At 41.9% G+C, this 124,768-nt stretch overlaps 4 protein-coding genes and 1 long non-coding RNA gene across 6 annotated transcripts; 4 read left to right on the top strand and 1 right to left on the bottom strand.

Moving 5' to 3' along the window:
* Positions 1-2,044: 2,044 nt before the first annotated feature.
* LOC124996808 lies at positions 2,045-12,167 on the bottom strand. Its single transcript, XR_007110890.1, has 4 exons — positions 11,689-12,167; positions 10,672-10,842; positions 4,888-4,932; positions 2,045-2,758 (listed from the first exon to the last, which is right to left on the bottom strand). It is a non-coding gene; the product is annotated as an uncharacterized LOC124996808 (long non-coding RNA).
* An 11,891-nt stretch (positions 12,168-24,058) lies between these two features.
* map1b (microtubule-associated protein 1B) lies at positions 24,059-43,299 on the top strand. Its single transcript, XM_047569548.1, has 7 exons — positions 24,059-24,537; positions 26,294-26,395; positions 34,036-34,118; positions 34,836-34,976; positions 35,224-40,393; positions 40,474-40,712; positions 41,091-43,299. The coding sequence occupies exons 1-7, from the start codon at positions 24,354-24,356 to the stop codon at positions 41,244-41,246; spliced, it is 6,075 nt and encodes a 2,024-aa protein (XP_047425504.1). The 5' UTR covers positions 24,059-24,353; the 3' UTR covers positions 41,247-43,299.
* Positions 43,300-46,754: 3,455 nt separating this feature from the next.
* Positions 46,755-50,732, top strand: ptcd2 (pentatricopeptide repeat domain 2). The gene is made up of 10 exons (XM_047569808.1): positions 46,755-47,048; positions 47,438-47,530; positions 47,613-47,742; positions 48,356-48,473; positions 48,569-48,647; positions 48,732-48,823; positions 48,923-49,036; positions 49,129-49,203; positions 49,298-49,411; positions 50,047-50,732. Exons 1-10 carry the CDS (start codon positions 46,919-46,921, stop codon positions 50,266-50,268), a joined length of 1,167 nt encoding a protein of 388 aa, XP_047425764.1. The 5' UTR covers positions 46,755-46,918; the 3' UTR covers positions 50,269-50,732.
* A 425-nt stretch (positions 50,733-51,157) lies between these two features.
* Positions 51,158-57,762, top strand: cacfd1 (calcium channel flower domain containing 1). Its single transcript, XM_047570143.1, has 5 exons — positions 51,158-51,761; positions 54,456-54,528; positions 54,943-55,068; positions 55,205-55,312; positions 55,660-57,762. Exons 1-5 carry the CDS (start codon positions 51,653-51,655, stop codon positions 55,736-55,738), a joined length of 495 nt encoding a protein of 164 aa, XP_047426099.1. The 5' UTR covers positions 51,158-51,652; the 3' UTR covers positions 55,739-57,762.
* A 4,023-nt stretch (positions 57,763-61,785) lies between these two features.
* Positions 61,786-110,778, top strand: si:dkey-34e4.1 (carboxyl-terminal PDZ ligand of neuronal nitric oxide synthase protein). Of its 2 annotated transcripts, none has more exons than XM_047570428.1 (11): positions 61,786-62,620; positions 63,991-64,062; positions 85,294-85,386; positions 85,501-85,559; positions 86,939-87,047; positions 87,657-87,798; positions 90,146-90,321; positions 93,190-93,351; positions 94,279-94,477; positions 96,201-96,513; positions 108,702-110,778. In XM_047570428.1, exons 1-11 carry the CDS (start codon positions 62,516-62,518, stop codon positions 109,264-109,266), a joined length of 1,995 nt encoding a protein of 664 aa, XP_047426384.1. In that variant the 5' UTR covers positions 61,786-62,515; the 3' UTR covers positions 109,267-110,778. The 2 variants fall into 2 exon arrangements, with proteins under 2 accessions (XP_047426384.1, XP_047426385.1); XM_047570429.1 differs by lacking the exon at positions 108,702-110,778 and adding an exon at positions 104,047-104,298 and having other exon boundaries at positions 61,788-62,620.
* The last annotated feature ends 13,990 nt before the right edge of the window (positions 110,779-124,768 follow it).

Below are 124,768 nucleotides of genomic sequence, written 5' to 3' on the forward strand. Positions count from 1 at the left end.
GTCAGTTTGATTAATTTACAGGCCAGGTCAACACCTTGTGCTCCTTCTTTGAGGTGTTCTCTATCAAAAGCCGTCCAAGGTAGGAAAGGCTGTGATCTGTGGTCCAGTCATCAAATGAGCTACAGTGGCTCAAGCTGTTGAAGTAGTTAATAGTTATGATAGAAAGACGTACAGTTTGTTTTGTATGGAGCATCTACAATGAGCACATTAACACCAGGACTGGACCATGGAGCTATGGAAGCTATGACGTTTTCTCACATTTTGTGGTTTGCCGGATGTTATTGGTTACTTGGGAAACACCTAGCGCCAGGATGCATAACAGGAAGACGGCAACGAAGGGAAAAGGTAGGCTAATGCTTTGGCCAATGTCCTGCTTAAACAGTCAGGTCAAATATTATCAGGTTATCAGGAGCAAATATTTTTCTATTGACCATCTCTTAATCTGATCTGAGAACTTTCTTCCGAACAGATCAGTCTGTTGTGATAGAGATAAGTTAAATTGGGGTTTTGCCGTGATTGGGCTATTACTGGCAGTATTAAGACACTTTATTTGGTGGTTGTAATGTTGGACATTATTTCTGCTTGTGTGAACTGTGGTTGACTGTTGTACCTTCTCCAGGAACTACTAAATTAAACATCAAAATAAAGAGAATTCATACTGCTGTGTTTGGATCTGCAACAACATGGTGACCTGCCACACAGGATATGTCTGTATGGTGAGTTTTGCCCTGCCTGGATGGATAGTTTGTTTGCCAAAGGAGGAAAATTCTGTTGCTTTCTTTGACTCTTTGACCCTGACATCTATCTGTCTTCAACTGTGGTCCTCTGGACAGAAATTCATTACTGACACCATGTCAGAGAGGAGGAAAAGGATGTAGGTAAAGAGTAAGGGGAACAATGTGTTCTGTGGGGTACCATACCCTGTCAGGCGCTCATGCTCCCTCTGATAACTGACTGACTTCAGTGCAACTAATCAGATCTTTTTTATAATTAGTTTTCTTTATTCATTGCCTTATGTCACATTAAAATACTTATTTATCTGTCACTGCTTTAGCTGTCAGTGCATTAGATGAGATGAGATTGATTCTGAAGTTAAATAGGGGTTATTCAGTTTTATTGCCTAGTATATCACGTCTGTGGACATTATCAGTGGAAATTGTGGGTAAAAAGAGATGGGGAGGAGAAGATTAATGGAGTGGAAATCCAAGTAGGCAAAAGATGGATTGCTATCCTCTTGCATTTGTCAGAATTTAGCCACGGTTTGCAGGAAATGTCAGCAAAAATAATTCACCGTGAACGCAAGAGTGTGTCGCCGAAGAATGTTGCTAAGACAGCGACACCAACGACACGCTGAAGTAGGTTTCCTTTAAAGGCTTTTTTAAACCTTTAAAAGTGCAGCATTTCACTTTAAATATGCCTGCATCAGTATTCATAATACTGTTTTGGACTTTGCGGCCTGACGTTTCTGCCTACACTCAGTGCGTTTACATGCAGAGCTTAATCGAGCTATGCTCAAAATTCGACTTTCTCACTACAGTCCTTGTCCGAGTTTCCATGCAGCGCAAGAAAATCGAATAAAAGTTCTCCTCTTCCACACTAGGCGGCGATACGTGTCTTTTCAGCGGGATAATACCACGTTAATACAGCCCGATTTCCAGCTGACCTATTATATGATACAATAAACAAGAGTCCTTCATGCGGCGGACCGGCATTTCAAACAACAACGAGACGGGTAATAGTAAACTTTTTAATCTCGTACGTAATGTTCGCGCTACTTCTGGTGCGGGTAAGATCCGCGCTATCCCTCAGATGGTTCTTCTAGCGGCTCTGTTCCTCTTCTTCTTCTGTGGCCGGCTTTCTTGGACGTTTTAGTTCCGGGGTCACACGCCAGCGCAGAGTTGGTGGAGCATGCGCACACGCATTATCCGATTGAAAACTACAATTCCAACCGCATTATCTGGGTGTCTCAAACGGATAATGAGAACTTTTAATCGGAGTAACGTGTTCACATGCACTTAAGTTATCCTGTTATAGTCCGATTAAGGCAATAATTCGTTTTTTTCACATGCATGTAAACGTACTGACTGGAAGAAGTGAACCAAACCAGCAGGCAGTAAACCAAAATGATGAAGTGAAAAAGCTAAAGAAGAAGTGGAGGTGAGAAATTACACACACACAAGTGACGCCAATCAAGTGTCATGTGGAACAACAAAAATAAAAAAATGATATCAACCATGTGTAAAGGCTGTTGCTCAATACAAGCGTGATGACATGTACGAAGGAATTAAAGAATTGCGGTCACCTTTGACTTACTTAAACAGATCTGATTCTTCTTTATAATCACAGCGTTATACAACATGTATTCGTACATGGCAGTGTGAAGAAATAGTGTCCTCCCAGAGTTCAGTAATGAAGTTTATTATGGTAGCATAAAAAAGGTGATGAGTGGAAGAGTGATTACAGAACAGGTCACAGCCCCTGAAAGGCAGAAAGATTGTGTCAGGTAAAGCAGATGTGTGTATTTTAATGTGCTTTTTTTTTTTTTTTTTTTTTAAGGATACCAGGGGGGACGTTGGAGCCTGCAGGCACGGTGATGAAATATTTGCAGAGAAAAACGGCACACTTCCTGTTCAGGGTGCAACACTTGCACGGGCGGCTTCCTGAGTGTCAGAGCAGCTCGGCCAGGTTGGTCTCGAAACTGACGGGGTGGGGAGGGGGGGGTTCTGGCAGAGTGTCATTCGTCTTCATCACTGAGCTGCTGTTAGAAAAACAAACATTGATTCATGATAATAAAAGCGTTGTCGGGTTTTGCCTTGGTGAAAGTCGGCTGTGTGACAGGGTGACTGAGCAGTGCCCCTTCATGGTCCATCAAAACTCAATTTCAAAACAAAGCTCCCCCTCTCTTGACTTTTAGTGCAACATTATGGTTGAAAACATTTAATACCGAGACTAACGTAATGAGATGGACACTTGAGTTTCAGTTTCTCTCTTGTAGGATTTGACTGTGTCCGTCTGAATGCTGCTGCTGTCACAGAGTAGGCTCACTATGCTTTCATTGCACTTTGAAAGAAGCGCAATGAAGGGAGAGATTTAGCTTCATAACTGTAGTTTCTGAACATTCTGCCTGGTAAAAGAATTTTGTGTCGTTTCTGAACAAAAAACAGATTTTGAACTGGATTTTAACTTATTAACAATCCAAAAGGCAAATCAGAAAAAAACTCTTAAAGATCATGAACATTCATTCACATTTAGATTGATGATGCATTCACCTTAATTATTAAAAAGTACCAATATCAGTATTGTCAATACTGGCCCTGTATTTACTTGGACTGAAACCAAATCTAGAGGTATCGCACACCACTAAACTGTTCCCTGTACATGCAGTTTAGGGACGGATTATAAAACATGCACTGGCACTTGGCCAAACTCCCTCACTGGTTTGCAGAGCCCACCTGCTCGTTCTCACACCGTTGGAGTTAAAAAACCAACGGACTGAGACAGGTTTGTTTAAAATTACTACACAGCTGGTGACCGTCAGACGGTTTGAAATGAGGTAAAGGAGAAGATAAAATTTGATACATTAACGTTACATTTTACCCTTTACCTTTGCGACACTTACATTAACTCATAAAGGTTAGTTTTTAATTGTCAGAGACATTACCCAGTAAGCAGTAGTGTGCTTTGTGACGACTAGTGCAAATAAATGTCCGATCAAGTTGTCAAACAGCCGTTAAAGTTACAGTTAAACAGTTGGAACGATGGAGCAGTTCAATAACCGTATCACAATGGTGCCTTTCTCGTTCGTTCACTAATCATAAGGAGTAGCTCAATCAGAGCATCGGAAGGAATTTTCAATTATATGGAGAGGGCGGTGTCAACCTTTCTGTTTCTTTTTGTTCAGTGAATTTTAATAAAACCATTCTTTCTGTGTGTGTTTACCCCATGTGGGGCGGGGGGAGGTGAGGTGGTGAGTTTCCAGGGCGGACAGAAACATAGAGGGAGCAACTCGGTTCAGCTCAGCGGTGTGGGGCGAGGTGTTTGCTTTTATTAACTGAATTCAGCGTAGTCAATAAAGTGAAAAATGCTCCTTTCTGTTTTTTATTACTGACAGAATTTATGCACCACAGCCGGCAGCACCAATTTACACAAGTTTAAAAAAAAAAAAAAAAAAGGATCACTGACTGTTTATTTAAAGGCAATAAAAAAAATAAAAAAAACATAGGCATTAAATTAGATTTTTGGTTCCAGCAACAACAGCAGTTGTTGTCTTTACGACCAGTGTATCGTATCACTGGACTTCCATCGGGGATGAGAAAATAAAGGCATCTCCTCTCCCAAGCCGCCGAGCCTCATCACTAGAATGAGCTATCTAGTCTTTCATCCGTAGCATGTTATGAAACGTTTGAGTGTTTGTCTTGAACTGAGAGGCATTTTTATTACCATGATTATTATGAGATCAGAGACAAAATAGAGGTTACTCATCAGCACATCTGCTGGGATGCATTAAAACCAGGATGTGTCATGCTTTTTTTTTTTTTTCTCCAGAAAACAATTTCCTGTAATTCCCAGTAAATCATTTGTCTGGATCACATAATCCGCTCCGCCGTATTGATCCCTGCAGGTTTGTTTGCGCTAAGGCCAACTTGTATGCCTGTTGTGGTTGTGCGAGTCTATCTCCGTCATAAATGTCCTTCATCAGTCCACCTGGCTTCCCCCATAGATCCTCCCATCACATGTTAAATAAACAGTGGAGATTATTGTAAAAATACCAATAGACGTCACTGGATCTGACGGAGTAGGAAATTATGTGTAGGTGGTATTTTTACATGCACTGTATAATATAATTGTGTTATTGAAAGGTATTTGTATGGGGTTATAATTACTTACATGTACTAATCCCAGCTGGGTGGAGGTGTGATGTCTGAAAATAATCTGAAATGAGAGAGATTTATTAATAGACTATTTTTTTCCACATATTCATTTTAATATGTAGTTCCACTTTAATTCCTATTCCTCCTTCCGTTTTTAATAGGCGTTCATTTAATGCCATAGTTTTTCCAGATTTTTTTTTTTAATCCTAATACAAAAGAGAAGGAAATAAAAATGTATTTGTATGATTTCCAGCTGCTGCCCCACCACCCCGCTTGATGTTGAATTAACCATTAAAATATAAGAATAGCAAGAAGATTATGAAGCATGGAAAAGAATGCTGAGAATTGAACTAATGCAGCATGTAATGCAGTGGTATCGTTGCCCATTTATTTATTTTCTCATCACTTTTGGGCCCCAATACGCAAGACACAGAGGAATGACCCCAAGTCACAGCTGGTTCCGGAAAGTTTGTCTGCGTTTGTCAACTTTATTCTCTACTAATTTCGTCTTTGTGAATTATGGCTCGGGTGTATTTGTGCAGGTCCCTCGCAAAACATAATCAACACAAGGTAAATGGCACCTTGCAAACTTTCCCATGCTCTACTTTCTGGATCAACAGTGAATCTCACAAGAGAGATACTCTAGGCCCTGCCACAGCTATCATTTCCTGGCAGTTTGGAGATGTGGTACATTCCAGGGTACTTAGATATAACTGTATGGCCTGGGAATTTGTTTGACGGGGATTTTGTTTTAATATAGTTACTGGAGTGTATGGGATGGGTTTGTGCTGAGCCTAACGCAGCTTTTTGCAGACACATGGCGGACAATTCTTTTACAGATTGTTGACTTAATCGTTGTCTTTGAACTATTTAGTTTTTTTTTTATCCCAGAGTGATCACCTATGAGCTCCTCTCCTGATCTATGGCCAACTGGAACTGCAATCTAAACCTGGGCTTGAAATCATAACATAAGGATCATCAAATTTCCAACCAAACTGCACAAAAAAAAAGTAAAATAAGCTTTTGAGACCATCTGGATTATACAAAGAACAGTAACTGTGTACTGTTGCAAGTGAGGGAAGGGAAAGTGTGGATTAGATGGACAGAAGGACACACGCTATTCAGTAGTAGCACGCAAATGCACGAGTAGTAATAAAGAAGAAATAGATTTTAAAAAATAGAATATAGGAGCTCAGAGCTAGAAAAGAGAAGGCAGAGGATAGGAGCTCAGTACCAAAAAAAAAAAAAGAAAAAAAGAAAGAAATTAGAGGATAGGAACTCTGCGCCAGATAAAAAGATATTAGAGGATAGGAGCTTGGTAGCAGAAAATAGAAAGTAGAGGATAGGAGCACAGTGCCAGAGAAAAGATATTAGAGGATAAGAGCTTGGTAGCAGAAAATAGAAAGTAGAGGATAGGAGCACAGTCACAGAGAAAAGATATTAGAGGATAAGAGCTCAGTGCCTAAAAAAAGAAATTAGAGGACAGGAGCTTGATGCGAGAAAGTAGTGAGTAGAGGACAGGTGCTCAGTGCATCTCCGAGCAATCAATGCCTAAAGCAGCATAACTAAGGTATCGTTCAGTGCCACCCTAACTACAAACTTTATCAAAAAGTAAAGTCTTAATTCTAACGTTAAAAGTAGAGAGGGTGCCTGCCACCTTGAACCCAATCTGGTGCAGGTTGCACAAGAGAGGCGCCCGGTAGCTGACGGCTCTACCTCCCATTCTGCTTTTTTTAACTCAAGGAACCACAAGTCTTTGATATCAAATAGATCTGGGCTGATATGGTACAATAAGGTCTTTGAGTATAATGGACACAGGCTGTTAAAGTATGTAAGGAGGATTTTACAGGGAGCCAATGAAGAGAAGCTAAAATTAAGCTAAAAACAAAAAAAGAATAATGTCGATTCAAAGAGGTGATTGAGGTGACAACCGTGAAACGGTCTGATATTGTTGAGTGACATACTGTATGATGCAAACACAGAGCGCCCCAAATATGGAGGAAAACACCGTCCGTAAATCTGGTTCCACCAGTTTCACCATGCTGAGCACAAGTAGCTTTCTCCATCCACACACCAGCAATACTTTTATGTTCTGATTGTTTCACTCATATTTGGTAAAAGAGGGTTACTAAAGCAAGAAGTTCCTGGAACATCCACCGCCCAAACTAACAGTGGACCACGACATGATGGGTATCCTTGATACATGGACGGGGCCTAAATCTGTGAAACCACTTCCCCACAGTGGCACACAGTGACCGAATGTGTGATAACTCACAGATCTAGTGCAAGACTGGTGAATGAAGGCCAGTTTCCTCTTGACACATTACAGCTTCAGTTTTATTGCTGCTGCCGCTGCTGTAAAGACACACGACCACCCACACCATTGTGTCGTAGACTGAATAATGTGGAATGTGCTTGTTTATTAGCAAGAGTGGGATGGAAAGTACTGCTCCCCAGCAGGGCTTGAAGCAGATTAATTGATAAGCTTGTATTTAGAAAGGCTACAAACATGCGTATGTAATGGTTTGTTTGCACACAGTTTATCTACGATTACAATGTGATCCGTGCCTGAACATCCTAGATGAATGAAGAGTGTTTGAAAGACTTTGTGATTGATAAACAACCTAGCATTGCACTAAAGTGGTTAAGAAACTTGTGGTGTCACATATTTAATTTGAAAATGTTTTTAAGAATGAGAAATGAAAATGGCTGCTCGATGATGCTGTGGCAATTCCCTGCAGAACCATCATTGATTTTTGTATGGATGACACAAGAGATGCAAAGTGTTGTAGTGAGTATTAAATGTTATTTTAATTTTATTTAGTTAATTATTTGTCATAAATAACTGGATATCTGGTGAGCCTGTATAGGTCAAAAGGCCAATTATGTAGCTACGTGGCCACGTCTGCTGAACATCATTGTGCTCAGACCGTCTTGTACACAAGGTAATTAGTAGAACAGAAAGTTCTTCTTCTTCACCCAGACCACACAGAGTTGCCAAGGAACTGAATGTGAAAGGTGTCTCAGTATGCTGTGTATTTTAAACAGCTTCAACTTGTATTAACAAGAAAGATAAAACTAGTGGAAATAGAATTCCCAGGAACTGGTAGGGGAGGAGAGAGAAGAGGAAGAAGATGCGAAAATATCTTATGTGCCAGAGAAAAACATTTGGCCTCTTGTAAGTGGATGTTATATTGAATGTGCCCTTCTGACAGCTAGTCAGAAAGATAAATAAGAAAGTTAATCTACAATCAGGTTCCCCTGGAAACAGTTTTGTTTTCTTTCCAGAGTAACGATTAACTATCAGCATCATAACTGCCTTTCCTGTTGAACTCATTAAATTCTCTCATTGCTAGTGAGATGATGAAAATTTTCGATAATCTGGTGGGGTTGTCAATGGGGCGAAAAATTGTGTGTTTCCAGACTTTGTTTCACACTCTTGCAACATTATCACCAGTTCAGACATGAAAGGGAATGTATAATTTGGAAGATTCATGTGTCAAAATAATGACGTGGAAGGGTATGTTCCTTTAGGACCCATATCGAGGAATGTGCAGAAAAGATGAAAGATAAGATATCACAAGAGTGAGGGGGAACTCATGAACAGAAGGGGGAAGAGGCAAACCGATTTCTCCCATTTTTCTTTATTGGAAGCGTTGGACACTGCTAGGCAACTGTTTAGTGTCTAGAAGTCACCGAAGCGAACAGCTCAAACTAATGACTGGGTAACTTAATGCAGGATGTGCAACTGCATAATGAAATCAAACTCTATTACAGAATATTGACTTGCCATTAACCTCCACCATTTGTAAAACACACAACAGCCCAAGATCTCCACCCTTATCAAAACTTTCCATTTTTCCCACGAGAAGGATCCATTCACATGAACCCACCACACAGTTATCCTTCTGCTCGCTTTATTCCAACCAGTTACCCAGTCGCACAAGGTGCTTTTGAATCTTGTTTTAGGGCATGAGCTGGTGTTGTTCCATCACCGTTAGCAATGACCGTTAACTTCCCGTAAACGTGAACACGTTTTCTAAGGGATGACGACTTCACTTTCAAGATTGTATCTGGCTCCGTTTTATTTTGAGTTGAGTAATGGCGGTCATTTACATGGATTAATGCAAAATAAGAAAATATTATTGAGATACGAACATTCAGGGATATTTATCCATTTGGGTAATTTTGGACAATTACCTCTGAATTAATTTAAATATAAGCATGGAATAACATGTTAATGTTGACATTTCTAAATGGATGCCAAAAAAGAGACAAGGTTATTTATTTATTTATTTAAATGTGTGTTGTCATGTCGCCAGTTAGATTAGAAGTAGCACAGGATGTAACCTACATAGGTTTTACTCGCTGTCAGTTTCCTTTCTAAGGTTCTCAGGGTTAGTTCGATGTGCAAAAAAATTAAAAAACAAAAAAAACAACTAGCATCCTTTGAGAAATCTGCACACTAAAAGTAACGCTAATAAATATGTATTATGATTGTGCTGAATTCAAAATGTCATGTGTAACTATTTTTTTGGTGTTTCTTGTTTTTATTTTGTAAATTTCGTCCTTTGTGTTTCTTGTCTTCCATGTAATGTGATTCTCCTCGTGTGCTCCGCCCCCTCATTAGTCTCACCTGTGTCTCATTAACTCCTCTGCCCAGGTATATATAGCTCTTCCTTTTCACTGTTCTCCTGCTGTTCAGATCAACACTGAAATATCACATTCATTAACACATGTGTAGATTTAATTAAAGTGACTTCTACAGTGCTAATTTTATCAACGAGATCGCACTCAAACGTAGATAATTCCACCAGAAACTGTAACGTCACCACAGCGGCTTTCTGACGCACTACTCCCTGGACTGTCCCTCTTTTGTACCGCAGACTGCTTTCAAATCTGTAAGATATTGATCGGTGTCTTAACATTTTCAAGAGGATTTATTGCCTCATCTTGATAAAGAGTAAACTGTTTGACATGAGCCATTTGTGGTGCATAGCGCTCATACCAGTTGGGCTAAAATACCCATCGCATCGTGAGTCACCCTTGTCATACTCTACCATGATTGTGAAATCTTGTAGCAGATTGTCATCTTTTGAGCTACTGTTCCTCATTTCTGTGGGAACCGAATTAGAGCTGCTCAGCACTTTGCATGACCCTCATCTGAAGAAGACGCAAGCTCTGGTGTCCCCCCGTGACCAAGGACTCTTGACCAAATATCTGAACGTGAGTGATCCGTTGAAGACCAGGGTTTTCCCAGAGAGCGCCGGGACATTTAATGCTCCTCTAATGCCACATGTTTGTGGGCATTTCCGATTATGGTCTTCTCATTTATTTATCCTTCATTTGCACAGCTGTGCTCCTGAGTGGTTCATGACCTTTTTGTTCTATCTTTAATCACCCGCACATCACATTCTGTGCATCTTTTGTGCAATACAAACATTAACTTTGTGCTTAAATAAGCTTTCCAGACAGCCACTTTCTCAGATAAGAGATCTGAAAGGTCACAATTTTTCATAGTTGGTCTTCATCCAGAAGTATCTTGTTATTAAAATGTTGTTTCTTGCCAAAGCAATAATGGTCGTCTTCAAACATTTCTGGTCATGTCAACCACAGGAAGAAAAAAAAAATATCATAAAATCTGAAAGGGATTCATTTGTTTAGTGGCTTCATGTTGTTAGTATGAGAAATTGACATTAAAATATTTGGTTGCTCATTTTGAGGATCAGCCTCACAAGCTACACATTTCCCACACTTCCCAAAGATGCCTTTCTCCTGGCATTTTAAAAGCTGGCCTTACTTGGTTTTCGTAAATACTCAGCGGCGAAAAACACAGGTTGCTTGGAACAGTAACTAGCTGGCACCCCCGTTGGCAGAGGACAGTAATGCTGGCCAGGCCTCGCCGCTGCTGTCACACGGATCAGATACACAAACCAGACGCAGCAGGTTCGGTTCAGGTTGTGCTGAGATGCTGGAGAAGGAGAAACGAGAGAGAACGCAGACAGACACGGAGGGTGACCTCTGACGTTTAAATAATGTAAATGTCAACAAACCTGAGGGCTATAAGAGGCCGTAAAACATTTATCGTTAAACTCTTGAGTAGTAATACCACCAAGGCGCAGTTTTAAATAGAGCTAAACGTGCTACGATTCAGAATCAGGGTCAGTAATTGGAATATTACGAATAGTACGATTTTGCAGTTTTAAAATAATTTATAGATAGTCATCAGTATATGAATACAGGTTAAAAACTTGGACTCAACTTCATGCTTTGCATTCCCCGTAAAGGTTTACATCAGTTCACACCTGCTAAGACTTTAACGTGACTTTTTTTTCCAAAACGCTTGTATTCAAATTCATATTCACGCTTGATTTACTGGCGTGAATATGTGTATATATGTATCGCGTCGTTACCCTTTACTTCCGTTTTTTTCCTGCACATGGATTTGATTTTCTAAAACGATTAGTTTTCCTCTCAACACTCCATCATTACTTCTGTCGTTGGAAAAGAAGTAATGCTTAAAATTAAAAGTACATAAAATTCAGAGCACAGCAATTTGCAGTACATAAAAAAAAGCTGCAGCTTGTAAAATTGCTTTGGGACACAAATGGCACGCGACAAAATAATTTAATAGTTAAAAATTCACATCAGGGGGGACCATCACGTTGGTGGTGACTCAAACAGAACTACAATGAAAGTAATTTTGAATGTTGAAATCACAACTCCCATCCTAATGACTAATAAGTAATAGTTCATATAACGTTTCAGCTTGAAGTTCATAAAGCATTATTGCTGCAGACATTCCACATATGCTTACCTCATGTGGCTGGAACATGCTCACGAAGGTTGAAAAAAACACATTACTTACGCGGCTCAATAAAAGGAACAATATATAAATCAGTTAATAATTTAAAAAAAATAATAAAAAAAAATAAAAAAACAGATGGAGGAACATTTGTTAGATTATTCAACGGCCGCTTGGCCCGAGGCTCTGGAGATGACTCACAACACCAAGAGTTATAGTTGCCTAATGACAGTGAAATCAGTGAAAAAACTTTAAACTTTGAAAAGCCACAAAGTTCAAACATCTGCTCCTCTTTGAGGAAAGGAAAGAAATCATTAAGAGCACTCCTTCCTTGTTCCTCTGGGAATAAGGAAGTGAAAACACAGAAAGACGGTGAGAAAATCAACCTGGTCAGTGAAGCCGAGACCCCAAAACACTAGGCCTTAAAACAAGTTATCTCTAAGTTTACAGTTTTTTTCGCTGTTCCCTGATTTGGGGGAGTCAGTTTAATACAGGACAGTTTTCAGGCCAGACTTCTGTATTTATATGACTTATCGACCCTGTCGAGGAAGAGTGATTAGTTATGTTCAGTGGTGCCAAATACAGCTGATGATTTCCAGCACTTAAGTTCAAAAACCAACCAAAGTATTAGATTTTGTTTAGAACGGGCAGTAGAGTATCCACCCGGATTGCTTACACTCGTGCAACTTCAAGCATAGAAGTGAGTGCTCCTATATATAGCAGCACTCTACGCCTATGGAACACTTCTCTTATCTTTGGAAAACGATTTCTCAAACGACTCCACCGAGCGCTGCTTGTCGTGTGAGGACGAACTCACGACAGCGCAATAGGCATCGTCCTCTTTGCACAGTCAGTGCACTCACCCACACAAGTGCACACTTACGCTTTGACAAACCCGTGACCTTAATATAACCTAAAGCCACGTCTTGACAGCTCTTGAACTTTTAAGAAGTGGAGGAGACCAGGAAGTGAAAGGGCTGCATGATACTGAAATGTCCCCACAACGCTGGTATTCCATTCAAAATGTACCCCTACAACTTATAAAAAACTATAAAAAAACAAGACCCCCTCAACTCCCAATCCTAAAATGGGCATGTGTTTTCACAACCAAGTGAATGTAACATGTTTGTCTCCAGAGAAGTGGGGGTGTTTTTATATTTCCAGTAAAAGTAATTTCCATAGAAGTTCCACAGCTAGAAACACGGCAGCAGGGGTTCCTGGCGCCCGGGCCAGGGTGTAGTCACTGCATAAATTACTGCCTGTTCAATAGAAAAAATGTGAAGTATAGAGTCTGAGGCAATACAGAGTAAAAATGTAAAGGCTTAAAATTATCCAACTGTGAACATTTTGGCGAAGGGAAAACAAATTAACACAAAAAAAAAACAAACACAGAAGTTGTATTTGACTGACATTAACTGAGAGGGACGATGTTATTATTGAGTTCATGTGCAGATTCGAAGGCATTCATATCCGTGCTCTTGGCTGTTCATTTCAAAGTTGTACAAGCGGTTGTGTAAAGAGCAATAAATTTAAAAATAAAAGGAGCTAAAGGGAGAAAGTTGGACCTATTTCACACCTCTGCTCAGCTGATTGATAGTGGTGCGAAGCGGGTGCAGCAGCCTCCCTTGATAATGCAACATCGTAAAGATAGGGGTCCAGAAGGTGTCTGAAGTTAATCTGCCTTTAATTCAATTTTCTTTATATAGCACCAATAACCGTCAAAAGTGTCTCCAGGCGCTTTACAGAATCTACAGCCTGAAAGAATGTGAGGCTGACGGGGGCAAGAAAATACTTCTTTGAATCTCAGATGTCCAGATTGTTTCGTAAGGTATTTTAAAGTTTGTCCGTGATACGTAACGCCTTGAACACAAGATCCAGTGCATTCAGCTCGACCAACCAAATGTTAAAAGTAAAGTAGGGAGGAGTGCATTCCTCTACACTGGAGAAAAATCCCAAATGAAATTAAATCTGCTGTTTCTCTGCTCAAAAAAATTGATGACGAGGAAATTGGCATAAAGACACATCTTTTAAGCCAGAATGTATCTTATCTGGGTTTATGAAATGGTGTGTTTTATGTATTCTTTTGACTTTGTGGCTATTGTATGCACATTGTGTATCGCATTTTCTTAAATTTATCACATAAAATCAGTCAATCAATCAATCAGAGCAGTGGCTGTCACATTATATGTTGCTGGTTTTACCTTTATAGTTTTTTTCCTTTCTTTTTTAACTTTTTCTTCTGCCAAGTGGAAGAAACTTCGAGAAGCTCGTATGAGGGGCCCGGCCTGCTCGAGGCCGGCAGGGTAATAGAGACAGAAGAGAAGGGAGGAGGGAGATAAGAGTGCGTCATATGAGGTGATGCTAGAACGTCTGACGAGCACTTCTGACAGACCACAGTGTCTCCTCGAAGTCGCCATGATAACTCCTACACAGGGACTAACAGGGCACTACATTGGTTATATAAAATTTAATTTTTATTCTTGAAAGAGTCCGAGTTCACTGATGAATTATGCAGAGGAGCATCTCAGTTTTGCATTAATATTAATTCCACTCTAAAAAAACGATTTACACACCACCAGCAGGATTACAGTTAGATGTAGGGCAGTTTTTCTAGTTTTTCCACGCTGATAGAAATGGAGTAAACAAAAACATCAGGATGAGTTTGGCAGCAAAAGTACATTAAACATGTGAACTGGGGTCCATTAGCTTTTACTAGTGCAGCTCGGGGTAAATAAAACAACCTTACAATCTAAATGATACCAATCTAAACTGCTTCATAGGTCAAAATGGAGTCACTCAAAGGAATGCAGGTTTGCGGTTGTTCTCATGTGCTTTGGATGAACATCAGTCAGTCCTCTGGCAGCACAGCCAAGGAGTCTGATAAGATGTGGCTGAGCTTTTAAACTGACAGGAACCAGGACAAAGAGGCACAGGGAGGAGGGCAGCATGGTATGGAAATGTAAGAGTTTCCTGCTGAACTGCTCAGCACAGAACAACATGTTGTAACCTTAAAAAGTGAGGTTGAGGAAGTACAGAGCCGGACAAAGGAAGGACTGTGCGGATAAATGGGAAGCCTTTGATGTTTCCATTAGGGGAAAAAACTATTTGTCAAGTACATATATTTTAACCTGATTTATTAGGCCCCGTAAAAAATAATATTTTAATGTTACACAGAATGGTGTTGGTGATAATTTCCCTCGACTACGCTCATAAAAGGATAACAGGATGGTTTTCTGCATCCGCAAGTTTTATGGCATCCAGCTGAGATCTTCGGGGACTACTTTTCTGTATGTGTGTGCGCTTTGTTGTAGTGTTCGTCGGAAGGCATCGCAGTCGCAGTGTTTTCCTTTGGTTTATTTAGCCCACATCACTAAGGAGCTCTGTTAGCCACTCCAGGACACTCAGAGCTGTCGGGAAGTGTCCTGCCAATGTGTGCGATACTGTAGATGCCAAGTATTTCCACTAAATGGTGCCGGTGGACTGAACCTAATCCAGTGTTGTCTTAACGTCTGAGATGAAATGGAAACACTTGACAGATGATGAAGACGGTACACGTGTATGTTGAAACACACACACGCAGTAAATGGCTACTACGCATTAAACTGCTGAGACTAAACACATGTACAGTGCTAAATTATTAGCTCTTTAACTCAAACAACTATTTTTTTTTCAGACAAGTTCAATCAACTCTTGCATCTGAAAGCTAAATAGGCTATACAGCTTAAGCCTAGCCCCCCTCCCCAGTATCCCAAAATTAAAATGGTTGCACTTGAAGGTCTCAAACACAAATTACTAACTCAATGAAGTTGTAGTTGTCGTAGTCGTAGTTTCATCTTTGGATGATTGAACTATACCGGTAACTGCATTTTATAATCTCTGGCTCATATTTACTCATACGGATGAAGGGTAGTAGGCATCGCATTGACTATTACATGACTTCCTGCTGTCTTGATTCATATTATGATAATCATGATAATTAGCATTCAAACTTTTTTTTTTTTTTTTTTTTTTACATTTCTTGGTTAGTTAATTCTTCTGTTGAGCCAGCTTGTCTTAGCTACCTTGTCTAAGTCAGCTTTCGAACATTTGTTTACTTGTAGACATTACTCGGTTAGGTATTCCTGCCGTTTGTTAAGCTAGCTTGCTGTATGCTAAGCTAAACTGCCTTCAAATGGAATGAGTTTGCGGTTGTGACGTGGTTTGTTTGGCGTATAAATGGTAGCAACGAGGACATTAATTTGAAAGAATACTTCTGGTTTTTAGGCAACGTTTTATAAAAAAAAAGAAAGAAAAGGCCATATCAAAATAACAACTAGACCAGATTCTGTATACCACAAGAGACAGGATGGGATGGGCAGGATGGGATTAACATATCTTATCTCTTACCTTATACTAAAATGGGTGTGATCAGAAAAAAGAGTGGCTTGACATATCCTTCCTTAACCGCTTCTGTATAAATGTCGAATTACTCCTCACTTAGGCACATACAAAAACAAAAGCTCTTTCACAGTCGCCACATTTACCTTGGAAACATACCACCACACAGCACACTTGTCTCACATTTTATGGACACTTTTACGATTCAGAGTGTCACCACAGAGTCCTGCAACACACCTGTCCGGAAGGCAAACTGAAGGCTAGTTTTACGACATTAATAAAGTTAAAGTAAGACCTCCTGACTGATAAGATTGATATGAATAATTGCAGACATCCTAATAAATCCGGGAATTAGGAAAGACTCATAGTGGCATATGATATGCTCTCCCAGGATAAAGTTGTCCTTCTGCAGGTGTCATGTTTGTGTCGTAGCACCACAGCTCCACACTCTGGTTGTGCTTTAATTATAAGCTAACACCCACTATGATAATAAGAAGGCTGATTCTGCTTATAGTCCACCCTAAATTGCTCCTGTAAAAATAAAAGATATATAACAAGATCTCACATCTCACAAGATCTCTCAGTTGTTTCTCTGTGACCGCTCCCACCAGTTTCAGGTAATGACTGATTTGTTGACTTAAAGTGAGAATCAGGGAGGAAATGCCATTGTGTAATGATCCAATTTTCATCAGGGTCAAGGTGGTGATGTAATGCTGAGTCACAGAGATCAAGTGTGGAGATTGTAAGTGGAGCAGTAGTAAGCAGCTGTGATATTTAAATTCTCTCCGGTGACGGACAGGACTGACGGGAAGATTCGTGCTTCACCTGAAAAAGACAATGATTGTTTATACAACATCCCAACAACAGTTCACTTTCACAAGGTTTAGTCATCAGGGAATCTGCCCAGTCGATTACCTGGTAATATAGTAATAATGTGATAACGGAAAAATTCATTGAAGAGTCAGGTCAGGACAAAGCTATTCATAATGGGATTGTGATTGTGTACGTGAGCTCATCAGTTCAAGAAATTCCTACAGACCATAAAATTATAAAGAAATCTCACGTAAGCGGCCAGACCGAAAACCAACATGACACACATGTGACCTTCCTTCCCTAAAGCAGCACTGTGTTAAAAACACAACAAAAAGGCTGTTACTAGGTGGGCTCAGGAAAACTTTTAGAAGACTTTCTAACTTTTAGAACTCAGTGAGGAAATTGCAGTTTGCAACAGCATACATAGCGCAGGAAAGTAACAAGAATAAAAACTGAACTGTGTAAAAGATAAATAATAAGATTAAAAAAGTAGAATAGAATAAACAATATGCAATTATTGACCTATATACAAAAGGTGGTTAATTGCAACAGAAAGTAATTGTGACTCAAGGTATTGCGTGACAAACCAAAGGTGTTGAATTGCACAACAAATAGCTACTGCAGAATATTGCACAGTACTGCATGTAAGTAATGAATTGCAACCAAACGTAATAGGATTGTAACAAAGAGCATTGTACGACAAACGTATTGAATGCCAACAAAAAGTATTCAATTGCAAACGAATATATAACTGAGATTGCACGGGACTGTACACAATACAGGGAGAGTAGTGAAATGATGAGAGAATTTAAAACCTCGAGGAGTAACAATATTGCGCCAAACAGCAGCAGAGGAAAGGACCCAAAAATGCCAAACTGCAGAATTATTTACTGTTTACTTTTAGTTGAAGTGAACACATCAGATTAAGGGACGGACATGGCTCCTCTATAGGTTTAATGAAACTACAATAAAAATGTCCGTGAACTTTACAAATCTACTCAGTAGAATAATGACTAAATAAAAACTATCCCTGTTACTTCATTTCATCTTGATAACATTTTTTTTTTCTGATTTCCACATCAGTTATCAGTGCTAACACGGGGCCACGTAAACCTGTTTCTACTGTGGGATTATTCTACAGTATTTACTCATCATCACAGTAAAAAAAGTCCATCCTTAGTCAATCTGCTACATTAATTCCTCCCTCGGAAAGTAGAAAATGTTGTGAACATGTGATCATACACGAAATAAAATACGTCAGAATTTTGAAAAATACCGTGATATACATTTTTGGTCGTAATGATTATTCTTTCATTTTCATTCTTGTGTTTCACCACCAGAGGGAGCTGTTAGTCTAACTGTAATGAAGCCTTTCCTGCTTTGTCATCTGACACATCCCGGTACAACACAGCTGCCAGTGTAGTCTAAAAACAATCTTTTACATATTGACTAAATGGCTCATTACTGCCTGTTCTTCTGCTCTGTCATCCCAGCGTTGCACTTTAATTCTGCACCATTCTTTAACACTACAAATGCTGATTATTATTACAATAATAAGCTTCCTGGATGCCTCTGTGTCATCTGGATATTACTCTGCCTCCTTAAATCAGAACTAATGCCCCCTGGGATCGATACCAAAAAGCCATTTTGCATGGCTGCAGCCAATAATACCTTTCCTTTCTCAGTCTCGGCAGGAGACCACTTAGTCAAGTGCAGATTAAAGGCCCTCAGAGAGAATCTGTTTGACTTTGCAGGGACTCTGTCTTTCCACCTGATGTTAGTGCCAGCCTTAAATATGCAACTTTGTTCTGGACTTAAAATAAAAAATGACAGAGTGGTTCGTAATGAACAGAAAAAAATTAGTTGTCTTTTAACAAGTACTGACTCGAAACTTTAAGTAAGTTTCCTTAACCTTGTTTTCTGCACATGCTATAATTACTGTAGCATTAGAAACAGTTTTTGTGTTTACTGCAGATTTTGTGACAGATCCATGTTTGCTCACATTGGCCAATGTTTCCATGCGTCAGTTTTTTAGCACCGAATTTCTTTTGATCGTGTTGCACGTTGAACTGTTGCACTATGCAAACACAAGTTTCTAAATTATGTTCAGTCCTTTTCGAGCCTCCAAAGTGGACTCCTTTCAACTTCCTCTAAAGTCTCATAAATATTCACAGCAAACATGATGCACCTGACCACGATTCGTACAGAATATCTCTAATAACACGCTTTCACTTTGTAATTTTAAAATATTCATGAGAAATTGGTGGATACATTTTTTTATATATATATATATATATATATATATATATATATATATATATATATCCTGAAACAAGTCAGCTAAAACTAAAACGAATGAATGTTTTCTGAATTCACTGTATGATTCCCCCCCCCGTCTTAAAATTTAAGTTAATTTTTTTGTATCCTCTCTCAAGTAGTTCTGGAAGATACTGCCTATGTTAGGACTGTGTCTGCAGGTGGAGACCAAAGCAGAGCTAAAATATGATTTGCTGCGACATGTCGGTAATTGTTTCTGCGATTAAATGCGATTTGGAAACAAACACAGATTCAGTAGGTTTTTGAGCTAATCGCTAACACCCTGAGGTCTAGCCTGTCAAATGGTTATCATGTCTGCCATCTTATTCGAGTGTTAGCACGCTAGCATTTGCAAAGTGAACGTCTGCACAACAGCTGCGCTCATCTGCTGGGATACACTGTACCTGCCTTTACACGCATTTGAACTTATTCTTAATCCATAGGGTTTAATATGACGTCGGCCCACCCTTTGCACCTATAACAGCTTCAACCTTTCTGGGAAGGCTTTGCACAAGGTTTAGGAGTGTGTTTATGGGAATCTTCAACCATTCTTCCGGAAGCACTTTTATGATGTTGGATGAGAAGGCCTGGCTCGCAAGTCTTCGCTCTAATTCATCCCAAAGGTGTTCTTTCGATCTGAGGTCACACATGCTGGAATTCACTGAGCTCCTGGGCTTGATTTTAAACACCTGTGGCCATGGAAGTGATTGGAACGTCTGAAAACAGATATTTGCATGGGTGGATTGCTTTTTGGCAATATAGCACATGTCGCACTAATGAGGGTTTTGATGAGCTTGAGAATAAGTGAAATTCAAACACTGAAGAAGCTATCATGCTTAATGCTCGTCAGTCAGGCAGTCTAAAAATTAGGCAGCCATGTTCTCTGCACAGCAGTCGTCCAGCACACTCACAACAGGGTTCAGCTGGTTCAGGCTGACACGCGCACACATGCAGACACACCACGTCTGTCCACTGCTTGTCTTTGTCAGTGCAGGAAAAACAAAACAAAAAAACAAATTGGATTGTTTTCTGTTTATTAAAATCATTAGATTCTGTAGATGATGGCGCCAATAAACAATGAAAGGTACACAGTGTGCACAGCGACTAGACTCGTAACTAGACGTTAAAACCTGCTCTTATGAACTTCATTGATTGAACTCTCCATCATCTCCCTGGTCTGTTTCTGTCTATGAGCCAACTGTGTGTTCAGACACTCTCACACAGTCGCACTGGAGTGACACATTGGCTTTGTCAGCTCAGCGGGAGGGGGGGTGCCGACTGGTCTACGGAAATGCCACAGAGAAAAAGGGAAAGGGACCGGGCATGGCAGAGGTGGTGGAGCGAAGTCTGGAAGATTAAGATTTTGTCCTCAGTGGAAGACTCCACTACCAGCTCCTACCATTTAACACCAGCTTGTACTTCATTCTTTAGATTTCACAAAGCGCATCTGATCACACTGTATTCGTTGCTGAATTTTGCTCGTTCCGAGGTTAGTGTTGTGTGGCAGTGTTGTGCAGTGTTTACCCTCGACAACGTAGCATGAAATTACCCATTAAAATCCAAATAAATGAATGAATTTGTTCCTGAGATTTGACCAAATAATCTTTGGTTAAATTTCTGTGATATGAAGAGACACAGGCTACTGACCTTTCTCAAGGTGAGTAGTTTTGTTCAGACACAAGGCGCCTGCTGGCTGTGCCACTGCTGGGGTCTTTGTGTTGTCTGTTGGCCTCTCACACGACACGCAAGGACAAATAAATACAGTGTTGTCGGTTAAACTGGTCCTCCTCCTGCTATGTTAATGATTTTTTAAAAAAAAATTGAGCTTATAACAGTAAAGGGGCGTTTAACGTTGTCTGATCTAATTATTGTCATAATAATCTTGTTTCTTTGTGAACGTTATGTGCCAACTCTGCACGGGAGGAGCCGGTGGGATTCTGCCCACAAACCCACTCCTTCTTCAGGTCTGAACTGTGGCCCCACGCCAAGTCAGGGCAGATGGCTGTCCATGTGCCAAGAAATCGTGAAAATAAAAACCTTTATGCATGTTATTGTGTGGTTTGATAGGTATTTCTCGTTAATTATTCTGATTTAGGGATATGTGGTTCTCACTTACAGCCATTATTTTAACAATAATGATGTACAATAAATATATATCAAGACAGTTATTTATTTTTTAAATTGACAACCATTGAGGTATAACTGCTGTTCTAATTAAATAGTTATTTTTGTATTTATTTAATGTTTTACCTTTCTTTGTCCTATGCACCGTCCTTAACCATATGATGGGGTAACATGTCAAATTTCCCCACGGTAGGATTGATAAAAGGATTGTCTTATCTTCTTGTATCATATCGTATTGTATCGTATCGCAATTAAACCAGAACACAAAGTGTTCAAAATGGTTCATTTTTCAAATTCTGAGTCGTGGAGCCCCAAAACTCAGAGGTCTAAACACAAAAGTTTCTACCAACAAAATTCTGGCAGTGCTGTTACTCTTATGGGATTAACTGTTTAATGAGATAACCAGCTAAACTTTAAAAATATTAACAACGTCAATCAGTAAAATACTGATGGAAAGCTGTAAGCTGTCCTTAACCATATGCTGTGGTAACATGGCAAATTCCCCCACTGTGAATTAAATTAAAGTATCGTATCGTATCGTATCGTATCGTATCGCATCGCATCGTATCGCATGGCATCGCAGTTAAACCAGAACACCTGTAAATGCTTTGTAAAATGTTAAAACCTGACTTTCAAAGTGGTTTATTTTTTTCAAATGGAGCCCAAAACTCAGAGGTCTAAACACAAAAATTTCTACCAGCAAAATTCTGGCAGTGCTGTTACTCTTATGGGATTAACTGTTTAATGAGATAACCAGCAAAACTTTAAAAATATTAACAACATCCAGCTGCAAAATACTGATGGAAAGCTGTAAGAAAGCAAAATTCAAAGGGAAGGGGGAATGAATGCTCATTTTAGAAAAAAAAAAAATGTTTCAAAGGATCAAGGTAACATGTCTACATGACTCTGATTCTTGTTTATTTAGCTTAAATGTAACAATTAACAGTGATTTTAAATCATCGATTTGCTGAAAATCTGGCTCCATCCAGTCTGATATGCGGTATTTTCTTCTCTGTTGTGCATGTCTTTTTGTTTGTTTCTTCCTTTGGTTTCCAGGCCCAGTGAATGCATCACACTGTGCTCCTCTGTGCAAGTAACCCGGGGGATCACAGGGTGTGATGTTTTGTCAGGCCCCTAAGAATTTAAGCTTTCTGAATTATTAAAACCCCTCCCATGTTCATCTTTAGATTGCCCTTCTGCACACTGACACGAATGTGAAAACCCTCCCAGGCCTGTCCATCATACCACCACCACCACCCCAAAAACACCCCCCTATCCCACACACACACGCACATCTATTTCATCCCGGTGACACCCTGTTGTATTTTTAATGCCTCCCTCCTTTCCCAGCTGTGTATAATGAATGTTTGATATGACCTCCCACGGCTTGAGGAGAATATGACCAAACTCAGCCCACCAGGCCACAAAGGCCCTGAAATATTCACATCCAGGAGCTGCTGAGTGGACTCCTGTCCCTGATAGCATTTTAAGTCAATAACACACCTGCAGTGACCCCCATCTACTGTGAATCACATCAGTGAGGCTTGCCAGAGGTGAATCCATGGCCAGAGTCAGGATTCGCGTGTGTGTATCCTTTCTTGCATCCTTTTCTACCCACCCCACCAAGTCCGTCGTCTTTTACAGAGGGCGGCGTTTCTGCAGGCAGAACCGAGCATCTTTCATGTTTACGTCATGAGACAGAATGCCTTATTATTCGTTTCCAGCTGCATTTAACATCAGCACACGCAGGGACTTCCCTTCTAATGAAAGACGACAGGCTGGAATCCTGTGATCTCGATTCTTTCATTGGTCCGTTTTTAACTCTCCGTCTGATCTGACGTTTCTTTCATATGAAAACTGGTTCTTTTTTTCTTTTTAGATGAAAGCTTTTTACAGTCAAAGTTTTCTCCTGTTGAACCACTCAGAACTCTCTATTACATAAATACTTTTGGGGTGGGATGTCAAACATTTTATTCATATTCTTTAAAGTATTTGATATTTCTCCACTTTACTGTAAACTGTAAATGGTTTGGTCTAGAGGTCATGTTGGGAGAACCAAAATAAAAGCGATTCACTGTATTTAAAATAGATGGAACCAGGGCTACCTACAATTTAACCATGGACAGGACAATATTATAAAAGCTGCACCAGAGAATTGTGCTTTAAGGTGAGAATGCGTCACTGTGGCTATGTTAACAAAATTAACTTATCCAAAAAAAAGGGCCAAAAATAAAGGTTTAAAAATGTTCAAAAAGTAAAGAATCCCCATGGATAAAAGTTCAATCGTCCCCAAGAAAACTCACATTGCGTGTTAGCTTTGTTTGAGATGGCCTGGATGACTAAGAACCTTCTCAGTCACGTGAACAAGCACGTAAAGCACCAATTTTGTCAAGAGTACTATCAGTTTAAAAGATTGGTTTAAAAGCAGTAGACAACTCAATATTCTGATTTCACTGCCTCCTGCAAGTGTAAAAACAAAAGCTGGATCATTCATTTCACATAATATAACCAGATCCATGCCTTTATCTTTCAACCTGTCCAAGTTAGCAGTGATTTGCAATCCTCACCAGTAGTTTGTGTTTCTATCCTTTATTTCCTGATTAGAATTTAAATAAATCTAAATTTTGGTTTGTTTATTTCTTAGCTTGCGCAAATATTAAAGTTGACAGTTGCTCATTACTTTCCAAATTTAGTGTTTACACACGGGGGGACAGCTGGAGAAGATAGTAGAGTGAAAAGCATCAAATCCCAGTGACTTCCGGAGGCGTTTGATTCGTTACGGATGACATCAGCTGTGGAGTGAGTGTGCGGAAAAAAAAAAATAAAATAAATAAAACGCCGGCGCCCTCTCCTCTACCCGGTTACCGAAAATGACACAGTGTCTGCTGGTATAAAAAGCTAGGGCCACTCCTATCGAGGCTCCACTTGTACGTCTGGAGACCACTCCGACTCTCTGCAGCGAATAAAGGGGGTGGAGGCTGCTGCTGCTGTTGCTGGATCCTAAACGCGCACTGGAGAGACAGCTGCACACAGACAGGGGATAGAGGATGGCCACTCTGGTAGAATCCGCAGACATGGAGACGCTGGGCGGCCAGAGCAACACCGGGGCATCCCCGACGTCCTCCAGCCCCTCGCACCACTTCAATGACAGTAAATTTTACCTGCTGGTGGTTATCGGGGAGATCGTATCCGAGGATCACTTGAAGTGTGCCATTGCGGACATAGAGAAAGGTAAGACGGAGCTTTGTGAGGTGGGTGTAGGCCACCGAGAGCTGAACTTGACGCCTTCTTAACAACTTGAGCAGGGGATGCAGGGTTTAGATTGGACTGGAAGTTTCGTCTTTTAACAGTCTTCGCCGCATCTGACTTTGCGCACAATGCGATTGCGCGCCTTATGCGTATTAGCGAGTAAATGACACCGTCTGATTCTTATTAACTGGGTAACTGTTTGTCATGATGTTAATTGTGGTGCTATTGTGCAGCCCCTCCCAGTCGTCTCGCCATGAGCTATCGGTAAATAACCACAATCCGCGCATCCAACAACCTACAGGTGCTTTTCCTTCTAGGCATCCGATCTGTTTTAGACCAGTTTGATTCCTTTTTTTGTGTCACATTAACATCAAGAGGCCCAGTTGTTGTTGCCATCCACACACGTGGGCCTTAACAAAGCTGACAGCAGTGATTCAGCATGAAAGGTGCACAGTGCGTCAATAACGCATCGCATCGCATTTCTGCGCGTGTTTTCTCCCTCGGCACTCGGTTTTATTCAGGTGCGTCAGGCTTTTGTTTCGGAGTCCACAGTTCAGAGACAACGGCGGCTTTAACGCTGCTCTCTCTCTCTCTTGTTGTGCAGCAAAGCTCGTCTGCCCTACGAATATGTTTGTGAGGCTGCGCTCATTACCGGACAAGGATAAGAATGACAGCTAATGCGTTAATTCATCCCATCGGGACATTTCTCCATCATCATTATCCCGCATCCAGCTCTCTCTCATCCCGCACCGGCTTGTGGGCGTGGCTCTGTCCGCACTGCGGTCCCTACGGAAAGCCACAAGGGCCGATCTTCATCGCGAGCAGGGCGTTTTAGAAATGCTACAGCTGCTGTGTAGAGGCCTGCGTGCCTGGGCACAGTGCTCTGTTTGTGTGAGAGGGGAGAGGAGAACATGGCGCAGCAACTGTGCGGGTGTAAAGTCAAGTTGCGTTCACACACAAAGACAGAATGAAAGCTCTTAAAGAGGATATGTGGACTTCGGTATTGTTTTTGCACTTTGATCCAGTCACAAAACAAAACAAAACTGTTTAGGTTAACTGTGCTACTAAATATAGAAGATGATCAGGTGTAACAGTCAAAACCAGTATAAAACATATTTATGTACATATTTGTACATTTTTATCCCCTCAATTTTATGAATAAATGGCCTTGTCGCAGTGCTATATCCTGTATCTTAGTGCCATATTTTCTGTTATAGCTGTCATAACTTTTAAGATTTAACCATCCAGTGAAATAAACTTTACGTCCATGTTTTGACCTCAGAAAATGACTCTTAATTTTCCCCTTTCGAGCCGCTCATTTGTACACGGAGGCCTCCACACAGGCCCTGACTCTGCATCATTACGGCATGATACCACCATGAGTCAGCACAGTGGAGGCCCCGCCGCTGCATGTGGCCCATGGCAAGAGAGGAGGCTATAGATATTTCCTATTATAGATTTCTGTCCTCTTGCCAAATCAACTCCACTCCAAGATTTTCCAGTGAGCTGGAGGCTGACGATCGGCGTAACAGTCGTGTGATTGTTGGTGGAAGTTGTGCCAAGCGCTGTTTCATGACGGCTGAGCGCACCCATTCATTTTTCAGGCAGCAGAGCTGACACAAGGGTTTGATTCGTTGGCCTCTTTCCTCCTGCTTGGATATTTTTTTTTTTTTTTTTTTTTTTAAAACATGTCTTATTAATTGTTTTTGTTTTGTTTTTGCGTGTGTTTGTGTTGCAGGTATCCGCTCATGGGACACCAACCTCGTTGACTGCAACCTGGACCAGGAACTCAAGCTGTTTGTGTCCAGACACTCGGCTCGTTTCTCTGCAGACGTCAGAGGTAAACTAGAAATAACATTAAAAAACAACTAAAGTTCCGGACAGCTTCCACTGGGTCCTACGCCAAAATAAAAGCATGCACAACAATATTAAAATACTTTTACAAACAATGTTTTCAGTGAAATCACATACATGTTACAATCCAAACAATGTACTAAAACTAGAAGTAATTATTACACAAAATGGCCTTTTTTACGTTTTAGAATTTATATGATCTTTTACTTAAGATGAATGATGCTTTACTAATTTACTGGAGTCTAAATAATGAATGTGTCTAAAAAAAGGGCTGAACAAGGCGTGTTATGGCACTAAAATGAAAAAGAAGTGTGATATTCATTTAGTATATTGGTTATTTATCAGGTTTTTCAGACGTTATAACAAATACATTTCAGATTAACAGATGTACACCACCAATCTACAGCTAGCCAAATAAAAAAAGTGACAATATAAAGGTAAAGAAACCTCCACCCCTGCATTTTGTGGTGTACGCTGTCGCATCAGTCAGCTCTAACTCCCTTACACTACACTAATAAGCTCACAGGTTTTATTACTGGTCCCAGGATACGCCCTCTCTGCATTTTGTTGCGTTGCACTTTTATATCCGATACCGGATCTGAGCAGCAGAAATTCATAGCTGCGTAATAGCCCAATCCAAAGTACAAACACTGCTGAAAGCAATATATTTTTGCGTGCATTTATATTCAGAATCGAGTCAGAGAATTGACCACGGGCCCCCGAAGGTTCCGAAGGAGATAAAACGGGATGATTGATCGATAATGGCATCCAAAGGGACCCTCGGTGTCGCACTTCCTTTCATCTCAGCTTGTTTTTACGGCGCTCCCGTCCTCCCGTTTCTCTCAGCCCTTTCTTCCTCTTGTGTGCTGTTGCCTTGCAACTAGATGTGCAGTTGATTCGGGAGTAATTAGCTGTGTAGGATCCCCAGTGGCCAGTGTCTGCCCATGACAATAAAGAAGGGTGGGGAACCGAGAGGGTGAGGGGATTTGCTCCAAAAAATAGAAAGAAGGAGGAGGGACAAGCAAACAAGGAGGATGGGAGGGAGGATGAACTGGAAGGAAGAAGAAACGCAGTCGGGAACAACAGGCTGCAGACAGATCCGAGTGATAAATGAGCGAGGGCTCACAGGCAGAAAGGCAATAAAATAAACGCTTTAATAGAGGGTGGTATATTAGCAGTAAATTTTCAGTTATTATACTCTCTTATTATTCTTTGCCTTGGGTTTTTTAGTATCTTTCACAAAGGGAAGTAATACATCAGCCAGAGTAGACCTCTAGGACAGTGTGAAACATTGCAGTTCCCCAAATGGCCACTTGGGGCTCGCTCCCAAAGAAAGTCGATCCCTGTAAACGCAATAAACTTAACAGCAGAAGTGAAATGTTTGCAGCGTGATAGAAAACATAGTGTTGTTCTCTTTTACCATGCATGTTTCTCTCGTTGTAATCAGCCAACGCTGCTTATAGATACCTAGAAAATAAATACAATTTAAAATCATAGATTGCTATAGCTATAGATCATATTGGAGTAAATAAAGGAAATACAAATCTCATTTATGTTCTTTTAGGTTTGCCGTTGTCAGTTCATTGTTTGCGGATCAGGGTTTGTAGGTGGAGGAGGACAAATTTGATTATCTGTCTGCTTGATAGAGGACACACTGTCCCATCCGAGCCCGGGCCCCACACTGCAGTGGGAAAGGAGGGGACTAATCAGGAGACCCCCTGTCTGCCCCTGATGGATATGTGATACCTCTGCTTACGTATAGATTTTCCAGCACTCTTCCTCTGCTGAAGACAACACGAAGCCTAAAAAGCCCATCGCTGAACCACAAATCCATTAAAGGAACTGTGCTTACGAGATTGTTGAAGTCAACACTGCAGTTTGTGATCAATAATTATTAAAAACTGTGTTGACATTTATTTATGAGCTCCAAGCTGACGGTAGTAGCTCCTGACCGGTCGGTTCTGTAGCAATGAACCAGCGCATCGATTGAAAAGTTATGCGTCAAACATTGGTTCACTGCAGCTAGACTAACTATAAAAGACAAATGTACTTTTCCTTCAAGGCTGCCATTCGGATGAATCCTAAACGTTTCTCAAGGAGCTTAGTTGAGCTAGAGCCGATAGGTGATTGAGTGTTCTGTGAGTCAGACGGTTCAATAGCATTTCCATTAGCACCACGTCCAGACACGTTGCATATGCTGGTTTCCTTTAACCCAGTTGAGTGGGGACACAGGAACAAGTGAGAATGATGCCCCGGGGAGTTCATCTATCTGCTGCTGTAAGCTTATATATGGAAGGGAAGAAGCACAGAAAGATGCTGACACAAACAGGGGATTCACTTGAGGAGATACAATTCCAGAAAAAAAAAAAAAAACTGCATGCAGAAGCTTTTTTTTTTTTTTTTTTTTTGAATAAGCGAAAGGAAGGAGGCACTGGATCTAGTTGTTCCACTGATCTATTTTTGGTGAGGTGCCATCCGCATTGATGTTCCCGTCTGGTTCAGTCTGTGGCAGGGAGGCTACACCAGTCTTGCACTTTGTATTCAGCCCGGAGGAGAATGCTCGACGGTGCATGTCACATTACCCCGCCTCCCGCCGAGACAGAGCCACGCTGAGTGTTAAGGGTTTTTATATCGATCAAGGTAATTGTCAGGGTCAAGCAAGGGCTGTTATTTTTTTTTTTTTGATGAGTGAGCTCAGACGCAGGGTGGCGGTGGCGGTGGCTTTGATGTGTTCTTTAGCATCACAACAACTTCTGTGTTTCCTCTCCCATCACATAAAAAAAAAAGACCTGCGGGCGGGGCGTAACCCACAAAGAAGAGAGACAAAGAAAAACAAGGAGCTTCCTTTTTTTTATTACATTAGCAGTTACAGATATGGCTTGTGTACGGTAAAATGAGCAGGATGGAAAATAGACTCCGGGGATTGATCGTCCTCTCGTTTCCCAGACCGCTGAAAAGCATCTAGTTGATTGCTCCGAGAAGAGGTCTGGTCATCAGCATGAGATGACGCCGCCTCATTGGGATGAATCTCTGTAAACCTTCACAGCAAGTCGACTTAGGGGAAGATTTGTGTCAGTCTAATACCTGCTGTTGTGACGAACATCCCAAACTGGCAGTAAAATGCACAAAGGAACCAAACTTTCCACAAAGAATGATCAGATTACAAATACGCTCGTCACGGCATCGCCTTAACCTCCATGCATGCATTAACCTTTACTCTGAAAATCAAGTTTTATGACACATGCTACGTTTAGATGGACAAAATAAATGTACAGTTTGTGTTTACATCCCTCCACACTCCCACTGGCCTTGGATTGTCAGTGCCAGCAGTGTTACCAGATGGGAAATGAACAGTTTTGACCCAAACTATTGTACGAACTTAAACAACTTGAAATAAATCACACACTAGGACAGTGCATTTGAAATCATATCTATTCTATGTGCATGGAACGGTAATAACCTGCGGAATAAACATAGAGGCTCATCAAATTCCCTGAAAACTATCCTGTAAAAACGTTAAATACGGATCGATACTGAAATATCGGTACTTCCGATATCAGGTCCTTATGCTCTAAAATCAATTCTCAAATCAAAATATTGATATTTTCGTACCATTCGGAGTGCTGTAGGAACACAGTGGAAAATAACTAAACTATTGAGTTGTGGCAACACGACAAACCTTGTGAAACACCTCAGGTTAAACCACAACACAGAATAAGAGGAGAGGACAGGGTCATAATTAAGATTAAGAAGTTTTAATTCGATAGTTAACAGTTAATTTTAATAGTTAAACAATAATTCATTCTTTTAAGTATTTCTTTGTGTGTGTTTTTCACATATTTTGTATGACTGTGTCCTCTGTTTGGTTTTCCTTTTATGGTATTATTATTATGGTCTATATAGTGAATGAGGCCACTACCTCAATGTACGTCAGAGTTTAAAATAAATGAATAAATTACTCTGTCTTGTGTTCTGCTATGAAGTTATGATTTGAAATACACTACCTTTTTTTTAGGTTTACCAGACACATTATTTACACAAAGTATCGGTATCGGAATCGGTATCAGTCTGAATTTTACTCGGTATCGGATCGGAGAGGAAGTCGTTGTTTTTGAACATCACTTTTGTTAGTTATTGGGAGTTAATATAGTCCCACACCTCTCAATCTGATTGGGCCAGTCTGTTCAAACCTAGGTTGTACACTATTGTGTCCTTGTGCGACGTAAACAAAGCCAGTATACTTTGATACCTTGATTTTACAGATTTAATCTAATTTTTATTTTATATAATAAGTACTGTTACTGAAAATCCCTCAAAGCTAGATTTGAAGTCATTTTGGTGCAGAACAAAACATCCACTTCCTTATTTCTGCGGCTTTGAAACAAAAGAAGGCAAACCCCTTCTGAGCATCTGCTACAAGACTGAATTTATATGAGAGCTGAAAATTAAAGTCTTGAAATATGTTTCCCTCCAGTCACCTAACTACATAAAACAAACATAGTGCAGCATTGAAACTGCTAAAGGGTCGACAAGCGCCGGGGAAATAGCGAAACCTCGAGTCGTTAATTCCGTCTCCTCTGAACTCCCCGCGTTATTAGAAGTTAATGGGTATATACTGTGCAGGAGCCACAGCCGCAGGAGAATGCGAGCGTTGCTTCATATATGGACTGCCAGCCCTCCGGGGAGGATGAGACGGCGTTAATGGCTGGATGCTCCGTGATGGCATATGAAATATGTATGGAGGAACCGGTCCGAGCAGATAGCTGCTGCTGCGGAGTCACGTCTCTGGAGACGAGGCACGCTCTGCCTCCAACACCAGCCTCCTGAATTTAAAGCTCCGAGCAACACCTCGTTGACCTCACGCAGACAAAAAAAAAATGCTTCTTATTCGGTCGCAGCATCTCGTCTTTCTTTTGTTACCGGAGGAAATATTTCTAAATGAACAATTCATGACCCACCTTCAACAGTAAGCTTAGAGGGAATTCATTGAGTTATGAATTTAAAAAGAAATAGGATAACAGGAAGGAGAAACAAAGGGAGACGGAGGGGTTGATTGAGTGAAACTGGGCGTGCTGTGGGTGAATAATGATGCCGTGTTCATGTCTCGTCAGCCTCCCACCCAAACGCACACACACACACTGAGATCAAAATCATTATCATGATCCATCATCCAAAACCTACAGTGATTGATTATGAGCCTGTCACACCCCGCTGTCCATCTCCTGGGAGACAGCTCTGTGTGATGAGAGTGAAATAGGAAAATGGGCAGCAGCCGAAACTATTTTTAGTCCCTGTGGTACAGAAGCTAAACGATCACTGGGTCTTAGGCAAATAATGATTTTGTCATGACTGTATTGTTCACCGTCTCACTGCCGGGCCCATCGCACTAGAGCAGCAAAGAGGCCATTTTTCAGATAAATAATAGGCTATTTTGATTATCAGTTAATCAAAGAATTCAATTTTACTGTTAAATATCCATGGGAAATCATCATGGTTAATTCTAGCTAATTGCGTTGGACAGTTTTTACTTTGAGAGGTTAATTTGCAATGAGTAAGCTTAATAATTCTGTAGCTGCGTTTTCCATTCTTGGCTGTCATTGGAGACCAAAAGGAGACTTGTTGACACCATGCTTATGTCTGTGCTGGATTACGGACAGTTGCCATTTACACGGATGCGGTTTATCACAGATTTCATAGCCTCAGCCCATCAGTGCACGTTTATCTGGGTCTGGAAGTCTGTACCTTATCCATTAATACAGGGACCCCCTGCCTACTGTATGTTTTCTATATATAATTCAACCTACTGCTATTTATAAATATACATTATTATTATCATTTTGCATTCAATATTAAGCTATCCCTTAACCCTTTATTTGTGAAGCACTTTGTGTTACATTTTCTGTTATTGCATGAAAGATGCTATATAAATAAAGTTTGATTTGATTTGATTTTATTTACCAAAATATGCTAGATTCATGTTAATGTGTATTTAAAGAAATTTAAATTTGTGGGGGAAAATTTAAAAAAAATCAAATCTCTCAACCATCCCCCCCCCCCCCCCCCCTGCAGTACCTACGTTATCATTCATAAGGCTACTCCTGATCGAATTCAATCTCAGCAAAGATCTACATCCATAAAATAACCATAATAAAATAAAAAAGGGACGGGGAAGATACTGTTTCTGCTTCCGGTATGCATCCCTGGTATCCGTCCCTAAAGTCATTACTGGACTGGGAATGAGGCTGTTTAAGTATGCAGCTCCCTCTGCTATGAATCAGATGGTCCCACTAAGTGGATTCAGTTCTAAATTACCTAGAGGGATGCGTATCCTGTGGATGCTTATTGCACCATGTTTGGACACTTATATTGATGACTTGTAACAAATATTTGATGCGTATTTTCTTTTCTCATATAAACTCATGTCTGCAATCCTGTTATTTGGGTCCAAGTCCAAGTTTATTAGTTTTGGACAATTTTGCCTAACCGTTATTTAAAAAAGTAATATCCATTTTGTTTTCTAACAATGTTATATATCTTTCGGTATCGCTGCTTTATGGTTGATTTTTTAAAATTTAGAATTATCGCCTGACTTTGTTTTATGTCAGAAAGACCCTCTATACCCACCCGATCCAGAATCGGATCCCAATCAACAAAACAATCAGTCCCTGCAGATTTAATTTAGTTTTTTCTTTCCAGGTTTGCTTAATTCGATAGTTCTTCCCTGAGCCAGTCATACCATATTCGTTCGTTTGAGCGCACGGGAAATCTCTAATCTAGTAAAAAACTGTATTATCGTTGCCCAAAACGGAGCGCAAAATGGAGAGAAGCTAGAGGATGTGTCTTACAAGGAAATGTGATGGAGGAGGAATTTAATAGGTTTCAATGTCAAGGAGCGGGATTCGGGGACGTGTTGTACTTTTAGTCTCCAGAGATTTCATCCATCTTAGTGATGAAGAGCTTTACCCTGCAGAGACCATTAACATTTACACAGCCATATTACAGCTGCCTCATCAGCTGTGTTTGATGAATTAGTTGATAAATTTGTGGAGTGCTGCCCCTCACAAGAACCAGAGCAGGGGAGATTGACTGGCCCTTTGTAATTATTCTTTTATCTCATTATAGTGTAGACAAAGAAAAATAAAAATGAAAATATTAGTCAAAAAAAAAGAGAGAGACAGGACTTTCTGTTCTTTTGTCTTTTTAAATTATAAGAAGATGTGAAATCTGGTGATTTTTTGTCCCCTCTACTCCCATTAGTTTCACTTAGTAGACCTATGTTGCATTTTTCATGCAAATAAAGCACAGATCGAGTGTCAATTATTCAACATTTGAAGAAGTCCAGTATGCATAATAGTTTCGTAGAGAACTGTCATGCTTTGATGTATTCAGTCACATTTTGAGCAGTTTTATGTGGCCGATAAACGTAAACCCAAATAACACAGCAAATCCCTGTTACTGGAAATGGATTAATAGATTAATCTTTCCAGCTCTACTGTGCACAATTACTGGGAATTGGGTAGTGATTAGCTAAGCCACGTCAAAATAACATGCAGGTGTAGAATTAAAAAGCAAAAGCTGTGTTTCTGTTCTGTGTGATAAAATTGTTTCTTTTTCGTCTATGTGCAGGGCAGAGAATTCTTCACCATAAAAGTAATATCCTGGAGACAGTGGTGCTTATCAACCCTTCAGATGAAGCAGTCAGTACTGAGGTAAAATTCATTTATTTTTCAGTGATGTGTATATCTGTCGCATTATTATGACCTCTGCTTTATTATTTCTGCTCTTGTATCAAGAGGACGTTTCACAGATCCATTAACAACAACTGCAACAAAAATAAATGCTTCATCTCCTGTTAGAGTAACAAGAGAAGCCCTTTTGCGTTTTCTTTTACCAGTACGGCTTTTGTTGGTACTTTCTGTGAAGAAATAGACGGGAGGGTCAGGTGCATAGATGACACGCGATTTTTCTTGTGTCACTGCTCCTTTTCACTGTTGCCTCCACCCCGTAGCCATGTCTGCAGCTCAACTGTGCATTAATAATATCTCACAGCGCAGCAGGATTGGCCTGGCCTGCCGCCCAGAGCAGCTGATGTGGCTGAGGACCAAACATAAAAGCAGAGAGGCATAGAAAAAAGGAGGGATGAAAGCAAACTTGAAGAGAGTGGACTGCGGGAGAATTTGTCAGCTAATTACCTAATGGATCTGAGTCAAAAGAAATTGGTGATCTTTCAAATGCAATTGTCAAGTTGATTGCTGCCGCAGTGAGCCTTCGTATTTCTCTGCAATATTATCGTTGTTTACCATTTCTCATCTTTCTGTGAATAAATACTTATTTCTTTAATGTCACTTAAGTGATTTTCTTCTATATTGTGTAATTATCCAAATCACCCGTGCAGGCAAAGGTTATTTTCTTCTTTAAATTTTCAGGCTCGTTTGATGATCTCAGACACTGCCAGACACAAACTTCTGGTCCTCTCTGGGCAATGCTCTGAAACCACTGGGGAGCTGATTCTTCAGTCTGGATCTTTCTCTTTCTTCAATTTCATAGACATCTTCACTGACCAAGAGGTGAGCCAGCAGTAGAAGGCTTTCTTGCAATGATAAATTCTCCACATGTCATATTCAGCATTAAAATCACCACATTCATTTATGGTTCAAGGTCATTGCTCAGTCTCACAACATGAAAACTGTTCTATTTGATAAATGTGCAGTACTCCATTATTAAAATCCTGCATTTAACCTACATTGAATTAATTTAATTATTGACTCCAGTATGGTAAATATTAATAGCCACTTAATCTTTCCTCTTGGCCAGATTGGTGAATTGCTCAGCACCATTCACCCTGCAAACAAAGCCAACCTTACACTCTCCTGCCCTGAACAAGGTGACTGGAAAAACTCCAACTTGGACAAACACAACCTGCAGGACTTCATTAACATGAAACTAAACTCCACCCTCATCCTCCCTGAAATGGAGGGCCTCTCAGAATTCACAGAGTATTTATCTGAATCAGTAGAGATCCCGTCTCCTTTCGACATGTTAGAACCACCAACCTCAGGTGGGTTCCTGAAGCTCTCCAAACCTTGCTGCTACATTTTTCCCGGTGGCCATGGCGACTCCGCTCTCTTTGCTGTCAATGGCTTCAACATGCTCATTAATGGCGGTTCGGACAGGAAGTCATGCTTCTGGAAGCTGGTGAGACACCTCGACCGCGTTGACTCCATCCTCCTGACCCACATCGGCGACGACAATCTGCCAGGCATCAATAGCATGCTGCAGAGGAAAATTGCAGAGCTTGAGGAGGAACAGTCACAGGGCTCGACAGCTAACAGTGACTGGGTGAAGAATATGATTTCTCCAGATATAGGGGTTGTGTTTGTGAATCTTCCTGAAAACCTGGAAAACCCTGAACCTAATTACAGAGTGCGCAGGAATATTGAAGAGGCAGCAGTCACTCAGCAGTTCCTCACAAAGCTAAATTTAAGGATCGAGCCTTTGCTGAGGCCTGTAGGAAATGCTATAGAGCCAATTATACTTTTTCAGAAAATGGGGGTCGGCAAGCTTGAGATGTATGTCCTTAACCCATCCAAGAACGGCAAGGAGATGCAGCACTTTATGAAGCAGTGGACAGGTAGTGAAAAAGACACCACTTCCATCATACTTCCAAACGGAAAAGAATCTGAGTTTCCTCTCTCTTACTTGACATCTATCTCCTCGCTCATTGTGTGGCACCCTGCAAATCCCTCAGATAAGGTTGTGCGTGTTCTCTTTCCTGGAAATGCCACCCAGCATCACATCTTTGATGGTTTAGAAAAGCTAAAGCATCTGGACTTCCTGAAGCAGCCGATCGTCACACAGAAAGTGATCTCTTCTAATATGCCGTCGACACCAACCCTAAAGCAAGCTAAGATGAAACACAGAACAGACAGCAAAGAGAGCCTGAAGTCTACCCCTAAGCCATCACCAAGCAAAAACCTCAGGAAGGACTCAAAGGAGGAAATGCCTGAAAAGGCAAAGACAGATGCAGATTCAGCTCATGAAAAAACACAGAAGGTGGAGAAAAAAGTCCCACCGAAAAAGGAAAAGGCAAAGGCACCCGAGAAAGAATCAAAAGCAAAGCCGGAGCAAATAGCCCAAAATGAAACGCCTGAAAAGAAGAAGCCTGAAATGAAACCCAAGGTAGAAAGGGAGAAGGTGGTTAAAAAGGAAGCCAAAGCATCTGTGGAAAAGAAGAAGGAGGTTAAAAAAGAAGTTGTGAAAAAAGATGATACCCCCAAACTAGAAGGTAAAAAAGATGAAAAGGTAAAGAAAGTGATAAAAAGGGATATCAGAAGAGATTCACCCATGAAAGAGAAGAAGGAAGAAAAGAAAGAGCAGAAGAAAGACATTAAAAGGCCTGCTAAAGACACAAAAAAGACATCCACCGCAGGTGAGGAAAAAAACCTAAAACCAAAGCCCCTTAAAAAAGATGACGCTACAAAGAAAGACGCAGGCGTTCCATCAAAGTTAAAAGAGAAAGGAAAGACAAAGGTGACAAAGAAGGAGACAAAGGTGGATGCTAGCAAACTGGCAGTTAGTGCTGCACCTGTTGAAGAAGATCCAGAAGCAGTAAGATCTCTGATGTCCACCCCAGAAGACCTCACTAAAGACTTTGAGGAGCTCAAAGCTGAAGAGTTGGTGGATGATGACGCAACTGTGCAACAAACTGAGGAAAAAGAGGCTGTAATGGTCCGCCAAGAAGAAATTTTACAAACCAAAGAGTCTCCGGAGGCACTAGAGTCTGTGGACGAGGGTATAACGACAACAGAGGCAGAAGGAGAAACCGGAGAGACTCCAGATGAACAAGTGATCAAGGGAAAACTCAACGGCAGTGTATCTGAGAAGTTTGAAGACGAGGGCACTGTAATGGAGGAGACATCCGAGGGAGGCGATTATGAAGAGAAAGCGGAGACAGAGGAAGTTTATGAACCTCAGACTGTGGAAATGGATAAAAATATGTCATCCCCGAGCATAGACGAATACCAAATCAAACAAGAAGAAATTAAACAAGAAGAAAGAGTCGAGGACAACGATGACGTGACTAATAAAAACGTAGAGGAAGCACATGGAATTCAGAGAGAATCCGATAAACAGAATCTGTTTGCTTCAGTGTCACCCAAAGTGTCTTCACCAATTTCTCCAGCGGCATCTATCCACGATGAAATGCTTCCAGTTGGCTTTGAGAGCTCAACAGCCTCTGACGATGAGAATAGAGATGAACCCCCAGAGGATTTCACTGTCACATCTGGCCACACTCAGTCTACCATGGAAATCTCTAGCGTGCCTACTCCCATGGATGAAATGTTGACTCCTAGGGACATTATGAGCGACGAAACCACCAATGACGAGAACGAATCTCCATCACAGGATGTTGGCAGGTTCGAGACATCAGCATCTGGAGAGTTTGACAGAAAGAAGCTCTCTCCACTTCAGGATATGCCCAGGTCAGATCACTCTCAGAGTGACGCAACAGAGGGCCAGGACTACACCCATTCTGCTTCTACAATATCTCCCCCTTCATCACTGGAAGAGGATAAATTCTGTAAGGAGTTTTCATTGGCAGGGAAGCCTGATGAATTTGCCACTGCTCAAGAGTCACCTAACAAGTTTGATGCTGACTTAGCAAGGCTCAGTTCACAATCCACAACATCACCCCTTGTACGTTCTCCCTCCGTAGATCGCAAGGATACATTTGCTGCTCCATCACTGTTTGCTGCTCCAATAGAACTGTCCAGCACACTGGCAGGGAGTACCAGAGCACCAGCTGATTCATCCATGAGCCCAGATGACAAGACATTGGAAGGAGCTAATTCACCTCAGTCTTCTGGTCACACACCTTATTATCAGTCACCAGTGGACGAAAAAGTGGGAATCATGCCACCAGAAGACAAAGAACAGGGTCCAGTAATAGTAGAGGTCACAAGTGATAAAGAAGATTCCTCCAGCAGAGTTACTCCAGAGCCTGATGAGCCGGAACCAGAAAGTCCTTCCCCGATAGAGAGAGTGGAGTCCTCTCCAAAAAGCCCACCTTCACCTGAACTGGATTCCCCAGTGAATAAGGAACAGTCACACTTTGATATAGATCCTAAGAAAACTGAAGAGAACAGCCCTTCTGTCTTGTCATCCGCTCCACTGACAAAGCACGATTCAGACACCAATCCTTTCACGGCTTTCAAAGAAGAGAGTAAAATGTCTATTTCAGAAGGCACCACATCAGACAAGTCTGAAACTCCCCTGGAAGAAGTTGTAGCAGAAGACACATTTTCCCATTTAGCTTCAGCATCCACAGCATCCCTTGCCACCAGCTCCTTGCCAGAACCAACCACTGACTCGCCCTCCCTTCATGCTGAGGTGGGCTCTCCTCACTCAACTGAAGTAGACGACTCTTTGTCCGTCTCTGTGGTTCAAACCCCAACCACCTTCCACGAGGCTGAGGGATCTCCATCTAAGGAAGATAGCCCGAGGCCTATGTCCATTTCCCCAGACACCTCACCAAAGGCAAAAAGCAGGTCACAGATGCAAGACCCAAAATCCCCAGAGCACTCTACCATGTCAATAGAGTTTGGCCAGGAGTCCCCTGACCATTCCTTAGCCTTGGACTTTAGTAAGCAATCTCCAGAGCACCCATCAGTGGGCAGCGGCTCCCGTGCTACAGAAAATGGCCCAACTGAGGTTGACTACAGCCCTTCAGATGGGGTGGATGTAAGAGCATCCGGAGAACCTAAATCTGCAGTGGAAAACGCATTGCTATTTGAAGAGAGCGAATCGGTCCGTGCAGCTTCTGCAACCCCATCAGATGCATCTCAGTCCACTCCCTCTGTTACAACGCCATGCCAAATGGCAGATATGTCACATGCTGTCATTGTGCAAACAGATAAATCTCCAGTCACACCAAAGGCATGTTCTCTCACCCATTCTCCCCATTCCAGCGAGCCTTCCCCAGTTCTTTCAGATCCCCCAGCTAAAGAAAGCGCCAGTCCAATTTCACCACCTGTGGAGAACATAGCTCCTTCCGAGATGCAGCAGACATATGACAAGTCACCTTCACCTCCAAAGGCTTCTTCTCCATGCTTGTCTGTTAGCCCTTCAAAAGATGAGTCACTTTCTCCGGCAAAAGAGACGAATCCTTTTAAATGTGAGGATTTTACTCTTGAGAAAAAATCCCCTGTGACTCCCAAAGTTCCTTCCCCATCATATTTACCCCTCTCCTGTGATTATAATACTGCCTGCGGCTCCAAGGACCCAGACTCAAGTAAGAAGAGCCCCTGTGCTCCATCTAAGACAGATGTCGACCTCTGCCTGGTCACTTCATGTGAATACCGTCACCCCAAGACTGAACTCTCCCCATCTTTCATCAACCCAAACATTTTGGAGTACTTCATCAGTGAAGGGAATACTTTGGATGAGGAGAAGCCTCTGACCAAATCAGGAGGAGGACCCCCACCACCAGCAGGAAAGCTGTCTGCCAAGCAATGTGAGGAGACCCCACCCACATCCATTAGTGAGTCCGTCCCCTCCCAGACCGACTCAGATGTTCCACCAGGGACAGAAGAGTGCCCCTCCATTACAGCAGATGCAAACATTGACTCTGAAGATGACTCTGAGACTCTGCCTACTGACAGGACCCTGACCTACAGGCACGCCGACCCCCCTCCAGTGGCACTCAGGGACTCTGCTCCATCTTCTGGCCATCATGATGTCTGCATGGTGGATCCAGAGGCTCTCAAGGCTGAAGAAAATCTTCACAATGCTAATACAGATGGTGGAGAGAAGACTGGCAAGAAAAAGCTCACTAAAAAGTCATCTTCACCAGCTAGGAAGGGTGGTCTAGCAAAAGTGAAAGACTCAAAGACTGCCTCTCCCAAGAAGAGTATCGGAGAAGGGAAAGATGCCAAAAATGCAACTAATACCTCTGCATCTAGAGGTGTAAAAAGTGCCACAGCAGGTGAGTACTTTTTACTCATAGACTGCATAATTTTCTCGTATTGGTGAGACATTATCTAATAGAAAGGTCTGTCTTTGCAGGTACAGGAAGTGGAAAGGCATCTGGTGGGTCATCTCTGCCCCCCTGTCCTCCCATGTACATGGATTTGGTTTACATTCCCAATCACTGCAGTGCCAAAAATGTGGACGCTGAGTTCTTTAAGCGTGTGAGGTCGTCTTACTATGTGGTCAGTGGCAATGACCAGACGGCTCAGGAACCCAGCCGGGTTGTTCTTGACGCTTTGCTGGAAGGAAAGGCCCAGTGGGGAAACAATGCGCAAGTAAGTTTCAAGTATTATTATAATCATTTTACTTTTTAAAAATATAAACAACTGAACATAGCTAACCAGTATTTGGCATTTAATCATTTTGGGTCAGTAGTTTTTTTTTTTCTGAAACAACCAGAGTGAGCATTTCCTTGTTTGTGAATTCTTGGGTACCTTCCATTAATATGAAGTAGGATGTAGTATAGATGGGGTAAATGAAAATAAATAATATCTTTCCATCAACCAGACAGACCTCCACCATGTTAATAACAATAGCTACCAAACACAGCATGCAAACGTCTTGATCGGCGCATTGTATGGCCGGAGGAATGGATGGAGGTGAATAAGATATAACCAGATTTAGTGATGATCCTTTTCCTTGTCTGGTGTCAGGTCACTCTGATTCCAACGCATGACACTGACGTGATGAGGGAGTGGTACCAGGAGACTCATGACAAGCAGCAGGAGCTGAACATCATGGTCCTGGCCAGCAGCAGCACTGTCGTCATGCAGGATGAGTCCTTCCCAGCTTGTAAGATTGAGATGTAGACCTATTCCTCAAGGGATCACGAGAATTGAAGAGATCATTGTTTGAGGAAGAAAATCAATCCATGTAGCATAAAGTCCAAGACGACACTTAAAAACATATACTCCAAAATAGGGATCTGACACACAAAATAGCTTTGGGGGGATTCATGCAGAGGACAGGGGGTTCTAGATAAAATACATCCCTGAAATCCTTACAGGATATAAATGGACTGCACTGGTGGGAGATAAGATACACCTCAACTAGCCTCCAATTCTAGCATAGTTCACATAATGATGTATTGCGTTTATTCTGCATCCCCAGATCAAAATATGTGCTTTTAGGTAACGGGAACAAAACTGGTATGTTCTGAAATAATGGCTGTTAATCCACACCAAAGGATAAAACAACACTTTTTCAGTTATTGCCTTAGGGAGGGATCAAAATGAATGTAACAGAAGTGGCACGACTAGCCTAAGATTAGACGGGCAACTCTAAATAACAAAGGTTGATCCCGAAAAATGACTGTTTAACAGTGTGAGAGTTGAATGATGGTAAATACAAATGAACTTGAAAGGACACTCAACACTGGTTAAAATGATGGTTGACTTCTTATTTATCACGACTGCGTGAGATGAAACTGTTCATTGTGCTGTTAATTTGGCAGGATTATATTTTATTTATTTATTTATTTATTGAATATTGTTTTGGCCTGGTTATGTTGCTGCTGAGTAATGATTTCATATTAAATTATTGTGCTCGATTGTCCAGACAGCGGTTGAAACTGTGCAACAGGGAAGTTGCCCCATAATGTCATAAAAAAAAACATAATAATATCTTTTCAGAAGATTGCCTTTCATTCCAGATTGTCTGTTTTATTTACAGATTTTAAGTTGTTTCCAGAAGAGAATATTGGATCTTATTTCTTATGCCTGTTTTTTATGTAATCAACGAGCTGAGGGAGAGCTAGCCCTTTCCCATTGTAAAGCTGGTGAAGCAGGATATTTTCATAAACCTTAAAATGTCTTGTTTTTCTAAAGCTTTGTACTATAATTATAAATAGCTTTGTGGCCAATGGTGCGGGCGGATGATAAGTGCATGATACGTTAGGATCTTTCTCTTTTTTTTCTTTCTTTTTTTTTTTAATGGGGATATTGCTTAGACTTTCATTAAGAACATCAGGGCTATGTAGGCTAAATGAATAAAAGTAAGATATAATTTTGCAAGTTGTGCCATGACTTACGTATACTACTCTAACTACAGTGATAACCAGTGGCACTGTATGGATATAATACCTGATTCTGGGTGCAGCACTTGGTAGTTCCAGGATGATATGAGCTTTAAGGGAAGCTAAAAAAAAAAAACTTTAGCCAGAATGAAAGGGAACCGCTGAGTCGTCGAGAGGGGCAGCACGCAGAGATGAGAGCGAGTGTATGTTAAATGAAAGTAACAAAAACTAGACACTTTAAACACAAAAAAAAAAAAAAATGACACATACCAAACTAACAGTACAGAGGCCACAGGTCAGCTTTGACAGGCCAGCTTCTGGTGAAACGTTCAACAAATCACGACTACAGGCTTCGGTATTTCAGGATCATCAACCTCACTAGATCTGTCAGGTTGCCATGATGACACTATAAACCAGTTTTCCTGCAGGAAAACCTCAGACTAACACCACAACCTTACCGTCAATCAACGTCATACCAACAAGACTCTCTTCAACTGACATCTCTCTTCTTTCTCTACACTTCTTCTATTTCTCTCTCCATCTATTTATCTGCCTTTTCTCCTTATCTTTCTCTCGGGAGAACTTTAATAAGGTTTGTCTGCATTTGTGGGGTATATTTGTCTCGTGATTGCGCGTCCTCTCTGCCCTTTCCCACTCCCTCCCCTCCCTCCCCCGAACTCATATGTAACCTATAGCAATTAGTTTCAAGTGAAAATATTCCTTAGTGCTTTCTGATGTTTGTGTGCAATATTTGCTCCACCCATATGGCAAAGCTAATGTAAGAGGAACCACTACTAAAGAACAAACATTCAACAACAACCACAATAAAAATCTGTTGTGAAAAATAAGGAGTGTTGGTGTTTTCTTTATCAAAAAATGACTGTCGTTGTGTCGTCGTCCAGTCGAGTCAGGATCTGCAAGTCTTTTTTTTTTTTTTTATCCAACCAGGAACGGGGATATTTCTACAACATTTTTGTAGCGATACGTCCAGTTAAGATATTTTAGAGGACACACCCTTCTGGGAACACTGCATGAAAAGTCAGGGGATCAAGACAGTTAAGATTCACCAATGAGTGAATATTACCGTATTTTACACGATACATTGGTCTGGTGGCACCATTATAAGGTTTATGGGATTGTTAAGGTAATTAGGATTCAGTTGTTCAGTTCAAATGCTCCTCTGGGGGATCATGAATGTCAGTCTTTTAATGTTACAAATACATTACAAAGTAGTTATTTTACCAGTACAAATCTATGGTTGATTGCAGAAATCTCAAACCAGCTACATACACATAGTGACAGACAGCATAATTGTGCCTGCCATGTTAAAGTTGTGCGCTCACAGATGATTGGCTGTAAGTGACATCGTGGGCCAGGAGGGAAAATTGCTTGACCTCACTGGTGGTGACAAGTGTCCCTGAAAGCCAGACAGGACTGAGGAGGGATTTCTGTTCTCAGAGAGAGCTGCAGACAGAGACTGGAGGCTCATTATCAAAGCTGAAAAACTGTATCTGTGTCACTGTCCTCTCCAGTAAACCAGAATATTTATCTGACGCTGCAGGTTTGTGCTAAACATTCTGGTGTGAAGTTATTACTAGTAGTAGTTTGTGGCTCTGCTGATGACACCGCTGCTCGACAGGTCGACTGCTTTTGGTCAAGGCTGTAATGTCGCAATAGATACGGATTGCTTTACAAATCTGCCCAGACGTGCACGGTGCGTAGATCATTTATCCTGCTCACGATCCTCTGACCTTTTGTCTAGTAGTGCCACACACTATTGCCTATTAATGACCCGTGGGTGAAATTGTGTGAACGGATAAATTCTTTGCCAATACTAAAATTTAGTCCATCCTAACGTGGCAAATTACAGAATCACTCACGCATGCTCGTTAGCATTGTTAGCATGAGTGTGTAAGCATGTGGAGATAACTATGAAAAAAAAACATCAAGCTTAAATCTGTCATCGTTATTTGCCTCTTTAGGAGCAGCTCGATGATAAGAACATTATCTTAATGCGTAACATATGCATGTGCTTTGTTGTATCAGGGAGCACACCAGACCGAGAAAATAAGACGCGTCTGCACAGTTCAGAAACCTTTTGTGGTGCAGTGGGGGGGCCACAGCCCTACATGTTTGATGCATCTCAGCACTGAGCTCATAAGCCATGCTCTCAGAGCTATGTCAGCAAATTCACAGCAGATTCATATACTTTTATGTCTTCATAAACAAGTTATGCAAATGAGAGCGCATGTCTGCTATTTATCCAAACTCAATGAGGAGGCTTTGTGATTTAGTCGAAAATCTGTCATTGGGTGGCTACGCCTCCATATGAATGCCCACTGTAAGTCTTGCTGCAGTGGAAGGTAACCTATTTAAATGTCTTTCAAGGACAGTGGCTTTATAACCGAAGCACAAGCAGACTGTCATAGCAATCAGTACCAGCTGTTTCCTTTTTTTTCTTCTTTCTTTTCTTTTTTTTTTTATGTCCTGTTCCAAAACGCTTTCAGTGGGGACATTTATTAATGATGATGGGGCACCCCGGGCACTTTCCAAAACCAAAGGGAAGTGCACACGAGGAAAAATCAAAGAAGATCTAAGAGCTGCTGCCTGACAGCACAACCTGGCTGTTTGTCAAGGGAAATCAGAGTCTGGGCGGTGAAATGGAACCCCTGCAAAAAGAGCCACATCTCCTTGTTTTTATTATTACATAATGGAAACATATCGTTTGTTTCTAACATCATTTCCAAATGATTTGAGCAACTTTAAAATGAGCTGCCATCACACTGAATGGTATGCAGTTATAAAGAGAGAGAGAGAGGCCAAACTCCAGAGAGACACATGCACCTTGCAGGATACCATAAATTATCAAAGGCCCTGCGTCTGATTGGCTGAGCAAGCAATCTCAGCTAGATGGGCTGAGATCGTGTTGCCAAGGCAACAGTGGGGAACCTCCCTGTCCCGACCCTATTTTTTTTTCTTCTCCTGTGCATGACTGTCTACTGTATCTTTGCTGTATCTTTGTTTATATGGGAAAGCACCTTGATCATTGAAATTAATTTTTTGGATCATACATAGAGCTTTTCTTCTGATTAAAAATGGCCGCAAGTTTAGTTCTGCATTAGTGTGACCCATAAACTGTACAGTCTAAAAACTGCCTAAAGTGGAAAATTACAATTTACCTTTAAGGCCTGAATGAAAAATAAGGTTCTACAGTGAACTTGAAATGTCCATATTCTGTACTCCAATAAAAAATTAACATAATGAAACTTTTTACTGTTATATATACTACTACTAATAAAAAATAACAACAACAACAATATAATAATTAATTTTAATATAGAGTTTAATTTTAATAGTTGTTTGACCCAACATGACCGTCACAGAAAAAATGCAGAGTAACTCTACTAAGGACACAAGTCCTTGGTTATGTCATGCTGTGTGGGTCAACGGGTACACTGACTAGTGGCAGGATTTGGTGCTTACTGCAGCCTTCTATATTGGACTGATGAGTGACTGTATAAATAAAATAATAGGGCCACTTTACCATCATCATTTATCATCAATGACTGTTTTTGTAACTGAACAAATAAAGATCAAAATAACTATGCTCAACGTTATTCTTATTTTCATGTATTTAACCTTCGTCTAGCCAGCATGCACTTGTTTACATTACCAGAAAGTAAAATTACTTAGAGGGTGAAAGGAAAAAGGGCGACTACTGAATGTCTTTTACTCACCAAGAGATTTTTGTTCTTCCATGTAACCACTACAGCCAGCTGGAAAATATACTTCATTTGAGCACAGAGAATCCACACCAAGTAATAAAATTATTTGCAGGATTTATTAGCATTCAAAATGCCCTTTTTGTGTATTCTGTGAGCTTTAATATTGCAGCAATGCAAATTTTGTATTTAAGCACACAATAAAACAATTTGATGAGCAGGAAGACATGGAAATGATTTACTGACTAAAATAAAAAATGATATATTTTATTCATTATCCTTGTTGCTATAATCATTTTTTTATTTTTATTATTTCTGCTTTTGGGAGAAAGTCAGATCTCATCAGACATGTTGTTCAATACAACAGCACCACCTGCGGGTTAAAAGAAGAAGACGTTTTCGGCTGCTGTTGTGGTCATTAATAAGACGCTTATAAAGATTTCTGTGAAAGAAAACGTGTGACAGAAAATTTATGCAAACTTCATGTCGCTGAGCATAAAAAAATCACAATCTGAATGTAAACTTAATGTACTTCTACACCGGGTCACAGGGTCGCGCCATATTGGATGATACCAACTGACAACTGCGTGGTACCGATTTAAAACAACTAGTCTGCAGTCCATCTCAAATTAATTTACTCAGAATAGCTGTACTGTATGTTTAAATATATGAGTGTTCAGTGAGACCACCGGCGTTTTTAAAATGTGTTATATGTCCAGTATCATCCCCCTTAATTTAATTTGCAATGGTACAGTCAGTGGGCAACATGGCGCTGGGGAGACTTGGTAGATGTTGTCGCTCGTTGCTACATGAGACCAATAAAGTATTGTTCTGTGGTGTTGCAAAGCCAGGCTGGATTGAAAGCTGCGTAGGAGGTAAGAACAACAAATCTCGGCAATGTGTGTCCTTTTTTTTGATTCAAAAACGCCCCCCAAAACCTGCATGTTTGACGAACAGATACAAGCTAGCATCTAGTAAACATTCCACACGCAACTTTAAATAACCTTCGTCAGCTGTGTGTAACATCAGTGAACATGAGTGTGTTGTGCTGACAAGCTAACCACATATTGTCTCATCATGGGCTTTACTGGTGAGGTTTATATTATTTGTAGCCAACATCTTGGAAAATTTGAGTTACATAAGGTCAGTAGCTAAGTACTCTGACATGCAGGTCAGATTAGAAGGGGCTATGTGGTTTATTGTTGTCCGTGCAATAGATTAAATCTTCTTTATTGTAACCACATCTCATATTTTACATCTGCAGCTAAAAGGTATCTGTTGTCAGAAGATGTTATCAAACTGCAAGACTTTCAGCAGAGGAAGCTGGCTGTGGCTCACCATGCCATGGGACCGAAAGGTGGAGTAGCTGTACTCACAAAACTGCAGTTTCGTGTCTTAAAAGCTTACATTTATATCTATATTTTTACTTAATTTTACAGGAAATTATTTTGATGAAATCAGACAAAAGCTACAAAATGAAGAACTGATTCTGCGAGATGAGCTGAAGCTTCTCCTTCACCTGTGCCAGACTCCAGATGATATGCTGGTGGCCAGAGATGCCATCTACAGGTACTTCCTTTGGGGACAGTTGTCTATCACATAAAGAGGGACTGTCTTTTTCACAAACTGGTTGCCTCATGAACCATAATAAAGTGAAATGGACTCAGTCATCATAAATAATAAATAATAATCATAAATGAGGTTGAGTGAATAACACAAGTGTTGCAACACTCTGTACTAGTCGACTATATAAAAACACAGTACATTACAAATGTAACAAGTAACTATTTAAATTGCTCTCTCTAGTTCGCCAGGTCTCATATTGTTGTTTATAATCTTGTTTTGGGGAAGGGAGTTCCCCAGGGCTGTAGTTTGGGGTCTCTGTTTTTTATTTTACATTTGTGACCAGATGCAACATTGAGTGAACGAAATTTTAACAACACAGTCATGTAGTCCTCTGCAGATGTTAATTTGCAATGTGACTTATTTAAGTATGCTGTAACAGATTTAAAACTGCTTTTAGATGTGAACAAAAGACAATGTTATTTTTGCGACACGTTGTTAAGTTTCTGTCTCCATGGTATTGAGTGTTTTGATGCTCATTTGACAGAGCAAAAGCACACACCCCACGTGTCAAATGTCTGATTTGTTAATAGCTGTGCATTTAATTTCTCCTCACAAGGTATCACAAGGAGAACTCTAACGTGTTGTATGGAGAGTTTAAGTTTGGACCTCTTTTCATGAGACTGTGCTATGAGCTCGGCATGGAGGACCTGGCTGCTGCAACAATTTCAGATAAAGTCAGTATTACATTAACAAGTATAAACAACAAAGCAGGACAGCTACTTTTGTGTGAATTGACTAATAACATGAAGCTATTCTCTCGTATGAACAGAATTTGAAGGGATTTTTCCACGACACAACATCCTTTAACATCGCTATAGACATGTTATTCATAAAAGGCTCCTATGAAAGTAAGTCGCACTTTGACCCTCTTCTGATAATTTTTTCCCAGTTGTCATTGCTGTGTAACATTTACAATTTTTGACTATTTGCAGGTGCTTTCAATATACTGAGAATAATGAGGAACCAATGTGTAACATTCAACAAAGACACACTGATACTGCTGACTGCTACATGCTATAAGCTGGTAACATTTAACATTGCATCTCCAAGACCTTTATTCATTGGCGAAGTTCAGGATTTTAGGTGTTTTCTGTGAACTGATGTCCCATTTCATTTTGGTCAGAACACAGCAGAGTCCTACAGGATCTGCACTGCTCTCATTGAAGAACACCAGACAAAAGGGCACTTCATCCCCAGACATGCTTACTGCTTTGCTGTAGCATTAGCACTTAAAAGGGTAAGTAATATGTTCTTCAGTGTCGGTTCCGTTCATGCATGCAGGAAGATGTGAACAATGCCATGTTTTTTTCTGCTTTTTTCTTGTTCCAGGAGGACCTAGAAAAGGCAAAGACTTTGTATACGCAGATAATGAACACCGACAACAGACTATGCCTAAACTTCAAGGTACAGCTGCAGCATGAAAATGTAGTATATTATATTCCTCCCTGTTGTTGTCCTGTGATTTAATAACATTTTTTTTTTTTTTACTGTGTTTAAGGTTTTAATACTGATAATGACAGGACAAATGGGGGACGCCGTATCCATCCTGTCTGCATCCCTGTTGCCTAACACCCCTCAGTTTGTGAAAAAGCCTGAATTTTCAAAGCAGGTGGTGAGTGAAACACAGATGTTACTTCTACTTAAAAAATCAGTATATGCAAAGGGTATGTGAGTATGCATTAGTTGGAATGACTCTTCTTATTATGATTTTTTTTTTAATAAATGCTTTGTATTACTGATTCTTAAATGAATAATAATGATAAGGAAACCTTTGATGTATCCTCAGAGACAATTTGGAAACAAGTTGGTGCCTTAAAAAAGTCTTTAAAATTCTTACATTTTCTTCACTATGTGGGTTTTGCCACAGCCATGTCTCTTTAGGAGACTAGCAGCAGGTAATGTCTTTATTCACTCCAGTGGGAGAAGTGAATATTAGCATAGATTTACCTTTTCATTCTCTTTATATCTTGAATACTTATCACTGAACATTCTAGCCTTAAAGTGTAGTTATTCAGACAGATGCATAAGATGAGATGTTGCATTGTTCAAGACTTTCCTCTTGCAAGATCTGGCAACCCTGATAGCGCTACAACACAAAGACAGATTTCAGATTTGTGTTTTCATCTCCTAAATATTCACTGTTCACTTCTACACTTCTTCTTTTGTAAGGCGTGTACTGATCAAATTCGTTAACACAAGATGGAGAATTTGATAATTAACTCTGCGTCCTCTTGTGACCTGTTTCAGGTGGATTTGCTCCTTTCGCGCAGTGAGGGGAGAGCGCACATGATGCAAGTGCAGGAGATGGTGACTGAACTTGAAGATGCTGGTCAGGTGTCTTTGCAGACCCTAGATGACATGCTGTGCCACACCCCCAGGGGGAAGAAGAAACCTTTGCAAATGTTGCAGGAGAGGAGGATCAGCCGGAGGACTCTGAAGCCTCTGAACTCTAATTTACTGTCAGAATGAGGTCATTTAAACACAACAATAACCAATAGTATTGATCTCACATCTGTGTGTTGTAAATGTGAAATGGAAAATGGAAAAGTTTATTTTTCTACGACAACACAAACGTTGTTGAGAGAGCTCGCCATCAGTAGAATAACAAGTTCATTAATTTATACTGAACAACTTTACAGGCTCTTAGATTGATTTGTCTTTTCATAAAGATGCTGAACTCCACAGTTTATAAAATGCTGCAGCCTTTAATGTTACACCATCGATGATATTAAACATCATCCCTATTAGTTCCAGTTATCCATCTATCCTTGAACACAGACACACTAACCCCTCTGCAGACAGGCCTTTGCCCCCACATCTTCCTTATATTGGTATAGCTGGTTGTTTCCAAAGATTTCATGTCATGAAGGATTTGGGAGAATGTATTGTGTATATTTAAGTGTGTGAATGACTCATTAAAAAGGTATCAGATATTTTTTTCTGGATTTTTTTATGCTTTAGGTGTTATTTTTATACAAAATACAGATAAAGTGAGCATTAAACTGTTAATAATGAGCAGTAACTCAGAGTCACCAATCAGCCTATCGAGCATGTCTTTGGAGGTGGGAGAAAACCCACACAGGCACAGGGAACATGCAAACTCCACCCAGAAACGCCCGAGCCGGACTCGAACCCGAACCTTCTCGCTGGGAGGCATCAGTGCTGGTTTAATACTCATTTTATTTTAATCTTATTTTAGTGTATCTTTCAACTACGCAACGGTGACCAAGCAATTCCCCCCGTCAAAGTTTATCTAAGTTTATCTAAGTCAAAGTATAAAATATTAATTATCAAATCAGCTGGTTGGGACGCCCCCCGCATGTAAACAAACAATGACGCACTGATGACGCACACCAAGTCCCTCCCACAATGCACCGCTTGCGTCGTCTGAGCAACCACGGACGGGAATAGCTGTTATGCTAATTTAAACCGAGCCAAACCGAGTAGATTCATTTTAAATTAGTGAAAAAGCTAACAGGGATTCGTCCTTGTTCACTTTTGTAAGGCTAGTAGAAAGTTGGGGACGTATGCAGCGGTGATTCCTGCTCCTAGCGGCTGGTGTTGGCGGTGCTCTTTAGCATGAGGCTAACCGCTTAGCTGGTAACATCAGCTGGTTGGCTGGTAACATCAGGCAGGCTGGCCGGACGGACAAAGGGAAGAAACGACTTGGAAAGTTTAAATTACACACGCTAATTCTGAAAGTGACTGCGGCCTCGTAGTAGTTAAGTTAGCGGATTTTTTTCTTTTTTTTTAAAAAAAAAAACTTAATTTAGATATTGTCGAGCGGTTCCGGGCTGACGTTTGTTAAATATCGGCTTTCGGTAGCTTCAGCGAACGTAGCTAGAAAAACACAATGAGCACCGAAGAGACCGCAGCGCCTACTAAAACCGCCCCGGAGGATGATGGCATGACGTGGTGGTACAGATGGCTCTGCAAAATAGCTGGGGTCCTGGGAGGAATATGTAAGTAGTTGAAAAAGTTTTATTAAGAAATTATTTTGTCTACAGCTACGTGTGTAGTGTTAATTGCGTTCGCTTACTTGGCGTCATTTTCTGTGACAGGTGCATTTAATGTCCCGATACTTGGCACTGTTTATATCTGGGGGTGTCTTGTTCCGTATTTATAAAAGGTTCAGAGGAGAAACCGAATAGAAATGTTATCAGATTAGCTGAAACATGTTTGTTTGGTTGTGTGTTTACAGCACCTACACTTGCTCTGCCACTAAACAAAAGCCTTGTTACAGCTCATTGTCCTCATCTCACTGCAGCAGCAGCCACCGCTGGGCACCGCCTGTTTTGTGTGGTTTGCTCGTTTTCGTTATTTTTAAATCAGTGCTGTGATATGATTGCACATAGCATTTAATCTGGTATGTGCGATCAAGAGCTTAAAGTGAGACAGAAGTGATTGTTAGCGCTGTCTTTGAGGTCTTCCAGCAGCATTACATCCGTCCGTCCGTCTCTCCTTCACAGTGACACCAGAGTCACAGCGACTGTATCACATTAACCACTGCATATTCAATGGGTGCTGTATTATTAAGGAGGGTGGATGGTCTAAAGCAGTGGAATGTGTGTGTGTGTGTGTGGGCTCATCTGGCCCAGCAGTTCACAAACAGACACAAAGCACATTTATCCTCTATTCTCGCACACACAAACTTTTGTGTTTTGACTCAGTAACAAAAAGATTATTGCACCAATATTGGTGGAAAGGTCACAGAGGTTTTATTGTCTCATTTCAGCCTCATATAGCAGGTGCAGTACATAGTGAGATAAGAGGGCAGGAACTTTCATTCAATAAAAGTGCTGATGTCACATTGTAAAATGGGATAATTCGGTACAGAGCCAAAGTGATGTCGCCCCAGTTCTCAAAACATTCAGCTTATAACAAATTTATCTCAGAGGAAAGGCAGTTCTGGCATTTGAGAAGATGGAACCATGTAAAAACACTCGTCTTGTCACCTTGATGACGATGAATGATTAATTCTCAACTGTATCTATTAATAGAAAAAAAAGTGTTCCACATGTTCCACAGAGATTATTTAAAAGCAACACATCTGATAATTGATCATTTCAGTGAAGTTTTAAACTGTAAATATTTGTTTGTTTACATAGTTTTATATTCCTACAAACCGAGTCCCTTGTGTACGTTGTTTGAATTGTAGGTTTGAGAAATGTGGGGCCACGTTTTATCTTTGCTTTACTGTCTAAAAAAAGTCCTGAACATAAATGTCAGTTTAATCATTAAGGAACACAATAATTAGCAGCAGCCCTACTTTTCAGGTGTGTCAGGACACAATACGAGGACACTGAAACACACTTAACACACTTAACGCACTTAAATGGAACAGGGCCAACATTAATCTTGTACAGTTCAGTTTATACATTCATTTAAACGATTATGCTGAAATGGAGGCCTCACACAAACAGTTAATCCCAAAATGTGACATATCATGTGTGCATCTGTCCTCACCTTTTTATATTTTTTGGTATATCTCTATAATTGACATAATTATTTGATGATATCAAACAGTAAGTTATTTTAGCTCTTGCTCACTGATTAGCCCTGAGCTTGTGTGAATGTACGTGCCGTGTACTTGCATTGTGTATTTCTGAGAGTGAGCATGCAGTAGGACCCATGGGCCCTGAGAGCAACACTCCCCACGTCACGCAGGCACGAAACCTTTGAAACAAAAGGATGAAAAGAGACGTTATTCAAACAACACCCAGAATTAGCATTAAATTAAATTATCATACATGAAGTGCGTAGCTCGCTTTGATTTTGATACGGTTTTAATTAGTGATTCAAATTTGATATGGGTAATTAATCTACATCTCTGCTCCAGATTCAAGCTGCTTGTTTGAAGCTTCTTCAGATGCTTCCAGACTGCCTAACTATACTCACTTGCCAGTTCATTAGGTACACGAGTAAAAACAAGTGCATTATGATAAAACGACCCTTTTCTAAATCTTGGCTTCATGACAGTCGCCATTTGTTTAAAATAAGTGAGAAAGCTGTCGATTCAACTGCGTTTCCACAACTGTTTACTGATTGTTTTCTCTTACATGCTGCTATTTAAAGTGACTGCAAACGGATTTTGTGGTGTATGCAGTGAATCTTTTTTGGACCCTGTTTTCTAGTACTTTTGAATTGTGGCACATGTTCCTATTATTTTGACAACCTGTAATAATGTAAGAGATGGAAAACTAGCACTGCAGATATGCACATAAGATTGGAAATTACCACATTTCTGATGACTTTGACTTAGATAGACTTCAATGATAATGAAGGGAAATTGCTTGGTCACAGTAGATTATTGCACATAAAAAAAAACAAATAAATAAATAAAGCACAAGTAAAAAGAAAGATAAAACAAAAATGAAATATGATTAATAAGTATAAGTATTATGTAGTAAAATTAAATAGAAAATGGTGTAAGCAATAAACATAACACTATAAAGGGGGTTACATGCATGACTTATATTGGAATGCATTAGTTTGTCACCATTATAGCTAATGTTTTGGCAAGAGAGTGTGTTTAAGGCAATATAAAACCGTACTGCACTGCTCAAGATCATTTTGTCGTCTCTGTTGTCCTGTTGTGTATTTTAGATACATATTAAACGTGTAACGTCGTGTTCTGCTTTCTCCACGTCAAACAGCCTGTGCCATCTTGGGAGTGTGGAACTGTGTCACTGTGAATCCTTTAAACATTGCCGCAGGAGTATGGATGGTGTAAGTATCCAACACAAACAAACTTTTCCTATGACAGCACGCCTTAATTATCTCATTCATAGTCCACAAGTCTAGGCGTGTGCATACAATGACTCATTTAACACCACGTGAAAGTCACAAGCTAGATCTTAAACCTCAAGACCCAACAGAGGCTCACATACTGGTCTCATATTACCCTTGATAAAAGTATATTACGCATATGTTTCTGTTAATTTACATTCTAGTATTTGTATAAATGATGGGTAAGTATTCTTTTTTTTTTTTTTTTACCGCTGTGAAAATGTCCTCGGAATTTTAATGACGGCATAAAGGTTATTTTCCAACCGGCTACTGTGTTTATATTCCTGTATTTGAGATGGAAGTAGATACGCAATCATTTACCGCTGTGTTTGTGTCCTTTCCTCCTGTCTCAAGGTTGAACGCCTGCGTGCTGTTCCTCTGTGAAGTCCCATTCTGTTGCCAGTTCATAGAGTTTGCTAATGCAGTCGCAGCCCGTGCAGATAAACTCAAACCCTGGCAGAAAGCCTTCTTCTATTGTGGGTAAGAATAACCGTGCATTGTGCGCGGTTCAAGTCACTGGAAGAAGCTGGATAAAAAAGCTACCGAACGTACGTTTGTCTGAGCGGTTGTACGTGATATGATTTGCTGACCCTTTGCCTCTCGTGCATATTTTCAGGATGGCTCTGTTTCCCGTGTTCTTGAGTTTCTCCATTACAACCTTGTTCGGAAACGCCATTGCCTTTGCCACGGGAGTTCTGTACGGCCTGGCGTCTTTAGGCAAAAAGTAAGATGTCTGCAAGTAGCACGCAATGATCACAGAGTTTATAAACATGTGCACTCTACAGACTCAATAACTGATCTCTTGATGTCTCACTCACACCAAAATTAAAACAGGCTCTCACGTTAAATACCACATTATAATCAGTTAACATGTTTTTTTTTAACTTTATGCTCCGTTAAGTTCTAACATTCCTAATGAAGCTCTTTATTCACGTAAATTAACTTCTGACAGTTGTGTAATAACCCTCCACTTAAACTCTTTTATCCTCTCCTGTCATTCCTGCTTCTTCTTTGTTTCCACCCACCCACCTCCACCTGGCGCGTTCCTGTCTTCCTTTTCTTTTCCTTCAGGGGAGACGCGGTGACTTACGCCAGACTGCAGCATCAGAAACAGGGGGATGAAGAGAAGATGACCGGAACCACAGAGTGAGGCACCTGCCTATCGACCTTACTCCTCTTCTTCTCATTTTTTTCCGGTCGTTACACTTGAATCGATCTCCCTGTTCTCCAGCCTTCCTACCTCTCCCTCCCTCCACGCTCCTTTCATCGTCTCTGTCACCACATAACATTGGTCCTGAGTTTATTTGTTTACCTTAACTTCTACTGTTTTCTTGATTTAATAGCATCCAAACAAAGTGATTATTACCGAGCCTGTGATTTGGTACCTGGATTGTAATGGGAGTTTTCATTGTGCCGTGACACCTTAAACTGAATGTTTGTTTTATGGGTTGTGTTAGTTTCTTCCTCCCTGCTGCTCCAAATCAATTTTTTTTTGTGGAAACCTTTCGACTTAAATCTATTAAGCCCAAAAGCCTTTCAGGAAAATTAAAGTGATTGTAAAATGTACATAATTGACTTCAGTCTGACTCCGAGGCTGTGATTCAGAGTTGTGTTACAGAGGGAGTGCAAATGACACTTGGACCTTTGTGTGCGTTGGCTTCATATCAAACTGAAAAAGCCACGCAGCAAGAGGGGCTGGAAGTACAAAGTATGATGCAAATACTTCACTCTCAGATCATTTACTCTAGAATAGGTCTGGGTTTTATTTTTAATTAAATGTCAACTAGTGTTGGGACAAAGTTGTGAAAACTAGCAGTAAAGAAGTTATGTTTTCTCACATGATTGGAGTCTTTAATGTTTTAACTCATCAGATTTGATGAATTAAAATTGCCTGTGTCTACTTGTTTTTTTTTTAAACTTGTGTATTTTATTTAAAGAAACTTTTTAAATTGGCCATGACAGCTACACCAAGTGTTTTCTTAACTTTTGCAGAGCACGAGTATCAAAGTGTTCTTCTTCGGTGAATTACTTTGCGTGGATTTCTGAACACTGCTGGAAGTGTCCAGGATTTAGGACGGGCGGGGAGGCGAGGGGGGTGGATTTAACGGTGCAGTGTCATGCCCACTGTACACACACGACTCTGAACTGCAGCCAGAGCGCATTTGTAAGCATAAGGATATTTCTAACTCCTGGGAATGTATCTGGTATACCCAAAGATAAAGACCTTTTTATCTTAATTTATGTTTTATTCTCTCTTATTATACCCTGAGTTGAAGCATTCCTGCACTGAACCTTGGGTGGCTTTGGTGCACGGTTCAGCTTGTTTACATACGGTGAAAAATGAGAGTAGTAGTAAGAGTAGCCAAGATGTGGCTGACAACTTACATAATGAGAACTGGAATGTGCTCTCATTTGTAAAACCTTTATTTTTTTTCTTTCTTTCTTCCTTTTGGAGTATGTTACTTAATATCTGCCTATTGTTCCATGTTTATTATAACGCTGTACCAAAACCCACAATTTAATGAGGGGAAGTGTCTTGATTCAGGGACTAATTGGCCGGTACCCCACACAATCACCAGAGCCATGGGTTCACCCTTGTCATTCAAATGAGGTATGCAGTGGTCAGTAACGTTTGTGTTGTCATGCCGTCGGTAAGGAGGACGCTTTTGGAATAACTTGCTTACCTCTTGCAGCCGTTACTGTGTTACGTCTATAACTAGCTGCTAAGTGACCGAGTGGATTATTCACACCTTACCACCAGCTCTCAGGTACCATACTTAACCGTGCACAGCATTACGTGTCATAGTAGTTCATGCATAGATCAGTGGTAGCTAACACAAGCATGAAATTAACATCTGAGCCAATGGAAAAGCATTTAAAAAGTCGCACAACCAGCGTTCACAAGTGTGTCCACAGTTTAACACTACACTCTGCACACTACAGGTTTAACACGCCGCTATGATTGTTCACAGCCATCCATCCGCTGTCCCCTTTTAACTTTACTACTGCAGTCACGTCCATTCAAGAGCCATGAACTGATTGTTATTATAATTTTTTTTTCCTGCAGGAGTTGAGTGTGTGTTTTTTGCTTTAAGGAATGTGTGTTTTAATGTGTGTTGTGATGTGAATCCTGATCCTGATTCTGAATTAGTGGATTAAACAAACTTGCTACTATCACCATGGCATTGGCGTCTTCTGTGAAGTTGAGCTCTCTGAGGACTTGGTGCAGATGTTTGGGAGTGAAATGCGTTGATTTTCAAATCCTGAACACTTTCGATTATTTCTTTTAGGAACTGTTATTCAGTGAAATATGATATTTGCTAAATGGAACGTAACATCTGTATATTATTCTTGAAATATTCCATAAACTACTGATTCTTGATTGCTGTGAAATCTTAGTTATGAACACATTCACGGTCCACAGAGGATTGAGTAATGTTTTAAACAAATACTACTGTGATTTGAGAACTCATTTATCTTGTATTATTTTATGCGTCAGTTGGCGTGGAGTGCTATTAACTATACAAATTTGTCAGATCACTATCGCAGACTAAATCCTGCTCATTTGCATTCAATCTAATACAGTCTGCTGTGTTTGAAATGCTGGGTTGGCTACTTCAGATGTAGCCGTTTTTGAGTGGTGAGCTTTTAATATTTCTTCTCTTTGTTAATGACACGGTGTTTGTGACATGAACGGCACTTGAAGCCAGACCCGTGTTTACACGCGCCGAATTGCTGTTGTAGCGACTAAACCTGGAGGATTTAAATAAGTCTGATTTAAAATGTTTCTGTTCCGACATGAACTGTTGATGTCATGTGTGGAGCAGATCATCGCAGAGCTTTACACTTCAGAGCGTTGTGAATCTTTTACGCTTTTGGTGATGATCAAGGGGGGAGCATCTTTCAGAGGAAGAATTTGTGACATGTCAGTGTCACGTCACACAAATCCTAAATCTCCCAGGGATGCATTTTTTTCACGTTTTGTTTGTGTGGTTTATATGATTGATTGATTTTTAGATCTACAGTGACATTCATTCCTTTAGAGAGTAAAAGTGAAATCAGTCTATCTAACATACCAGCAACTTTCTTTTCTCTGTGGTACACTGTGACAAGAAACAGACGCCTAACCAACTTGACATGGAAATAATCGTTTGTCTTTTTGCAGCTTTGAGGCAGAATTACTTAACCATGCAACAATAGATATTACTTTATACTCCAATCTGCCACAACATTAAAACCACCGACAGGAGAAGTAAATAACATAGACCATCTTGTGTCATTTCAATTGTTCTGTTGGGAAACATTAGCACCTGGTACTTATATGGATGTTATTTAGACCCAACCCGTGGACCCATAGACCTGTTAATGGGCTACGTCACTGTGACGTCACAATGTAAGCTGGAGTCGAACACTCTTTCAACCATGACAGTGTCGTCTTGCTGTGTTATTGGTGTTAAAACTGAAAAATCAAAAACACTAACTTGAAGTTGTATCACATACCAGCCACTGCCAGTCGCAGACGACTTTAGGTTGGATTTGGCGATTAAAAGAAACGACTGGAGTGAGACAATCAACTTATCAGGTCAGATTAATACTCTATGTAATGATTGCATCATCAGTTTCAGCCTGGATAACGTTACGGGATAGAGTAAATCGTGACTGAAATGAGGCTAAACTAATCGTTATTTAGGGTATTGTTTTTACACGTTAATGCTAATGCTAACCGCTAGCTAACGTAACGTTATTTGTGTTTCAGGGGTGCCCAAGCAGAAGTTGCATTTACTACGTTACCCTCCACAGTGGTGCTAGGATCTAGTCAACTTTTTTTAAAATAACACTCACTGTCTGGGGCAGTGAGTGTATTAGTATATTCTTGTCCATTCTTGCCAAAACAGTCAACTGAACTATGCTAACTTCCGTTTGCAGGCTATAGTATTTGAGATGTGTTGCATCCAGTTAAACCCCGCCCCTCAAAAAATGTCACATTGTTTACAAAGACCCCCACTAACAACATTCTGTCACCAGACAATGTAGTGCACATACTGTAAAACTAAACTTCATAACTCGCCATTTTATTTGTGTTTTCTGATGATTGATCATGTATTAATTTTCCAAACAATGCTCCACTGCAGGCCTGCACCCAAGCACCTGCCATTTTTCAGTCCTGGGTTTGGAGACTCAGTCTTTTCTGTCTCTTCACGCCTCAAAGAACGGTGTGATTACAAAAATTGGCTTCCGAGCAACAGCTGAACTGTGTGACTCACCGCAGCTCCATTCTGCTTTGAGGTTTTGGGTTAAATAGCGGATGATGAGATGACGGTGAGGAGCCATTTGATTTCACTGCAGCAGAGATAAATGAGACGCTGAAACACTGAGATGGGGAATCTCTTATTAAGCTAACGGACCGTTATGTTAGACTGTCTGACATCATTAGTCATAATGAGGAGGAAAAGTGGCTAGATCATCACAGAGACCATCTTTTTTAAAACCCTATATGTACTCTTAATGGATTGTACAAAATGTGCATAATTTTTACCAGCTCATACTTATACCTGTCTAATCCTGGTTGACACGCTAAATGTAAATGTCCAGGTATCCCATGACAACTGCTCATAAGGTCATACAGCTCAGGGCAGTCATCAAACAGTCGACTAATAAATTATTTTACAAGTTGGTACAAGTTAAAAACTTTGAAAAGTGACTTCAAAAATGGCAGAAGGGAGCTTTTTTAAGGGTTTAGCTCGTTGTTTCTGGTGTGTCCACGCATTACAACAAAATAAGCTAATCTGCTGCCTGCTATCTTCGACTCCACCATTCAGAGACGTATTGATCTTCTCCTCTAACTGTCCACCAGGAAGCCAAGAAGCATCCTTGGCAAAAACATTCAACAATTTCTTTAGAATTTTTCCCTCAACCCATCTGTTCTGTTGAGTAGACATTATATCCTGTGGGCTGGACTACAAAGATGCCTTCAAGTCTAGGTCATCACCAAACTTCCTCAGGCCTTTAATTCACCTCCATAAGATTTGCTGCAGCTGGATGGATGTGTAGTTCCTTTCCCAGTCTTTTAAACATTTGAAAACCACATCCTTCATGTTGAACTCCTCTTTCTCAGATTCTTCCTTGGATGTTTCTCTTTACATAAGTCACATCAGATACATCATAGTGAGAGGCATCAAACCTATGAGGTTGACTTCAGGTGTGGGACGACGCCAGGTTAAAGGACCATTTCATTAATCAAGTTAATAATAACAACCTGTCGGCATTTAATTAAAACTGCATTAGGTCAGCATTATCGCTCCCTCGCCTTGGCTGGAGGCATTTTCCCCTCACTTATAAAGCCTATTAGTTTTAATAAATCACCCTTTGAGCGCAGATTAGTGGGACTTCATTGCGGTGCTTGTGGGCTGCGCTCGCACATTAATAGACTCATTTAATTTCAAGCGATTAGTCCACATGTGTGCATCTGCTGCCTCTCAAGTGCGAGGTCACCAACTTATGACCTTTACTTTGGATTTAACATTGAAAGGCATCTGGAAACCTGGTAAGAATTATTTAGTAACTTGTGGTAAGTAACCAACAGAGGGCGCTGTGGTATTATTTTAGTGACATGTCTGAGAATTTGACTCAGAATTTTGTTCTACTACTAATAAAGGGTGGACACCCTTCATTAATAATGCTTTTGAAACTCTGTCTGGTATGTTCCACTTGGAGGATCAGTGTTTGTTTGGGCACACAAAGACCGGATGAAGCTCTATAAACATGTTTTTTGTTTTGTTTTGTTTTGTTTTGTTTTTGCATCAGGGCTTTAAACTGCACAGCAACTAATTTAACTACTAATTTAGCCTACATTAGACAAAGATACAATAATTCGTTTCTAATTACGAAATGAATGAAATTTAAATCTTTGCCTATCATAGAAAGTGGTGCAGCAAGTATTTATATTGTTTACTGTAATAAACAGTACTTTTAATGGTTATAAACTCTGCATTCAAAGAGGCTCTGGAAAAAAATGCTCTTAGAATTGTGCTATATGATTGATACTTTAATATTTTGATGGAGTTTTAGCTGTAATTTATGCAGTGAATCATATTCTATAAAATAAATAAAATAATATAAAAGTAAGTGCAAATGCGTGCAAATGCGTGCAGTAGTAAAGAAAAATGCCCAATATTTAGAAGCCTGTAGTAACATTTCAAACTCACTTAAACGCATCACTTGCCTGGACGCGTCTGTAGAGATCTTTGAAATCTGCCACTTCAAATTTAATTAGCTGCTATTTGCTTGTTTATTTTCTTTTAATTTCTGCAGAGTTCGCCCTCTTCAGTTACTCCACCTTGACCTCCCAGGATTCACTTTATCACATTTTCATATCCTGAGGGCAGGACTAACTTGTTTGCTGGCTTTCCTCCCAGCTCCGGTGTTGCGTCATGTTTGGGAACTTCGCTCCAATGAGGGACTCGCTTTGTGCTTTGTGGAGGGAGAGAGAGGGAGAGAGAGAGAGGGAGAGAGAGGGAGAGAGGCGGCTGCAGCGTTTCCACCAACAGGACGGGATCCAAAATACCCACATCACCTGCGGAGACGAGCTGGATTTCCCCCCGTGGTTTCGGAAACAGGCACCCTGCGCGGTTACAGGAGAAGCGCGCTCCGTGTGGAAAGAGATCCTGAAGTGGTTCTAGGTGATTTTGTATCAGGAAATAGAAATTAAAAAAAAAAAAAAAAAAAAAATGAGCGCGCAGTTTTGTCCTTCTTGAGGACAGGACCTTTGAAGCAACAACAATGGGCTGCGCCTGCACCGAGAGCTCACGCATGGAGCCGCGCTGCGCACACACATGGGGATTGTAGCGCGTCCGACGCAGGCGGAATTTGTCAGTTTAGTTGTAAAACAGTGTTTTCTGCGCTGAAGGGTCATCGGTCGGAGCCCGCGATGCCCGTGAGGAACAGGTACAACCTGGTGGACGATGTGGCGGACTCTAGGCTTCCGCTGCACAACGAGGAGGCTTATCAGCATGGGATTTATTTTCAAGCCAAGGTTAAAACTAATTCTTCCTTCTTATTTTTGACCCCGTTTAGCCACGCAGGCTTCAGAGAGTTGTTGTTGTTGTTGTCGGGGTGGCAGGTGCACTGGAGCCCTGCAGCTGGGATCATGAAGTTTGAACACATGGCAGCTTGAACACATGTGGTTTATCAGTGCAAGGATGCCATAGGATGTTGTTTTCAGCTGCTTTTCAAAAACACGAACATGCAAATGACTCAAAACTGGTAAAATTCAACCCTTATAAGTGATCTGAGTGTTTTTTGTGGTTTTCCAGAGTCATTGAATTATTCACCTCTCAGGGAAGCAGCCAGATCAGTTTTTAGGAAGGCTTTTTATAGATGGTAATGGCTGCTTTAATTTATTGATAGAATTGCAGGTTATTTTCCAGATTAAAAATCACAATTCTCCCACATTTTAGAGTAATAAACTGCTGTAAGATTAGGTCCAAAGGGTTTCCACTACCAGTCATATGAAAATGAGAAGGCAGCACTTCTCAAATTTCCAAAGCAGGAATCAGTGAACACTGATGAAGTGAGTAACTTTACATGTGTTTGTGTAGATTTGCAGTTTTAGCTGTAAAACCCAGTGGATGAAAGGGTTAAGAACGAGGGAGCGTCACTGGTTCAAGGTTCAAAGAGTGCTTGGATCTTGTATCTTATTGGGCCTCATCTTGGTTTGCCCCTCGCCATTTCTTTTTTTCTTTGGAGTATTGTCAGCACGTTCTTCCTTTAGATCTATAGCATGGCCTAGTTATCTGGTGTGGATGTACGTGCTCTTTGATAAAATAACAACAAAAATAAATCTGCTGCGATATACTGATGCAATTAAATGAATACAAAACAGAAATGATCTGAGTAAGCAATCAGAGCTGCGAAATTTTTATTTGAATGAAAGTGGTGGTAGCATCAAATGCAACACGGTCCCCAGAGCTGCTTAGTTACACATGTGCATATTCAAATATATGCAAGTCACAAAGAGCTTATTAATAAGGCATAACTTTGTCCTCTATATTGCACATTAAACATCCCAAATAGAGATGCACTAGCAGCCGTGCTGCAATACAAATATTAGGTTAGCTTTGAGATACCTGAGCTCCTCTCTGCAGGAGGAAACTCTGCTGTAGGTTTTGTTCATATTCTGTATTTTTTATTTTTTTTTGCCTTTTCAAAAGTCAAATATAGTTTCAGAGTTTCATCACAGGTTCCCCAGAGGCCCCTGGACTCGGCCTTGGCATCATCAGCGTATATATATTGTGGTGTTGGAAAAGCCTGAGTTATTTATTTGATAATATCACAGAGTTTGTCATGAAATATAAAGCTGTTGCAATATCTGACTCTGACCTGCGTGTGTGTGTTTCACGACAGTACGTGGGGAGCCTCGACGTGCCCAGACCCAACAGCCGGATGGAGATCGTGGCGGCCATGAGGAGAATTCGGGTAATGATTGAAAACGTTTTGTCATGTTTAGGACCTGAAACGGACTCGCGCAGCGTGTGCTGCGGCGGTGGCTACCCGGGTTGGAGGGGGACAGAAACTACCTTTATGACAACAACAGCACACAAAACACAAAGAGTGTGTTGCTGTCAGATGAAATCTGTGCTGGGGATGTAGTGACGCATGCACAGGCTTGGACAGCAGGGCACGACTTCTGACGTGGGAAAGCGGCGGAGGGATGAATTTTGCAGAAGTAATAAGAGCGAGGCGGATTGTGTGGCTTTCTTTGGTTCCTGTCTTTGCCCTTTCTAAATTTAGGGGTCACGGTTTGTGTGTGTGTGTGTGAGTGCATGGTGGCTCGTTCCTTTAATTAAAGTCAGTCTCTGGCTTATTATTATTGCATCGCGTTGAGCCGCACTTTGATTTGTTTGCTTTCAGCCTCCTGTTTACTTTCCTCTTGCCTCGCATTTCCTGTTCACACTATTGTATCATGTTCTGTTCTTTTTTTCCTCTTTAAAGCTGTATCACTGTTACTATGAGTATCATGTAATCATTGTTCCCTCTCCTCGTCCCAGAAGGGCTGTGGTTTCCTTCAGTAGCTCACACAGAGTAGCTCAGGATGGTTCTTCAATCTAAGTGTGACTCACTGGACTCAGACATGTCAGGGCTCTTAACTCAGGCGCCGAGTGAATATCCAAGTTCTTTTGAGTTGCTTAAAAGCCTCTAAAAAATGCATTTTTTTCCCAAGAAAAACATGCACATTTCTTTTGCTGTTTAGAGAAATCCCCCCGTGTTGTTTTTTTAAGATTATTTTGGCACCTGCAGTGTAAAGTATTGGGTTTGTAGGTGACTGCTGCGTTCGCTTTGAGTGTATAAAATTAGCAGAACCCCGGTGCGTGAAAGACACGAAACCCATTCACAAAAGTAGGTCTATGGAGCAGAGACAAAGCCAAGCTGTTTCCGAGCCAGTGTGTCAGTGTGAATGGGCTGAGTGTGCGGACGGGGGTCTCTTATTTCCTGGGTTTACCCGACTGCCGAATCAATGAGGTTGTAAAGTGAACATGATCATCAAGGTGATGCGCTGCAACCGCAGCTTTATGGGGAGGCAGGACATAAAACAGGAGCATGTACAGGGAGGCGTTTGATTGGAACAAGAAAACTGATCATTTCTTGCAAAGCAAACAAAAAAATAAAAGCTGTTGATTTTACATCAAAGTGAAATAATCAGATTTGCCATTATCTATTTATAATGTCCCTATTTAAAAATGCACATAATGCATCATTCCGGTTTATTTATGCTTGCGTTAACTCGGATGTGAGCTTGTGTATATTGACTTCCTTCCAGATCCAAAGAAAGCCTTGAATCAATAATGAATGAGTGAGTGTATGGAATGTATTTGTCTTTGAATAGATAATGAATAAGGCACAATGGTGCCTTTGGAAGTCTTTCGGTTTGAGCAAGAATTGCACAGGTTAGTCTAAAAAATAAAAAATAGAAAGAAAAGAAAAGCAACCTCTGATTTATTCATTCCCCATGTGTGTTTAAAGTAATCTCCTCTGACAGAGGCGAGATGTTACTATTTATAGCCTGAAGATATTACACTGACCGGTGCATGACTTTGGCTCTCAGCTGTCTCTTTGCAGTTGGAGCTTTACGAGTTTTGCTGAACAGCGGCCACTCTGGTCACAAGTGGGAACTGCATGATAATACCAGACTCGACCATTAGCTGTGATTTTCACACTCCTATCATGTAACTTCATGTCTGCCAGAGGTTCCTTGGTTGAACAAGATTAAGAGGAAACTACAGTTTGACAGCAAGTCTAGAATTATACTAATAGTACTAACGATTATACTAATACTCCCTTCAGATAGGGTCATGTCTACAAGATTAGTAGTTTTGCTAACCTTCTATTGTATTTATGTTAATCCTTATACTGACCTTCTTTTTTCTTTATAGTAACCTTTATGCAAACCTTCTGTTGGCTTTATTTTTAGGTAGTTTCACATTTATAGACTGTAGAACAGGGGTCTTTACACTGATAGATTAAGTTGGGACCCCCTATACACTATATGCGTTCTATATTAAACTGGACCTAGTGCTATTCATAAATATACATTATTATCATCATTTTGCATTCAATATGAAGCTATTCAAATAATACACAGATTCAAATAATATTTTTTATTTCAAACGTGCAACAGGAGTGTGGCCGTGCAACTATTGAGACAGCTCCTCTGTTGCTGAATGAGTAAAGTGCTGACTGAAAGATAATGTCTTGGATTCATTCAAAATTTTGGATGAAAAAAAAATATATATATATATATAAAAAGTCTAATCAACCAAATAGTTTGAGGACCTCCGCGGACCCCATAGGGGTCACAGACCCCCTGTTGTAGACCTATGCTGTAGAAAAATTGCAGGTCACATGTAAGGGATGGGACTAATGCTGATCAGACTAATGTTCAAGTGTTTGAGAAGTTATGTTTTAGTTAGTTACTAAAATACTTAAACAGGCTGTGACATTATGATGATTAACAGTAGACAGTGACAAGCAGTTCTGTCAGACGTTACATGGTCTGGTTTTAAATTCTGGCCTCGGTTTCACACGTGGGAAACGTTTTCATGCCAACCACTTCTGTTCTAGTTGAACCTTCCCACGCTGCGTCCACGCTGTGAATGAGAACACAGGAGCGTTTAATGCTAGACGTGCGCTTCTTTGTTTTTTAGCTTTTTTTGTTTTGTTTTGTTTTGTTTTGTTTTGTTTTGTTCATGAAGTCAAACGCAATTAGCTTTGTATAGATGAATATTGACTGGTCCTCCTGACTTTCTCCTCATCTCCTCATAAAAGCGGAGGCCTTTGCTTTAATCTGAGAGCGCGGGGGAACGAGCGGCTCCTCCGCAGAGCTGAGCGTGATTAAACAGAGTGAGGAATGAACCGGTGGCAGTCGGAGAAAGACTTGGAAAGTCCTGGAATCGAGGAGCGTTTGCGCGGTGGCTGGCAGCGGCGTGGCCGTTTCATCTCCCTCTGCTAATCTCTTTAGTCTCAGTCGATGAGAGAAATCAGGAGCTAACGTGAAAAAAAGGCGACGAGGCCTGATTATCTCCGTCCAAACAGTGAGTTTGACGGAGCAGAGGAGTCGCGCTAGTTGAGCCGAGTCTTACAGAACCCGCACACCTGCCATTCCCACGGCGAGGAAGTGAAAGACACAATTTCGGATCCTGTGGATCTTTTCATTTTTTTGTTGAGCGTTCTCTCATTATGGCTGACCGGCCCTACTGTGTTGGGTTTTTTAAGAGTTTGTTTCATTCAGTTTGACCAGTGGCATAGAAAGCGTGCAAGTGAGCGCTCACAGGCACGTCCGTTGAGTGTGCGAGCTCCAGGGCTTCATAATGGAGAGACCTTCTCTCACATTCTTGAAACCTCCACAAACGATTAACGAGGCTGAATACCAGAGGCTGGTGTCGCTGCGTCCGCATGGAAAGATTCTGTGTCTCGCATGGTTCACTGCCTCCTGAAAGGATGTGTGTCTGCACTGGAAATTCCTTTGGAAACAAACATGTACTATTTACAGGCGGCTACTGTCCCCTCACAAAAGGAAAAAGACTATTCTCCTCCTCCTCCTCCTCACACCCTGTCTATGTTCCCATCATCCCTCTCACTCTTTCTCTTACTTCCCTTTTTCCAACCCCTCCTCCCCCCCACACTGCTGTTTTCTTTCCATCCCCTCACTTTCCTTTGACCAAAATAGACCGTCTCGATTTAGCCCATCTCCTGCTATCTACTCAGTGCTGACAGGAATAGATTTTTAGTCTTGAGGGCAGGCTACGCCATGCTTCCCTTTGAATTCTGATCGGCTCTAATGGGATTTTAAGCCTCCCTCACTTGTCCGTCAGGATGCAGCTTCCTCCCTCTCGCTGCCAAGAGTCAGATTTCTGCGGCTTTTCTCTCTGTCTGCGTTTGTTCCTGCGTCTGTCTGGAACATCCCACGAGGAGGCACCTGCCTGGCGCGCGAGAGAAGACGGACCCCGTGCGTTTTTATTTATTTATTTTATTTTTTTTGGCGTTTCGGCATTTCGGCGTGGGTCCACTGAGCCGGTGCCGGTCTGTGGAGAGCTCGCAGATCTGTCAGTGTGGATCAGATGTTTGTGCTGTTGAGGGAAGACAACCACTCCGAACTTGTCAGAGAACGTGGCAGAAAGTTCTGCGCAAACTTAAGATTTTTCTGAAACTGTAGGTAAAAGTGTACGCCGATCAGGCATAACATTATGACCACCGACTTTGTTCCTGTAATTCATCTGTGAATGGACATGGGCCTCCTGAGGGTGTCCTGTGGTGTCTGGCAACAGAATGCTGTTAGTGGGGGGGCTTTGGGTCCTATACAAGGTATGCTTTGACGTCCCTGCTGCCCGGGGCCATGTCCCCCTGAGTGGCAACTGAATCCTGAGTGCTACATGTCTAAGTAAAGTTGTATTGTCACAAGGCGGTCAATGCCATTTACTTCTCCTGTCAGTGGTCATAATGTTATGGCTGGTGGGTGCACAAACTCGGCTATTACATCACATAGTTTCTATCAGGCCTGGGATTTTTTTCAACAAACACCCGTGAGAGCTGCCAAATCATTAAACTCAATTAAGGCGCCGGCGCTTGCGAAGCACGCGTGTTCGTTACGGGCCATTTTTCTTAACGTTCACTCGCACAGCTGTCAGTCATTCGTCCGTCGCTGAGGCCATTGTAAACAGATTTGACAGCTGCAAAAACATAAAGAATTCCCATAGAGCAACATAGAAATATCCTTTGAATTGTTATCCGCCACCAGTTCTTTTCAAATCCAGTTCTTTATGGGCAAATTTTGTCAGCCACCCATAACCAGTTCTAACCCCGAAGACACAAAACAAAGATTACGTGAGACTATCCATGGGTGTGATTTACATAAATGAGTCATTTCATTTGAAATGTACGGTTCGATCGAACACAGAGAGTCAAGCTGGCCAAACATGAGTCAGGGCCCAACATAAGCGGCTCCTTAATATCAATGAATTACATTTTTGCATAACAATTACAAGCCCTGCATGTCCCAGAAAACGGGGGCAGAAATGAGAGCACAGCTTAACTCCGGGGGGTCCTCCAGATCCATAACAAAGTGGGGGCGGTTGGTCAGCACATGTGTGAATGCGGGATATGCTGTATTTATGGAAGCATGAACCATAATGGGGAGGGGGGGTCTTTGTTTTCACTTTGTATTCATGCTAGCTTAATGGCAGATGTACAAGAGCATAGGAGGTGACCTATATGTGTGGTGGATTAGATGGGAGCTCAGAATGGGTGCAGCTCCCCCTTTGTTTGGCCAAACCGCAGCAGAACGGGGCTCAGGTTCTTCTTGGTTTAACGGTTAGTTCCTGGTCGGGTGGGTTGAGTAACACCAGGAAGGTGTTGTGGAAATAAGGGATGTTGCAGCACCAGAAAAGATCACATTGTTCGGACTGACAGTTTGCAGGAGGTGTGTCTGTACCACTGCATTCTAGTTTTAAGGAGCATTTCGTGACATGTGATGAACAGTGAAGATCTGCCTTTTCACTTGCAATGGACCATAGTGACCCATCATTTATACTTCGTCATTTATTTGGTCGACAAGTTTATCCTCTCCAAACCAGTTCAGTTTGCCTGAGAATCACCATGAAACATTGCTCTTTGTATAATGCGCTTTCTTATTTGTACACAATCCAGCAGAAACTCTTACTTTACTCAAGTTTATCACTTCTTCATTGATTGCGCTGATGTTTAGGGCTTTGCATCATCAAGCTTCTCAGGAGGTTTTGTTAAATCTTCATTCTTCTACTTGTAACCTCAGGTCACCTGGACAGAAACTGTGGTTCCCCACAACTGAATTTAAAGCACATATGTGCTTATGGAGATTTTATGTCCATGTGTTGTTTTTATGTCTCCACATTCTGTGGAGCAATTTATCTTCATCATCTTTATCTGGCAAAGATGCTACCAACCAACCACCTTCCTTCCTTTCTTCTTTCCTTTCTTGTGTTACTCTTTTAATTTAGGATATGTAAGTGTAAAAATTTGTATTCTTTAATTGGCTATTATAATAATTATGAATGTATATGTGATATTGGTTGATGTTCTGCATTAAATGCAGCTAATAGAGGTGATTTAGGCTGACTTGAAAGGGCAGAACATGACTGTGGCGATGATTTGGTGCTTGTGGGTGACAATATTCAAAATAAGTATTTGTGAAAAAAAGATTATTGTAGTGTTATATAATATTTAAGAGTGTATTTGCTTTTATGTATTCTCTTGCGAGGTATTTTTCTGCCGTGCTGCTGCCATTTTTTGACACTGGTGTGTGTAGTGGATAAATATACTGAAGGGACAGCCGGTCTTTTCTCACATGAATGGACAAGCGGGTGGCGAGTGTCTGTGCTGTGTCCGTCTTCTACCACTATCAGCATCATGTCAGGCGCGTACACCCAACGCACAGGCTTCCACTTTCATCTTCTACCCTGAGGTTGTGCCGTGCCTTTCGGTGCCACAATTAGTCAAGTCTCATATATACGTCGATGTCCCCGCGCTGCACCTAAAACCTCCCCATCCTCTTGAAAGCATTTAACTCAACCCTCCTACACAGCCTGAAGGTACATCTTCTTTATGGATATTCCCTGACCATTACACTCTGCAGCCTCGGCACGCAAGGTTGGGGAAGTCATGGGTGTATTTCTGGGCTCTTTTTCTAAAAATAAAGCGCTTGCACAAACTGATCAGCTCTGACATGTCCAACCAGGTCATCTGTGATAAGGCCGTGTTATTTTTTACTCCATTTTAGTTATTTTAGGGTATTTTAATATTTCAGCAGCTCGTGGTTACGTTCATAGTGCGAGGATGCCTGTGAGCCCTTATAAAGTCATTTGAACAGTCCTATAACCTGCTGTTAACGCCTGCTGCAAAGCCTTATCTGAAGAACAAACACAACATACAGGAACTGGAGGGACTTGCTTGCGTTGCATGTTTGCATGCATTGGACGGGTGTTGTTGGCGGACGTGCGCCTACACATACATTTATGTCTACATACACAATTGAGTTTACAACATACAGTGTTCTGTTAGGAAACTTTTGCACCTTGCATGTTTGTAGATGTTACTCAGACATGTACCACACAGCAAATCCCAAGAAACTTGTGAGCTTCTGAGGTGCTGGTAGAGGGATTGTGTTACCTTCAGACACCCCCGTCTCCGCTATCAGCGCCAGGCCAAACCAACTGGCTGCCGGCTGTAGCTTTAAATCTACAGCGCTGAAGGGAGGGTGGTATGGAGTCACTGCGGATTATGCTTTTTACAGCGCATCACCCAACACCCTGTTGCAGAGTCACGCTTTGTTCCTCCTCCCCAGATGATTATCAGTAGGCACTCGCCACTGCTGACTGGGAACGCTCCACAAGCCTTGTCCTTTAAGATATTCCCAGTCAGGCTTCAACAAGTTGGACCTTGTCAAAGTTGCTCACGTCTCTAAACTCCCCTATTTCTCCCGTCGCTCGGTATTTTATGACCAAATGGCTTGTTTTATGCATGTCAGTCGTAGCTGTACGTTGTGTTTGAGTTGCATGGTCGCATGCTGACATACATACTAAACTAAGATATTAGCATCACTGTGGTTAAGCCTCAGAGCCCTGACATAGTATATTTTAACATGGGAGAGGAAGGGGAACTATTTCTTACCATCTGTATCTGTTCTGTGCACGATAAGAGCCACAGCGGTTCGTCTCCTTCGTCCCCTTTTTGCTGCTTCAGATCTGAATTTGGTGATTTCCCTGGTCATCCCGATTGACCCAACAGAGCGATTAGATTTGTTCGACTGCACGGTTTGCCTCGGCAGGTCTTTTGATGAATGGCTCTGTTGTGCTCTCACTCCCGCTCGCTATTATTCTGCAGCTTTGAGTTAACCGCAAATGTCAGGCCGCCCCTCGGGTCTCCTTGGAAACACGTCGCACTCGCACCAAATCGTCTCAACTCATCCCCGGGTTTCAGGATGGAAAGTTTGGCCTGGTTGTAGAATCTACGGGGTTTGATGCGAACACGTGTGATGAAAAGATATGAAAAGATGCTTGTGCGGATCACTCTTGTGCCTCCAAAACAGTTGTGAGTTATCAGAGAATGGACATGGGCCTTCTGAGGGGTGTCCTGTGGTGTCTTTGTCTCCTAAGGGTTGAGAGGAGGGGTCTCTGTGGATCATCCTTCAACACCTTGTGCTGCTCTTAACATTTTTTTAGGTTTTGCGTGTGCATCTGTGTCGGGCTGCATCCTGCTGTGCGTGGCTGCTGCCATCGAGGAGTGTCATTGCTGTGGGGTGCCTATTCTGGTCTGGGTGGGTGGTACATGTCTAAATAACATCCACACAAGCGCCAGGTCCAAAAGCTTAACCTAACACTGCATTGTCACAAGATGTTATTCACTTATCCTGGCAGCGGTTTAAATGTTGTGGCTGATCGGTGCACGTTCTATCGTCTGCATTTCAATTCAAAGTTTACTTAAACAAAGAAAGTAATTGTCTTTCAGTTTTGGAAGAAACACAAAGCTCAACGTCTTCATTCATATTTACGCAAATTCGCCGCTGCATTTTACTGCATGTGCATTTTCCCTATTAAAATAAACACGTGTTAGGTTTGTAAGTTGTGCGTCTCAGCCTGGCAGCTTCCTTTCTTAGCATGAGAATGCAGATAAACTGGGCCTATTGTATTACGGTGTCGTTTGTTGGATAATGATTGAGGAAAGTGCTGCAGGCTTTTGAGCTGGCAGGATGGGCTGCCCTACTTCTAAATGTGATTTGGAGTTTGGAGTGCGTGTGTGTGTGTGTGTGTGTGTGTGTGTGTGTGTGTGTGTGTGCGCTTTCTCTCATCTTCTTCCAGTGTGCTACATAGAAAGCCTCAAGGTCTCGTTCCCCCATTCAAACTGTTCAGCATCCCCACACACTCATTCTCTTTTTGTTTCACTTCCTTCATGCCTCTTTCATTGTAGCTACCTTTACTCTGTGTTCGTTTAAACGTGCAGGAGGCGGTTGGGGTTTAAAAGCTTTAAGCTCTAGTTGATGTTAAGTCGCCGTTGACAACCTGGTGTCAGAAACCTCCAATAGTCTGTTACCTATACTTTCGTCATAATTTGAAGGAATAGTTTAACAAACTTATTATATAAACTTATTTAATGTGTTGAGTTTGACTGATGTATAGGTCATTTATGCCTCTTTTAGCTTTATTAGCTTTCATCCTGTTGAGGGCCCTGTCATTGCTCCCTATTATTCCCTAATTTGAAAAACGATCCGAGAGCAAAGTGCTGCTGCCCATCCCAATGACTGCTATTTACTGCTATCACCAACAGGACAGCAGTGTCCAAATGACAGGGCTAATGTGACTGTCACTCAACATGTTGGCCTCAGAGTGGATCATATTCCTGCCTGGCAAACTCAAACCATGCATTAATGTCTATTAGAGAATGGCTTTTTTTTCCATAAATGACATGAAATAAGAGCTACTTTGCGTTTGGGGATTGAAAAGACAAAGAATGACGTGGTGTTTTTTATGCCGTGTGATTTCCTTTGCTTTTATTCATCCAACAAACAGCTCTGCAGTAAAAGTTTGAAAAGCAGTTTGGCCGCATCCATTGTTATCTTTCCTCGCGTCAGCCCATCAGGGCAGAAAAACGGAATGGATAATGAGGGAGGAGACAGCCCATAAGCCGCCTAATCGCATGCACTGGAGGCATTAGCATATTTTTGGAGCGGAAACTCGGTTTCCTGAACTTTGTACTTGCTCGTGTTTTCTTATGCTTCCTGAATAATTTGATCCCAACTGGATTTCAGTGTAATTTTTGCCTTTGACTTTTATTTACTATTTTTATGAAGCCCTGATCTCCTCAGATTCCTTTGTTCCTGTCTGTATGCTTCTGTCTTCCGTCGCCATCACTTTCATTAGGTGCATCGGACAAGTGCAGGAGCGTTTTGTGCCATTTCAGCATTATCCCGTTTCCATTGTTCTGCATCCATTATCGTTGCTAACTGTTTTGCCCCACCTTCACCAACAACCTTTGGTCACAGTTACAGGGAATACTACTGAAGTAGGAGTTTTCAACTGGAACACCCCCCGAAGTCGAATTTTCTGCTCAGAAAGTCGTAGAATCCTCACCACCCCCGAGTTGAGTTTCCAAGATGGCCGCCCTGTGTATAAACAGTAGTAGAAGCTCCTGTAATATTCTATTCATTAGCACTTCTGATTAGTTTTTATTGCATGAAATCGGTCGTATAGACAGTATTTTTCCACATACATATGTTGAAATGAAGTTTTTCATGTGTTACATGGGAACTACCACCCCATGTTGCACTAACAGCGGCTAAAAGCAATAGCCTGGTAAAACCAAAACAGCTGCGAAACACCATCGTGGCAAACTGTGATTAATAGTGTATTTTCTCCTACATACATACAAACAATTAAAATAATTAAATTAAACACACTTTTGAATATTTTTACAAATTTCTTCCTGGTGTGGCCTTGTAAATTTCATCACTGCAAATAGTTCTAATAAAAAAAGTCATGAGTTTGTTCAAGTTATCTGTTCAATTTACAATTTTTACAATGTGTGTGGCTTAAATAGTCTAAATTTAGTTTAACATTGTAGCAATAATTTCAAGAATTTTTTAAAAACTTTAATTTCACTCTGCACTCAAAAAATGTAATTATTGACCACACCAAGGTTATATTCAAACAAGGCTTTCACTGACGCAGCCATCTAGTTCTCACACTTCTGTAACTGGAATGCAGATAACTCAGGTGTGACGCCATTCCTCCTGCCAAAAGACAGCGCCATCATTCCTGGAGGACTGAGCTTCCTGTTCAAATACATAACTGAACTGGGGAGGAGGGGCTATAGTCGATTATGCAAACTAACGTTGTGGCACTATGGACGAAAATGTGAGTCTGTCAGTCCAATTTTGCCAAACACTCATTGTCCCCAAAGGATGAAGTGTCTGTTTTGTACTTTTATGGGAAAAAAAACTATTGACATTCAGTCGTACTTTCTCTTGTTAATTATAAAATATTTTTCTGCTATCGCATGCGCGTTAGCATGTTAGCAACCTTACCTTAGCTGAACTAGCATGGCTGTAGACTTGTAGTCTTGGTAATAGATAATAACTGGATCATGGATAATATCTGGATAATAACACAAAGGCAGCGATCATCTTGGCTGTCACACTGCTTACTGAACACAGCTCATCTGCAGTAAGCCCTTTGATTCTCCACAATAGGCATTCAGTGTTTTTGATTCATTTGATTGCCTCTAATCCGCTGCAGCGTTTTACTGATGGAGATATGATCACACAGAGCCTGTGAGGACCAATCGAATGAAAACACAAAATAAGCTTCCTGATTAGTTTAATTAAATGCAGCGCAGGCCACATTCAGTAGCTTTCTGTGCCTGCCTGCGTCTGCACTTGACTCGCTGCTGTTTCGTCCTGCTGTTATTTTCCACACACGGTGTGTCGGTGCCTTTGATACGAACGGCCCACTTGGGTGTGAGTGCATATTAACCTCGACATGCAGGAGCAGCAGCAGCAGGTTGAAATAAAAATGCAGACGGCATTAGCCGAAGAGGAGCTGTCATTAGTCAGTGCCATGCGACTTTTCCCTTTGCCCAACCTCGTGTAGGCAGACACGCTGTTGCCGGTGTAGTGGGCTCACATGAGGAGCTGTTTCAACCCTCTCAGACAAAGATTTAAGCTACTCATGTTTGAGCTTTATGAAAGCTCCCTCGCAGTCTTAAAGCCTCTTCAAAGTGGGGGTTTTGGGACATGTTTGCATGTAAGGCACAGATGGCAGACCTGACTCACACCCCACGTTCACCCCTCTAAAACAGGGTTAGCATGTGGTTAAGCATTGACCTCAAACCTGGCATTGTTTTATAAAGTGGTTCGTCACCTACTTCATTATCCCTGCCTGAATTCATGTCGTCTTGTACATGTAGTCTCCATTCGCATTTCCTTTTGTGAGGCATGTTCAGCTACACTATGTGCTCTATGGCTCTATGAATCATTTTCTCTAATCTCCATCTAAAACCTCAAAATCATGACCTTGAATTAGGGTTTATGATGTTAGCTATATCAGTGTAAACCTCCTAACAGTATCCAGTATGGATGTAGATCAGCGATGTAGCCCCCCTCCTGCACTGGGTGCTAAGGGGATTTTATGGCCTGCGATCTGACAGCGTTCGCCCCAGTAATCCTATTACTCTGATTGCTGCTTTGCCAGACTACTGCATTGGACAGAGGCACACTCAGCATCTCTGCATCACTGTGGCCCATGCTATATTCTAACCTCTCTCCGCAGGATGCTCTGTTGCACCGGTGCCCGTCCCTCCGTCCCTTATCATTTTTACATTGCACTTTCAGTTTTTATTGGTGAATTTTTTCGCCCTTGAGGACGTCTTTACTACCATGTACACCATGTACCACTGGCGTCGTTGGGCCTATTTTAGGGGGACTGAAGCCTCCAACATCACTGAAAATCCAGTCCACGTTTTCCCTGCAAACTTGCTTGCACCTGGTATCTGCAGCTTGTGTGCACCTTTGAAGTGCACAGAGTTGATAAGGATAGATATGAGAAAGCTTTATTAAGACAGTAAGTCACTGCTGGCAGAAACAATCAGTTAGCTCTAGCCCCCAGCTAACAGCAGAAAGCCCCGTGTAATTAATGGACCAAATGATCCCTGTTTGACAAAAGTGTGAAAAGATACATTCAAGCTGTAAAAGAACGCTGCTACTTAGCTCGCTAGTTAGCCTGAAATCCATGGTCCTGGTCGTTTATAGAGTTAAGTGGGCACTCTTTGTTTCTATCTTTGGGGTGATGTCCTTCTAGAGTATCAGCTGTGTTTCTAACTTTTTAGCTGTGAAATGTGCTCACGCGCTACGTTCGCTTACATTCTGTGCACCTCCTGGGGGCTGAGCCTCCCGTGTCCTTAAAACCTAGTGACGCCCCTGCCATACGCACTGATCAGGTATACCATTAAGACCGCTTTTGTAATATTGTGTAGGTCTCCTTGCTATTGGGTTTGGTTTGGTCTAGGTCCAAAAGTTTGTCACAAGATGTTATTCAATGTTATTTACTTCTCCTGTCAGTGGTGTTAATGTTGTGGCTGATTAGTGTATCATACAACACATTGTTTAACCTCAATGGATCCAGCAATTTGTACAGATCATACCGGTCAAACTGGGATATGGTGCATCTGTTGTGCAGGTCAAAGCCTTAGACTCTCTGTCCCTGTTGTGTTTATTGGGCTGTTCCTGATCGATTTTTACTGTGTGGCGCGGCTGCAACCATGGTAAACTGGGTGGTATGTGTCAAAATAACAGGAATGCTCAGCAGAACGGGCAAGTAGAAAATTGCCTTCTAACGATACGGCCAGTGTTATTACGGTAACTCCATCCATCAGCGGTTGTTAATGGCTGACCGGTGTTTACCCACGGCTAAATCAATCAGGCATGTCGGGCCAATGAAGGACTTAATAAATGATACACAACCATTTGAAACCTCTAGAAAACCGTGGCAGGCATCACTGTCAACACAGCTGACATCAAGTTATTAATTATGATCATTTGTAGGGCTACGACTCTGATTATTCTCCTCATCAATCAAAATTGCAGCTTGCGTATCTCTGAAGAAAAGCTCGATCTAAAGCAGTGGGTAAAGCCTGAGTTATACACTCAATACATAAGCAGTCAGTGTAGATCTGGGTCTATAGAGACGTTAACACTTCATGCCGTAATAGGCAGTGGAATTAATCGCCAGTCGGGACTCTACACGTTGGTGCTTCCCTGGCTTTCCTCCATCTTTTTAGACGTCACGACACGCCTTATTCCTTTATGTCAAAACATGTTTATGCCCATCTGAGCCCTTTTGTCTGAAACGCAGATGAGATTTCAGTGTTGCATCACTTCGGATGTGGGCTCTTCTTGAGTTAAGAAATGATAACCTCGCCCCCTGCTGCACCTTCTGCCTGTTTGTCATTGAGAGTAAGTGTTTGGCATGCTCGGGTTGTACCTTTTGCATTTCCTCCGCGTCCCGTGCGACTAACCCCAAGTAGCTGCCGTCAGCTCTCCGGGACCGGCTGTCCTTTCAGTGCGCCTGTCAGCGGCTCACTCAAGCGTGGGTCCATTCGCACTGCGAGGGTGCCTGCCTGGGCTCGCACCGGGCCTTGCTTTTACAAACCTGCATCAAGTGTAGTTGATACCTCTGCAAAAGGTACCCACATCACACTTGGGGATTTCTATTTGTGGCGAGCTTTCATCCTGACCCCGCCGCTTTGACGTGATGTGGAAGGACAGTGCGATGACCAATCAAGTGTCCCGCATATAGTCCGGTGTGTTTTTGTCGCTCCTTCTCTGCTTCTGCATTTTAACCCAGACCGTGATTGATCAGTTCTGCCTGTCAGCCGCTACAAACAGACTTGAAGTGTAAGTAATGCAAGTCATTTATCTTAGAAAAAATCACAGCTGTAGCTCCCAGACGGAGCTGGTGTCAGTGCCAGCTGTGGTTGCTGATCTGTTCGCCGGAATCGTCACTAAAGTCTAGAATAACGCGGCGGAGAGAGGTCAAAAGAAAACCACAACCGAAATAAAGCTATTCACTCAACTCAACTTGCAGCTAAAATAATTCACGATAAATGCCACAGTTTTTCCACAGCGTACGAGTGAATTCCAGTGTTGCGTATAAGCCTGCTGCCACAGAGAAACCCCCATTAAGCAGTCTGTTAAGCGGGCTGCTTCCTGTTAGCACCTTCTCTCCCTAAGGAGACAACTGCTGTTGCTCACTGGAAGCTGCCAACAAGCTAAAGCCCGGGAGACAAATCCATAATATCTTCACGCAGGGAGAAGCCATTAACCGTTGGTACAGATAGTCAGCAGCTGGCACAAACACACCTCTTTCTTTTTTTTTTTTTTTTTTGTATTTTTATTCTTCTCTTTATCCAGCTCGCACATAGAGCAGCCAGTGTGCAGCAAAACAAACTCCCCCTCAGTTCCTGATCTAGGCCAAGGTGATTGTCCTCGGCCACCGTCGAGTAATTGCTCCCTCATACTCGGAGTCCTGCTGACTAATGATGAGACGCGCCAGTTCACTCAGAAGGTTCAGGCGTCTCTGCCGTCATGGGAGTCACTCCGTCCTCCCTGTCTGGCCAAGAACCCGAGAGGCATTTCTAACAACAAAAAAGCACCACTCACTCTGAGAGTAGCAGGAATGATTAAAGCTGGTGCTTGAATGATTTCGCTGCTCAGAAAAACAGACTTGGCAGTTATATTTAATAGATTCGCAAACTTCAAATTCAAATCATTTCTCAGTACTTTGATTTCCAATAAATCTTTTTTTATTTTAATTGCCCGACCGTTGAGCAGCTGTTGTGTTTCTCAGCTCGGTTCTGCTTCCAACAGTCACCTCTTTGTGCACCGAATTGGGGAAAAAGGCAGTTAAATTCCATGGAACTCCCCAAATCCCGGGAATTATAATGAAGGGGTTGCTAGGTTGCAATCTATAGGGCCTATTGTGGACTCCTGTATGGATTCAGTACTACAACAGAGAGCATCAATGACCCACAATGCACCCTGCATTCCACTGCTTTTCAGGACTGCTGGATGGAGACTGGGGGTTGCCCTTTATTTCTCATTCCACACTTCGGTTTAGCTAAATCTAAATCCTCCTCATTTGCTCATTCTAAAAATATCCTTTCGCAGCAGTTGGAAAACAAATGTGTCCTTTTCCAGCTTTTCCTTTTCAGTCTCTGTTGAACCCAGACTTTCAAGCATGAAGCAAATGCAATTAACTGTAGGACTCGGTGGCCTTTCATTTAGAGGTTTTTTTTTTTGGCAGGTACCATTTAGAGCCGGGGGATTTATTTACAGTAACTGCAGCATAATTGCTTCAGCATAATGGCTGCAGACCCGGGTCCTCTAGGAAAACGGTTGGTTGCTTTGAGTCTTCAAGTAATAAGATCCACTTGTGTTAGACGTTTGTGAATCCATCTCACAATTACCATTTTGAGATGGATTATGAGTAGAGATAACCAGTTTATTTGAAAGTGGGTACTTGGAATTTAAATGCTGAAAACACATCTGCCCTTATTCTTTTACGATATTTTGTTGGATAATTTGTTTATGGTAAATTCAAAGATCCATATTAGCCCCATCCTATCTTAGAATAAATATTCAAAGAAGAGACAAAAAATGGCCTTGATTGACCCAAAGTTAAATAAAAAATAAATACAATAATAAACATTTTTCTTTTTTCTTTTTTTTAGATAATATACAGGTTATAAAATGATTATAAATTTTACCTAATAGCTGGTCAAGATAAACAGTCATGGATCAAAGTTTTATTAGGGGCTATCAGTCATTCCCAAGAGGCTAAGGTGCTGAAAGTATGTCTCCCCCTTCTGGTAGTTAGAGTAACTACACAATCCCCATTGATTTGTTTGTGTGTTGTGAAGTTCCTCAGTCCCTTCTCTTCTTTCAGCGACCATTGATTCATTTAATGTTACTACGTTACTGTAATCCCTTCTGTGAGTTTAGTTTTTTTTAATTTTTAGGCAGCGGAGCCCAGTCGAATTTCAAGACTCATTTATTGTTATTCGCAGAATCCGAGTCACATCCGTAACTACCAGTTTTCCCACATTGGCTTTGTCGTGCTCATAGTTTGTGTTGCTACAGTTGCTTCCCTCTTCATATCTGTCATTGCTAGTTGATCTAAAAACTTAGAAACAGGAATGCTGCCACAGACCTTGTATTTAAATCTTTGTTAATACTTCAACATATAAAGACACACTGAATCTAACAAATGTTCACATATAGAGAAAAGATGAAGCAACAGTGATTACATTGTTGCTTCACTCTTAGCTGATTATACATGACACAAAAAGACCGGTCACACCGTATCTTATTGTTTTGGCTCGCTCAGATATTACTAATAAAATGTGAACAGCTTTTGTTCCTGTTCTTGCGACGTGTTTGTCTCCGTATTAAAGCAGCTAACTTAAATGTCCTACCGAGAGCCCGGTCTCCCTTCCTTATTTTGCGCACATAGCAGCAGCAGCCATCACTATTCTGTCTGACACGTTCATAATAGATTGCAGAGAGGATTGAAATTTGTTCCGCTGTCTGGGAAGACTGATGAGTCTGACGGCCTGAATGCACACGTCCAGACTGAGAAAGAGTCTGTTTGCTTTCATCCTGCACATTCCAGTGGCCCCGCAGTACTCAGCATCTTAAGCACAATTTAAGGTTTTGGAGAAGAACCTTTTTAAGAGTTTCAGAACTTAAAGCCTGTGTCATTCTCTTGCCTGTTGAATCCAAATATTAGTCACTGATTCTGCACAATTCCAAAAGTCCAAATATAATTTCAAAGGTTTTTGAATCCTTCACAAGAATCCTTCTTCCCTGGAATGTTTTTTTATACCTTGCTGAGTGTTTTCAGTCCTGACATGCTGGGACTTCGGGGAAACTCGCATCGTGAGCTTTTAATTGTTTGTTCGGCTGTTGACACCAGGAAAAAAAATCCCCGTAACAATACAAGTGCATTAAAAACCTAAATATTTCAAAACACTTTGCACTTAAGCAAAGAAAATATAAAAATTTCATACTTCGCAATGAAGTTGCAAAATCCCATTTTGCTTCACCAGAACGCCGGCATAACCTGTGAATTATAAAAGAGCTGCGTGAGTGTTCTGACATCGTTCTTTAAGTAAAGGTAGTTCAGTCGCCAGCTGGTGCAAGTGTGTGTTAGAGCTTGGAGTGCGTCCCTCTATGTACGAAGGGGGTTATTTTCACTCATTCGTATATTAAATTGGTGACTTTAGCGCTCTAGACCTGACAAAAGTTCTTACTTTATGTTGGATTTGAGGTTCTATACTTTGAATTTGATTAGATTTCCATCCAAATGCTTTTTGGATTGTCGCTTGGCTTGGTGTATGTGGTATATGAAGAAAGCTCCTCTAATTTTCACTGCCTTGTACATAAACCAACGTCTCTGGCTAATCATCATATAAACATGAGGAAAATGGGGCGTATAGTCACAATTGCTCTAAAATTAATGGTCTCCAGAGGAAAATGAATGGTTAGGTTAGTCCGATAGTGTCCTGTGGTGTCTGGCAACAGAATGTCGTTAGGTCTTTTGGGTCCTATGAGTTGATTGGAGGGTCCTCTGTGGATCATCCCACAGGTTGCATCCTGCTGGGGATGACTGCTGCCATCAAGGAGTGTCATTGCTATGAGGTGGGGGTGTCTGGTCTGGTCTAGGTGGGTGCTACATGTCTAAGTAACATCCACATGAATGAATCCCATTTCATTGTCACAAGATGGTCGATGTTATTTGTTTCTCCTGTCAGTGGTCATAATGCTGTGGCTGATTGATGTATTTCTGTATGAATGTTCAAAGAAGTCTCGTGGCTTTGATTGAAATGTTTCAGTAACAATTAAACTCGTGCCAGTGAAATTTGGTTCGTGAATTCCACTTTCCTTCAGCATTAATTACTTTGGGGATCTATCAGGTTAGACTTTCAGCTTGTCCAATTCCGGTCTATGAACACCAGCCTATCTTTCTCAACATGAGTGGGTGTTTGCACGGGCTTGACAAGCCAACTGCAATAGAGACAAATTAATTTCAGCACCTGTTTTTTTTTTTTTAATTTCACTCTCTCCTTTCATCTACTACAGCACGATCCTTCTTTTTTTCCTCCATTCCCCCACTTAAACCCCGGCTAGCGTCTCTCCCAATCTCTTTCTCTCTAAACCTATTCTCTACTTAATCAGCTCTCTCAGGACCTAGTTCTGTATAATTAGAGACTGAAACTTTAATCACCATGGATCCAGGGCAGGGAGAGCGGGGCGTTTTGAATAGACACAGATCACGGAAGAAAGAACGACGGAAACAGACAACCTCATAAACTAATAAAACCCAAACTATGTCGGGATCACGTCTGGTACGTCTCGACTATATAATTCTAATTGTTCATTGTTGGAGCTGGATTAAAAAGGTCACAGCTTCCAGGAGGTCCTTACATAACAGCAGCCGTCTCCTTCTGTCTCTTTGTTTCTGCTCACCTTTCCTGTCATCCTCTCTCTTTTATTTTTCAAGGTTGTTTCCACACGGGCATTAACATAACATGTCATATCCTCTGTTTTTCTTTCTTACTTCTTCATCTGGCTACAGACCATTGACTTTGATGTACGTCATATTTTTGTTTTACCGTGGTTCACGACTGGACACTGATTGTTTTCTGGGTCTTTTTTTAAGATTTATGTCGGCCACGGTTTTACACGCCAGACGAACGTCTCTCCACTCTCCGCCTCCGTCCAGACACCGGTATCGTTTTCTCCTGATCCAGTTGTTTTATTGGCTCAGAGTGAATTCATTAATCACTATGCACATTCGATATTCCACTTCATTCAGCTCGGTTGCAGTTTGCTCCGTCGCACTATTGTGAATTGAAACAAGCATGCGGGCTTGGAGATGCTCTTGGTGCTTAAATAAATCAGCTGTTGCACATTCAGAACGAACCAATCACAAAGTACCATTCAATGGAGGTTTTTGTCAAGTGAGATCATGAAATAGTAAGAGATTAGAGGAATTATTTGTTCTCTTGCTTAGTTTGAGATGAGAATATTGACTAATTAACCACCTGTTTTTTACACTTTCATACAGATTTAAACAGGATTAGTTGGATTAGTTTATAGGTACTATACGTGGGTATTGGCAAGGACTTCACGATACGATACATATCGCGATACTTGAGTCACGATACGATACATTATTGCGATATTAAGATATTGCAATATATCGCAATATTCTACATAGGTCACTGAGAAATTTTAAATACAGCTCAAAACACAAGTTGTATACATGTACATCAGATGACTTCAGTGATAATTCATTGGACAAGACATTTAAAATAGATATTGTATTGGAAGAAAAAGAATCACGATTTATTGCCATATCGATATTCTTTCCCACCTCTAATAGGTACTGAAATTTTTATGTTCAGATGGAGCCAGGCAGGTTTTAACAGTGAAATCAGTCTATTAATATTAAGCTAGCTTTTAGTGTGCACTAAACAATCAAGTTTCTAAACCTGCAATCTTTCCTCTGCAGCCGACCTGGCGTGGACCACAGTGGGAAACGAGGTTAATCGCTCAAAAGTCAAACGCTTGCATTTTGCGACATGATAGATGACTGTGGCCTGGTAGTCCCACTGAGGGCCTTGATATCTGGAAAGCTAACAAGGGCTGAACTCTGCTTGGTGTTTGAAAGGGACACTGATTTGAGCTGACAGGCCAGACTTGCTAAGTTCCTCAGCAGAGCGCCTGGCCAGCTGACGAGGTGGAAACGCGTTAGTCACTCCGTGCAGACACAGCTGTTGTGCACCACTCAGCAAACAGAATGGGCACAACACCCACATCAGGGCCTTTTACCACGGATTTTGTTAAGTTAGTCTGGTTTATTGGTTCCTTTCTTTCGCAAAAAACAAAAAACATTCAGTTTTATCTTGTTGCAAGATCTCGACGTTAAGCTTTTAAATGTGTTAAAGTGCACTGCAGATCATGTTTTAATTGTGACAGATTGTGCCTGCAGTTCTGTCATCAAGCCAAAGAAGGACATCTCTCACTGCAGTGAAGAGGCACAATGAGAGCTAGAGCAAGAAAGAAAGCATGTGTCTTCAGTATGAATGGACATCAGGGCATATGCTTGGAAACAAGAAGTGGGTTCCTCAGAAGTTTAATCTGCCAGGTCACAGCTGCACATCCTCCTTATATCCATGCTTTTTAAAAAATAATTAGAAAATGGATTCTAATGTGCTTATTCCATCCTCTCCGGATTTCTTTTTGCATTTGTGTTTAATGATAATAATGATGATAATGAAAATATACAATTTGCATTAAGTACCGTTATAGAGATAAAAGCACATTAGTTTGTAGAAGTGCATTGTTTCTAAGCTCTTGTGACTCATTTATCAGACGCTTTTCTTACGTTATGTGAAATCGCCTGCATCCGTACCGTCTGTAGGAATCCTACAAACATGCAAACATAAAGTGGTTCAGTGGTGCAGCCTGCACCCACGCCTCTCTTCACTACGAGCAAACTAAATAAAAGAGTAAAAGCTAAAAACTAACTACATCTTTTCCTTTCTTTCCCTTTTTTTCTCTAGTATGAATTCAAGGCTAAGAACATCAAGAAGAAGAAGGTCAGCATCGTGGTGTCCGTGGACGGGGTCAAGGTGATGCTGAGGAAGAAACAGAAGGTGAGTCATCATTCATGAATGTAAAATATTTCCACTGGAATGTAGCCACTACTATTCTACTGAGCGTAATGTATTTTATCTTTGCTCAACGTTGATCATTTGTGTCGTCCACAGAGAAAAGAGTGGACGTGGGACGAGAGCAAAATGCTGATCATGCACGATCCGATATACAGGTGAGCTGCATCTCTCGGAGACAAGTAAAAAATACCCACATCTGAAACAAGCCTGTCCCATAAACCTGTCAGATGTTCAGCTCAGTCGGCACTCCACATCCTCACCGTAGCTTTAACAAAAGTAATTACTCTGAGTATGCTGCGCATAATACATAACGTAAGCCTCTCAGTGGAAATCACATCGGCCTCTGTGGGTGAAGCCGAGTGGCGTCTTCCTATTCCCCGCGTGTTCTTTAGCGTCCCAGACTTACATGCTCCGTAGTGCTAAACATGCCTGTGTATGTCAAATGTGGTTACATTCATGATGAATAATCTATAGCCTGCGCATGCAGGAACCACATATGTGTGTGCACTTTAAGTTAATCCTTCCAGAAAGATACTCCACGTGCAGATTTTATTCTTAATGTGCCGTTTGCAGATATGTCAGTGCTGTGTGTGTGATTGAAGTGTCGTCTCTGTGCGCGGTGATAATGGAGCCTGTCAACCAGTCATCAATAGACGCGTGACGGTGTCAGTCACTCCGAAGCGTCTACCAGCGACTTAACCGCTAAAGAGTCCACATTGTATCCGTGACATTAGAACCTCTGAGGAAACCAGCTCAGGGGTTCGTGTGTATGTGCGTTTGTAAATTATGGATGAATCTGTGGGAGGCTCTCATTTAAAAAAAAAAAAAAGAAGAAAAAGCACCTCATCAGGGGACCGCGTGTGAATTTAATCCTCGAGTTCGTTCCAGTGTTTTGCGATCGTGTGATTCGGTGGTAGATCGTCGTAATTTGTTTGCCTGGTTCCCAGCGGAGCTACAGATGGAGATGAAGATGACCCTTTGCTTTGCCACTTTACTGCAGAGAGTGATGGTATGAGAGGGGTTTTTGGCAATGACAGTGACAGACGGGGCAGCATAAGACACATTTAGTACACAGTCGTGTAGTAGTATTTTAGAAAAGCGTTATAGATATTCCTCTTTTACTTTTTAAGAATTTTTTTTGGACCCCCAAACCGATGGAGAGATTAAGTACGGACCCCCTACCTACTATATGTGTTCTATATTAAACTCAATATAATAAATACATTTTAATTTATTATCATTTTGCATTCAATACTAAGCTATCCCTCATCCCTTTCCTAAAACATGTTGTATTCATGTTAATGTGTATTTAATGAATTTAAATTTGTGGGGGAAATTAAAAAAAAAATCTATATATACAAAAAATGTCTAATCAACCAAAGATTATGCGACCTCACTGCAGTACCTCTGTGGACCCCCTAGGGGTCACAGAACCCCCTGTTGAAGACCAATGTATTAAGTCATAGTAGTGAAGATTAAATGTTTAAAAATGTAATCTTACTCTAACCTTTGCAATTTTCATTTGTATTTCCAGGATTTTCTACGTATCTCATGACTCCCAGGACCTAAAGATCTTCAGCTACATCGCAAGAGACGGCTCCAACAATTCCTTCAGATGCAACGTGTTCAAATCAAAGAAGAAGGTTTGTCTCAGCATGTGCAGCACACATTATTAAACAACATTATTAAAGTGGGAGCTAACTATGAAGCTATGGCGAGCGGACGGTTACATTAGCTCAGCATAAAGACTTCTTCCAAGATAGAAAATAAGGTAAATTGCCCTTATTAACACAGAAAAAGTAGTTGTTTATTTTCCTTTATCTTTAATCTAAGAATGCATTTTCCAGCTGAGTCCGCCCAGTTAATCGATTTTGGTTCAAAATCTTGATCTTTAATTCAATTTCCAGTGGCTTAGTTAAAATTCGGTGGTGCAGCAGACCCACGGCCTGTGGGGAATACAGAGCAGATGCGTCCAAGGACAAGGATTAAGACTGCACATTTGAGACAGGCATCGCTTTACCTCGCTTCAGTTTAAGCTCTTTCTACGCGCCTCAGCAGTTTTTGCACGATACTGCTGTCGTGGCTCAGATGTACATGCAACGTATCAGTCAGCAGTAAATGGAAACTGTCCCAGAGAAGTGACATTAACTAGTAAATTAACCTGGGGGTTACCGAGAGCTTTTATACATTACCTTTCTGTGCTGCTTGGTGATTGATTGATTGACCTTGTATCTAAATCTTTCTTCCGCCAGACGCAGGCCATGCGTATTGTGCGGACAGTGGGTCAGGCGTTTGAGGTTTGCCACAAGCTCAGCCTGCAGCACGCCGAGCAGGACGCTGACGGACAGGCCGATGGAGAGAGCGACAAGTCTACGGACGAGACCAGCAGCCACGGTGAGGATTTTTAACGATGTTCACAGTAATTACAATGCACTAACATAAGGTATTCAATCTCACGTTAAGATCCAGAGTCCAGAGCAAAATTCAGTCCTATTTAAAAAGTGCCAAATGCCTCCAATATTTCGGATAAGACACCTGAAGCCAAAACCTTTGCATCAAATATATTAAAAAAAGCACAGCGCCAATCTAAGATCCAAGCATAAAATGAGTTTGGTAATGATTGCCAGACTATCAAAAGCCTCCTCAGTTCAAACGGGACTTCACAGCCGTGCCAGTGACCATTAGAGAATGTGTTGAGGCACAGCGGCGCGTTCAGCTGCACCCATCAGTAGGTGCATTGTCATCCAACTCTTTTTTATCTACGTTTTCAACTTGCACTTACAAACTTGAATAGAAACTTAAAATGTATTATATGCAAATGTTGGAGTAGTGTTTATAAAAATATGGCTTTTAATTAAGTCATCGCACCCTAATATTAACGGAACTACACACACACACAAGATAACAGAGAGAAGGCGTTAAAGCACGAATAACACGAATAATTAAATAAATGATCTCACCTTGCAGTCTGTTCATAACCTACTGAGACCCTGTGTCCTTATGTGGGGACGTTGAGTTTTAGGTTTGTGGCAGCTTCTTATTCTGCTTCATTTAAAATTTATCCTCACAACTAGATGCTAGCTGGTGTTAAAACATGATAGCGGTCACGCAACAAAAGCGGACAAGGTACAAAACCTCAATTTTACAGTTGAAACTCATTTATTTATGCTTATTAACTTCTCTAGTTTAATATGACACACACATTCTATCAATAGCAACGAGCTATAACTTTGCTAATTAGCAAGTACTCGATTGAGGACGTTGGGAATTCATTATTGGCAACTCTGCTTTTGCACAGCACTGTTGAGACATGAGAATTAATACTTTTATATTTTATTACATATTGGTGACTTTATAATAACATTGATCTAATATTTATATTAATTATATTATATAAAATAATCCCAGTGTCCACACATGAGGACATCATTTGTTTTCCAACAACTGCTTCCTGTTCAAAGCTTTTATGACCTTTTATTTATATAAGTTTTTATAGTTTTTAGGTCCTAAAAATGCTTATAAATGCATACCAAACAGAAGATCTCAGGAGGTTAGTGTACTGTTAGCGTCTGTTAGCTTAGCATGCTAACGCTACCTACAGATCAGTTCAGTTACCACACACACGCACACACACAAGGTAAGTATACACACTTAAGCTAACACAACAACACAAGTACCTCTGGCATGCTGCTGGCGTGATATTATTAAAGTAGAATGGATGTCTCTGGGTTTTGCATATGAGCTGTGTGCTGCATGATATGATATGATATATGCATCTCATGCTTCAACATGCCAATATATGGAAAGGAATCTTGATCGGCATTTTCCTTTTGTGCATTGTCTAGAAATGCCCTTCAGTTATTAACACCTGTATGCTTTGGAAGCTGTTGATAATCTTAGCACGCTCGTGTTTGGAAAGATGAGGCTGTTTGGAAACCAGTTTAGTTTTTCATCAAAAACTTTGACAAACTTTGATAAAGTGAAAGTAGAAGATTTTATTCCAATCTGTGCTTATTGTATGTGGCCTGCAACAAAGGTTTAACTCCTTACAGAGAGTTATGGCAACCATTCTATAAAGCCATTAAATATATTTTAACATCTGTTCTGCACAATGATAATGTGGAAAAACATGGAGCTTCCAAGCCTTTTTTGGTCGCTTCGGTCATCCACTGTTTGTGTTTCTCCTCCTCTGAAGCTCGACTTTACCCTTGTTCAGTTACACGCCTCTTCACGGTCTAAATGGACGCGTCAGACCTCACTGGCTCGTTAATTTGGCGCAGTGGTCAAACAGGACCGGCGCAGATGTCTGCTCACGGTGGAATGTAAACACACTGAAGGGACAACGTGGAGATCGTGTGGATGTGTGTGTTCTCTGAGCTCATCTTGAACAAAGGGCAACCGTGGGAAAGATTCCCGTGACTGCAACTTTCATCGGACAACGCAAGCATGTGATTCCCTGTGTAATGAGTATAATTTGCGCAGTGAATGGAGAGTTGAACGCCATCAGAGGACCATTCATCGAGAGCGTACTTGAGCAAGTGTTTGCTCAAAATAACATTGATGCAGGGTTTTAGTTACAAATTAAGACCATATGTGTTTAATGGATGATTGTTCAAAAATTCACTGTTGAGCTGGATGTATCAGAGCCTGCACCGCAACACCACCACGTCCTGTATGAGACAATGTGTGCAACCGTACAGCGGGTTACAGCAAAAGTAAGCCATGGCGGTGCTTTTCACAGGTCGCAAACTGACGGGAGCTGAGCGAGAAGACGAGGACGAGGACGGTAAACGTGGAGGAAGACGGGGTGGAGGAGAAGACCCTTCCGCTGGAGCTTCGCTGTGTGAGAAGGCAGTCAGCGAAATTCTGCAGAGCCTGGCGGAGCTGAATGTCGTCAAACCCGGACAGACCATCATGGTGAGGAAAGAAAAGACTGACATAAGCACAATGCCTAGTATTATTAGATCTCAAAATTAACTGCAGCTCATGGTTGGTTGACTGAATATGCTGCTGCCGTATCCTAAATCAGACTACATACACTGATCGGCCATAACATTATGACCACCTTCCAAATATTGTGCAGGTCTCCCTCGTGTCTCCAAAACGGACATGGGCCTTCTGAGGTTGTGGGGTTGAGGGGTTGAGGGGAGAGGGCCTCTGTGGTTCAGGCTAGTTACAGTGCATCCCACAGATACTTGACCAGTTTGGGATCTAGGGAATTTGGAGGCCAGGCCAGGGCACCCTTTGAAAGTTTGCCAGTGTGGGTGGTACGTGTCCACTCGAATGCCAGATCCAAACGTTTGCCAGCGGTATTGTCTCTCTTTTAAGTGGTCATAATGTTGTGGTTGATTGGTGTGAATTCAAAACCTCCCTATTTTCTGGTTATGTCAAAAAGATAAAAAAAAAAGTAGTAAAACGATCAAAAAGAATGACTTTTAATTTATCCCAATAACAATGCAGCCCGCCTGTGTTACATTTTGGTTATAGAACTCTTTATTCTTTATGATTTATATTCTTTTCCACTCACAAATACTGAGCTGTGTGCATTAGACTAATTGTTATACACCCCTGAGTGCAGGATGAGTCATCGATATTTTAAAAACAGGGAGTGGCAAACTCCAGACTACCTAAATGGGGACTTTAAATATAATATCAACAATGTGCAATTCACTTACTACAGAGGAAAGAACTTAAAGGAGGACTTTCACGTCTAGTTGCTGTGTGATACGGTCACGAACGTCACTTTATCCGCCTGTTTTAACCAGAAACAGACAAGTCTCATTCTGAAAGACCCATATTGAAGCACCTAAGCCCTTTACTGTGCCAATATTTTCCGTCATGCTTACTGGTCAGCACAGCCTGACTGCAGGTTTCATTTGTGAGGGCAGCCTCATCATAAACTCACGGGGGATGTCTCCCCTTTTTACTACCGACACTGGCAGCAGAGGTCAGCCAGCAGCAGCAGCGTCCGCGTTGTAATGACTGCTGGTTTCTTTGCTCCGAACTGCATCTGCCTTTGTAGCTACAGGACATCGACTCTCCTCTCCCTGATTAATTGCTTTGGCTTTAGTGGTGTTTTGATGCTATTATCTGTGCACGCTGCAGCCAAATGGCTCGGAGAACTGAGGGAGCACGGTAATAGTGCTTTGTCATCTACTGCAGTACCTGACCAGATCAGTTGCTGCAGCTCCCCCTGACTAATATCTGCCTCAATTTGGCAACAGATATGACTCGACCTGGTCACTCCCGCATTAGGTGGAAAAGTCTTAGATTAGTCACGCTGACGACGTTAGGGACTGTACACCCTCTAATCTTGAGACGGTGACAGGATGAAAAGATGCAACCGTGCAGGTTTTGGTGTATCATGATCAGTCCTTTGAATTTGTCACCAGAGTCAGTGTGGGATAGAAACCATTCTTATCACGCTGCCAACAGCGTGAGTGAGAGAGAGAGAGAGAGAGCAGCGAACCTGAATATTCCTGCAGGCTGTGTAAGGGGGACACCTAATCCCAAAAACCCAGCCTGTTCCCTTTGATTTCTGAGGAACGGCACCATAATCCCATCGAGGGGTTCGCAAACATCTGCTGTACGGAGATAAGCACGAGAGGAATAAGAGAGAGAGGGAGAGAAAGAAAGAAAAATGAAAGATCTGGAAAAGTAGACATGGAAAGAAGAAGATACTGATAGAGGTGATTGGTTGTATTGGGTACAAAATAATAAGAGAAGCACCTCTGAGGCCGCCCTAAGTGTGGAGTTACTTTTTTACTCCTTTAAATATGTGAAATTAAGTTTCTCAAAAATATTAAGTATTATTTTGCATGAGAATATTTTGTGTATTTGTGATTTTTGTCTGTAGTTGGTGGGTTTTCATTTGAAAAAAAACTGTGCACCATAGTTGAGTCGGACTGCACCCACACAGTCCAGATGTCTCAGTAAACAATAACTGCAAGTGTTTTTTTTTGTTTGTTTTTTTGTTTTTTCAGTGGATTTAATTTTTTTTTAGAAAACTTATACTTAATGGGAATCAGCGTTGAGAGTGGTGACAATAATTTGTGTTTGACATGTAGGTTGTGTTGCTTGCAGTTGGCAGCGGGGATAGATAAGTCAAACTGTGTCTCTTATCAAAATGCAATTTAAAGTATGAAATTATTATCAAATTAAGCAAAGATTCAGTCTGAGGGTGCATTAAGATGTATGGGCCGCACTTTACGGTGTGCTACTCTGCCCTCTAGTGGTGGAATGTCCGCATTACAGTGTACTTCTGCACAGGACGAGGGCAGTAGGTGTGATTATACTGCGGCCTTTCACACACAGAGACGCACACTAAATCCACATCTCTTGGTTACTGTGTAAGAAAGTGGGAGAAGTGGAAAAAGTTGCTTAGGAAATATCTTGTTTCTCCTGGATATATTTGCGCTACCAAAGATCATTTTGAGAAACATCTAAACAAAGTGAGAGATACTGGGAGACATTTAGAGGCAGGTTGGAAGCAGAGAGAATATGGTAAAGAGTTTTTTTGCTGTTCTGGGGAAGCATTTAGTGTAGACCTCCAGGGAGCTCCGGATCAATGAGTCACAGTCCTGCTCTGTGGGACTAAAGTTCCTCTCCTACTGGTTCATTAATTACATTCATTTGGTGCCCAAGGTCTAAAAATAGGCCCCATTGTGTGACTGGTGTGAAGAACTGTGAGCGCTGTGGGTGCGGAGGGCCGACACAGTTCACACCACTTCCTCTCCATTAATAAAATGCTTTGTGGTTTGTTTTGTGTCTTCTTGTTGGGTTCAGGACTTTGATCGACGGTCCTTCTTCACTGTGACATCACAAGGCGTCACTCCCAGCAGCCCCTGCTCTCCGTCTCTCACTCCCCTGGCGTCGCAGCACTACCTGCAGCTCCTCCAGCAGCAGCTGCAGCAGCAGCAGCAGCACACGCAGGTGGCTGTCGCGCAGGTGAGGAGCGCAACACAAAGGTTGTACAGCTCAGACGTGAGCCTACGAAACATCTTCAGATTTTTTTATTTTTTTTTGCATTACAAAAATGATTCATGTGAATGCAGTTATCTTTCTGTTTGTCAGCTAATCACTTCCACCGCTGCCAGATTAGTTCCCCTCTGGAGTTGCAACACTTTGTCAGACTCTTTGCTGTTTCCGTTATCTTGCCGGGCAGGGCAGTAACAAATCACTTGTGTCACCGTGGAGAGGACATCTCTGATCGATATCAGTAATTACTGTCTGCCTTATATATCTTCTTTGACCCTCACTCCGATTTCAATTCCAGCTGGCCTCGCTGAAGCTGGATGAGTTAAATCCATGTTGTGATTTTAACTCAACCTGCGCAGCATTCTTTTTTCTTTTTTTTTTAACATTTTTGTAATATTGACATTTCAATGCTCATGAAGCCGCTACGCAGCATGAGAGGATAGTTGGAGGGTTAAAACATTGGCGGAATAGCAAACAAACAGCTCATCCTAAACAAATGCACTGCATGAGCTGTGTGATTTTAATGGGACCACCGTGTTGTTTGTGTGCGTCTTATAATGAGGCCGTTCCACTAGGGGGCAGCACTAACACAGTAATGGAAGGACAGATAGTGCACAACCTGTACTGAAACAAAATATCTAAATAAGTGGTAATTCTGGATATATAAAGCATCATTTATTAATGTCAATAGAATATTTACATTTACCTCATTATCTAATCTCTGATTCAGTTTATTACTTGGCCTAATTTCTTTCAGCTTCAGTCTAAAATCTAAATCACACTTACAATCACGGATAAGGAAAGTCATTTTAACTACAATCATAATGGATGTTGGATCTAGAAATGTGCATATACTGTAAATCAGATCAGAATCCCTGCCCTTTGTTCCCACTTCAGGTGCAGCTGCTGAAAGATCAGATGGCGGCAGAGACGGCCGCTCGCATGGAGGCCCAAGCCCGCGTCCACCAGCTGCTGCTGCAGAACAGGGACTTGCTGCAGCACCTGGCCCTGCTCGTGCAGCAGCTGAAAGAGCTGGAGAACCGCTCCCCGAAAACAACCGGGCAGCTGCAACAGGAGCTCCGAGCTAACGGACACAGTGAGTGGGAACATCCCGGTCTCTCAGACAAACTGGTGACGGCTCAGATTGACTCACACCCGCTGCACACACATCGCTAAACTTAATGATGTGGAGAGTCACGACGAGCCGCGGGCCACGGTCACTCGGTTACGTCCTGCTTACTGTCAGTTAGGTTCAGGGGTAAATGATGCTCTGCAGGAACTTTTCCCTTTGCACCATCTGGGGGAGGATTTCACTTTTAGCTGTGCCAAGAGGAAGAAATACTGTCCTCAAGGGGTGAGCAAAAGCAATTTTAAGCATTCTTGATGACGGCAGTTAGAATTTTTAATGCATAAAAGCATCGTGTTAAATTGAATGGTAAAGGATAAGGAAGGTAACGAAGGCCAGTTCTCAAAACAAATTGTTTTCATGTAACTGAGCTCATTTCAGATGACGCAAAAAACTTATATTTATATTTGTTTCTAAGATACAAGTCGTGCACAGTTAATATAGTCTGTGTTCCATTTACAAGTTATGTACTATAATCAAATACTCCCACACAAACCTTCATGTTAGTGCTTAGCTACCTAACATTGTCAGAAAACACAAACTAAATTGAGGTAAGTTGAGGTGAAAGGAATACAGTTTATGCAGATCAGGCATAACATTATGACCACTTTCCTGATATCGTGTAGGTCTCCTTTGTGCCTTGTGAATCATCAGAGAATGGACATGGGCCTCCTGAGTGTGTCTGGGAACAGGATGTTGTTAGTGGGGGACTTTGGGTTCTATGGGTTGAGGAGAGGGGTCTATGTTGGACAAACAAAGGCTTGTGCCAGTGCACCTCACAGATATTATCTAGTGAATTTGGAGGCCAGGTCATCACCTTGTTCTGTTTTTCATGTTTTTTTGAGTTGTTCCCAAAGCCTTTTTTTGTGTGTGTGCCTGTGTCAGCCTGGATCTGTGGGGTGGGGGTGTCTGGTCTGGTCTAAGTGGGTGATACACGTCTAGGTAACGTCCACGCGACAAGTCAAGTCCAAAGGTCTCCCAACAGAACATGTCTTGTCTCAAGATGGTCAGTGTTGTTTACTTCTCCTGGAGGTTTTAATGTTGTGGCTGATCGGTGTATTTAAATATAGATTAAACACTGACCAGACACTAAATGATTAAAACCCATTCTTAAGAAGTCAGATCAGAGTCGACATTTCTACATGAGCTTTTACTTTGAAAGGATCATTGCAGTTTTATATCATCCTGTCAATTAAAATCGAGGGTCGTCCCCTCGCTGCATTACACAAAACGCTCTAATAAGTTAACAGCACTTATTTTGGTGCACAAGTGTACACATTTCATCCCGAAGGTGGATTTCTGGAGTTGTGTTCTTGGGGCTAAACCAGCGAGACCAGTCGAGCCAAAATGATAATGACAACGAAGCGCTCGCTGAGCAGAGCTGTGTGTATCCAGCACCGGTCTGTACACATATTGATTTTGTGTGCATTTTAAAGTTGATGCCTCACGTTTCATGTCTGTATTAATCATATTAGCCCCGTCGGTGGAAGATTCTAATCTTGCTAATCCCAAACACGGCTGCTACCGAGTGCAGTGACTGGCACCGTGCCAGCTCCTCGAGTCAGCACTTCTTCGTCAAATCACAATTTAGAAAAAAAAACTTGCAGGTTGACTCTTACTGTTATTATTAATGTTGTTGTTCAACGGCGGCCTTTATTTGATTATTTGTTATCTGTGTTTCCCTGCGTCCCAGATGGCCATCCGTCATTGTGCAGCTCGGTTTCCGCGTCAGCAAAGTCTCTCACTCTGAATCTGAAAAATCACTACAGTCAGACCCTGGACCAGCTCATCACCTCCACGCCCTCGTGGCCGCTCCAAACCTCCCAGGTGGACAGTGCAGAGTCCTACCTCAACCTGCTCAACCTGGAGAGCAGCACCAAGCCAGCGGCCCCGGTCGGCGACCTGGACCCCTTCATCAGGGCCAACGGCACGGCGGACAACGGGGAGAGCTCCTGCAACGAGATCGTCCCGTTCGCGTCGAGAAACTCTGCCAGCATGGATGACAAGTAAGACTGCTGCCCTCGTGTTTATTGCATAGAGAGAGAGATCTCAGTTAGCATAATGTGTACACATTTGACGGCATTCCCTTGCCCATCACTTCTGTAGCCGACAGTTGCTCGCTAGTGGACATGCTCCAAGCTCCGGTTGCCAAGGTGCTCTATTTGAAAATATTGGCACAGACGCTGCCACTCCATCTGGGTTTACCCAACGCTCCAAGTCCTCTATCAGCATGATGACTTTGATGGTAGGAACAAAAGTTGCGGTCGGTAGTTTCCCCCGTCGTAAACAACCCTGCATTTGCGTCATATGTAAAAGAAATCAGTCGCTCCCACTCTCCGTCAATCAATCTTGCCCCTTCAAAGTTGAGCTTAATTTAACTTGGCACCCGCCCACTACACACCACTAAAAGTCTTCTAATGACTTCAACTGATTAACATTTAATTTCCTGATCTCTTTTCATCACGTTGCTGATAGTTGATGCTCATATGTTCGCTCTGGTAAGCATCGTCTTGAAATGAAGATACTGTGCATATTGATGAAGCAATCTAACAGTTTGAAGAATATTTCTTTGAGTTTGATGAAAAGTTACAGTAAAGCTATCGGGTCTGACCGATGTATTGGTGTTGGTCAGTAAAAGACTCATGTGTCTGTTTAGAAATAGAATCACCTTGTTGTGCAGCAGAGATCACTTTGATTGCATTATTTACTGCACTCTCAGAACTGTCTGCAGCACATGTTGCGGTCACAGCTGAGCAAACGGGTGATGTAGAGTCAAGTGGTGTCTTCACCGTATGTTGCTAAGCTATCACCGCCTGATATTGAGCAATAGTAGATTTGTTTACCCCTTAAATCCTCTGGAGCCCTGAGTATAATTGGCCGTTTTTGACTACTTGATCTTAATATGGTTTACATTGCCTTGTTTGGTTTCATTCTTTTCAGCAGTCATTTTATAATTATTTTTCATTGTTTACAAACCGTATTATCACATTCAACCTAAAAAAAAGTAGGAAAAAGTTAGATTTTTCACTGTGAAAACCACAAACATGTTTAACAAACCATTTTTAGAACTTAGAATAAAAAGTGTAAATTTCAGAAGCTTATGTACAAATTCATCAAACAACAAAGCTATTTATAACTATTTCCATCAAAATGCAGGAAATGCAACACGCATATCTAAAAGTCCCAAGTGTCTGGCTTCGTTCTCTTTTGCTGCGGTCACTCCATAGACTGAATATAGCTGTGTTGTGTTTTGTTTTTTTTTGGTTTCGAGCATTTGAAGCTAGCTAGCGAGCTCTCCTTGCTAGCATCTTGCTTTTCAGCGTTTCCCCTGTTCTCCAACATGACGGCAATATTCAGGAAAAGTGTTGGGTAAATTATTTATATTAAGTCTAGCTTTACTTGGCCTATCCACACAATTTAAAAGCTGGTCTATAGTTTGAAGTTAGCGCTATCTACAAACGGAGATTCAGTGTCGCTGTGTCTTGCTGATTGATATGGACGCCACGGCGCGTCCGTCGACTCCAAAGGGCTAAACTCAGGACCCTGTTCGGCCCTGAAATCCAGTATTGGTTGTGTGCAAACAGTTAGCTTAGCGTAGCGTAGCTTAGCTTAGCATAAAGACCATTAGGTACCAAGAAATACTCAGACACATGATGACCCATAAGAGAACAAACCGGTTAAATAGTGATCATTTAAGCGCTAATAGTTTTTTTAGTGAACAAGGCTAGCTTTGTGTTAAGCTAAGCTACGCTAATCTCAGTCCTCGCTGGTATAGTATTATGTCAAGAGAATCAGTCATCTAAAGTCTCTGGATATTACCCCAAAAAACTATTCTTTTAATGTGCATACACACTCCTGTTGTGCCACCAGTCAGTTTGTGTTTGGGGTAACCAGGCTACGCGGTGATATACACATCCCGTAGCTTTTAGTGTTATTAGTGGAGCACTGCTCAACTCAGCAGAAACCGCCTCCGGTTAATGAAAGTGTGACTGTAATCAGGGGATTACAGAATGCAGGGAGAAAAGGGTTCGGGTTAGACAAACAAAGGAGGAATCGGAGCAGCTGTCGAGAGCGAATGAGATTAAAGAGAAACACGGAAACTCCATCAGCTTTAGCTCCCGCCAATGTTTCAGTTTCACAAAATAACTCATTTTGAGAAGCACGTGTCGAAAGAGTAAAGACGGTAAATGGAAACAATATCTTCTTTGGAATATTTTATGATAAATGTTTTTAAGGGATTCTTGAGGTTTTATTTTCTCGCTGTCTTGCATTTTTATATTTTTCTTGTCTGAATTCTTTGGCGTGGTGATACCCACACGTCTCTAACCTTGAACGCATACATGGAGCATATAATCACTTTTTAATGAACTTTTAAATTAGGTTTTAATCTCCTTAAAGTCATCACAAAGAGCTGCTCCGCGTAAAAAAAGAAAACATTTACAATGTGAAATCCAGCCGAGCTCTCAAGCTGGACAAACTCTTCTTCTGTCTCTCAATGGTGTTCATTGTATATGTTACCGTTTTCCTTTTATTCAGACACAGACTTCTTACATAATAGGAAGATGTTACACATACCTTGACCATTGACTCTATATACTATGGACAAATCCATCTTGATGTCACCCATTGGATTCTGAACCTCCAAAATGAAGCTGTCACTCAAAGTGGGAAAGCCCTTAATTATGCAGAATTTTAATAAAAAATAAGTTAGAAAAAAATTCATCCCCCGTACAGGTGTCATGAATATTGAAATAAAGCAAAATATTTTTCTTGTACCGGACTGTAAACATGTTTAATATTGCTGTAAAGTTGGGCTTTTTAACATGGGGGTCTATGGGGATTTGGAGCCTCAAGTGGCCACTCGATGAACTGCAGTTTTTTGCACTTCACGCATCGGCTTCATCGCTCAGACCTGGAGGTTACGCCTCTTGTGTTTCGGCGGAAACTTCAGCTGATAAGACCACGTCACCCAAATCGGTTACACTTTTGAGGAAACATGTCGAGGTTCGAGTAACATCTTCCTATTATCTAGGAAGTCCATGTCTGAAAAAAAGGAAAACGGTAACATGTGTCTTCTTCTGTCGTCCACCATTGAGGTGGGCTCTCTATTTCTCTTTTTCAAAGGTGCTTTTTCCAGTCACAGAAAAATCCATATTCGTCATGACAGTTGCCCTAAACCTGCAAGACTTAGACGTTTTCACCCAAAAATCATATTCATGTGAATGTGTTTGTCCACAGAGCAATCTCCTCTGAAAGCATGTTAAAGTTGATTCCAGATCAGAGAGGGAGAGGGAAAAAAAGGAGTTGGATTTGACTCATTGTAGTGAGTAGTGTGTATCTGAGGATGTGTTGCCTCCTTTGTGTGTTTGTGCGTGTGCGTCTCAGCCAGCCGCACATCCTGTGGTTTCCTGCGGCTCGGACTCGCAGCCAATCCCATCTCCCCATCCTTTCACAACCTGAAACTCTATCCTGCTGCATATGTCTGTATATATATTTGTGACATAAGCCCACGGAGGGAGGAAAAAAACCAAAGTGCAGGCAAAACCTCAAATCTCTTCCAAAAAAGAGGCCTCCTGTTACTGTACGTTTCCATCCGAATATTGGTTTCATCTGGGACTGTGTTATGTGCCAGGCTTAAAACCCCCATTTTCCTTTTATTTATAATTATATAATAACAATTCACTCTTCCTCCTGAGCTACTATATCCCACCACACGCTCTGTTTTATGTCTCAGAAGCTTAAAAAAGTAGCTTAGAAATGTACCGTTTATGTTCTTTCAGTAAAGTGGCGTTTCCTGATCTGCACTCGTCCTTAATCAGCTTCTGTTCGTCTCCTCTCCCGAGAGGAGAGTGACATCATCCTTATGCTCATACACAAATGGCTTTTAATAAACGATAGAAAGTCAGGTTGTTACTACGCAGAAAAAAGGGTAAATAATTAGTTTCCAGCTGACCATAAAACTGGGCAGCGTCTTGGCAAAGCAAGAGCTTTGACCTTGCTGTCGCTGTTTAACGCACGTTTAATCTCACTATGGGAAAAATAGGAGGAAACAGCAGTGGAGGAATGGAAACTTCACCGCCTTTGTGATTTGTCTTTGCATTACTTTAGGTGCAGTCAGATTGCTTCTCTCCCTCCTTCCTCCTCCTCCACCTCCCCCCTTCTCCTCGCGGCACAGCAATTTTTATTGCTTCCATTTGCTTTTGTTTTCTGGATTTCCCCAGCGGATCAATGTTTACAGCCTGAGTGGCCCCCCGTTTTATGTCCTACACGATCTGGCAGACAGACACTCCACTGCCATCCTGCCTCACCCATCTCTCGTCCTCTGACCCTCCCCACCCCCACCCCCTCCGTGTCCACACTTCACTTCACATCATTAATAAAGTCTCCCTTTATATCATCTGTCCTCCAACAGGGAAAGTCTGAGCCTGATTTCTCCGGCTCGCCAATTTGTCTTGAGCGCTTTGCGATCGCTGCATATTTCGGGATTTGTCATGTGGTGAGTCACGCTTTACGCAACAAGCCAACGGTTAAAAAGAAAGATTCAAGCGGGAAGTTATAGTAGGCTCAAAATACACGTTGTGGCCGCGGCGTGAAACTGAGTCAGAGGATCTCCAAACTCGGTACACCCTCGCCAGAGCCATGAAAGCCCGGACAAAATGTCAATCCATACTGTAGTTGTTGAGATATTTCAGTCTAGACCAAAGACAAATACCCCTGGAGCCAAAAAGCTCTGCTCAGAATCTGCACAATGCCCACACAGAGCACAGAAGAACACATATGGTGTCCAGCTTATGCGAACACACAACCATAACTCACAGGTGAATCATAGTTTCCTCTGGTATTGTATAGACCTCTTCCACTCTTTCTCTCTGACAGACAGTGTCGCATGTTGCGTAATTACATTTCCTGACCTACCTCCTGATATCGTCTTTTATTTATTTTTTTATTTTTTTTTCCTAGTAGCTCCGCATCATTAACATCCAGGTCTGTGTGTCAGAGCTGCAGCGACAGATCTCGTCAGCTGGTAATTTAATTGCGGGGATGTGATGGGGGTGGTGTGTAATGGATGATGTTTCCAGGCGTCCGGGCAGAACCGGTGCGCTATCAGCTAGACTTACATTACGCCGCTTTGAAATAGATACCTTCCTCTTTTCTCTTTTCTTTTTTTTTTTGTTTGATGGTTCGCAGCAAGATTGTTCTGTGCTTTTTGGACCACCGTCGTGACTGCGTAGTTGGAAAGTTAGTCTGTAAGACACACGTTTGGAGGGATTCTGTAAGGCAGGGCTGTGCTTTGAAATGCAATTAATGCATTTTTTAACTTCTGCAACACTTTGCAGCCTCACGTTCGTCCACCCACGTGCTAAAAACCTCCCACGCCGGCATCTCACAAACCATCAGATAGGTGTTATGTGTTATAAACGATGCTTTCACAAAGGCCTGGTGTCAGGCTCTTTTTTTAGGCGTTGTGTTGCTCCGTAAGTTGCCTAACTGCCCGACTGTAAAAGGTCAGACGCGAGTCAGAAAGATGTTTCGCTGGTTCCTTGCGCTCGTTGCCGCCTGTTGATCTGCAGATCTCCCGCTGCTCCTTCTCACAGACAGCGCTCACGCTCTTCTGTTGATTGCTTGCTTTGTTCCTGTTTCTCAAACGGTGAAGTAAATAAACACGCTGTGCTTATGAGTCATATGTGCTTCAGAAACAGTGGGGTGATTCGCTTTAACTTCTGAAACACCTCTGCTCCTCTGGTCTCCCTATTGATTTTCATGTGACATTTAATTAGTCTAAGAATAAACCGTTCCCTGCAGTGGATCGCCTGACACGAATCCCGAGCCTTTATGGACCGTGCCAGTGGTTCTGTGCTGTAAGTTTCTGAATTACAGCCTAAGTTCTGTTTTCCAAATCTCTTACCTTTCGTGCAGCAGTTGCACTCATTCGCAGTTGAAGTCACACTTAGGTTGAATTTGCTAAAAATTATTTTTTTTTTAGTCATCCCAACAGCAAAGCATGGAGGTGGCAGCATCATGTAATGGAGAAGGATCGCTATACTCAGAAATTAAATGGCCCTAATGAGAAGAGAAGATTGTGTGTCATTACTCATGCAATATCTCAAGACAACGTCCAGGAAGTTGGTCGCAAATGGGTCTTCTGAATGAACGATGTACCCAAGTGTAGTGACTCTGAAAGATAAAAAATAGGAATAGCAAGCCTCTGTGTGCCCTTCACGTATCATGTGACACCAGCTTGTACCAGGCTCTGTGTGTCTTTAAAGGTGCATCAGTAAAGCCCTGACAAGCTTCCCTCTCCAAAAGGCCGAAACACCTGGGACTACCATGCAACCAGACACTACACTGACAATAGACTCATCAAATGGTACCCAAATACAGCAGCGACAACCACACTTCAAGTCACCTGGAGAACATGCTCTGAAGTAAATAAAACGATTCCTTTGACAGTTACAGGAGCTATAAAAAATTTCAGGGGATTTGAAAGTTCCTGTACGTATCTAAAGTATCTATTTTGTCCGGGTGTGGAAGGACTGTTCAGGAGCACCTTTGCTTCCATAAGTAAAAGTTTGATTTAATTTTTCCATAGATAGATTTACACATAGATTTACATTTGCCTTTCGGGAAAATGAATCCACTCACTGAGTTACAAGCACGTCTAATGTTGAGCGAAAACCTAAGACTATGCTGCTAATTGGCAGCTTAAATCAAGTTTCTTCAGGCCTTGCAATGGCGCTGCAAGTAGGAGGTGTTTAGGCTTTCATTTTCTTAATTGTCCACACCTGAGATGGTGCCAAAACTGATGGAACAAACACTCTACTATTGTTACTCTGTTTAGGCGGCTTCTATGTTTCTGTCTTGTGTAAAAAAAAAAAAAAAAAAAACTCCCAACCAGAAGCTCCATCCGCCTCATGCCTTCATTCCTGCAGTGCTGTACCTTTTACCTTTTAGATCATAGGTCTTCAACAGGGGAACCATGGAGGTAATGCTCAAAATATTTGGTTGATTAGCCATTTTTTATATATATTTTTAAATATATACATATTTTTTTAATTCTCCCACCAATTAAAATTTATTTAAATACACATGAATCCAACATATTTCAGTAAAGGGATAAATGGAGGCAGACGGCGTCATCTTTCAGTCAGCACTTCACTCGTTCAGCACATATTACATGCTGACTCTCAGGCTGCCCACAATAGGCTGAGAGTCTATTCAGTTCCCAGGTAAAAATCCCAGACGCACACTGCAATATTAGCAGAAGAAAAGCTAACAGTGCAGCTTGCTCCTATCAGCCTTGAACGATTTTAATACAGAACACATATAGTAGGTTGTGGCGTCCTACTTAATCTCTCCATCAGTTCAGGGGTCTTTGGTCTGAAAAACGTTAAATACCCCTGTTTTAGATGCTGCTAAATCCACCATATAGTGGCTTTATTTGGCTAAAACCTGTACTATCAGTAGCTTTTAAAAATCGTTAGTCCCTTACGAAGCTCCCTGATCCTCTGTACTCTAACTGTCGCCTCTCTTTGGTACAGGTGCGAGGAGCCGCTCCTGCTCATCCTCCTCCTCATCTAGCCATGCCTCAGTCTGTCACTCTGCTCAAAACAAACCCACAGCTCATGTGCCCCATCTTCCTCTACCCATCCCTGCCCTTCTCATCGTTTGCTGCACCAGCCTGCCTCTCTCTAGGAGCCTGGGGAGCTCCCAGCCACTGCCTAAGCCCACTTCCTCTTTTCTCCTTCCTCCTCCTCCTCCTCCTCCTCCTCCTCTCCTCCTCTCTGCCCCTCTTCTCTTCCCTCTATGTGAGTATTACTCATGATAAGCAGCATGTGGAACTGGTGTCTGTGGCACAAGCATGGGACTGGGCATGTGGTGGATGAACGCAGTGTGGGTGTTAGTGGGCTCGTGTCTAGGTCTCACCACTGATTTCTCTGCTAATGACTGCATAATAACCCCCCCCCACCCCCATTTACATGCGGATGTGGTTCTGCGAATTAAGAACCACATTAGCATCGAGGTAATCAGCGAGTCACGGTTTTGTACGCCGCTGCTTTGTCTGTTTTCCACGTTTTGCTTGACTGTTTTGTATCACATGTGCGCCAGAGGAAAAGACACGCTCTTAAATGACTGTGTCGGTGGAGGTTGCGCCCGAAACAATAAAACCGTCAGAGCAGAGGCGCGAGAGGCGCGCATTTTTATACTGTCTGTTCCACGCTCGCTGCGTTAAAGCGGAGTTCCTGACACATTTGGGTGTGCGCTTCTGTCACGTGCGTGCTTCGCTTTGCTGAATCGACCATATTCCAGATGGAGAATGTAATAATCCCGTCCTGAGGCATACGGCATCAGGGGTCTCGCATACTGTTCAGCTGCATGTTTGACCCGCAGCCAGGAGGGGGGAAGCAAACAAAAACGAACCCATTTGAGTTTGTGACTGGGAGTAGCTGACAAAAATAAAACAGCCATTGGCATATATTCAATTAGCATATACACTGATCAGCCATAACATTAAAATCACTGATGGGAAATGTAAATAACATTGATCATCTTGCGACAGATCCTCTGGGAAACATTGGGATCTGGCTTTCGTATGGATGTTACTAAGGCATGTAGCACCCTCCCCATAGCAGTGACCCCCCAGCAAGATGCAGCCTGACACAGGCACACACACAAAACAGGAACAACTGTTGCTGGGGTTAGGGTGTTGACCTGGCCTCCAAATTCACTAGATCCCAATCTGATCAAGTATGATCACACAGAAGCCCCTCCCCTCAACCCATAGGACCCAAAGGCCCCCACTAACAACACTCAGTGAGTTTACATGCACGTGAAAAAAACGAATTATTGCCTTAATCGGACTATAACAGGAGAACTTAAGTGCATGTAAATGCGTTATTCCGATTAAAATCGGAGTTCTCATTGTGCGATTGAGACACCCAGATAATGCGTTTGGAATCTGAGTTTTAATCGGATAATGTGTGTGCGCATGCTCCACATCCACTGCGCTGGCTTGTGACCCCGGAACAAACACGTCCAAGAAAGCCGATCGTAGAAGAAGAAGAAGAGAAAAAATGTACTATTATCCGTCTGGTTGTTTGAAATGCCGATCTGCCGCATGAACGACTCTTGTTTATTATATCACGTAATAGGTCAACCCGGAAATCGGGCCGTATTAATGTGGTATTATCCCGCTGAAAAGAGACGTATCGCCACCTAGTGTGGAGGAGGAGAACAGTTATTCGATTTTCTTGCGCTGCATGTAAAGTGGGACAAGGACTGTAGCAAGAAAGTTAAATTTCGAGCATAGCTCGATTAAGCTCTGCATGTAAACGCACTGACTGTCTTGCCAGACATCACGAGACTCCCTCAGAAGGTCACAACGAGGAGACCTACACAATATTGCATAAGTGGTCAATTTATATCAGAGACTGACATCCACAATTATTAAAGATATATATTTTACATAGACCAGAATGATGACATGACTTGGATAGAAAAACAGCTTCACATGAAAGTTTTCTGCAAGTGCATTTTCAATCCACCCTGAAATTAAAGGAAAAATTGACCCCCAAATCAAATATATATGCTTTCCTCCATCTTGCAGAGCTATTTGTCCGTCTTCATCAGCAAAGTTTTACGGATGTTTGCCTTGGTCTAGAGAGAAAATTGTTCCTGCGTGCATGCTCGCAGCAGTGCCTAGATTTTGTGATCTTGAGTAATCACATCATGGGTTTCTGGAAATTGCAATAGCTGTGGAGTGTCATCTAGTTCTCATTATATTTCAGGGGAGGCAGAACCCTCTATGGCTCCATATCTCAAATACTTGGCAACTCGCACCAAAACAAACGGGAATACGGGCTGTAGGAGAACGATCTATCTGATTTCGGTGTGAACTGGTCCTTTAACGGAAACCAACAGCTGATGAAATGGTACAGTGCCCAAGAATGTAAGCTTTCAGATATTTTGCAGCTGCAGTATGTGAGCTCCGACTTGGTAAGCTCCTAATAATCTCCTTCAGTCGGAGAGCTTATGTTCTACAGCCTTATGGTATAATGAGCACTGGAAGATACGAGTACTGTGGGATATGTCACTGTCAAAATTACAACCCGAGTCCTTTGAGTCTTTGCTCCTACAAGAGGAATAGATTAGGATTTTATTGCGGCGGCCTATATTAAAATATAAATTCTGACAAAACAATATGATTTAATATGTCAAGTAGTGCATAGCTCCAAATAAAGAGGAATAAATCAAATGTAGCTCTTAAAAACAATCCTGTTATGTCATTTTTTTTTACTCTTCTGGTATAGTCATTTGTATCGTTGCTACAGAAGGGAGCATAGAGGGAGGATTTAAATAAGGCTTCATTTTTAGCTTGACAGGAATTGTTGGGCTGCTCCAACCCACTGTCACTTTCTGGACAATTTCATATATTTAACTAATAATGGCACAAAACCAGGGGTCTTCAATGTTTTTTTCAGACCAAGGACCCCCAAACCGATGGAGAGATTAAGTAGGGACCCCCTGCCTTCCATATTAAACTCAGCCTAGTGCTGTTTATCAATGGACGTTATTATTAACATTTTGCATTCAATTCAAATCATACACAGGTTCAAATATTCATGTTTTTTACTTCATTTAACATGTTCAACAGTAGGGTGATTGGGCAACTGCCGTAAACATTATATATATATCTATATATATATATATACATATATATATATATATATATATAACTGAAATATAAAGAGAATAAAACAAAGGAATCCATTTTGGCCTCATGGGACCTAGCTGCACTGTTAGCTTTGTGTCTGGGTTTTCACCCGGGGGCTGAATAAGCTCTCGGCTAGCTGCGGGGAACCTGAAATAGTCAGTGTAATATGCACTCTCGTCATTGGCTCAGCAGCGATGGGGGCGGGGCCTACTGTGTACAGGAGGCTTAGATTGACAGGTCTTGTGTGACGCTCTGTTGAGGCATCGATGAATGAGTGAAAATATATATAATAAATGTCTAATCAACCAAAGATTTCGCGGTGTTGTTAAACACCTATACATTAGACAATTCTAACATGTATTTCTTGGAGAAAAATTAATATTTGTACCAAATTTGGTGTCAGTCTACCATCTAGGTCTGTTTTTATTTCATTAAAAGCCACCAAATTCAACCTCATGATGGGTCACCAGATATTTGTACCAAGTGTGATACGAATCCTTCGAATGGATCTGAAGATATTTCTATATATTTAAAAAAAACTCATGCTGTCTGTTTGAGACATGTCTGGGGTTCAAAGCATTTTTTTTTCTTTTGGTAGCGAGGTGTGAAACCAATTAATCAGCCGCCACCATGTCATCCCCAGAGCCACACCGGTGTCGTTAAAATGATTCCGATTGTGCCTCTGGAGTTCAGCTTCACTTTGACCCCGCTCTGCCGCGTGCGCTTCTCCATTTGATAGTCTAAGAAATGGTGGATAATCATCCCTGGAGATAGCTGAAATAGACCATTACAAGTCTGTCATTACTGCAGCTGTCAACATCGTCCTTGTGCCGAGGAAGCGGCAGTAAATACATCATTAGGTCACATAAGTTCATTACCCAGACCAGGATCCAACCGCGGACCGGATTTCACAGGGGGAACGAAGTTAGCGGCCGCCGGTAAAATGTAAATGGGAGGAGTCGAGGGGGTGGAAGCGGTGTTTGTTATCGGGCGTGCGTCGGGAGTCGTCTGTCCCAGAGAACGGCTATAATCGCGTGTGGTTGCGCGCTCTGGTGCTTGTCGCAGCTTTGCTGTGGCACAATCAGAGACTGCAATGTAGCTATTTCTGGTGCGTCTGACGAGGGAAAGCCTGCAGCTCAGTCCTCGCTTCCTTACCCACCCCCCAATCCTGTGGCTCCCTTTCTTCCCCCGTCTCTTCTCTTTTTTTTTTCTTAGCAGAGGCGCTGTAGGATGTAGATAAGTCCCCAAGCGGCCAAATCACCAGGGAGCCAGAGAGAAAGCGAGAATCACTGTCTTGTGTAGTAACCGCTTACATCACCGCGCACTTTGGTTAATGGTGTATAATGTGACTGAAGAGCAAAACTGGCTCTGGGCTTATTATTTTAACTCCTACTTGGAGTAATGATGCTGAGCTTAAAATAAAATGTGATTTTACTGAAAGTGAAATTCACCAGTGTGTTTTGCTGTCACTCTCTCTGGCAGGTGCAAACAGATCATCCCCAAACTCGACCCGCCTCCGCCCTCCGTGAACCGCAAGAGGGCCAGCAGGACGTTATCTCCGGGGTCGGACGTCACAGCTGCGGCCGCGCCCGGCAAGGTCACCTCTAACGACGCGGCCCCGAGCCGCAGCAGCAGCCTCTCGTTCCCCGACGTCACGCCGGGCTCCCTGTCGTCCGGCGATTTCCACTCGCTCAGTAACGGCGAGAGCAGCTCCTGCTCGGCCAGCGAGGACTCGGGCGTGCGCTCCGAGACCAAGTCCCTGCTGTCCCCGCTGCGCGACGACGACGACCTGTTCGGGGAGCGCGGGACTTTTTTGACGGCCTCCAGCGGCTGCGACAGTCCCCTGGAGGAGAGGTGCGAGGCGGTTCTCTCGCCGCCCGAGTCGTATCCCCCCGACCCCTCAGCCCTCGGCTCCCATTCAGACACCTGCACTCACCCCCTGCCCTTCTCCTCCCTGATGAATGACACCTGCCTTCACATCAGCTTCTCCGAGGATGAGCTGCTGGAGAGCAGCCAGGAGGACCCTAATGCTCCGCAGCGGAGTTAGGAGCGCGAGCAGATGTCCCCCTTTGAGATGTTTCACTATGTTCTTCAATCAACTTTTAATCTTAATCTATCCTGTGTTCGGGCCGGGCTCCGGTTTTAAACCGTTCCATTCGTTTGTGACACAGTGCAGACGTAGCATATACTGAAACTACTGAAAAACAATGTGTAAATTATTAGCCGACGGACAGATTTAGTATTTTTGTAATGAGATTAATGATCTAACTTTTTAGCGACTAGAATGTTAAGCAGAATACATGTAGCACATTCTTGCACTGTGTGAGTCACGCGTAATTTTACCGTAGAGTTCAAAGCCAGTGAGGAGAAACACGTTTTATTTTTGCTAGTGGTTCGGTGTTTAAAACGTTGGTATTTTGTATGATGCTTCACTGTGACGACGGCCGTCGCGGAGACGGCGGTTTCTGCGGGGGGGGGGGGGGATTCGCGAATGGTCGCGCAAATGTCGGTGATGCCGGGAAGAGCCTCGGCTTCTGCAGAGCACCTGACGGGATCGTGGGTGGAGAGGAAAGAACAGGAAAGTCAGTGAAAGGGAAAAGGGAGTTAGATAGATAGAGGCGAGTGGGGGTATTTTTTTTTAGAAGGTTTTACTCGTGTTTTGAGGTTTTCAGACTCGTAGGTTTCACGGCGAAGCAGCACTGAGGATGGCTGTGAAATAGCTGTGTTGCATTGGTTCTGTATGTGTAGCGTGGAGCCAATCTTCTAACAAAGAACAGGGATTTCTGCATTGGATTAAATGAAAGAAAGCAAAACCCCCCCAAACATTGACATAACAAGCTAACGGCCGTGGAAGCTTTGGATTGCACCTGCGTGAGAGGAGCATCTGTTGTAAGAATGCACCCTGAGACTCAATGCAAAGATGATTGGGGGGGGAAAAAAAACCTTGGAGTAATGCAGGGCTGGCAGATGGATATTCTCTGCTCAAGCTCTCTCGCTTTGTGAAAACCCCACAAATCTTCATCTCTTAGCGCTCTCAGGATAAGCTGCCAACACATGCAACGTTTATTTTCCATTTGGGTGCACTGCACTTGAGCCTAAGTTGCGGGAAAACATTTTCAACTCCTTTCACATACCTCAATGTGTAGTACAGTTGCATCAGTAATTGGCTGAATAGATTAGTTCACCGACTAATTGAGTCAACCCCTCTCAGATATCAGGGTGAACTTACAACATTGGACATTTTATAGATCAGATAGTTAAATATTACGCGTATTAATCCGTTAGAGAATGAGCTGTTTGGATGTGCGCTTAACGAGATGCTGCGGCTCCGTTAAAGGTCTTGAATTAAGTGAACTCGTATCATCTTTTGACGTGTAGAAGCGAAAATAAAAAGGGCAAAGAAGATGAGGTGTGACGGAGAGGGCGCAGAGGTGCAGGTGTAAAGTGCCCACGGGCCAAATATTTTACACCCAGAAATGAGGCTTTTCTCAGCATCACCATATGGCGGGGGGCTTAACAGCAATAACATGTGAATGGGGGGAAAAATAATTATAATAAAGAGGAATAGTTGGAAAACTGCAGATTTTAACTGTGTTTTTTTTCTCTTTTTTGAATTAAATTTAATTTTATGTGTGGTTCCTTGCATCCTTCGGATGCTGAAATAATCCATTATTGCATGTATTTTAATCTGTTGTTGTTACACCTCTTCTCTCGTGAAATGTCCTATATCTGTTGCATAGTGAAAAAAAATTGTTTTCTTGATATCTAGTAAGATTACGCTTCATACAGAGCATTCGAACAGGTTCGTCTGAGGAAATCGCGCCCATCACCTCGCAGCAGAATTCAGATCACGCCCTAATAATGCAGCCACAGGTCGTGTAGAAAGACAAAAAAAAAAGGATGTGGTTTGTCTAATCTCTTCCGTTTGAATGGGAACAAGAACAGCGCCTCTATCCTCCTCCTCTGCCCTCTTTTCTCTCTGCATTAATTACATCCCCTTCCATGTGGCATTAAAAATTCATGTCTCTCGAACTCCGCATTAACATTTTCGAGGCTCGTTGAGACTTTTCCGTCACTCTGCTCTCCGAGGCGAGTTCATCCCTCCCCGTTATCCCCGAGCCTACACAGCTTGTCTCCGCGGGCGTACGCAGACGCCGACAGACAGCCTTAATGCCTTCAGGGCCTCTGTGGGACGCAGTTATGAGGAAGGAGGCAAATGGGAAAGCCTTCAGCTTCATCGTTTTAGCACTTTCATTTTCCCTCGCGCCGCTTTGATCTCGGGAGTGCCAACACGAGCCGCGGTACACGAAAACTCAAGTGTTTTGTGTGTTTTATCTGTGGCACAGGTATTCATTTCTCCCTCGGTACCTTCCTTCACAATGGAATTCCCTGAGTGGATAATAAATAATGTGTGTGGCATTTCCCCTCCTTTTATCCTGTCCGGTGAATCTGTTCAGTACCAGACTGCACCTGATCTGGAAATCATCAGCGCGTCCCAGCTCCAGAGAGTCAGTCTGCAGGTCGACGCCGACTCTTAACCTTCACGTATCTGTCGGCCTTCATCTGCTCATTAATGCTGCTGAAAAGTCATTAGTCTATGTATAGACGGGGGTGTCAGTGATCAGAGGCTGCTGATCACAGATACCGGGACAAACTCACCTAGCAAGCCGGCCTAGTTAGCAGCTTCCAGTGGAGATCAAAGGTAACGCAACAGAGCTTCGCGTTGGGTTTTATCCATCTGGAGGACAGAGGCAGTAGATTTGCAGGTTATCCATCAATCTGTCCGCAGATATGGCCATAACAATCCCTTAAGGGAATTCCTCCAGATTTGGCACCAATGTTGCACCTGATACGTGTATTGCTGTCAAAGATCACTGTAACTTAACTTTTCCTTCTGTCAGTCCACCACAGTTTCGTTGATTTTCCTCGTAATGGACTTCACTTCTTGACAAATCTTTGGAAACTTGTGCAAAACTCACTTAATACATTCTCTTAAATTCCTTCCACATCTTCACTACATATCTACAGCCTGGCTGCTCACTGTAAAAAAACAAACAAAAAAAAAACATTTCTGATCTTATCAGACTTATCAAATACATCACAACAGCACTGTAGTGTTATTTACAAGTGAAGACATGTAAACTCAAGTGAATCGCTTGTGTTTTATGATTAAGACCTAAATATCCGCCCGTAGGGAGAAAAAAAGCTCCATCTGAATTACAGTAGTGTACAGTGTACATGCGCATATGTACTGTGTGTGTGCACACGTGTGTGTTCGCGCGTGTGTGCAGGCGTGTGTGCATACATGCGCGTGCGTACATGCACGTACGTGTACACGCACGTGCGCATACGCGCGTGTGTGTGTACAGGCGTATACACATGTACACAGACGTGCGCTTATACACTCGTGTGTGTGTGTGTGTGTGTGTGTGTGTGTACCAAAAAAGGGTGAATTACCGTCCCACACCAATGGACAAAAGTCAAAGTGTGACTGAACACTCGGAAGTTTCTGCGCTTTCTGGGAAAAAATAGCTGCCATTACGGTAATGACGCCCAGTGATGCCGGAAATCAGACCACTTTTCACTAAGTAGTAACCTAACGCGTTACTATTTCGAAAACTAGCAATCAGATTAAAGTTACTTATTCAAGTCACTGCGCGTTACTATTTTTTTCCCCCATTTCCCATTTTCATGAGCATAACAAGATATTTTTGCTTTCTTCAAGCAGGAGTGATGTCACGCATGCAACGAGACGAGACAACTCACGTGTAATACCGCGCATGGACACAAATGTGAAGGAGGAAGTAGAGAGATGCGCATTTTCTAGCTGGAAATACCGCCACTATTTTGAGCTTGTGTCAGCTGAAGAAAACAACATTAAGGTTCACTGTACACCCTGTGTGAAGGAGCGGAGGGGCGCCTAATCATTAGTGACGTGCCTCATTAACAGCTGCTGAATAAAGAAAATACCGACTCCAAATAGTTTTCCCTGCATCGCTTTGTCGCCCCCTTTAGGGCGGCGCCCCTACGTGCCGCATATAGTACAGACCTGCAGCAAAGAGAGTCATTCAGGCCTCTGCAGCCATGCCTTTCTACACACCTCCACAGGTGTGGTTGATTAAGGTAATCATGCCCACACACCAGCCAAAGACACTGCAAACGCAAGGCCAGTGAAGGTGCATATGGGCGTAGAAGATTGAAATAATGACACTTTTTATATGTAATCCTGAAGATTTGGGGTAAGTTGCAACACAGTTTTTGGTCCTAAATGTTTTTATTAAGACCTAAAATAGTCCAGGTTTATCCCAGGTCTCCATTCTTCTTTGTGTTGATATTGATATTGAGTTCAGAGATAAGACAGAACTAACCAATGTGGGCAGTGGTTCAGACAGATATTGCATCTTTGTTTACTCATGACATACTTTCAATTCAGATTAGACCATCTTCATAAAATTATATTATGAAACTTAGTATTATCTTCTGTCTGCACACAAAACTGGTATTTCTTCAAAGAATTATTTTGGGTTTCATGCATCCCCTTGTAGCCTTCAGGGACCGGACGTACATTTCCAACATGCCTTGTTCCGTTTCCATCAGCCCTCCATTAGCCATTACCTCCGCAGCCTCCCTCCCTCGGCTCAGATACGACCTCTTTTACTCTTTTTTCCCCCCAAGTGCTTGCCATTGTATTGTTAATGTATTTTTCGACAATTCAGAGGTTTTCACGTGGTTTCCGAAAAGAGCAGAGCACTCGAATGAATACTAGGGGAGCATGCCCTCGTTCAATTTTCCAGCAGCGAACAATTATTTCGTTACGCACCGTGTTTATCTGTGTGGTTGACCTTGCTTGTAATCTGCCATCTGGACAAAATGGTTAGCTCAGCCTTCATACATATGTGCAAGCGGGAGAGAATGACTCACTGTTTTTTTGCAATGAAAATTACATGTTGATTAAATTCTTCATATGCACCCGGTGACTTCCCCTTAGAAGCGAAGGCAGGGCCGACTTTTTACACCACGCTTTTGTTTCGGCCGGTGCCTTAGAACAACATGCAGCGTGTTTTCACTGTGACGTTATATTATTATACCGGAAAGAGGTTGGGGTTGATGGATGGGTCAGCAAAACATTGGACATAACTTCCTGAGACCCAGCGTCCTCACATGGGGACGTTAAGTTTTAGGTTTTATTGCAGTTTATTCTGTTTCATTTAAACGCGTTGTCCTCGTCAGTGGATACTTTAGTCTGCCATCTAGTGGTAGCAAAGTGTCAGTACACTACTCAGTAAAAACGTGATAGCGGGCATTTCATCGGATTCGTTCTACAGACGATCACAGGACAAAGGCGGATGAGGAACGAAACCCCATCAAATTCTACAGTTAAAACGTATTTATTTACACTTATTAACGTTTCTAATTTTATATGATCTATAGCAAAAAGCTACAAACTTGCTAATTAGCAAGTACTCGTTTGTGGACGTTGGGACTTCATTGTTCATAACTCTGGTTTTGCTCAGCCACATACAGGTATTAAAATAAACAGTTTTTGTCACATATTTAATTACTTTATTATAATGTAAATAATGAAATAATCCCAGTGTCCACATATGAGGACATTGTTTTTTTTACCACTACTTCCTTTGAGAGATGATGTTTTTATATTTCTTAGGTCTTACTGATCCCAAATACCTTGGAGAAATTAAAAATGCATAGCAAACAAAACCTCAGATGTTGATTTTTGTTGACAAATGATGTCCTTCGGATTTTGCTGTGGGGAAAACTTGCTAAAGTGTTACATTTCGCACTTTAATTTTAAGTTTTGAATTTGCGGTAGCATTAGATGGTGGTGGTGCTTTTCAAAAGCAGTCACTTATTATTCCAGACACCTACCCAACAAGGAAGAACCTGACAAGGCTGTAAAATGATGTGTTTAATGGTGACTTTATGCCGTCCACGCCACACCATACAGAAGCATGAGTCAGCGTTTTTAGCCCCTTATACCCCCACCACCACCCACCCACTCCAGCTCTGCCTCTCTTTTCATTAAATGAGATGCTTGTCGCTTACGAGACCCCGAGTGGCTGCTTTTAATTTGTGTGTGTGTGTGGTGAGAGCAATAATATCGGCGACACATAGCGGTGACTCAGACGGTATAAGCTCGCTCGGCTGTGCTGCTTTAGCGCTCTCCAAATCTGATACGTTTTCACGCTCAATTTGTTTCATCACATCGTGGACAGGGATAGAATTTGATTGCCGTGCAAGGGGCATCATTTCAAGAGAATGATATCAACAAAACAACATGCCTCCTTCTTCTCTATGTTTTAATGCAAATTATGTTTTCTTTCAGTCCTGATTGCGATGCCTCTCCCTATTGCTTTTAAATCACCCTGACTACGCAGAAAGCTGGAATTGTAGAAGTGTAACTGTGAATATAATCAACAATTCGTGAACAAGACATATAATTTTTGGGATGTTCATACAAAAAGATTCACAACGCCACCACTCACACTTTAACAGGGTGAATTCCTCAATGATTGGATGATGCTGAAGCAGCAGCATGTGCGCCGCTCTCCAGAGAAACGCATAACGCAAAAACAGCAGCACTCAATCTCATGCTTGTCATGAAGGAAAGTGTGCACAGGCGAGGACGCAACCCCCCACACACACAGAAACACATACACACATGAAGTACACGCATGATGCCATAAACACAAAGCATTGATTTATCTATTTGTGACTGATTTATGTCTTTTAATTTGTCCTTTTTTTTTTATCGGAAGAGGTGACTGTGTGTTATTGTAGTGAGTTGTTCGTGCTGCCATGCAGCGACTACAAACCTCACGGCAGCAGATCGTTTTCCGATGGTGGCGTCTTAAAGTGCAGAAGAGCCTCGGAGTTGTTACAGCAGCTGTGATGGGATCCTCAACCCATCAGGCTGCTTCAGATAGATGGCTGTGCTTTAACTGTGGCCTGTCCCTGACCTTGGAGAGTCATTTGCCTTCTCATTTATAAAGAACTGTCCTTCTGTCCCACTTTATTCTCCTTATTTCCTGTTACTTTCTGTTACTTGTTCCCCCTTCAGTCTCTCAACCTTTCTCTCATCTATAGTTCATGATTTCGTTTCTCTTCGTCTTCTTAAAATCTTTCCCCCTTTTACTTTTCCACTCACTGCCTCTTAAGAAGCATTTCTCTGTTTCCTTTGTCTCGCGGTAAATGCACACCTGTTTGCATGTCTCCACCTGGGATTTCTTTGTTGGATTTCTCCCTCATTGAAGTAAGCAGGTGTAGCCTGAAAGGAAGACAACTTAATCGGTCGCCTCGAAACGACTTGGCTAACGTCAGAGCGCGGCTAACATTAGCTCGTTTCTCAACACACCATTTAATTTAATGTCGCACCGTGAATGTTCGATGTGGATTTAGCTGCGGGAAAAAAAGAAGAAATCAAGAAAAGCTGCATTCACAGTTTTCTCTCTAGTAACCCGACCTGCAATGCTAAAAAGACACGAGAGAATTGTTACACATGTATTTCCTGTTTCTTAATTGGCATTTACTTTGTTAAAATTGTCTTGAAAAAGGGGAACATTGTCCTAATTATTGTCTGAACCTGGTGTCCTTCTACTGTTAAAGCAAATGTTTCTAATAATTAATATTTGTAACTTACCAAAAAAGTCTGGAAATTGCTTCCATTTTTAACTTCAAGTCATCCAAGGTGCACATTTAGTACCACCTGCCTAGTGTTTATCATTCATTTCGATGAGCTTGATAATTCCTTTCTGTTGTTTTGTGAGAATCATGCTCTGTTTGACCTTAAAGTTGTTGACTGTGACTGTTGGTATCACCCCTGCAGGAGGTATTAAGGTGTCACAGCTGCTCTCTCTGGCAACGTAGAGAGACTAAGTGTGTCTTTTTCTTCCTTGAGACTTTCCTCATGAAGGATGCTAATGCCCCTTTTTGAAAAAAACACCCCAGAGACATTGTTGGCCGACCTCCAGTGGGGGTTTGTACGTAGCATTAAAGCCACAAACGCACACACACAAAGCACCGGCAGCCAAACGAGGGAGGGATGTCTGTTCTGTTCACATGGCTGGCTCGTGCATTTGTTCGTTATCTCAGGGGGAGTTTCAAGTACTACAGAGCTCAAGATTTCAAGCTGTGGATGAGCTTTCTCCGTAGCCGCAACCATAGCTATTTGGAAAACTGGGAATGATAATTGGTGTAGTGTTGGTGAGAAGGGGCCGGGGTAGAACACGCTCTAGTAAACTGGAGTAAACTTTATGACAGCCTGTTGGCTTGAAATTCACAATTAACAGTAGCCTTTGTGCGTGTGTATTGGGCTATAATTAGTGTAACAGTACTTCACTGTTACACCAATTATAGCCCCGGGTTTCCTGGATGCATTAACGGTCTTGAACAACACTATACGTATGCAGCTAGTTGGTTGTATCGAGCTTTAGGCTAAATGCAAACAGTATTTAGTCATAAACCGAAGCACTAAACTGATCAAAATAATCTCCTATGATGGTAAAAAGTCATGGGATCTGTTAAAGACAGTTTATCCTGAGGGAAACATGGATGTTTACGACGCCGTCTGCCGCTTGTCTGGGTCCGGGTCGCAGCTTCAGGAGGGAAGACCAGATGGCCCTCTCCCCCCCCGGCCATGTCCACTAGCTCCTGCAGAGGGATCCCCAGGCGCTCCCAGTCCAGACGGGAGATATAATCCCTCCATCGTGTCCTGGGGCGACCCCGAGACCTCCTTCTGGTGGGACAATGCCCTCAACACCTATAACGGGAGGCGTACGGGGAATGTTTATGTCAAATTTTAAAACCGTCCATTAACCTTTTAGATAAAGCCCAGTGGAGGGTGCAAGAGGAGACGTCAGGTTGGCTCAGAAGTCGTTTCAGTCAGAAGCAAGTGTCTTCTTACATGAAAAATAGTGATTTTATTTAGGAATGTGCATGCATGCATACCATGCATGGTATATGAAATCTCTGGGTTTAGACACTGATGATGGTGGTGAGAACCGGCGAAGGGGACTTGACCTAGACCCTGGATGTGAAGACTGGAGGTGATTCGGGCGTAGCCGATGTTTAAAATTGACTTGAAACCTTACATTAACACAGGAAAACATATCAAATGTATGACAGCAGTGATGTGAGTGGCCTGGTTGAGGCTGTGGCGAAGAGACGGAGAGAATTGTGAATGGTAAAGTGTGTTCCTGGTTGAACTTGTGCCGGTCTTCACTGGGATATGGGAATCGAGGGGGGGCTGAAAATCCATCCAACAGTTGCTCAGACTTCACCGGATGTTTGCTAGAGCCAGATGTCATGCTCACAGATCTACAGATTTCACTCAAACATCACCCTGGCAGACATGTTAACCAGTACAAACTAACACGATTAATAATAACAACAACAAAGCAGTTGGCTCCAAAGACAAACACAGAAAATTCTGGCACCAAACATTCACTTCTGACTAATCCGGCGTTTTCAAACTCCACGAGGCAACTTGTAACAAATGTCTTTACTAATTCATTCTGAATCACAATCTAATAAAAATCCTGTTGGAGCTCGTGGCAGCCAAGTTGGAGGTCTTATGGATGTAATTTGGTTATTTAAGCAACTTGGAAAACAGTTACTAGTCTATTAACAGCGGATGTGTGTAGCCTTCGAAGATATAAAGTATACTCCCCGAGTCTTGGTCATTGTGTAAATAACAGATGCTCTCCACCTCCGCATCACATGTTTGTATGAGTGAGGCTAAAAACTGAAAACTGGCATTAGCGGTATTTTACAAAGGCCGCAAAATCAAATGAAACCAGTGTGTGTATGTATGTATGTATATATCTATATATATCAATGTGTATATATATTATGAGTGTGTGTGTGTGTGTGTGTGTGTGTGAAAAGACACAATTATCTACACAGAAATCTAAAATGTGATGAATGAGAGGATGAATCTGGACTCACAAGCACACGCTCGTTCTCGGTGCACACAGAAGGAGAGAGGCAAGAGTGCAATCCATTTGACAGCAGGAGGAGCCGTCTCTGATGAAAGGATAATAGATGAAAACCCTGCTGTTGCTCCATCTTCATTTCTTCTATTGCCTTATCTCTCTGGATACCTTCACATCCCTCATGGTCTGACAACGACAAAACAAATGCGCCACAAGAGAATTTTGTCTCATCCCCGTCCTCATCGTGCATTATCTGAATTCAAAAAGGATGGGACACCGGTGCGTGTGTGTGTGTGGTCTTGTACTTGTACAGCTATCCTTCTGAGGGACACAACACTGCAGTAAGGACGTTTGTGCAAAGTGAGTAAAGGTTCCGATTACGATGAGGACTGGGGTAAGGGTTAGGCACTTGGCTCAGATTGGTTAGGGTTTGGGGGCTAGGGAATGTATTGTGTCAATTAATGTCTTTACAAAGATAGCCATACAAACTGTATGTGTATGTTGTCTCGTACATCTTTCTGAGGACCAACTTTTACAGTGAGGACATTTGTGCAAAGTAAGGACATTTTGGCCGGTTCATGCTTCTACACAAGGCTGTTTGAGGGGGAAGTCTTGGTTTTATCGTAAAGGTTTAGCACTTAGTTGCGATATCTGTCTGTTTGTGTATTTTCACACAGTGAGACAAACAGGAAACCGAGACTTTTTGTGGTTCTGGTGGTGTCTGATGAATGGGTGGGGGACCATTTGTTCTTTTGCTCTCTATATTTGAATCTGTGTGCGTTTTGTGAGGTTTGTGTTCCGGGGCAAACTTGTATCTTATGTCAGCTAATGAGTTAATGAGTTAATATATATCTTTAGAATAGTATAGTGTATCAGATTTGATTGTCAGTCTGAGAGTGTTGTTGTTGGCGTGGCCTCTTCCTGTGTGAAGACACACCTTCAAATGTCCACGGGCTGCATGCTGATGACGCACCATTGTCAGATGACACAGGCGAATTCTCGATGAGCACTCGTAAAGAGATGGAAGCTAGCGTGCACTGTCATAATGTGGTCCGAAACAACTGATGGAAGAAGTCAGAGGATGAGGAATATCTTAGCATACTCATGAATGCTAATTAATGCTAACGAGAAATGGTGAAACGGTTGCAGCCCATTGATGTAGCTGCTGGTTAGGGACAATGACTGCTCTGTGCACTGCTCAGCACTCCAGTAGTCAGTCGCAATTGTCACACTTCATGTCTGGTTATAAAGATCCCGCGTATATATTCCAATGAATATATAGTGTATATAAACTGTGCGTGTGTGTATATATATTAACATACATTTTCGTTTGACAGTTACATCAGTAAACGATGATGAATTCATCACTATTGATTCATACAGATGAGGCAATAAGAGGAGGATAGATCTTCAGATTTATTGTGTATATAAAGTATTTTTTTTTCTCTTCGGGAAGTTTAGCAGGATGCTAAACAGGGGCCGAGTGTGGGAGGGATGAGAGGCCGAGAATAGAAATGATAAAAAGCACTTGCTGTGGAAAATAATACATGCAAGCAAGAGATGATTAGCTTCATCAAATCTGTGAGCATCTTTTACTTACTTATATGCATCCGTATCTTTATGTGGAGACAGGGAAAGCACTCCAGCCACATCTGTGTGTGACAGCTGTTGGGATTTCCCGCATTCAGCAACTGCACCCGTTCTCCAGGTACGCACCAGACACACACACTCTAATGCGTCCCCAGCGGCCCAATCTGCCTAAATGTCAAATGGGATTGATGTTTTTACATATTAGAGCACCACGGCGGTCAGACTGACATTTAAGAGGAAGGATGTGATTATTACGTGGATGCATGAGACGGCCGTAATCCAATATCTGTGAGCTGCGGTGACAAAGAGACATAACGCATAACTGACATCTGTTCCTCTGATCCTCCCACGGCCCCAGGAAGCCACCAACAGCAGGGAGGCTGGAAGGAAGGGAAGAAGCTGATTTGCATAGCTGCTGCTTAAATTACTTGTTCTGCAGTTGACAGTAGTAATATTGAATCAACGCGTGTCACTGTGCATTGTGCGAGCTTACTGTAAGCAGTCACCGGAGAGACAGACAGGAAACCAAGGAAACATTGATGGGTTAATCTAAGCAAAGGTAAAGCTGGAAGACACATGATACACGGTTGCCTTTATTCATTCAGTTTGTCACATGTTTCCATCAGAGGGATTTCCTGTGCAGGTACACGGCACCTCATTTAGCATGTGCTGCTGAGGCCTTTTCATTTTAGAGATGGGTTGTTTTCCATGTGCCGTGAATCTCCTCTTTTGTCTATGGACTTCTCCTAAACCACAACAATGGCTGAGAAGTTCCTTATTTATGATAAATATGTCTCCTGTTTTGTACCACAATTTGGCTGCCTTACAAACCAATTGAATTATGAATGAATGAATTAACTACACAATGAATTAGCTATACAACAATACGCCACAACATTATGATCACTGGCAGGCAAAGTAAATAACATCGACCATCTTGTGGCGATTCAATGTCACGCTTATGTTACCCATCACTCATGTGTATGTAACTTAGACATGCAACACCCACCTGAACCCGACCAGGGACCCCCCCACCCTGTAGAAATTACTCTCCTTGATGGCAGCAGGCATCCCCAGCAGGATGCAGCCTGACACAGGCACACACTCACATAACATGAAAAACAGCACGAGGTGTCGACCTGGCCTCCATCCCAAATTGATCAAGTATCTGCGGGATGTGGGCCCCTCCCCTCAACCCATAGGACCCAACGGCCCCCCCACTAACAACATTCTGTTGCCTGACACCAAAAGACACTCTCAGAAGGGAGACCTACACAGTGTTAGGAGGGTGGTCATAATGTTATGCCTGTATTGATCCACAGCTGAAAACAGACTACACACACTAATGACATATTAATTAGCATGCTAGCACACACCTGCACACAAGTAGGGAAACCCAATGGGATTCCCCAAATAACAATTTTGATGGGAACATGTATCCTGTGGGACAGTGAATGCCCTTTACACCATGTCATGTCGGAACCGTTGTTGTTGGGATATTTTCAGTCCGGATGACAATAATGGACTGTCAGATTTAAAAAGACTGACGTGGCCATCCCTAGAGTGATGCCGCTGGCGAAGCTAAAAATGAAACTTTATATTTTATTTAACGGGAGACAAGATTCCCTGTGGCTGAGAGCAGCAGGAGTAGACAACTCAGAGAGTTCGGACAAACTTGGTCTTTGTATTCGACAGAGAAAACTATGATTATCTTTATTTATGATTAATCTTATGTTATTACCCATGTTGGCATATTTTAGATATGGTCACAGGGAGGTGGTGAACGCACTTCATCTACAGTTTCTTATCAAAGCTCTGGGAGGGTAAGCGAGCGAGTGGCACCATCTGCCCATTCAACACTCAACCCTCACTCTGATGAACTGAGAGTGGGGGGAAAAAGTATTAGTGGCATGAGTAGGTAACCGTGTGAAGTAGACACACTCAAGTGCACACACGTAGCGATAAGCTAACACTGGATTAGGCGGAAGGAGCCAAGGCACACAGAATCCTTCAGACGGAGTTTACTCATGAGTCAGCGGTGCCCATCTCCAGGATAAACTCCAGCAAAGACTTCCATTTCTTTGCCCTAATTCCTTGAATACACACCCGCACAGAGTCGGCTAATATCTCGGACTGACTAACCAGAGCACACGCGGGCATTAAACTTCCTATATTCTCAGCTCAGCACAAATTCAAGGTGACAAAATGCTTGCATACACACACACAGACACACACATGCACACACATCCGGTCATTAAGTCGACATCTGTGATCACAGTGATCACCACCAGCCTGTAATTGCCGTGTCCTATTGTACATTCTGCTGCTGATGAGGACTCAGGCTTTTACTGACGCTCAAGTGCGTTCAAGAGGCTCAAACACCTGCATCTCCTCTAATAAAACAGTCCTGCAGCAAGCACCAACTTTGAAGCTCTAATGTTTAATTGATGTTGACATTAATCAGAAAGATTTAATAGGTTGTTTTTTTTTGTTTTTTTTGTTTTTTTAGGGGGTGGGTTGTACTTTGCGGCACAATGAAAGCCGAAAAGCTCATTTATGATCGTCTCGTGTATTGTCAGTTTTCTAACGAACGCAGCTCAGACAGTAAATGTTCTAACATGTGAATCCCTTTGTCCGTTTACTCGGTTGCAGCTGGGCTGTGCCCTTTGTCCTTTATTTTTAGCCATGTTAACACAGGTGTGGCTCTAGGGGAGGCAGCGTTGGTTTGTCTGTCCACCACTTTAGTGCAGATTGAAATATCGCAACAACTTTTGGATGGATTGGAAGGAAACGTTGTGCAGACATTCTTGGTCATGGAACTTTTTAGTTCTTTGTTTAAATATCTCAAAAAATAGATCACTCGCAATTATGTAATAGACACTGTTGATCCCCAAATGATGAAATATATTAACTTTACAAACGACACCGCTACAACATACACAGTTATCAAACGTTTTCACACTATTAAGAGAAACCAATATGGCAAAAATGATACTACCTAAACCAGGGCTCTTCAGTGTTTTTCAAGCCAAGGAGTCAAAAATTGATGAGAGATTAAGTAGGGCCCCCCTATCTACTATATGTGTTCTATATTAAACTCTGCCTGCAAATTATAAATATACATTATTATTATGGTTCTGAATTTAATATTAAGCTATTCAAATAATACACAGGTTCAAATTATTATTATTATTATTATTAGTTTTTAATTCAAACATGTGCAACAGTCAAGTGGCTAACTGCCATAAACCTAAACATACCTGACATAAACATAGGAGCAGCACATAGTGTCTGAGATTTCACCTGAATAGGACTGAATAGGTCAATTGCGGGGAATGTGATAGAATCGATGTGTAATACGCGGCCTCGTGATTGGCTCAGCAGTGATAGGGGCGGGGCCTAATGTGTGCTGACTGAAAGATGACGTTTTCTGCCTCCATATATAAAATGTCTAATCAACCAAAGGTTTTGCGACCCCCCTGCAGTACCTCCACGTAGCCCCTAGGAGTCACGGACCCCTTATTGATTTCCATTTATCTGTCCATTTATCTTCACTGACAAAGTTGTAGAGTGGTATCTCTTATCCTTGATGATGATGATGTAATACCGTCTTTTCTCAGTCAGTTTGACGACTTGCTCACACACTTATAAAATATGAATGCATGGACTGGTGGGATCCTAGAACTTCAGTGGTCAGTTTTTGTTCTTTGTTTTTTTTGACATTTGTCAATTGACAAACTTGAATTTTGACAATTGACAAACAGACTTTGCACAGTGAGGAGTAAGTGAGTGATGTGTTGTAAAGTAGAAAAGAATGAATGAAGTAGCAAAGAGGTTTACAGATGTGAGTCAGGGCAAAATAGCACTCTTTGTAAAAAAAACAAATAAATAAAAATTAAGCACTTTCAAGATGACTGGCTTCATGCAAAACAAGCAGAATAAAAATGCTGAGGAGGTGACTGACAGCCAGTGGTTATGAGTAATTGCATTTCAGAATGCCAAGCGAGA

This window comes from Mugil cephalus, chromosome 19 (genome assembly GCF_022458985.1).
Source record: "Mugil cephalus isolate CIBA_MC_2020 chromosome 19, CIBA_Mcephalus_1.1, whole genome shotgun sequence".
Taxonomy (NCBI): Eukaryota; Metazoa; Chordata; class Actinopteri; order Mugiliformes; family Mugilidae; genus Mugil; species Mugil cephalus.

Excerpts from the sequence above, each read along its gene's own strand:
- map1b (XM_047569548.1), top strand. The coding sequence starts at position 24,354 with ATGGCCACTCTGGTAGAATCCGCAGACATGGAGACGCTGGGCGGCCAG. Across the intron at positions 34,119-34,835 it reads ATGAAGCAGTCAGTACTGAG|GCTCGTTTGATGATCTCAGA; the intron begins GTAAAATTCATT and ends TTAAATTTTCAG. Across the intron at positions 34,977-35,223 it reads ACATCTTCACTGACCAAGAG|ATTGGTGAATTGCTCAGCAC; the intron begins GTGAGCCAGCAG and ends CCTCTTGGCCAG.
- ptcd2 (XM_047569808.1), top strand. The coding sequence starts at position 46,919 with ATGGTACAGTCAGTGGGCAACATGGCGCTGGGGAGACTTGGTAGATGT. Across the intron at positions 48,474-48,568 it reads CTGCAACAATTTCAGATAAA|AATTTGAAGGGATTTTTCCA; the intron begins GTCAGTATTACA and ends TCGTATGAACAG. Across the intron at positions 49,412-50,046 it reads CTGAATTTTCAAAGCAGGTG|GTGGATTTGCTCCTTTCGCG; the intron begins GTGAGTGAAACA and ends GACCTGTTTCAG.
- si:dkey-34e4.1 (XM_047570428.1), top strand. The coding sequence starts at position 62,516 with ATGCCCGTGAGGAACAGGTACAACCTGGTGGACGATGTGGCGGACTCT. Across the intron at positions 64,063-85,293 it reads CGGCCATGAGGAGAATTCGG|TATGAATTCAAGGCTAAGAA; the intron begins GTAATGATTGAA and ends TTTTTTCTCTAG. Across the intron at positions 85,387-85,500 it reads TGCTGAGGAAGAAACAGAAG|AGAAAAGAGTGGACGTGGGA; the intron begins GTGAGTCATCAT and ends TGTCGTCCACAG.
- cacfd1 (XM_047570143.1), top strand. The coding sequence starts at position 51,653 with ATGAGCACCGAAGAGACCGCAGCGCCTACTAAAACCGCCCCGGAGGAT. Across the intron at positions 54,529-54,942 it reads GCCGCAGGAGTATGGATGGT|GTTGAACGCCTGCGTGCTGT; the intron begins GTAAGTATCCAA and ends TCCTGTCTCAAG. Across the intron at positions 55,069-55,204 it reads AAAGCCTTCTTCTATTGTGG|GATGGCTCTGTTTCCCGTGT; the intron begins GTAAGAATAACC and ends GCATATTTTCAG.